Below are 138246 nucleotides of genomic sequence, written 5' to 3'. Positions count from 1 at the left end.
GAACGGACTACGACGAAAATTGTTAGTTTGTTAGGGTTGTTTAATTTATTTAATAGGTCTCTAGGATGAGTCTCTATTAATATATGGAGGAAACTCTAATTGGAGTTTATCGATAATTTGAAAACAGCATTGTGCCTTTATCTCCTTCTCTTCTTGCTCTAGCTATTGGCGCCCTCTCCCACCTCCTTCCTTCCACCACCCAAGTCTTTGGTCGGTGATAAAGCTCTAATACCAAATGATAGGTTCTTGTACCAAATGATAAGATCTGGAATCAAAACATCGGCTACGGAACAATTCCTTCAAGATCTGGATGTATTATAGGAATCAGTCTGCGCAACCGTGGTCAAATATACTCCGGTAGTCAGAAAATTATAAAACTAATTGGGTTGGATTTGTAACTTCCTGATCTGCAACTTTTGTATTTATGACATTCGCAGATTCGAACCGTAGCAAGAGCGAAAAAACAGAATAACGTGGGTGATGGTGGTGGTGACGGGTGGAGTGGATGTTAGGGTTATAGATGGGTATAGAGATAAGGGTGGATTGTGGAAGTGATTAAGGGAAGTAGACGAAGGAACGAAGTGGTCGAGATCCCAAAGAAGAGGGGTGATTCGATACTCGAGAGAGATTAGAAGCGATGAGAAACCTTGCCAATGGTAGATGTGGAAGGATGGTGAAGAGGGAGGAGGGAAAAGTCTAGAGAGAAGATAGGAGACAAGAAATTAATAATCCAATAGTATTATGAAGTTGGTTGCCATCCACATATTTATAGAGGCTACCCAACAAGTCCTAAAACAATATGAAACCCTAACAAACCAATTAAAACAATATTCCTTATCTTCTCTAATTACCTCTCGGATTAAGCTTTCATTTTGTCATAGATAGATTCTGAATCTAGAGAAGTCAAGAATATTTGTAGATCTAGCGATTGGAGACCTTATCCAACTAGTTTGGTATTATTTGGATATGTGTAGAATATTCTACGAATATTTTCCCGAAACTGCCCAGAGCTGGATTTAGCTAATTAAATAAAATCTTAACCTACTAAGACTCTAACTAAACCAAATAACTAAATAAGATAATTAGAATCAATCCATTGAGCCTAATCTCATTTTGTTGTGATCCAATTTGGTCCGATTCGTATCAGTCGGCTTCCTCTAACTCATAGTCCTCCTCTTCTATAACAACTTCTCCCTTTTTACACTAATGAATTAACCAAGCACCTATCTAGCTATTGAAGGGCTATCAAGATAGGGTTAATCTGACTTTCAGCCACTGTTTAATCGATATCTCAAAATCTAACCATCTAAACCCGGCGATCTTAGATTCGTTGAAAAGATCTTTTCAAGAGCGACAAGATATCCAAAATTTAGGAAGATCCAACGGTTAGATTATTCTTAGTTTCTTTCGAAAGTCATGCCCCCACTCTAGTCCAGAACTGTTCCGAATAGAATCAAGCCAGTTTGTAACATTATAATGCATTTATACATGCATTATATGGAGTTTATAATAGTTAATTATGAGTTTTAGTACATATTTTATGGCTTATATGGTGTAGAGACATACTCGATTTGACATATTTTAGAATATAAAATATAAATATTTTGAAAGAGAGGAGAAATAAGATTGATAAATATAACTTAATATATTAGTATTGACGCACCCGTTTTCAGCGAAGAAGGTTGCTGAAATTTTTGTTCGGGAAGTGGCACGCTTGCATGGGATGCTAGGACGATCGTGTCAGATCGAGATCGCATCTTCATCAGCGAGTTTTGGTCCAAGTACTTCAGATTGCAAGGGACTCGAGTTAACCTTAGTTCAGCTTATCACCCCGAGATGGATGACCAAACCGAGGTGGTAAATCGCGGACTAAAACAATACTTGCGTTACTTTATGGCAGACCGACCAAAGGATTAGGTCAAATTCCTTCCATAGGCCGAGTGGTCCTATAATACAGATCATCACTCTAGCATCAGCATGATCCCCTTTAAGGTGGTTTATGGACGCACTCCCCCTGTCTTGCGTGCTTATGATAGACTCGTGGTGGCGGATCGGACCGAGCTCAACTTGGAACTTGCGGACCAAGATGAAACCTTGAGACAACTCAAGATAATGTATGTATACTATATATATATATGCATGTACAAATATACATAAACATTAATAGAAACTTAAATAATTTAATTATTTTTACTAAAAATAAATATATAAAATATAAGATTGTTTTCAATATGATTACATGTATTAATCTAACAGCTAAACTATAAATAAATTCATATGCAAGTACTTATGTAACGCCCCCGCCCGGCACGGGCACGTGCACGCCCATGCACCCACACGGCACGCGCGCGCACGCGACAGGTCGGGCGGGGCCCGTCACGCACAAGATACTCTCCGTGCACATATAATCATGACATCATTAAATAAAACCTGCTAACCTATCCATGATCACATAATCCATCACCAAATAAATCATACTCTTAACCAAATAAACCTATTAACATATGAATATCAAAGTCCACAATAATATATACTAGACCGCTACATAATCTAGTAGGACCCACACAGACCACAACAAACTATCAAGATACAACTAAAATAACTAATACAAGAGTACACTATAATTCGACCTGTATTATACAAATCATCGTCTAATACAAAACAGTACAAATATTAAGTACTAGTATAACTCAATTTCTATATAAACTATCATCTATACCATCTCGCATCTATAGCTCACCTCATCATTGCTCTAAAATATCTTCTTAAGTCGCTATCACGTACCACATATCTGAGGGGATTAGAAAAAAAATAAAAAGAGTCATGAGCAAAAGGCTTAGTGAATAGACCTTACCCCGAATCAGTGATGCCAAACAGAGAGTAAATCATGTACTGGATAATATGAATCAGAAAGAGTTTCATGTCATGAATGAGTATATGAATGTATCCTCAATAATATATAAATGAAAAGTAGATAACATGTCATAACTAATAAAAGTATATAATCCTCGACCATGAGTAAACAAATCTCCGTATCATACTATCATCATAACTCTCTCTCAAATATGACACATGATGCATACCGACCATGACCACGTTATGATATCAAATGCAATCATATATGATGAATATTGACCACTCGATAATCAGGTAATAAAATGATAATGAAATCATATGCATTTCTCAACATCATAAACATCACCGACATTTCAGTATAATATCGACATACTAGACTACTGTGCACAGTAAACACCCGGTAGCCGGTCTCAACATCATGCTCGAAGGCTCAAAGCATACTCTGCCATCCGCAAGGTGTATCTCAAATATAACCATACCCTGCCATCCGCTAAGGGTATCAACATCCATCCAGATCGGGCACCCTTCTAGCTGATAGAAATCTCGTGAGGATAACTCGCCACATATGCCCTGGCGAACGACATGTGTCCGAATGTCTGCTGCGCACACAAACTAATGACCTCGGACGTAAGGCCAACAGGATTGCGACCATGTCGAGCAATCAATCATCCACCAAGCGCGTCCTAACCCTCGCGCCCACTCGGGTATCCTCATGCTTTCTATCAACTATCCTATTAATCACATTTCATGCTTTCCTTGTAAATGACAGATCATATGTATATATCCAGTACGATAACAAGTCAATGCATAACAGGAATTTAGGTGGAATAGGAATCAAGAGAAAATGATGCAATGTAGTCTCCAACTGTATCGTCAACACATGCATACTCATGCTACAGATCAACTCAGTAAACAATCATAACAGTAGAATCATATCTTATCATTTCTACATATATCACCAATGTACTCATAATCCAAATCAGCATAATCGAATGCATGATAAAATATGCTCGACTATAATCATCTCTAGATAAAATCATATAATCATGCTAGAGGCCAAAACATGCATATACACAAATATATAACCTAATTTGAGAAAGGCGTCTAAGGGATAAGACTACTCACAGTCTGATCAGAGGACACAAACCACGCATCTCTCACGCCCGTCAGTTAAACGAGTGACACTTATCGCTAGCAAAGTCCACGGGGTCTCAAATAAGGGGTTCGGGATCTGAAAATATTTAAGTAACATAAAATTAGTTGTTTATCCCAATATAATCCGTTCGAGTAAAATATGATGATTTATTAGATTTTAGAATTTCTACTTATTTTTATAATTGGCTAGATTTTTAATTATAAATAAAATATAAATATAGATAAAAACCTAATTATAATTAAATTATATCTTGATTAATTAGGGACTATGTAGTCATTATCTTATTTGTTACAAAATAATAATGTATAATAAATTATTAGAATTATTTAAAATGTATCTCATAAAAATATTGGTATATAAATTTGATAATTATAATTTACAAATCTATATATTAATCTAATAGAGATATAAATAAATAAATATGAGTATTACTTATATTTATACCTAATTAATCATTGATTATACAAATTACAATTAATACTAAACATATTGAAGAATATAATATTATTAAAATAATTAATGTCTAAATAATCTATTTGCATTAATTAAGAAGTAAAAACCTAAATAAATAACATCAAATAAATAAATAAATAAATAATTAAAACACTGCTACAGTGCTGGGATCGGCCTAGTACTGCTTACTACAGTGTTGGGCTGAGCCTAGCACTGTGCAAAAAAAGAAGAAGTGGAAGCTGAGGAGGGAAGAGAAAAAGAAAGAAAGAAAGGAAGAAGAAGAAGAAGAAGGGAGGAGGGGAGGGAGGTGCGGACCCGGCCTGCGGGGAGGGCACCGGCAGCTGGTGGCCAGCCAACTGCCAGCCTCCCGCCGGCGGCTCGGCTTCGACGAGCCCGAGCCCAAAGAACGATAGAGAGAGAGAGAGATTTAAAGAGAGAGAAGGCGGTGGGTGGGGGGTTGGCGGTGGCTGCGGCGACGCGAGGGGGGGGGTGCGTGGCTCCTCCCCCACGCTGCCCCATTGCATGGGCACGAGGCCGACCACAGTGTGGCCGGCCACGTCGTGCCCATGTAAGAATTTTTTTTTTTTGGGATTGGGTTGTTACAACTTATAATTATAATTAATAAATTATTAAAAATATTTAGCTAATACTTATACTAGTGAGTGTAAATTATCAAAATAATCTACCATCTAAATAAACTAATTTACCTTAATTTTGGAAACTAAACCATATAATTAATATATAAAAAATTAAAAGGGAGCAACCCCCTTGCTACAGTGCTGGGCTTAGCCCAACACTATTGTAGGAAGGGGAAGAAGTGAGGAAGAAGAAGAAGAAGAAAGAGGAAGACGAAAGAAAGAAAAGAAGAAGAAGAAGAAGAAGAAGAAGAAGAAGAAGAAGAAGAAGAAGAAGAAGAAGAAGAAGAAGAAGAAGAAGAGAAGAGAAGAGAATAAGAAGGGAGGAGGTGCGGACCTAGGCCAGCGGGGAGGGCACCAGTTGCTGCTGGCCAGCCAGCGACTGGCCTCTTGCCGGCAGCTCGGCTTCGGCAAGCCCAAGCTCATGGGCAAGAAAAAGAGGGGGGAAGAAAGAGAGAGTGAGAGAGAAAGAAAGGGAAGAGAGGAGAGAAGAGAGAGGAAACTCACTGGTGCTCGGCGGAGATGGGTTCCCGCGGCAGCAAATCCATGAGAGAGATAGAGTAAGTGAAACACCCACTTCCAAAAATCACGTGTTCCTTACATGGAGAGTTCCACGGATTCTCATGTGATCTGTCAGTGAAATATTCTCACAAAGTATCTAGATAAGTCTATAAATACCACAATAATCCAACAAATAATCCAAAGTTACAATTATCACAGACCTCAACAAGCCTCTAGAAATACAAGTCCATACACAAATTTTAAACATAAAAACTCTCGCAGGGGCTAAGTCCAACTAGAAATAATAGAATAAGCAATACTAAATAGAGAAATGAATCTGCTACTCCTCGATGTCCACGTCCTCCATAATTAACTCTGAAATATTTCCACCAAAATGGCAGTGAACACGGGGCCCAGCAAGTATAACCCAATAGTAATCTATGAATATTGTATTGCATGATAATAGAAATGCAAATCCATAAACATATCAAGGAAATGTGTACAGTACAACTTTTAATAACTTAGTTACATAAATATCCACACAGAAACTGAGTCACTAATGACATGTCTCACAAAGCATCATAGTATCGAGGGGGACTAGTCATCTAGCGGTATTATCGCCCATATATGCCTAGTGACACTGCATATGATCAGTTGTATGTGGCCACTAGACTAAGGACCCCAGTCGTAAGCCCATCAACACCGCTCTAGTAAATCATCGCACAAAGCAGAATCATCACATACGGCAAGTAAGAGCACACAGCTCGATAGACGCCCTGACCCTGCATCCTCGGGTATCGCTAGAACTACAATCCCTACCTCTCAATCATCTTTTCTAATATCATACTAGACTAGTCTCCAACTAGGGTAGTGTAATCACCTGAATGCTCCACCAACTAACGACCTCAAGTGTAGACCGCTAATATAATACTATATAATACACTCTACCCTTAACCCCGGGTTGAGTAGGTGAGAGAGGCACTACCTAGTTGAGACTATACTAACAATGATACGTGCACGTGGTGCCATGACCTCTATTATTTATTACATCAAAATAACATGTATTATAAACAATACATAGAGCCTATCATACATGTGGAATAAGTAGTAAATAATGTAAGTAAGAATTGACATGTAATTAATACAAGTATGAAATAACATGTAATTATTACAAGTAAGAAATGACATGTAATTAATGCAGGTAAGAAATGACATAAGTATACATTTTTCGTAGACTAATATAGGGTTCTACTCGCCTGCGATATCTTTGGAATCCGTCTCTCCTAATCAGTCGGCTCCTCCTGAATTTCGAGATCCTCCCCGCACCGTAGTGGGTCCGAAGATTCAGATGAGAGGGTTTTGGTTAGCTGCCGGCGCTCTAGTGACCTGCTGTCCGCGACGAGGTCTTCGGCGGCTCGGAAGAGAAAAGAGAGGAAGGAAGAGCGAGAAAGAGGAATTGTGAAAAGTAGAAAAGCTCGAAGGGGAGAGGTGATGGGGTTTAAATAGAGATGAGGCGGAGAGGGATGCGCATGCGCTTGAACACTAAGGGAGAGAAAGAATGAGAGAGAGAGAGAGAGAGAGAGAGAGAGAGAGAGAGAGAGAGAGAGATTTAGATTTAGATTTAGATTGAGGAGATGGCGGGAGGTGTTAGCGATGCTTGCGGTGATAGCTAGGGGCACATGTGGTGCCCATAGTGCGTGCATGCAACTTGCATGGCATGAGCTCGTGCCATGCAACACATTTTTCTTTCTTTCTTTCTTTTTATCTCTCTTTTTTTAAATTTAATTTATATATTATTTTTTTTTAATTTGGGTTATTACAACCGAACACAAAATTACTTTAAACTAGTTTAAAGTACCCAAATCAATCAAGACTAACTAATATATAAATTCTAATATATAAATTCTCATATGATATGATTTTAATTTATTAATATGATATGATTTTAATTCTAACTATGAAATGAGCATATTTGCTCAGCCTATCTACCACAACGAACACCATCGATTGGCCTCGAACCTCTAGCACTAGTAGCCCCTCGATGAACTCCACAGAGATGTCCTCCCAAATATGCTCCAATATAGGAAGTGGTTGTAACAGCCCGCTTGGTTTGAGCTTCTCCGATTTGACTCGTTGACAAACTTGGCGTTCACACACATATTTCTTCACGTACGACTTCATCACTATCCATGTACAACTTTGGGCCAGCCACTTGTAGGTGCGTAAGACCCCTTCATGGCCTGCTATAGGGGTATCATAGAACTGTGCCATCAAGAGTCTTCATAGCCCTTCGTCTGCGGGTACCTTGATCCATCCGCGCTCGAGTACAAACCCGTCGCGCTCCTCATGCTCGGGATGGCTTGAGGGGGTTCTCTCTCAGCTCCTCCATGAGTCGGACTAGATCACTATCCTCCACGCTGGCTCTCTGCAGATCTGAGAAGGGAAAAGTGGGTGCTGAGAAAGAAGCAAGCTCACTTGCATCCCCTACACATGGGAGTTCAAACAATGGTTGCAATGCTGGTTCTTGTCGTGGATGATTTCCATCTAGCGGCACCCTCCGGTCATTCCTCCAAAATATGAGTGTGAGGTTTGTAAAGTCAAATATCACAGGCCCCAAGCTTCGAAACCATTGAGTCCCTAAGACGATGTCGACACCCCGCAATGCCAATGGATAAAGATCCAATGTGAAAGTTTGGCCTTGCACCTTCAACTCCACACCTCCACAAATAAAATCTGCCCGCAATGTGGTGCCATCTCCAATCATCACATCAAACCCGTCCGTGGGTTCCGATTTGAGCCCAATCTTCCTAAGAAGCCTTTTATCAATAAAGTTGTGGATGGACCCGATGTCGATCAAGATTCTCACTGTAGTTTTCTTGACTACACCGTTCACCTGTAAGGTCTTTGGTGCGGCTGTCCCGAAATAGGCGTGGAGGGAGATTTCGACCATAATATCTTCCACGGGCTACTCCTCCGCTACTCCTTGCTGTTCAACCACACCTTCACCTTCAGCTGCAATCTCATCCTCCGCTTCCTCCAATCCATCTATTAACATCACCAATCCCATCGGTTTAGTGCAGCGATGTCCAGGTATGAACTTCTCATCACAGCGAAAGCATAAGCCTTTGGCTCTTCGTTCCTCCACTTGAGTAGGTGTGAGTGCTTGACCCGGACCTCTAAGTGCGTACTTCATACCTTGGGAGGGCCTCAGGGGTGCTCGAGGAGGCACCATTGCAGCAACAGCTCTTGGTATGCCGGCCGCATTCGCATGGTAGGCGAAATCGGGTTGCGACTATCTTGGTTCGTCTAGCTCTATTTGAGGTGTAGCTTCATTGCTCGATGCTTGTTTTCCATTAGTACTGCATCCTCAAAGGCCTCCTTTAATGTTCTAGGCCTTAAAGCTCTCACGTCGGCTTGTATGTCTCCTCGCAGTCCCGGGATGAAAGTGATGCGAGTTGTTGATCAGTCCAAGGAGGTTGGCAACGGCTACTTATCCTCTCAAATTCTTCTTAGTATGCTCCAACCGTGGTCCTTTGCACAATCTTTGAGAGGAGAGTATTGAAGTCTTCATACCCCAATGCTCCAAATCGTCATGTGATATCGGTGCAGAAATCTGCCCAACTTTCAAACATATCATGGGCATTGGCTGCCTGAAACCAACGAAGTGCCGCATCTTCAAGGTGGAAGCTCATAAGCATCACCTAATATACTTCTGATGTACCTTGGTATGTGAAGAATTATTCCGCGCTATACAACCAATCGATCGGGTCACCACCTTTGAACTTGGGAAATTCGAGACGCACGGTTTGCCCAAGAATACCGTTGTCTCTATCTGGATCATATCCAAGCCACTGTCTAACCTGAGGAGGATGCACCTGATGGGTTACAGTACCAATAGATAGGCTCTGATACCAAATTGATAGGTTCTTGTATCAAAAGGTCGGCTATGGAACAATTCATTTAAGATCTATACTTATTGTAGAAAACAGTCCACGCAACCATGGGAAAATATTTTTCAAATATTCTACTGTAGTCTAAAAATTATGAAACCAAGTGGATTATATTTATAACTTCCTAATCTACAATTTTTATATTTATGCCCTTCGAATATTTGATCTGCAACTGGGGCGCAAACACGGAATAACGTGGGTAATGGTGGTAGTGACGGGTGGAGTGGATGTTAGGGTTATAGATAGGTATGGAGATGAAGGTGGATGGAGGATGTGATTAAGGGATATAAATAAAGGGAATGAAGTGGTCAAGATCCCAAAGAAGAGGGGTGGCTCGACAGTCAAGGGAGATTAGAAGTTCGGAGAAACCTAGCCAACGGTAGAGGTCGAAGGATGGTGAAGAGAGAGGAGGGAGAGAGTCTAAAGAGAAGATAGGAGGCAAAAAATTAATAATCCAATAGCATAATGAATTTGGTTGTCATTCACATATTTATTGATGGCAACTCCTTTGGTTCCTCAAACAGTCCAGCAAATTTGTCTAATAAATTAGACAACTCGATGATAGTGTCTAGACTAATTTGAGGCTCATCTCCTACTGGTCCTAACTGAAGAAGATAGGCCAAATCACTCACACATGCTAGTCCCACCATAGGCTGCATCGCAGGAATCGGCGAAGACCGAATGCCATCAAGCCGCACATCTTTGTTTTCTTGTTTAAATTTCATCCACATGCTATGGAAATCAAATGTGACGTGTCCCAAACTCTGTAACCACTGAGTGCCAAGGAAAATGTCCGCTCCTCGTAGCGCCAATGGATACAAGTCCACAATGATGTCGTGTCCTTGCACTCGTATACCGACTCGGCGACACAAGCGCCTTAAGCTTCGTGCCGTCTCCAATAGCAATGTCATATCCCGTAGTCGGTTCGACATTCAAACCTAATCTCCTCACTAACATCTTGTCTAGAAAGTTGTGTGTACTCCCTGAATCGATATGAATGTGCACACAATGCTTTCTAACGAGTCATCTACCCGTAACATCCTCGGCGCAAAAGTATCCGAATATGCATGCATCAATATTTCAGCTTGGGTATCTTCCTCTGCACCCATCTCAATGGCCTCTTCATGGACCTCCTCTGGACACTCCCCATCATCAACAACCTCATCATCATCCTCAAAACTGTCGATGAGCATCACACTCCCGATTGGTTTAGAACACTGATGACCGGGGGTTAAACGCTCATCACATCAAAAGCAAAGGCCCTAAGCATCACACTCCTCAATGCCGTTCCTTGGAGGTGAAAGCTTGCCATCTGGACATTTGCATCTTTCCCTATACCTTGACAATCAAAATATTGTTCAACTTGAAACACCCAATCCGTTGGATCACTGCCTTAAAATTTTGGAAAGTCCAAGTGTGCGGTTCTCCCTCGAATAGCATTGTCGGGTTCGCGAAAGATCCTTGGTTCAAGTATGAACTTTTCTGCATGTTGATCAACTTCTCTAAATCCTCAAGCACGTCCATCACCATCTCCAAATAGATCAATCTCATCCTCAAAGTGCCAATCCTCCATATCGATGAAACACACCGGTGCCGCACGCCTCTCGGGTTCCACCACCACTGGTCTTGGGTTTTGTAACGGAGGTGGGGGATGGTGTATAGGCATAGGTAAGAGAGGATCATTGACACTCACATGACGCACCTGGACCTATGGGGTATCGGTTCGATGAGGTCCCACCGCTGGTCCTTCTTGAAGCTCCGATCATCATCGAGGAGATAACAAACCCAATCAGTTCATGACATATTCCTTGAATCATTGTGATCATTTGAATTGCGTCAATTTTATTCAGCAACATTTGGAACATGCCCCTAAATTCATCCGCCAAGCCCATATTCACACCCATGGATGTTGGTTGACTCGGTCCTGCCATGGTCGCTCCAAAGGAATCGGCCTCACGGTTAGGGTCATCGTGGATTGAGTCTTCCCTTGTCGGCGTGCTCTCCATAGGTCTCCTTGTTGATGTCATCTTCCTTATTTCAACCATTAATGGAGGTCTGAGGTTTGCCAACTCTGATACCAAATTTGATGGTTTACGGTACCAAAAGATAGACTATGATACCAAATTAATGGGTTCTTGTACCAAAAGGTCGGCTACGAAATAATTCATTTAAGATCTATACTTATTACAGAAAATCGTTCGCACAACCGTGGAAAAATATTCGTCAAATATTCTCCTATAGTCAGGAAATTACGAAACTAAGTGGAGTAGATTTATAATTCCTAATCTATAATTTTCTTATTTACGCCCTTTACAGACTCGAACTGCAACTGGGACAAAAATATGGAATAACATGGGTGATGGTGGTGGTGACGGATGGAATGGATGTTAGGGTTATGGATGGGTATGGAGATGAAGGTGGATGGAGGATGTGATTAAGGGATATAGACGAAGGGAATGAAGTGGTCGATATCCCAAAGAAGAGGGGTGGCTCGATAGTCGAGGGAGATTAGAAGATAGGGGAAAAATCTTGCCAACGGTAGAGGTGGAAGGATGATGAAGAGGGAGGAGGGAGAGAATCTAGAGAGAAGATAGAAGGCAAAAAATCAATAATCCAATAGCATAATGAATTTGGCTGCCATCCACATATTTATAAAGTGTTAGGTTTTTATTTGTTGGCAATTGTGTACAAAATATTCTAAGTGTATTTTTTCATGTATATGAGCTTTACACAAGTCTAGATTATCTCTGGTTTGAAGAATTGCAAGATTATTGGAGAAAAGCCGTTGAATTCACACCGCGTTCACAAACGCGTTCGAACGCAGAATCTGCGTTCACACAGACAGAAAGCCGCGTTCACAAACGCGTTCGAACACGGGTATTGAGTTCACATAGATAGAGAGCCACGTTCACAAACGCGTTCGAACGCGGGTATTGAGTTCACATAGATAGAGAGCCACATTCACAAACGCGTTCGAACGCGGGTACTACATTCACACAGACAGAGAGCCGCGTTAATAAACGCATTCGAACGCGGGTACTGCATTCACACAGACCGAGAGCTATGTTCACAAACGCGTTCGAACGCAACCTGAAGAATTCAAGCTGTTGTGTTCGAACGCACTCGAGCCCATTCGAATGCACCTGAGATCAAGTCATGCCGTTTGAACGCACCCGGGCCGCGTTCGAACGCATCAACGAAGTTTGATAAAATTGGACTTTCGTGAGTACGAATAAGACTTGGATTTGGCTCTATCTTGGAGATCATATATAAGGATTGTGATGCCCTATCTCTAGGGTGGTTGAAGAAGAATTATTGAAGGAGACTTCTTGAGGCTACATCGGTTTTTCAACTAACAAGGTTCCACTCATCAACAAAAGTTAATCTTTCGTCTTAAGGGCTATCTATATGAAAGATCAATCTCGATAGTTACTGAGGTTGGACTTCAATCATGAGAAGCAGTGAATCGTGGGTTCTAGCGAACAAGACTGAGAGGAACAAAGTCGTTTGGATCGACGGGTTGTTTTGTGAGTCAGTCTTGTAACTGCTACTATTCTAGTGATTGATTTTGATCCGAGTTTGGATTCGTGGTTTTTTTTCCGTTTGAGTTTTTCCACGTTAAAATCTTGGCGTTCATATCTGCATTCGTTTGATACGATTCGGACTTCACCGACGTCGTCTCGAGCATGGATTCACTTTAGGAGTGTTTTTATTTCATATTTTAGTGTTTAATTTCCATTAAAATAAGTTTTCTGTAAGTCGCGTTCGAACGCGGGTGGAGTGAGTTCAAACGCGGTTTGTGAACGGGGTTGTGAACGTGGTGAAGAGAATGTACTGCGCGTTCGAACGCGGTGCGTTCGAATGCACTGTGAACGCTTGCATCGCGTTCGCAAATACCGACAGGCACGTTCGATCGCGCGTTCGAACGCCTGCATCGCGTTCGCAAATCCAAAAGAGCGAACTCGGTGCATTCGAACGCGGTCGGGCGAGTTCGAACGCGATCGACGAAAATTGTATTTTTAGGGTTAATTTGAGTTGTTGGTTAGCCTATAAAAGGATGTGGTAGGCAACCAAATTGAGGAATTGATTATTGAGATTGAGTTTTGCCTTGCCTCCTTCGTCTTCTTCGCTCCCGTTCTCTCAATCCCCGGCGACGCCGCTTCTAACCTCCCTCGTCCGGCTAATCACCCTAGTCCCTTAGAGGTGGCCCTCTTCTCCCCCTTCGTCCAATCTATCCAGCGCTTGCCCTAACCTTTCCATCAACCATAACCCATCCACCACCACTTTTTCACCAGTGCCACCCCATTAACGCCGGTCCTCCACCAACCATCATTACCTAGGATCTCATGCCTCCATCCATGAATCCAAAATAGAGCATCCTGACGTTCGTCCACTAAACGGACGATATCACAAGATCCACAACTCCGATTCCCTAAAACTTGATTTGTTGGACAGCTCTTTTCTAGGGCTACAACATAGCAAAATTGCACATCGATCCAACAGCGGAATATTTTGGGATCTTATTTCAAAGTTCCATACAAGATCAGTTCAGATCTGAGAATCGGAAGAGATCGATCTTTAGCCCCAAAGGAGAGATCGTATCAAGCTGGTATCAGAGCTCCATTGCCAGAGGCGTGATCGTATCAAGCTTGGTATCAGAGCTCCATTGCCAGAGGCGTGATCGCAACAAGCTGGTATCAGAGCCACCCTTCCTCGGACAAGCGCTTCCAATGACGACAACCAGATCCATGGCTGCACGGCGAGATGATGAAGAAGAGATTCTCCCAATAGAGGAGAGAGAAATGATTGCAGGAACTTCCACCCGTGGAACCACCCGATCTAATCAGAATACGGAAGAACCTAGCGTTCAAGCCGTGTTGGGGTCTCTTTCAGAGCAAATGGCCATCAACAACCAGATGATGATGGAGATGATGCGGGAACTACGGGCGATAATGGAAGCAATGGCGAACGGGAAAGCACCATCGACCCCACGACGCGAGTCCACCCCCTTGAACCCACAGCCACCGGTTCAGCCTTTGCAACCACAAGAGCCGCTGCTACCACCACCTTATGGGTAGAGGCAAGCAAGGATGGTTACACCAGGTCCAATTGCAGGTGAACCCGTCCGACGGGTGAACCTATGGAGACCGCCTTGGAGATCAAAATCCATGGGCGGGTCAATACGATCCGGAACCACGGCAAGTTAATCAAAACCGAAGGAGGGATCATCAACCCTTCATGGTGCATCCTCCCCCGGTTAGACAAGGACATGATCCGGAACAAGACAATGGCATCCGTGGACAAGTCGTGCGTCTCGAATTCCCCAAGTTCAAAGGTGGTGACCCGATCAATTGGTTGTATAGGGCGGAGCAATTCTTTGCATACTAAGGAACGGCGGAAGAGTACAAGGTGACGCTTGCGAGCTTCCACCTTGAGGATGCGGCGCTTCATTGGTTTCGAGCAGCCAATGCCACTGAGGCTATCGAAACTTGGGCTGACTTTTGTGCCGATATCACATGGCGATTTGGAGCATCGGGATATGAAGACTTTGATGCTCTCCTCTCAAAGACGGTGCAAAAGACCATGGTTGGGTCATACCAAGAAGAATTTGAGAGGATTAGTAGCCGATGTCATCCACCATGGACGGATCAGCAACTTCGCAGAACCTTTATCTCCGGGCTGCGGGGTGACATACAAGCCGATGTGAGGGCTTTAAGGCCTAGAACCTTAAAGGAGGCCTTCGAAGATGCGGTGCTTATGGAAGACAAACATAGGGCCATGAAGATACACTTGAAACAGAGTTGGATGAGCCAAGGAAGCCGCAATCAAGCTCAACCAAACATAGCGGCGGGAAATACTATCGAAGTACCAAGGGTTGCTGCTACAGTGGTACCTCCTCGAGCACCCTTGAATCCATCCCAAGATGTGAAGTATGAACCTAGAGGTCCGGGACGAGCACTCACACCAGCCCAAGTAGAAGAAAGAAGAGCCAAGGGCCTATGCTTCCGTTGTGATGAGAAGTTTGTACCCGGGTATCGCTGCGCTAAATCGATGGGATCGGTGATGCTAATCGATGGATTGTAGGAAGCTGAGGACGAGTTTGTAACTGAAGGTGCAGATGTGGCTAGACATCAAGGAGAAGAAGCTGAGGAGCAACCCGTGGGGGACATGATAGTCGAAATCTTCCTCCACGTCTATTCGGGGACAGCTGCGCCAAAGACCTTGCGGGTGAACGGGATAGTCAAGAAAACCACAGTGAGAATCTTGATTGACACCGGGTCCGCCCACAACTTCATTGACAAGAGGCTCCTTAAGAAGATTGGGCTCGAGTCGGAACCCACGGAAGGGTTCGATGTGACGATCGGAGATGGCACCACATTGCGAGTAGATTTTATTTGTGGAGGTGTGGAATTGAAGGTGCAAGGCCAAACTTTCACATTGGACCTTTATCCCTTGGCCTTGCAAGGTGCCGATATTGTTTTGGGGACCCAATGGCTTCGAAGCTTGGGGCCCGTGACATTTGATTTTACAAGCCTCATATTGACATTTTGGAGAAATGACAAGAGAGTGCTGCTAGATGGAAGCCAACCACTGCCTGAACTTCCAAATGAAGGGGTCGCAAGGGAGCTCGCTTCTTTCTCGGCGCCCACCTTTCCTTTTTTCTTAGATCTGCGGAGAGCTAGTGTAGAGGATAGTGAGCTAGTCCAACTCATGGAGGAGTTGAGAGAGAGCTAGTGCAGAAATTTTATTTTAATAAAAATAAACAAGTAATGTAATAAAAAAAAGATCCTAACTACGTGCATCAGCACCATGAATGGTTGATGATCCCTCCTTCGGTTTATGTTAACCCCACCCAAGAGTCTAGATCTTCAAGATGATCTCCATTTAGGTTTGCTCGTCGAATGGGCTCACCCGCAACTTGTCCTGGTGGAACTATCCTTGCTTGTCTCTGCCCAAAGGGTTGTGGTAGCAGAGGTTCTTGCTGGTGAAGATTCTGAACTGGTGGCGGTGGGTTCATGGAGGTAGACTCGCGTCGGGGGTCGTTAGTGCATTTCCGATCGCCATAGCTTCTCTTATTGCCCATATTTCCCGCATCCTCTCCATCATCATTTGATTATTGATGGACATTTATTCGGAAAGAGATCCAATCATGGCTTGAACACTAGGCTCTTCCATATTCGAGTTCAGTCGGGTGGTTTTGCGGGTGGAAGTTCCCGTAGTCGTTTCCCCCTCCTCTATTGAGGAGATCTCGTCCTCCTCGTTTCACCGTGCAACCATAGCTGTGGTTGTCATCATCGAAAGCGCGTGTTCGAGAAACGGTGGCTCTGAAACCACTCTGCATACGATCTCCCCTTGGGCTAAGGTTTGATCTATCCTATTTTCATATCTGGACGAGATTTGGTATGAAAACTTAGAAAAGGATTCTAAAAGTTATAGCCATCGGATCAACGTGAAATATTTATATATTATAGCTCTAGAAAAGAGCTTTTCAATAAATCTAATTTTAGGGAAATCAGATGGCAGAATCTCGAGATATTATCAAATAAGTAGACAAACATTAGGGAGACTGACTATGGATCTGTGGATGGAGGCACGAGATCCTAGGTGGTGATGGATGGTGGTAGGTTGACAGTAATGGGGTGGCATCGGTGGGTAAGGTGGTGATGGAGGGAATATGGATGATGAAAGGGTTAGGGCAAGGGTAGATAGATTTGAAGAAGGGGGAGGAGCGGGCCGCCCCCTAAGGGACTAAGGTGAGTGGCTGGTCGAGAGAGGCTTGAAGCGGCGGAGCCATGGAATGAGAGAATGAGAGAGAAGAAGAAGAAGATTATGGCAAAACTCAATTCATTCCATAATGCCTCCTTGGTTGCCATCCACATCTTTAGAGGCTAACCAAATAATTTAAAAATGACAATTATTAACCCTAGAAATAGTAGATTTTTGCCGACCGCATTCGAACGCACAAAAAGTATTCTCTGTCGATGCGAACCTGATGCAGGCATTCGAACGCGAGCGCCTGATCGCGTTTGAATGCACATTTCGCGTTATTTTTTTTCTGTGAACCTAATGCAGGCATTCGCAAGCACGCTTGAACACACCCACCTGCGTTCGAATGTGACCTACAGAAAATTTATTTTTCTCTAATCAAAATACTAAAACAATTAAGAAAAGACACTCATAAAATGTATCTATGCTCGAGACGATATTTGTGAAGTTCGAATCTGTTACGAACCAACCTACCTGATTTGCAACAATTCTGAAACTTGGATTCTAGCTTGGTAGCCCTCCAATGGCTAGACGGATGCTAGGGTTAGATCTTGGTGGGAAGGGGGAGAAGTTGTTGTGAAAGAGGGTGGTTAGAGGTTGGAAGAAGCTGACCAAAGACTTGGGCGGAGGAAGAAGGGAGGAGGGAGAATGTGCCAATGGCTAGAGACAAGAGAGAAAGAGATATGGCTAAAGCCAATTCCAATAACAAGATAATATCTTAATTAGGGTTTCCTCCACATATATATAGAGGCTCACCCTAAGGACTCCTTAATTAACATAAAAACACTCCAAACAACCCTAATAATCCCTAACTTAATCCACACTTTTGTCGTGGTGCGTTCGAACGCGCATGATTGCGTTCGAATGCAGAATTTTCGTTCTCTGTCGATGCGAACGTGATGCAGACGTTTGAACGACCGAACGCGCCAATTCCGTCCTTTATTGATGTGAATGTGATGTAGGTGTTCGAACACAGTCTTATCGTTCGAGCACAGTCCTTGCGTTCGAACGCATCCTAGCAAAAATAGATTTTATTATTTTAACTTATTCAACTAGATAAATAGAATCATTCCCATGAACCCATTGTCACTCATAGAGCCAATATAGATCGAATTGTACCAGAATCGTATCATAGGTTTCTCATTACATAAGGACATAATATTTACAATATAAAATATTTGAGTATTTTGAAAGAGAGAGGAGAGAGAAAAAAAGGAGAAATAAGATTGACCAGACATGAAATTAATAGATATAAGTTATCTTAAGAGTAAAATTATAATCAAACTAAAATAATATTAAAATTTATATATTATTATTTTAATTATTTATTAAAGACTGAACTCAATCGATTAAGAAAAAATATATTTTAGTGTTTTTGGATCCCGTAAACTCAAAACAAACGGTGGCTGGGTACAGAACTAAATTAGAAAAAGATAAAATTTGATGTTTAGGCAGTGAACCATATTATAAGTGAACCCCGGACCCGATCTCCCTCGACTCCACAAAGGCCTCCGTGGAGGAATCGACCATCCTTTACCAATTCCCTTCTCCCAAGGCTCCGACCTCCAGCCCAAGGCGTTGCGGTCGCCGTCGCCCACGGCTCCGACCTCCAGCCCAAGGCGTTGCCGTCGCCTACCACTCCGGTATGGTCTCTCCTTCTTTCGTCTTCTCCGATCTTTCCTTCTCCTTTCCTCTTTCTAGGTTCAGATCTCAGTAGTCACATTTTTGTGTCATTGCGCTTGGGATCCTCTTAATTTTGAGGTGAACCTTAATTATTTCAGAGATAAACTAGTAATTGTTTGCCCAAAGTTGGAATCCAGGAAAACAATACGACGCAATCGGAATATAGATTTGTTTCTTTTCGAATTCATACACTACACTGAGACTGAGTAAAGTTCATCAGTAGATAACCAAGAAATTTTAAGAAAACAAGGTAGTTTAGATTGGGACTGCATTATCGGGTTAGTACGGGATAATTGCCATCCTTATTGAGACTGTCATTGCAGTGTGACCCTACAACAGTAAGTTATAGCTCATGGCGCAGTTGAATAGATTTTTTGTATTCTCTGATAGTATGCTAGATGTTTAACTGACGATGGAATTACAAACCATGTTGACTATTTAAAATAATGCAATAGAAAAGAAAATCCCCAACAAAATTGTGATGATTTATTTGATTTAGATCATCATTCAAGGTATTTTATGAAAGGACCAATATTAAATAGTGGTTCATAAATCTGTTAAAATCCAGTACTTATCCAATATATATCCCGATCTGGTTAAAATCTAGTTCTTATCCAATTATATCTATATCCATTTACTGCAGATATGGCTTTGAATTTTATTATATGTCTAGTATATTTAGCCAAATTAGTATTCAGAGCAGGATTCGAATGTCAGTGGAGCGCCATCCAAATCTGTATCCAATCCATTTTCACCCCGACTTGCTCAATAATTATAAAAACAGAAAGAAAAAAAATGCTTTCTTTCATCCATCTTTTGGTCCCTTTAGCACTGGTTTTTTTATAGTTTAAGCAATATGGTAGACTGCCAGTCCAACCAGTGAGCCTGAACTTCACTACCCACACCACCTTTTCTTCAGCATCGGAAGAAAGTAATGACTCTCCTCTGGGGTTCCTAACACTTCCTTGTTCTAAATTGTCATCCAAGCATTTCCTTATCATTTTTGTCTCGTTGATCGTGATAGTAATTTAGTTGCCTCTTTTCACTCGGAAATAGTGGTGAGAATGTGCTCTATGTTATCATAATTAGCATGGAGTCTATTATGAATAAAGCGATAAGTTGTAAATAATTAATAATTAAGTACCAATTGATCATGCATGTAAAATTAAGTAATAATACATAAAATAATTATTATCACAATAATTGCATTGCTCGTAGATTAACTTAAGATCTAACTTGCCAGAAATATATTTAGAATCTGCCTAACTCTCTTTAACAATTGGGCTTCTTCTGAGCTCGAGATCCTCATTACACGATAAAGGGCCTAATAATTTATAGAAAAATAAAACAATATATAAGAAAGACGAACTTATAGAACTATCTCATTGCATAAATTAAGTTTGATTTTCTAGGTTCAAATAGGTTTGACTTGGTCTTGCATTTACTCTTCCCTATTTATAGTATTATTTTATATTAATTAAATTGGGTCATCGATAGTAAAATTTGAATTATACCTAGCTACAATTGTCAAAAACACTAGTACCAAAATTATAAGAATTTATAAATCTAAACCTCCTAATTTAGTTTATGTATCTTCTTAAATTTAGATTAATTAAATGATGAAGGAAAAAGTATAATTTCTATGGAAAGAAAAATAATTTATAAGAGAAATAAAACTAAAAATAAAAAGAATAAAAACTGCAAATGGGCCAAACTATGGCAGTATGGCCCATAGGTCTGGGTTAGTTAAGCCTATGCATAAATAGATGAGCAATCCGACTAAGCTAAGGGGAAAAAAAAATTGGCTATAGTGCGGGCTACAGTCCACCCCGTAGCCCACCTAGAGGGTTGGGTGGACTGGACTCAAAAGGCCCAGCCCACGGCTGGCTATAGGCATGGGTTGCGGCCAATGAAGCACGGACACGGGACACGGACATGACAAAATTTGAAATAAATAGTCTAAAATAAAGAAATAAACAATATATAATTATTGATACATCTAAAACAAAAGTTTGCAATCTAATAGTCTAAAATACACATACATCAAGCTATCACATTATCATTTTATCGGCTTATCTAAAAATTTAGTAAAGTTTGCAATCTAACAATTTAACTCCTAATTTTTCTACCTATCAATCTATCACATTATTAGTTTATCACACTAATTAGAACTAAAGTAACTAACATAAATTTAAATTTAAGTCCTGTCGGTATAAAAAATTAAAGAAACATAAAAGATTGAAAGGGTTTAAAGGAGAGTAGAGAGCTAGAGAGGCAGAGAGAGAGAGAGAACCTCATCGTGCTCAGGAACTCGTCGCCCTCCTTGTGCTCAGCAACCCATCGCTTTCGTTGTGCTCAACTGCTTGTCGCACTTGTCGTTCTCAACCGATTGTCGCCTTCGACTTGCTCAACCGATCATCATCATCGTCGCACTGCCTTCTTCCGCTCGAGGGTTTTAGGTGAGGATTTGGGAATTTTTTTAGGGCTAACGGGTGTTGATTGGGGTTGAGAGGTAATGGTTTGATTATTTAGTTTAAGGTTTGGATTTGGGTCGATAAAAAACAATTCAAACCCAACTCGTTTTGCCCAATAATAGCACACCATGTCCAAGCCGTGTCCACGTGGTGTCTTATTTTTATTTTTTAATTTTTAAAATCAAGATGCTTCTAATCCGTGTTGGACATGTGTCCCACGCATGGCCGTGTCCAACACATGCCCAACATGGACACCTCCCTTAGATAGAGATGTCCGTGCTTCATAGGTTGCAACCTACCCTATAGCCACCCAGAGATTGAGTGGAGTGGGCTCACGCTAGCTACAGGTGTGGGCTGCTGCGGTTCACCTCATAGGCCACCTAGAGATTAGGTGTTGTGGGCTCTACCTCGTAGCCTACTATGAGCTGGTGGGGATTTGGTCTAACCCCCTATCTAGCTCTGCCTTCTTCCTAGAGAAGAAGGCAAAGGAAGGTTGAAGATGTTGTTGGCAATGGTGATCGCCGACGGCAAGAAGCAAGAAACCCCATAACCGGCAACCATGGAGGTTCCCACTTTTGGTCAAACGGGCTCCAAGCCTATTAATTCGAGTACCCACCTCTTCTACGCGAAGAGGGGAGACCAAGGCTAGTGAGCGAGGCCACCACCATCTATAGTAACCGCACGCAACCTGTTACGAACCAGATCTGGACCGATCCGAATGTAAAAAATTATGGAAATTTAGGCTGTGATGGCCTCACAAGATAGGGTTCTAATGACTCTGGTTTCACGTCAATTGAATCTCTAAATAAAAATATATAATTAAAATAGCGGAGCAAAGTTAGAACAGGGTAGAACGATAAATATTCGACATTGCGCCGGTTTTCAAAGGGTAATGGACGGCCAAGGGTAGTGGTGGATGGCCGTAAGGTAGGGTGACTCGTAAAGGTTATGGTGGCTATTGGTTGGAGATAGAATTAAAGTTTCTAACTTAGATCTACTCCTAGAAAAGAAAAACGACTATGATTGACTTATACTCCTAGATTATATTACTCTTACACCTAAGATAAACTCAAGACTAAAATAATTTCTCAATGCTTGGATGCTTGGATGAATAAACAAAAAAGCCCAGTCTCTCTATATATAGATATCAGATATAATGAGTCCTACTCGGACTTAATTCTAAAGGTTTATACAATTTGAACTAAGACTTGCTTTAGAGGCATACATGATTTAATTAAACTTGTCTTAGTATTTTATGTGACTCAATTGAATTTGTCTTAGTGACTTACATGACTTATCTAAACTTGTGTTAAGAGCTTACATAAGTAAAAATCAATTAAAAAATAAATAGACTCAATCCATTGAACTCAATATCCGCATGATGTGATTTGATTTGACCCGATTCACATCACAACCCAAGATACACACACCTCGTGGGTACCCAAATATGGCACCCGCGGTAAGAGGGTGACGCGGCGGAACTTTCCTAACTAGTGGGCTATCAACCCGAAGTCGCTAGCCATTGAATTCCTCCGGCGAAGACAAAAAAGTAAAGCCATGATTTAACTATGATTTATTAAATGAAAATCATATTAACCAGAAGGAGGGATAGGGGACTATTTGCGAATTGGATTGGGGGTTTGATTTGGTCAGCCCGATGCTCTAGTGGTCTGCGGCCATCGTCGGGTTCTTCAGCGGCACAAAAGAGAGAGAAAGAGGAAGGCGATGGGGAGGAGGTGGCTAGAATCGAGAGGTGGGAAAGAGGTGAGGAGAGGCAGTGCACGCATTTGGCATGTGTGCTGCAGGTGGGGAAAGAGTGTACGTGCACTGAGAATTTTTTCTTTCTTTTTTTTCTTTCTTTTAAAGTGGGTGTTACAGTCAAAACAAAATTTAGGGTCACCTCTCACACGCTAATCCAACTACTCATAGCGCAACTAATTGCTACTATTTTGCAATAGCCATCCTGTAGGTATCCTACACATCTAGACTATGATAGCTTATAATGGATATGTCTTCTCACTTTTTATATAGGTCCCCACCAGCCTGCCACTCAGATTTCTGCTTATAGGTGATTCCATGTCCATCTGAAGCCTTATATACGCCTATATCTTGAGTAGGGACTTGATCAGTAATGCCTTAGTTAAACCAAAATCCATCCACAATAGGAGCATTTTTTTTCAAGCTCATTGACTTGGCTAAATTTCTTCAGCAGACTCAGGTATTAACATGAGGCCTTCCTTTCACTAGATGTGAATCACCTCAAGTAAAAACAGTGGAATTTTTTGGACATTTGTAGTTCATGGGCGACTCAGCCAACCAAATACATCTATTGGAAGAGTTGCTGAAAGTAAAATTTAGGAGAACTGATTGTATAGAAAATGGGACATACTTCAACCATAGGTGCCTATGAATAGAACACCCCACCCTGCACGGATTGGGAATTAAGCTGTAAGTTCTAACATATTTAAATGGAGCAACTTACGACAACTACGAAATTGGTTGAGGGTGAAGATATTACGGATTGAAGTTTTAGCCAATCTCGGTCCGGGTTAAAGTATCGCTCGTATTGGGCCAAAGCAGACTAGTATTAACGTGTCGGATCCAAAGCCAATAATAGCTATCTTCTTTCCCTCACTCCCCCACCACCCCTATCACCCCTGCCATCGCCCCTCCCCTGCCGCAATGATGTCAATCACCAGTGGTGAGTAACAAGTAATTTCCAGCAAGATCATCTTCTTTTCCTCTCTTTTCTCCCTCTGCTCTCCCCCTCTCTTTCCTTTTCTCCTCCTGCCACCTAGCCCTGTCTTTGCCACTACAGTAACTAAGAGAGAGAGAGAGAGAGAGAGAGAGAAGATGTGTGATTTTTCTTATTTTTCTTGTCATTTTCTGAGACAGCCGATACAACGACCGATACAATTTATATGGTCAAATACATATCATTTTTGGGGCAGCTTTCCCAATCCCAAAACTGATACATGGTCCATTTGTGCAGCAAGTTGCATCTATCGCTACACAATGAAGATATTTCCAGTCCCAACTATCTAGAATATCTATGTTAAACAATTAATGTTATGTAAAATGTTTTTTGCTGGCAAATTTGATTCTCAAGCCCTAACGGATTGAGAAAGATTTACATTCAGTCAATGCTTAATTTCAATTTGCCAAAGGTAGAGCTAAAGAGTAGGCTCTAATTAATTGCAACTTGTGGTTATTTTTTATTGTTGATAACTTGATGTAAAAATGGATCTTTCTTATAATGCAGCTGTATTCCTGTATAGTAGCTTTTTAATCTTCACTGTTAAATGGGTCTTTCTTCAGCAGAACCATGTCTCTCCATGGACGCATACCATCAGGATTTGAAGGACGACCTATTCAAGCTCCTGGGATGATGCGTCATGGCCCTTTTCCTGGGCGTGGCCTTGCTGATCAACGCCCTTTAGAGTCTCTTCCCCTACCAGAAATCTTGGAAAACAAAGTTGCAGTTCAGGCAGCTGAGATGGACATGCTTGCAAGAGAAAACCAAAGGTTGGCTGTAAGCCATATCACCTTGAGGCAGGAGCTTGTTGCTACTCAAAAAGAACTGCATATGCTGCAAGCCCATGTTGGTGGTGTCCACCAAGAGAGTGATATCCAAATCAGAGGTTTGTTAGAGAAGATTGGAAAAATGGAAGCTGATATCCGTGCTGGTGAGTTATTGAGGAAGGAACTGCAACAAGCAAATTTGGAGGCAGAGGCCTTAATTGCTGCAAGAGATGAACTAAGTGGCAAAATCCAGCAAGTGACAGAGGAACTAGAGAAACTCTCTTTTGTTAGTAAAAACTTGCCTGAGATGTATGCTGAACTAGATGGATTGAGGCAGGAGCATCAGAAATTACGGTAAGCAAATATATGAATTTTCTTTTCTAGTTCATTCCTATACGGTTAGCTCCTTTCTGGAGTTCTTGTAGAAGTTCCTGATGGTATTGCTCTTTAAGTGTTATCTGGTAATGGAGGCAAGGCATCATACATCTTGCTCTCACCAACCCTTGCACTAGCGGGAGCCCCACGCATTTAGACATTGAGGAATCTTGCTTATGAGTGGAACCTTTAAGGGAACAGAAGGACAAGAAAAGAGAGTCAGGATATCATCACAGATGTGAGCAAGTAAGGTCTTTCTTGCGTGGAACATATAACCCCTTTTCAAACAAACCATTCCATGGAATAATTTTAAAAAATTATTATAAGCATACAACCATGAATGATTTAATCACTTCTACATATACAAAAGATTCCATAAAAATCTATTTGAATAGCTCAGTGAAACACGGACACGAATACGATGCAATACAGACATGACAATATGACAAATATTGAAAAAATAGGATATGACACGTTCAGGGCAAAATAAATAACTAAAAACATAATTTATATATAATATTGATACAGCTAAGAAGTATTTTGCTAACTTACAAGTAAATACTAAATAAACAAGCATGTACATTCTATTCATGAGAGACAATCAAAGTGTTTACAGGGTCACAAATATTTTAACAAGTCATAAGTCATAATGCTAATACTTTGACAATACAATTTAGTATTTTGGGAATAAATTGACTAACATTATTTTCTCTTTACATATTTATGTTTATAGGTTTGTAAGATTGTAAATTATTACTACAATATAATAGGAATCTGTGATTTTTGCACGAAGTTGCACTAATGTCTGACATGTGTCCAACAAGTGTCCAACAAGTGTCCGACATTTGTCAAACATAGAAACGACATGCTATTTGAATTGTCCGTGCATTTTAGGAATAGACTAATGTACTATTTTGCTTAAACTATTCGAGCAAAATGTGGCAAAAAGAAGGAAAATCCATGGACTGTATACTATTTTCTCCACACTGTAGGAACTATGGATCACCTCAAGGAGACCTTCAAGGAGTTTTTATTTTTCCCTTCTTTTTCATCATACCTAGTAAGAAATAAGGCCTGTTGCTCTTCTCAAAGATAAGGACTGTGATCAGCGAAGAGGTCAACATTTCATTAGCTGCCGCCAAATACTTGTGACTAAACATTTCCATTTTTTAATGTTCTTTCATAAGACTAAATTCTTCATTATTGTTGTCTTAGTAATTCTTCTATTTCTTGTGCAACAGGGCTGAATTTGAGTATGAAAAAGGTTCAAACATGCAGCAAGTGGAGCAAATGCAAGGAATGGAGAAGAACCTAATATCAATGGCTAGAGAAGTTGAGAAGTTAAGAGTCGAGGTACTCAATGCTGAGAACAGAACACATGGTACTTATCCCTTTTTCTCTTTTCATTTGTGCAGTTCTGTATCTTTTTTTCCCATACCTAGTTTCAAACTTTTCTGATTTATGCATTCTTTTTTATGTAGCTACAAACTCTTATGGAGGTGTCTATGCGAATCCACCTCCTGCATATCCCTCAGTAGGACAAGTGAGTGGATATGCAGATTATAGCTATGGCCAAGTTGGTAGCCACAGTGAAGGTACTTCCGGTCAAATTAGTGGATATTCAGAATCTGGTTTTGCTTATGGTGCCCCTACTGCCCATTCTAATGCTTATGGAAGACATCAAAACCCACTGAACAGTGGGCCAATATCCGAGGTAACGAATCTATACAGCAGTGTGAGCAGTGCTGGGTACTCTGATGTTTATGGGAGGCCACAGATTCCTACGATCGCTGGAGCTGCAACAGAAGGAACTAATCCCTACAGTGGTATGAGTAGTGTAAGTTCAAATGATCTGGCAAGAGCCCCAGCATATGCACGAAGGTAAAGTTAGAGGGTGCATTAGAAGATATCGTCCTCAATGAACTCATGCTTTCAGACGATTTTAACAGCATAATCCAGGAACTAGGGCTCTATTCTCCATTCAGCAGTATCACCAGGATTTTAAGTTGGCATTCTGGATGAAATGCTATACTGTAGAATGGCTTTATGCTGGCATGTTTTCTTATGTACGACATGATCTATCAATTATCATAAAGCTAAATGAGCATTAGTTCTTGTCAGAGTGTCTATCCCTAATAATATATTTCTTATGGTTTAGATCTGGTATGCTGTCTCAGGCACAGAAGATCACCTGATTGGATAGATAGCAAACTTATCTCTGATGGACGGAATATCTCATCCTTGATAAGCAAGTCTACAAATGCATACTGGAAATTAAATGCTAAAAATATGTTTAGGTGTTTGCTTCTTAATTCATTATTAGTTAAGTTGCTAACTTTGTGAATGTTACTACTCTGATGTCAAAATTTGTTTTCCCAGTGGAGTGCCTGAGCAGCAAGCAGCTTAAACCACAGTTGAGCTTTACATGATTAGATGTTGTTCATTGCCGATCCAAATGAGTTTGATGCGTTGGGAAGCACTTGCTACGACGGTACGGCTCAACTCTTGACACCCAAAAGTATTCATGGATTTGCGCCACTAGAAATACTTATTTAATAATGGTACAACCATATTTCTTCACCTCAACTTCCTTATATCCTGCAATGAGAGAAGCCCTGTTCATTATTATTATTATTATTATTTGTCATTATTATTATTGTGACTAAATTGGAGATTTGCGAATAGTTCTTAAAAATAAGTCTGATCCAAATATAACGATAAGGTGATTTTCTCCAATAAGTCTAAGATGTAGCTTGTGAATAATGACGTATAAAATTCACCAAAAGAAATGTAGAGGATGGTGAGATGACTGGCCTTACGAGAGAGAATAAGTGTAATTGCTAAGCGCTCCAATGGAAATTATTACTGTGAAGCATCAGAATGCAGCAAACAGGAGTTGAGATTCCACTACAAATACACGCGGTACAAAAAATTTTAAGGCTCACTTTGAAATGCTATAAAAAGAGATAACAGAGATGACATTTTTAAGTTTAATAATGGCCCAACTACTTCAGTTAGTTCAGATAGATAAATAAGATGAAATGAACATCTAGTGGACTCTTGTGGATAAAAAAATTCTTTTTATCAGCTTCAGCTTCAATTTTGAAAACTTTGCACTAGGCTTTTTGCACAACATTATTGAGCCTTGACAGAGTTGACAGACGGATAACAATTTTACATAACCTGCAAAGAGAAGAAATGTTAGATTAACTATTAAACAGCCTTGAACAAGCACTAGGTTTATGGTTTTCATGGATTACTAAACAAGACATCTGATATGTAGACTTAAGATTGCACATACAGTAATGTTCATGTAAAAAAGATTTTTCAGCCAATATGCTGCATTTGTGAGCACTCATACAATTTTTAATTACTGTGAATATTAATTACGACCACATTTCAGATTAAAGAACTCCTTAGTACCTGCAATTCTCATTGGTGCCTGAGATTTAAACCAGCAAAATGCAGGTTAAAATTGAGCCACGAGAAACTTCGACATCAGTTCTAACTACTAATTAGTACACGATACACAATCCAGATGTTAAGCATGGGACTCAGCCAACTCTCTTTCTGCAGTCTGTACAAGTGTATACAGGAAGCTGGAAGGATCACAACTAGAAAGATTGGTACCAGCTGCATGTGCTAAGAAAGGAAGCTTCCTCAAAGTTCTACCGCTTAGTCCCTGGTAAAGAATGCAAGGAACTGTACTATGAGCTAACAAAAGCATATATAGATATTTGAATTTTAGAATACAATTAACCTAGCAAGTCAGATTCTTTCACCTGGCATACTTCTGCAGCTTGAAGCAGTAGTCTGGAGAGATAAAATGGCCCTTGAAGTTCCCCTGTCTCGGGGGAGTGCAGCTTCTCCTTTAAGGTTGAATAGTTTGGAACTGAAAATTGATCATAATCCTAGAATTGCAAAGCCATTGAATTTAGATACACATTTCAGCAAATTATAACATTTATGCACCTTGGCTAGACAATGTCTTACAAACATTGACATCTCTTTCCCAACTTTCCATTTATTTTGTTCTGGAATGCAAAGTTTATTGGAAGATGTGTAGGTAAGGTGAATTACTTTCTTAAATTGACAACTCATTAAAATGATAATCTCGCCAGTCGCTAGAAGAGCCCTACTTAAATTGAATGATGTCTTTATGTTATAACTGCATTTATATATTTCATCATGATTTACTTATTGCTTCTCTACTTGCCATAATCCACCATCAAAAGCTGATCGATTAGTATAAATCCTGGACTGACAAATACCTGACCAAGTATTATTGCTGTTTAGATTTGTATCAAACAAGTTTATTTTGAATTTCAATACCAACTAAAATATTGCCTGCTTGCAGCCTACAGAACTAGTAAATGTGGTGGATTTTAGCTTGAATAAATCTCTATTTTGTCTCTAACTGAAGTTGCTTAGTTTTGTACTTTTGTAGTACAAAACTTCTTTCAATGATGGTAGAATGTGATAACCATTAACGGTAAATAAACCTCAATTCGATCACAAGTGTCATTTATGAATTAGCTTAGTATTGTTCGTGTTGCTGTGAATAAAATGTTTTTTTCTAGTAGTAGTAATCTTGCTGTGCAGGTCTAGGAGCTAGTTAAGCTTAAAAAGAATCAAAGAAATGGTTAATGTTTCTTCATGGTGATTATGTTATGCAATGTTAGATTACTTGGCTTAGTGAATAGATTACAGCTACTGATTAACTTGATGTTCTGTGGTTAAAAATAATTAACTAATTGAGTGTCTTATAAATGAGAACATAATTTTAGGTTTTACTGTAATTCAGCAAACATGAGGTGCTTAATTCCATATATTCCTAAGTGACACCTAATATGTTGAGAATATGACACCTCACAGTAGTTTGTTAGGGGAAGATAATTGTACCTATGGAAACCAACTAGATGTAATTTTCTCTCTATAGTAAAGAGAAGTAAAGAGGGGGGAAGAGAAGGGAGAAAATAAGGTTCCCAAACAAAACTCTCTTTTGTAGGATTTTCATTACTAAATATTGAATTCTCACTGGTAAAGATATGAGTTCTTATATTCTTTCGATCCTGATATGCTACTTTTAATGAGTAGATATAGAGGAAGAGAAACACAACCAGAATTAGTTAAGTTAAAGTTTCCTATCCATAATTTTGGGTTCTTAATGACTAGATAAAGTATTTCATGCATGCTGTTGTCCAAACTCTAAAGAAGTAGATTTTCTCTATTGTTAGTATGGTTCGTAAAGTGTCTTCTTCAAGAAACTGCCATAAAGTGGTTTACTAGATTGCATACGTGAGTAGTACCTTAATTGTAATTCAACTATAAATAGCTTGTACATCATACTTCTGCAAATTTAGAGTTAGAAAGACCTTAATAAGAATATAGTCAATTAGTTAAAGTTTGACAGCGCTACAGTGTGGATAGTGCCTTAAGTATTGTTGTTTCAATTTTTTTCAAGTTTAGATTCAAAAGCTCTTTGAAAATAAAGTTTTGGGGTAACATTATGATTATCTAAATCTATTATTTAGATGAATAGAATTGGTTTTCCTATCTATGCAAATGAAATGAAATATATTTATTACCAACAAGTGAGTAGAATTGGTTATCCTATCTATGCAAGCAAACAATTTTGTGAAACATATTATGCATTATGAGAAATCGAATTAGTTTCCTACTATTAAAGTCATTGTTTTAAAAAAAACTTCCACCTTAACACCTAGGCTCCTACTTTAGATAGAATAACTAGGCTTCGTTTAGATCCCACCTAGATGACCACTTTAGCATCTCATATCATATTTTAATGCATAGATTGACTCTAAAATTCAAAATTATTATATATGTTAACGAATTAGTGGATTCAAATAGCTTACTTTCGTTTTTAACAAGAATTCATTAGTATATTATTTAGATTGTATGTATTAATTTTAACTTCTATAACTATTATTCATTTTATTTGTTTATCTTTTTTAACTATCTTAAATTCTGGGCACTCGCATAGGCATAGCACCTACGCTCTACATGATCCCTTGTCCGCTAGTCTACCACCTACGATTTTTTAAAATTTTGACTAAATTACAATGTTTTGTGATCCATGTTATACAACCAGTGTATTGAAAAGAAAAAAAGGTGGCCACCCCGCCATTTCGCCTGGCGCTTGTAGAAGGTGGTCTGCCGCCTTGGCGGGCCGCCTGAGCACCAAAAGGCGCTAGCAAGCCGCGCGGCCCGATAAGGCAAGTTGGCAGTTCGGCCCGCCAAACCGCCTTATCGGGTTTTTCTATAGCGGATCGGATTATCCAATATCCACTAAAAAAACTAACCATTAACCATTAATATAAAATGCTCTCTTGCTGCTCGCTGCGCCCTCTCTCGCTAAAATCCCTAAATCCCTAATCCCTCTCTCATTGTGCCCTCTCTCGCTGCGCTCGCTCTCGCTGCACCTCTTTCTCTGGCGACAACATTTTCTTCAACTCTCTCTTCCACGGCCGACTACAGAGGTATGGGCCTCTCTCTGACTCTCTCACAATCTCACTCTCTTTCACTATCTCCCTCCCTCTCTCTCTCTCCTCTCTCACAATTTCGCACTGTCTCACATAGAAGGGTTTTTATTTTTTTTATTTTCAATTTTGTCTAAAGTAGTTATATCTTAATCTGTTAGTGACTTAGTGATCATCTGATAATCATAATATGTTCGTTAATTAGTTAATCGCTTAATTTGTTAATGATTGTTAATTACTTAATTCAGAAATTAATTTAATAATTATCTGATAATATGTTTTTCAGTTTTTCTCTGTTTCAGTGTTTCTTATTACTTAATTCCTCTAGTTAATTTAGAAATTAATTGAAGTAGTTATCGCTATTCCTGCTAATCTATTGAATACTTGAATGTTAATTAGTTAATCTATTAATGATTGTTAATTACTTAATTCAGATATTAATTTAGTAATTATCTGATAATATGTTTTTTAGTTTTTCTTTGTTTCTTATTACTTAATTCCTCATTTCCTCTATTTTTTTGTCTGATTCTATTAATTAAGATTGTTAATTACTTGATTCAGAAATTAATTCAGTAATTGTCTAATAACATGTTTTTCTCTGTTTCTTATTACTTAATTCCTCTAATTAATTCAGATATTAAGATTATTGATTAATATTTAACAGTGAGTTAACTTTTAGTGTTAATCTGTTTCTAAAATTTCTCGTGAATTAGTGAATTACTGGATTAAGTTATTAAGTATTAACTAGAGAAAGTAAATCAGTAATCAATAATTAGTGAATATTTGACTATCTGTTTTACAGGAGGAGGTAAAATAGTAACTAATTACTGTTTTTAAATCTGAAATGTGAATTATCAATCATATTTGTTTTTTGCCTAATTTCATTACAAAATACAAATAGTTAGATATGACTACTAATTCCTCTCAAACACCATATGTGGTTGAGTCAACTTCATTTGAATTTTTTGTCCTGTTGGTTCCAATAATCCAGAGTAGCAATATAAATACCTTCCGAATAAAACTGATGCCAACACGGTAAAATATAGATTTTGTGGGAAGGTTACTAAGGGAGGAATTAGTAAATTCAAGAAGCATATTGCTAATGTTAGAGGTGATGTTACGCCTTGTCCAAAAGCTACAGATGAGGCAAAAAAAGTTATTAAAGAGCATATAAAGGGGAACAAAAGGAAAAAGAAGGATAAATCAAAAGAGGAAGCAAAATTGACAGCAGAAGTAAACATATTTGGAGAAAGGGAAGATCCAAAAATTTTAAAAGTTGAAAATAAAAGGCTAAAAAGTAGAGGTCCTTTAAACAAATACACCTCTATTGATCCAGAAGTTTCAATTAGAGAGCCAGAAAAGATGGTACAAACAAGTATAAAAAATACTTTTGCAAAAGAACAAAGAGATATAGTGCTAATGTACTTAGCTCATTGGGTTTATAAGTATGGCATTCTCTTTAATGTTGTTACTGATAAATAATTTTATGTATTGATGGAAGCAGTTGGTCAGTATAATCCAAGGCTCAAGCCGGCAACTATGCATAAGTTACGTGAGCTACTTTTGAAGAAGTAAGTGGGTAAAACAAATAATGATTTGAAGAACCATAGAGCTGCATGGAAGAAAAATGATTGCTCCATTTTAACTGACGCTTGGATAGATCGAAAAGGAAAAAGCATTATGAATTTATATGTCAATTGTGAGCTGAGGGTTAGTTTTCTACGTTCAGTTGATTGTTCTAAAAATGCACATACAGATGAATGCATCCATAATATTGTTGTTGAGGGTATCAAGGAAGTAGGAGAGGAAAATGTACTTCAAGTTATGACTAATAATACTACTGCTAATTTAGCAGCTACACGGTTCCTACAGCAAAACTATCGTCGTATATATTGTACATCTTGTGCCGCCCATTGTATAGATTTGATGTTAGAGATGATATCAAAGGAAGGAAGGATTAAAAGTTCAATTGAACGTGGAAGAGAAATCACTGTCTTCATTTATGAACATCACAAAACATTGAGTTTGATATGTCAGTTTACACAAAAAAGAGAGATCATAAGACCCGCGATTATAAGATTTGCCACTTCATTTCTCACATTACAGAGTATTTTAAAGAAGAAAGAGAAATTAAGGCTTATGTTTACTTCCAATAAATTTTTAAGTTACAAATGGTAGAAAATTGTAAAAAGAAAGAGGGTTTATTCTACTATCCTCAATAACTAGTTTTGGAGGCAATTGTCATTAGCAATTAAAGTGTTCACTTCTTTGGCGAAGTTGCTATGAGTTGTTGATGGTGAAAGAAAGCCACCAATAGGATTCATATATGGTGAGTTGAAAGATGTCAAGAAAGAAAGAAAGAATATTTTCAATAATAATGAGACATCTCCCAAGCCTTTTCTATATGCAATTGATCACTACACAAATGAAAAACTTGATACACATCTCCACGCTGCTGCATATTACTTAAATCCATACTATTTTTATAGAGATTTAGACGAGATAGAGACTGACTTAAATGGCGTTCTTAGTTGTACTGAAAACTTTTATCCAGATCAAGCCATTCAAATTCACATTTCAAATATGAAGATGAAAGCATATAAGGATGCCACTGGGATATTTGGGAGATCGCTAGCAGGATTAACAAGAGAAGTTAACAATGATGAATTCAACCCAAATAATAATTATTAATTAGCATATGTAGTAAAAGTGTAAGACATGTCTTTTACAGTTTTACTCTTTGTATATTACTAAGTTATTTTTTAATTTTTATGGTTATAGCTCATTGGTGGAGTGTATATAGAGCCGGTGCCCCGTACTTGAAATGCATGATCGTTAAGATTCTTAATTTAACATGTAGCTCCTCAAAATATGAAAGAAATTGGAGCTCCTTTGAATGGATAATATATCATTAATCATTGTATTGATTAAGCTAAATTGATGAATTTTATTATCAAATTGATTTGGTCTTTAATTTCAAATTCATTCAAAGAAGAGAAATAGATTGGAAGTGAAGAGGCTGAATGATCTTATTTATGTACAATTTAATACAAGAATAAAGGATCAAAAGATAGTGAAGAGAAGGATCCAATCGTTTCAAAAGAAAGAAATAATGCAAGGGAATAGTTGGATAATGATCATGTAGAGCAAGGTCTTTCCAGGTAAAGCGTTAATTTAGGAGATGATAACAGAAGCATTAAGAGCCGAAGAATATTTGAGATCAAGGAGGAGCACTAGATCTACTCAAGCTACTACTAGTAGCACTTCTTCCACTTCTCTAGATGAGCAATTAATTAAGTCGGATGAAGAAATAGATGATGAGGATGATGTTGAGCTAGAGTTTGATGATGATTTCGATGATAATCTTTTGGCAGATGAAGCTCCTCCCATAGATTGTGGAGAAGATTAGAAGATGGCCTTTATGTTATAGTTGTGAACTTGTTATAAACTTGATAATTTTGATTATATGTTATTTGTTATGAACCTTATGATTTTGATATTTTTATCATATCATTTGTTATGATTTTGATATTTTTATCATATCATTTGTTATGATTGTGAATTTGTTGCTAGGAACTTATGGTTGTGATAATTTTGAATATTTGGTTATGTATTTATGTTATTATGGTTGTGAATTGTGATTATGTTATTTAGTATTTTGGTTTAGAACTTGTTGCTATTTATGTATTTATGTTATTATGGTTCTGAATTGTGATTATGTATGTTATATATCTATATTATATTTATTTATTTATTTATTTATTTTATATTAAAAATGCTAGACCATTTTGTCGCCCGCCTTCCGCCTAGGCGCTAGGCAGTGGGGTGACTACTCGCCACCCACGGCCGCCTTTCAAAACATTGTATACAACTACGAGTTGGTGAAATTAGTTTTCTTACATACTTAAGTGCATATTAATAGGATTGGTAATGGTTTCTAAAATCTTATTTGCAAGTATGGTTAGTAGAACTGGGCAAGTATTATCTTTTGTGAAATATGTTTTACTAGCTATGAGATTTTGTACTTTCCATGGGTTGTTCTATATAGTGTTATATTCATGATTCAATTGACTAGTTTTGGGTCAGTTTTGGTCGAATTGGCCAAAATGACCCGACATGAGTTAGTGAAATAGATCGGGCCCCATTTGGATTTGACCCTAAACAAACCCAAGAACATCAATAAATGATGTCCTCATGTCCCCCTCCTACCTACCTTTATCTTTCTCTTCCCCGTACTCCAAACTAGCAAAGTCCTCTAATGTAAAATATGTCAAAGTAGATGTTGAGCGAGCTCCGACGGTGGATCCAGTGATATCGCACTCCAACGACCTTAGGTAAGTCCTCTTTCTTTCATTTTAGTTTACTTTTTTTTGTTTTTTCATTTCTCCTCTCTCCAATGACCTCACCTCATCTCTCTAGCAATCTCCTCTCTGTTCTACAACAACCATTCTACTGCAATAACTAGAGCACGTGCGAGAGGAGTTAAAGTGAGTGAGTGGGAAAGATATACGGAGGAGAGTGCGAGACAGAGGAAGAGAAAGAGTGAAAAAGTGGGAGAGAGACGGAGACTTTTTATTTGTGTGAGAAAGGAAGAGAGACAAAGAGAGACAAAGATTGAAATAGTATTATTTTTTTCAAATTTTAGACTTTATGTGAGCAATTTTTTTTCTATATTTTCCTATTATTTTTCCCAACTTTTTAGGATTTTTCATGCATTTTAAAATATTTCTAAAATTTTATAGTAGTCAAAAAGTATTTCGGGTCCTGACATTGTGTAAGAGCTATATGTTTGGATTCTAAGCTTGAAAAATATTATTTGACAAGAATCATCTATTTACAAGCTTAGTTAGCTGGCAAGAACATGTGGCCATATGGTTTCAAATAAAAAACTCTAGTATCTGTGAGAGTGTGAATTGGACGGTGTCTATAGACCTTAGTACCTAGAAGATTAATAGAAATTATTAGAATATAAAAATCACTATTCTCTAAATTCACATTCTGTCAAGACAATCTATTGTTTAAAATATAAAATATGCACCCATTTTGTGCCTATCAAAGAAACAAGGGGAAGCATTAAAATATAACATATGAAAATTACCATTTTCTAATAACCTTAACTTTTAAAATAGCTGGTAAGTTAACAGAGACAAATATATTAGTAGAGCCAATGTAATGATGCTTTGGTATCTCAAACTACAAATTGGATGGGCTTGTACCATGGTTACCTGAACTCATAGGTTATAAGAATACATTGTTATATCTTATATAAAGTAGTAGGTTGGTTCTATACTATGCTTTGTAGCTTCAAAGTTAGAATTATGATTATATGATTCTTGCAATATGGTTTATATATTATGTAATTGGTTTTCAAAACATTTCTGATTGTTAAGTTGCAATGTGAGCTCATTATCCCCTTCTTTTCGATGACTCTTCCGAAGTGTCAGGAGGTAGAAATCACTAGGCGACATCATTTTAGCATTTGGAATTTTGGGTAGCACACTAGTAGTGGAATCCTTTTATATCCTACCCTCTCAAGTGTAGCTACTAGCCTCATGTAGCTTGCATTTCTATGCTAACCACTATGTTTGGTATTGTATAACAATTTTTGGGGATGTTGTAAATATAGCTTGTATTTTTATTTTTCTAGTTTATGGTTTCTATAAATTGTTTACTTAGATGTACCGCTAGATTAGTTTGGCATTTTAATTACTGAGTTCAGCTCACTAGATCAAAAAAGAAATGATTATTGTGCTATTATCTATACTGACATTGTGGAGAGTGTTCTTAGGCATTGCACTCAATTAGGGCACAGTTGTCTCTACGGGATTGTGGCCAGCTATAGCCATTTGCTTTTGTAGTAATAGGGGTTGTGACAGTAAAACCTGCCCTTTACCACTAATAGAATAATGCAAAGAAAGAATCGATTTCAAGGACTAAATAACAATGAGAAACTTGTAACGTTAAAGACGGTCAAGCAAGTTTAACTGGTCATGAGGAACTATTACCTTGGGATATGTGAGAATTCCTACACGTAGAAGTTCATGTAAGCATGATCTCAAAATCTCATATCGTGCTTGAACAGTTGGAGGGCCAACATATGCCTTGATATCTGCTCGATCAACAAAAGCAATATCTGCAATCTAGACAAAAGTGAGTTCTTACATGACGATGAAGTGCTACAAAAGATAAATAAATATTTTCCATAATTTTGAATTCATGTAAAGTGGAAAAGAGAGCAAACATCCAGCAATTATCTATAGTAAGCAAATAATGACCTTCCTAATGGAAAAAAAGAAAAACATGAATTAGGGAAGGTCAATTCTATAATTAAATTAATAAATTAATACCGATAGCCAAGAATTCTATTGCTAGTGGCATGTGCTATGTAGATATTCTGTTGGCATGGCACGTACCTGTTAGCATTCCCTGTGCTGACTCAGCATATGCCTGTGTGCGACTAGCACACCCTCAATAGGCTTTTTAGGGCATATATATATATATTAAAACCTATATTAGAGTCTTTTATTCTTAGCCTAAATATGCTAAAAGTTAAGTAAAAATATGATTCAACACATAATATCAAACAAATTCCCTCTCTTTGATTCCTATATTTTTGAAGAGTATTTTATATAGATGTAGCACAAAATGCTAGATCTATGTAGAATGACTTACAAATGATAAATCTAATTTCATTTTGCTACATCTAGAATGATTTATCTTGAATTTGGTTTCTAAACGAAAAAAAAAACCAAATAGGAAAAGAAAATAAATGAAAAAATATATCTTTTGATGAGATTTCAAGTTCCCACCTTTGGATTGACCTCTCCTAAATCTCTCTTTCTCCTCATTTTTTTGGTTTGGGAGATAAGCCTACCAACAAATAAACCTAAAAAAGAAGTCTCCTAAGTAAGCTAAATAGGTATCAAACAGCACTCATGATATGCTACTCGATACCCACCGTGTATCAAGAGCAATACTAGCGATACAGGCAGTGACACACGTCAACACAAGGCAACACACCTCGGAACAAGGAAGCACCACCGACACGCCGTGTGCCATGTGTCAGTACAACACTAACACGACAATCCTTGCCAATAGTTGTGATCTGAAGAAAGATGTTGATCAATGATGGTCAAAAAATAAGTTGGTTAAATAATATGCACCTTGGTTCAGAGTAAGAAGTCAACAAGGTGTTATGATTCAACTAATAAACAAAAAAATTACCAACTTAATATAGAGAAATTAATGTACTTGAGTAGTTGAGTGCACCGAGTGTGCTTATTTATCGATTCTTGGTATTTGATCCTAATTCACACTAGGCTTGCCTTTCACTCGCTCGCTATGGCACATTTTGGCGGAACATAATTGTTGATGAATTAGTATTAATTCTTTCTCCTACATAGAATTCAGTCACTTGGCTAGCCCTCAGGAAAGTCCTCCAGACATGGAATACTCTAGATGAGGGAGAGCGATGACAACTGTTAGCACAATATCTCCAAGTCCAGTAAGCACATCTCAAAAACAACTGATGGGTAATGATACAAGCATCTTTTGAATGTGAACTAAAGAAAAAATCTTGAAATTACCAATATAAAAATAATTATTGTTCTCTACAACAATAGCTAACTTATTTAAGGGAAGACAAACATATAAGAAAAGGGAGTTCTCATGTAAAGCAATAAATTAACATGGCTTGATACTGAACTCCAATACTTACACTTTGATCCAAACAAATCTCAGTTTTTGGAGATTGAATGATGTCAGTGAACAGATTCCCCCATGCACCAAAGTAAACGAAGCAAACTTTTAAGATGCTCTATGTTGGTTGAGCACCAGACAATTGTGTCTACTAGTTTACTACCCTATACCTTACTACCACACAATCTTGCTTTGCGTGTTTTCTAGCTCTAACTTAGGATAAAGCATGGTGAGGCTCTGCCCTCTAGCTTTACTCCATGTCTCTTCTGCAATGCTGTGCAAGCATAGCACAGCCATAGGGATGCAAAGTAGTAGCTGCAGCAAAATAGCAAAGAGGATCCAGCAAAGAAAAGTAGGGAGGCCCACAAAGTATAGCCCTTATAGGATGGGATTGAATGCAATTTTCTCCTGACTTGTTTGAAAAATGGGGTAGATGGCAGTCACCTAACTTGGTTTTAGTAGTTTCGTCAAGCTATGATAGAGGTTGGACTGATTATGACCATTCTATGTTTACGTGTACTTTGATGCAGGGGTCGGTTATTCTACTACTCTATGTAGATGACATGAAAATTATACGTACTAATTCAACTTATTTTCAAATCATCGCAGAAACACATGCCTCAACACTTTCAGATGAAAGACTTGGGTCGCCTGCGTTATTTTCTTGGTCTTGAAATTGCTCATAACGAGATAGGTATATATGTATCTCAATGAAAGTATGCTTCTAATTTGATCAATCGAAAAGCTATACCTGATGATAGGACAACTGATACACTTCTTGAGCTTCATCTAAAGATTCGTCGCAACAGATGGTGTGTCATTGGCAGATTCGACTAGATATAGGCAGCTTGTGACAGATTAGACATAAGTATCACTAGACCAGATATTTTTCATGTTGTGAACATAGTTAGTGAGTTTGTGACAGCCTCTCGATCTATTCATTATGTAGCACTACTTTAAATTCTCAAATATGTGTAGGGGGTTGTTACTTACTCTCTTTTGATGTCTACTCACTCCTCTCTTGTTCTTCAAGCTTATTCTGATGCTGATTGGGCTAGTAATCCTACCACTCATCGTTCTACACAAAATTATGTGTGTTCTTTAATAACTCTCTTATATCTTAGCAAAGCTAGAAGCAAGATATTATCTCTATCTAGTACCATAACACAATATAAAACCTTGTCCACTAATAAGGAGATTATTCATCTTCACCATCTATTAGGCAACAATGGCATGTCAACTCCTATGCCCACTACTATTTTTATTGTGATAACAAAAGTGCTACAAATTGCAAGCAATCTTGTATACCATAAGAGAACAAAACACATTGAGGTAGTCTGTTATTTTGTTCAGCATCAATTTCTATTTGGCACTATCAATTTTTCTCAATGTTTTAAAAAGAGTTTTTGGCGCCCGCCGCTAACCTGCTATGTGCCCCTATTATACGTTTGGACTGTATTGGAGCATTTTTGGCAAGCCAGTTTGTTAGTTGACAAGCCTAACTGGCCAACTTAATGAGCTATGTAGGTCAGATGAGAATGGCTCAGGCAAGAGTAGTTAAGTTAACAAGAGAAACCCTCTATTCTCCAAAATGAGCCCTAAATCCCTAATTTCTCGAGAGTCTTCTCTTCAACTCTTTTCTCTCTCGAGGTTGTCAGTGGGCCCACGACGAGCCGAGCACGTTGGTGAGCTCCTCTGTGAACTCCCTCTCTCACTCTCACTAGAGATCGAGCTTGTGAGACATAGTGGAGGTCAAGCTCATGCAATGCGGCAATAGCATCGTCGAGATCAAGGTCATGCAGTGGCAGCAACGTGGAGTTGGGCTTGTGTTGCAACATGGAGCGGAGATCCCATCACCTTCATTCTCCTATTACTTAATGGAAGTGATGGAGTTGAAAGGGGTAGAGTTGGTGTTGCACACGTGCTGGACAAGTCTTTAATTATTTCAAAAAATACTCACATCCCAAACACGAACAAAAATTAATAATCTACGAAGCAGATAGCTGATTTCTTCACTAAGTTGCATCCCATGACACACTTTAAATATCTAGTTGGCAATTTGATCCACCTTGAGTTTAAAGGGGGTTTGTAGCTGTTAATGTATATACTCTTATATTATACCCGAGGAATAACCTACCCTACATATACATGTAATAAACTTATTTATGAGAATAACATGTATAAACACTTATTCTTAATGAGAAAATACTTTAGGGTTTTTCTAATCGTTAAACTATATCCAAATTCCTTTGTATCGACTGAGAAATTTTAAATGTTTCTAGGATAGTATGAAAATTTTAATTAACATCAGATTCATCATGAAAAGGAGGTGCAGTCGAGTGGAAAAATGATCAGAAGCAAGAAAAAGAACTCACAAAAGTTTCCAGGTTAGTAAAATCAAAAATATTATAAAACTAAAAAAAGATATAGAAGAAACAAATATATACCAATTGCAGCAGTTATGTTTGATGTTGTCAAAATGATGACATTGGGCCAGGACTTTAACTTGTCCATTTGAGTTAGCAAAGCATTGACAACCTGAAAATTTCAGCAAAGAGCACAGTAGGGTAAGATGAGAAAAGGATATATGTAATCCTTAGAAGTGTTTAATTTTTAGTTAAGCATAAAAAATTTAAGATTGTGTGATTACTGGCAAAGAAAAAGCTAAATACTCAGTAATACCCTAATAGAATCTGAAGGTTCTGATCCAGAGAGGGCAGCATTTCTCGCAGCAGCAAGGCTTTCAACTTCATCTGAAAATGAGGAACAGAAAATAATGAAAATATTCAAGACAATAAAGTTATTTACCTTGGTCAATAAGAACAATATGTAGTATGTTTGGATAATTTAATTGTAAGCCAGTAATCCTTCTGAGTCTTGAGAAAAGGGATTTTATTGTGACACCACAAGTGAGTTGACAACAACCAAATTTAATCAAGACTAAGCTAATTTAGGGAAAACATGAACACTTGCCTCCTACAAGAAAATTTGTCAATGATAACTTGCTTCTTGTAAGCATTATGAGATATAAGATCTGTTATTTAAGTATTATGAACAGTGTTTTTTGGTTGTAAATAGTTAAATACATGTCTTCTCCCAAATATGACAACTTATCCACAGTAGTAACTACTAGATGTTATCAATTTATCACAAGTCTATGCCTCATCGCTCAAAGGTTATTAATTCTCAAAAGTTAGAAATCGAGTAATGCAATACCAACTCCCAAACAAACCAATCATTACTTGGACGTGCACAACTTGTATACAAGGAAATAGAAAGAGGATGAAAAAGAAGCTAACCAATCAAAACAAAGACTAGGTTATTTTCTTCCTCCACCATCTCCTGAATTTTCTGAAAAAGTTTTGCCACCTGAATGTAAAGATTGAAAAAGATGAAGAATATCAAAGACCCAAAGTTTTAAGATATGATGATACAAGAAAGCTAAAAAGATAATGGTAAATTCAAGATGGGCAAGTTCAGTCAATAGTTTCTCATCAGATTAGATTGAACAAAATGAGCAAACAACTCTCCAGATTCCAGCCAGATTTTCACCACGCAGATCTAATTTGCTTTTAATCTGTTCAAGTCTTCAAGAAAGTATTGAAGCATTATCAAGTCAGTTAACTGAATCAAGTTGGTTACAATAAAAAACGTTATAACAGCTACTTATGGAATACAAGACCAAATTGAAAAATGAACTAATATCAAGAAAATTATCTGGAAAGATGAAAAACAATCCTGTTCTCTAATGCCTTAGAACCTCTTCCTTCTTTCCTCTTTTGCATCTCCCTCTGCTCCAATTAAATCAACCATCATCCAGAGTTCCCATATTGACAAGATTGTTCGGTTTGATGACAGTCGACAGTACAACAAATTATGGGTATTAACCTCAGCAATCCTTGAGAGAACCTTCTACCCCTCTCACCAGCTTCCATAATTTTGACAAGTTAACCGTCATATTAGAATTGTATTAAAATCAGCAAAGGTTCTTATCCTCAAAAGAGTCAAAACATATTAAATCAAAGTAAAGATGCATAGATGCAGCATATAAAAGAAAGTTAAGTTTCCCGAATTGGCTTAAGACATAGATGCATTTTAGTCAGAGTCAAAAGGGTTGTCCTTGGTTCGTTAGTTGCTGAACTACACTTAATAAACTTTTGCAAATGGATTCTCAAATCTCACAAAATACTTGCATACAACTACACAGGTAAAGTTTCCTATAGCCTCGGACACTGCAAAGAGGAGCCTGACTTCTCTTTTACACAATATGCAAAGTTATAGTAGTAAAAGAAAATTCAATGACACTAAAGAATAACTCCCATGAAAAGAACTGAACAAGGGATATTTGTTGAAGGAACAGTAAGAGTGGAGTACAATAACATACCAGTTTGCCACTTTCTGAAAACCATTTGCTAAACAAGGAATGAGCATTTACTTCAACCAATTGACACATGGAGTACCTAGTTGATAATCATTAGAGACATCGACCGAATAAAATTGTGTATTGATTATTGATAATCAATAAGAAATTTAGTCAATCACAAACCTTGACTTGGAGCGTATAGAAAGCTTTTGAGCTAGTGCTTTACACAAAGAAGTCTTCCCCGTTCCTGGTGGTCCATGCAAAAGAATAATCCTGTAATCCATGGCAAATGTAATCAAAGAGATTATGACTCTCCCTGGCATACACAAATTTTCTTAGATATATTTCTATTAGATTTAGATGCTTGTGTTCATGCACTTCTCCGATGTTAATGTTCAAAACTAAAGAAGATCTTGCTATATGACATTTGAGAGTGTTACTTGGTAGGACAGTAAGGTTTGTCCCTTGCATCCAAAAGGTCACAAGTTTACATCATGAAAATAGCCTCAACAATAAAGCTAAGGGTGCACACATCTTTCTTTCCCACACCCTACATGGACAAGAGTCTAGCACATTGGGCATCCTTTTCTAATCTAATTAGCGGACATTATCATATGTGACATGAAATGCAGCAGTAGGAAGATGTGCATTTAAACCTCAGAGCATAGAAGAAATTACAAGATAAAATATCTATATATGATACATGAAAGCAATTTAAAAGTCCATCAAATGAACAAGATATTACCATATATATCTGTATGTATATGTTTTACAAGTAACAGCAAACAAATGGCAACATCTCCTTATTTAGCTAGTAAATCAACCAAAAGGTCCAGAACGGTCTTATGATCTAAATAAACTGAATGAAAGGGATACTAAAAAGGCTAGCAATTTACATATGAAAAGATTATTAACAAATCAAGACCACGAGATTGACATTTTGGTTAGGCTAATTCATGAAAGAACAAAACTTGGTGTAACACTATAACCAACAACTTAGACTACTTGTGAATGTTGGCCAGGGGTAAAACAAAAAAAAAAAATAGCAGAGACCGTCTATAGTACATTATCCTCATCTGTTGTTCCCATTGACAGGTTTTTATTAGATTAAATGTATCATCATTGTCCACTTTAGATACTGCATCCCCTAACACCAAGTCCAGTTGCATGAATGTTGCCCCTCTATAGATAAGAGACATCAAGAGTTCAAGATTGTTAAAGCTAATGGACGATAGTTTTAACGTAAACTGCATTTCAAGTACATTGCTTTCCACCATCAAACTCTATATGGAAAACTTCTAATTATACTGATCTTACGAAACCTATGATGGTATGGGTTAAGAGGCAAAGTTGATCTTCCCTTAGTACATTTATGTGCGGCACATCCATGTCACCAAATACTAATATACGAAGCAGGAGCATAATTTAAGCTAAATACTTATTTTATTATGTATTTCAGTATTTTAGCATAAAATAAAAGGATCATGTAATTAGCATGTGACTTTTGATGATTTGGATGGTTAGGATTTATCTGAGCTTTTGAAATGGAGAGCTAGGATTCTAGAGTTGTTAATGGCCAATACAAATAACCTCTTTATGTACTGCAGTAGCCATGCTATGTTTTATACATATTGCTATAGATTTTGAGTTTCTTCATGAATACTTTGTATTTTCTACGAACCAAACCAAAACATTTCCTGAATTCTTAGATATAACAATCAATATTCTTAAAGTTCTGCACAAAGAATAATGATGCACATAATAAAATATTGCACGAAAGATAAAATGACAATAAAAATAATATAGCAAATATCATTGTATGGAGAATATGGTAATTTATGACAAATTGACAACTAGTATACAAATATTTTTGTAAACTACGATGTAGAGTAAAACTAAGTAAATTCATTCACCAAATTTATCTATAAGGTGACTTAGACTTAGTCTTCTCACTATAATTCATGTATGAATTATCCATAATTAAATAACATTAGGTTGCCAATATTTTCGAAGATATATATATCTCATGTCCTCTTTATAAGTCATGTATATAAAACATGAGTAAATAATAATCAAAGATTTAATCCGATAAAGATTCTCAACTCAACTTTTGATGAAAATATAATAAAGAGAGATCTCCTATTTTCTATTTTCTCTAAACAAAATATTACAAATTAATATTTCCCCTTATATCTTATTTTCTAGAAATAAAATAGAATATTAAATATTTGCAGAAATAAGAAATTCTATTTAAGTATAATATTTCTAACCGGTTAGAAATATAAAGAAATCATAATCTTCTTTTCTTTTTCTATAAAATATCATAAATAGGGGTTTCTATAAAATGATCTAATCTTGATATATATAATTTCTTAATAAAAACTTAAATAATAAATTTCTTAATTTCCTATGCGTGTAGCATAATAAGCATCATCCAAATTAAATTTCTCACATCAGTAGATTGGACAAAATAAAATAGATCTAATAAAAGATTCTTCAATAAAAATAACTTTTGCTCAATTCTATTCTATATTATTCAGGACAATAAAAATTTTAAAAAATTTGAGTAGGAATCAAATTATTTGGAATGTTAATCGTAGTATGCTCGGATTCCAATGCCCTCTATCTTTGTGCCTTTCTCTTTTCCTTTCTTCTCTTTCTTTTCCCTTCTCTCTATCCGAACCAGATATGCTCTTTCTTTTCTTTTTTTTATTTATTTTATCATTCTCTTCTCTCTTTATTCTTTTTCATACGGCACTATAGCTACGATACCAAGCCCACCTTCCCCAAAACCTCTCCCTCTAGGGTTTATTTTACTCTAAGCTTTCCCTTCTTTTTATATATTAAAAAGGTAAGTAATTTAAGATCTTAATTTATTTAATCTGAATCCTAAAAGATAAAAGATAAAAACTAAATCTCTCATTATGCAACATGACAATCTATGATCTTGTAATTTGGTTTGCTCAACGTTTTGAACTCTTTTTGACATTGACAATATTATAATTCGATGATAGACTGAGTGCATTGGTTACATCATGTAGAGGAAGCCAAGGCACTTTTGTTGAAGCTTATGTTTGAGGATTGTCAGTTGGCACATGTAGTTATTATCATGCTAGTGTTTACCTAAACTGATATGAGAAGAATCTGCAAAACCACCCTAGCAATATCATGACAAATCTACTCCCCAAATATTCATCTTAAAAGAGAGATTAAATCTACATTTTGAACCACTGTATATATTAATGATTCAAGTATGTGGCTTATGGAAAAGTTCCTTACCGGTTCCATGAAACAAGACAAGGATCTACACCTCTCTCAGTAAAGAGCAAAGCACTTGCAGCATACCGCAGCAACCTCTGCTTGAGACCAGTTTCATAAATTAAGCTGCAAATAAATTAAATCACTAAACAGTATAGGCATCAATAAGGCATCACCAAAAAAGAAGTATTGCATAACGAACCTCTCCCACAGTCCATCAAATTCTTTAGCAGGTAGAGCCCACTCATTGAAGCTAGAAAGTGTATCATCTTCACTTGGTTCCTCACCTGGACCATCTTCACTAAGCTGTAGCAGATGTACATCTAATAATTACCAATCTATAAAAATAGTGCCAGAAAAACTTCTATAAAAATATCAAAATGCATGAAGACTGACATACGGGAGGAAAAGCATATGAAAAATAAAGATGGGCACATGAAAGTAAAAAAATAAAAAGTTCAATGACTGAAAAAGTGAAAATACAAATAGTTCATACAAAAGTTCTATATTCCAAAATAGTGAATACCTGGAAAACATGCACAACAGGCCTGACTTGCCAGAACAAGAGTACTTCATGGTTCGCCAACCACTCATCTGCAGAAGAATATCAATTACACCAAAGATCAGAAAAATTAACACAAAAGAACATGCAAATAAGTTCAAGGTAGAAAGGAACATGGGCCAGTTTCAGTGAGTTATTCTACCTGTGTCGCAAATTAGGATTCTCTTAACATTTTCAAAAAGAAAAGAATCATCAGAAGGCACCGGAATAGGACCATCAGTATAGCTTAAGCTTCGTTTTTCTAGCATCCTGAATATAAATTGAGAAATATAAGGGAGTAAAAACCTATTTAAGAATATGCTCTTAGAAACTAAGAGGTTTAGGATGAACATGATGTCAAAGAACTTATAAGAACAGCCTATATGCGTGTTTATATATGCAAGATTTTGTGCCAAATCAAGTGCTATCCTGTCTTTTTCTTACTACTACACTAATATTCCCAGATAGGTGATGTAATAGCATGACTATACAAGCATAATCTGAAGTATTTTCAAATAGGCAGAGTTAAATTAAGTAAATATCCATGTTATGTTAACCGTAGGACAAATTTAATAGGTAATATTAATTATCATGTAATTTACATTATATGGGCAACATGGTCATTTTTTGCATGCAAAACTAGGGACATTATCAAATGAACATGAAATTAGGAGTGTTTGGATCAAAACCCTAGAATTTCATGAGTTTCATTGAGTTGCTAAATATTTAACAATGACTGAAAATTGGCACCATTCAATTGACAATGTTGATTGTGTATTTAACAAATAGATTCGTCGAAAACTAGATAGGACTCGATTGATCCACTCAATTAGACTGGTATACAGTAAAATTCAATGATTCGACTAACATAGGTTATCTTATCTTGAATCTGAACTCCAATTAGGTCACATATAAATGCTAATCAACCAAGGTAGACCAATAAAATTTCAGGGCTTAACTGAATAGGTTTGAAAACATTCAAATTCAATCCTAACTAACTGATTTAAGCAACTCATGGCTACACGCACTCTAAAGCAGTTCCCAAACTGAAATAACAAACAAGCATCAGCATTATCTCTCGCCATTCTTTATATTCTTGAGTAAGTCTCTTTCTTCTCAATATTTAACTTATGCAACCCTGGATATCTTGTAAGAATATAGGAATATTTAGATATTAAATTGAATGTCTCTGCTCACTAAGTTAAATAAAGCATTGAGCACCATGCATGGCCGGCTCTGTTTCTGTTGTTTTAAATTATTTGCCGCATAGGGGGCTGCACCTAATCAGCTATTTAGCTTTTGTGCCATGTGTGTCCTATAGATGAACAAGTGTCGCAGAATAATTTGAGGGTTTTGCTCCTTGGCCAGAAGAGACTGACATGGAATTCAAAAGTAAAATATTCTTCCATGTACCAGTAGGTCCTTTAAATCTAAAAATTACTTTGCATCAAAGATGCTACGAGTCAAATAGCACCTTCCTAACAAGGAAAGAATATGAAGGAGATTGAGGAATTTTTTAAACAAGGAAACAGGGTTTCCCTTGCTTTATTCTTCAAAGCAAAATCCAAAAAAATCCTCACAAGCATAGGGATGCATCACTATGGTTATTTAGAAAGTTATTGAAAGATTACCTCTATGCAATCCCAGTATGTATGGGATGTTGTTGTAAATATTGGTGCGTGTGTGTGTGTAATATATATCATCGTAATGAATAACCAAGTGAGAAAGTTCTCAAATCCCATCAAGTTTGTCACTTCCCCCTTCCTCACTGTATTTCTCCACAGAAATTCAAGAGAAGTTAATTAGGTCCCTAACTGCTAAAGTTTAGTTAACAAAGAATGTTGACATTCTACTGAGAAAGGCACAGAAACAAAGAAAAATATACTAACAAATATATGCTCAAATATCCTCCCTACTTGAATAAGAGTACTGAACACCATCTTATCCTTCCTCATTGGAAATGGTATAAATTGAGCGAATAACTGAAAAGACGGACCTTTCTACAGCCGTGCGAATATCTTCAACTCGAGCCGTGCTCGAGGGATTCAACAACACCTCAACTACAGAAACACCAAAACCCCCAAATCAGCAACACTAAGAAGCATTGTTTCAGGGCAAAATGAAGAGACCAGAAATGGTACGAGAATGGGATCAGAAAATTTTGACCTGAAACGAGGACTTTATCGTCTTCTGTGGAGATGGGAGTAGGAGCGGTGACCTCCTCTGGTTTTCCAATGTCGGAAGTTTCTGGGAGAGAGACCTCCATTGGAGTGTTCATGGGTATTTGCCTCCTGCAAATTGATGATATTTGAGGTTCGGGAGGGGAGAAACGAGAAAGGAGGAACAACACCCTAGGGTTTGGAACGGGGAGGAGGCTTAGGTATTCGCTCGGGGTTCGAAATTTGGGGATTTCCCTCTCTTATATAAAGCGATTTGAAGTAGGCGGGAGGTCAGAGGTGGAGTTGAGTCTGGGATACATTAACTACTTGCCGTTTTTTGATTTGCTACGAGACCTATTTCAATTTTTGTCGGTCACCGGTGCCAAGTAAATAAATGTAACAAATTCACGTTTGATGATTCGATAGTTTGGTGGCAAATTTGATAGCTCAATGCTACAGTGGTTTAAAAGAGTAGTTTGGCAATATTATAGCTTGAAGTAATGTCTCGGTAGTTTTAGTTTAAAAAATATAGCTCGATAACACACAGTTTAAAACCTATAGTAGATGGTTTAATATATTGATTAAGGCTTAGTAGTGTTAGGTTTAGTAGTGTTGGCCATTTATCCAATTCATATCTATTTTTTAAACTCTTAAATGATCAATAAAAAAATATTAGAAAGTGATACCGCCTTTACCTCCACTAATGTTTGATCATGAATAAAAAATGGCAAGAGGGATACAACTCCTGTAATCTCGCTGGGGTGAAAATGTTCACTAATGAAGAGCTTTTCTATCCAAAGTGTGAGTCTAATGCAAAAGGAGAGACAACTCTCGATATAGGGACGCTACCACTATAACTCAAATCTCATATTTATCATTAGTATAGATTGAGCGACGAGGGGGAGCAGCAACAACAATTCAAGGAGAAGGGGGAAGCGGAGGAAAGAGAGGTGCAAATTAGGAAAGGTTCAAGTTGCTCATCAAAAGGTAATAAGGGTGCATGGATTATGAGGTGGGAGTGTAAAGAGGATCATGGTGGACACAATAGAAGTGGAGTTTGTTATGTCAATATAGCGACAATGAGGCCTCGTTTCTTCTCAATAAAGAAGAAGACAGCGAGGCTTCTTGATCACCTCTTTTATTTTTAGCAACTATCTTCTTGCTCCGTTCTTACCCAATCCCCATGTTATAGTCAACCGTCATGAATTTACCCACAATTGTTTACTCTGCCAGTAATTTTTTCTCTCATCCACTTTTGTCATTGGGTAGTCAAACTTCTATTTTTCCCCCAAATTGTAATAGCTTTTCTCTCACTCCTAAATATAAAATAGTATAAACTTCATGGGATTGTTTCTCTACGGAACAAACTTGCTTCAAAAGTCCAATATTATATAGTTAATATACTACAGAGATAAAACTCCATAAACATAAACAAGGCCTTAGACAAATTATTTACTAGGAATAAGTTCTATACTAGTATAACTATGCTTAATTTTTTATACTTGCATGCTGTTATAAGCTATTCTAGTATTTCTTTGTAAACTATTATGGTACATAATAATTATATTCGATGTAATCTAAAATTATAATAATAGTTTAATAAATAATTAAAATATTATTTAAAATAGATGGACGATAAGAAAATAAGAGAATGAGAAAAGAGCGAGTGATTGAAATGATGTTTAATTAAAGTGATATTTTTTAGAAAGTAAAATAATAATTAATAAATATGAAAATAGTGGATGAAAAAAGAGAGGCTTGAGAGGTTAAGATAAATAAACGAGGATTCAAATAAATAATTGTCTACTTGCTATATTAGTATAAAAAAGATTATAGATGGAAACTATTTAGATAATGGATGAGGAGAGAATAGATAAGATTATTTTTATTATACAAGTGAATAAGGGCTTATAGAATAATGGATGTCTATGAATTGAGCAACAACTATATTGTAGTGCTGCATTGCAAACACAATGGCATCAAACAAATACGTTATGAAGATTAGCTTTACATGCATTTTAGGAAATTGTAGGAACTATCTAGGTAGATTAGAATAGATAGACCTAGTTCTTATTAAATTTAGATGCACTTAAAGAGTTATCTCTAAGGAGTAAACTTTAATACCTAATATAGCTTTATCTAAGAAAATCTTATATGACTATATGGTATGTTTGGTTTGAGTTTAAGTTCCCAACATGACTAGTTTGCCTTATTTCTTGGTCATGATTTACATATATTGAAATAGACTGAAAAAAAGTGTTGTTAATTTAAGGAATTATATGACATATAAAATTAATTAAAATAAAATACCCTTTGACTTTATAATAAAATTTAAAAATAATATTTTTTTAATCAATAAAAAGCATTGCAAACATATGGACATCAAACAAATAAGTTATGAAGAGTAGCTTCACATGCACTTTAGGGAATTGTAGGAAATGTTAGTCTAGGTAGATTAGGATAGACCTAGACCTAATCCTTATATTTGAATTTGGGTTATTTGCACTGAAAACTCACTTAGTTTTCAATTTGACAGTCCAAGGTTATTTTCGGTTTTCCTTGCACTTGAGACTTTTTCCATATTTTTCTTTCAATTGTGCCCTTCTCGTACTCGAGTATTGCTGTCGTATTGGAAAGAGTGAAATTATTTACTTGAAATAAAAAAAAAGTAATATTTTCATTATCTTCTTTCGTAGTTGAAAAACGATAAAAGGTTTGGCTATGGGATATCCATCATAGCCATCGTCTTATTCTACTTTAGGATTTTCGGTTTATCGATTATGTCTCTCCTCGAAATATCATCTAAGGTACCCTCTAAAGGTATTCTTCATCACCGGTAAGTAAGCAAGATCTTTCGCTCCGTTTTTCGACTAGTAGCATTGAGGTTATTGTTTAAAATTTTTCTCTTAAATTACTGTTGGAGTTCTTTGTTTTTGTCCGTATTCTGTAGTCAAGATTTTTCTAATTTATAAGAATTTGTGGGGCAATTTTGTGGGACTATCATTTTTTGGTGAATATGAGAATATATGAATAGTTGTGTTGTAATGTTGATGTTGCTTTCTTAATTAAATTAGCAAAGTTTATTTACAAAATTCATCCTTGTTATTTTTGTTTCGCAGTTTATTGATAAAAGTTAAATAGATTGATACGATTCGGACTTCACCGATGTCGTCTCGAGCATGAATTCACTTTAGGAGTGTTTTTATTTCTTGTTTTAATGTTTAAGTTCCATGAAAAATAAGTTTTCTATAAGTCGCATTCGAATGCGGGTGAAGTGAGTTCGAACATGCTTGTGAACATGGTTGTGAACGTGGGTGAAAAATGTGCATTGCGCGTTCGAACGCCCCATTCGAACGCACTGTGAACGTCTGCATTGCATTCGCAAATCCAGAGAAGTGGGAAATAGGCGCGTTCGATCGCGCGTTCGAATGTCTGCATCGTGTTCGCAAATCCAGAGAGGAGCGAACTCGGTGCGTTCGAACGTGGTCGACGAAAATTGTATTGTTAGGGTTAATTTTGAGTTGTTGGTTAGCCTCTAAAAGGATATGGATGGCAACCAAAATTATTATTGATTATTGATGATTGAGAATTGAGTTTTGCCTTGCCTCTTTCGTCTTCTTCGTTCCTGTTCTCTCAATCCCCAGCGACGCCGCTTCTAACCTCCCTCGACCAGCCAATCACCCTAGTCCCTTAGGGGTGGCCCTCTCCTCCCCTTTCTTCCAATCTATCCAACACTTGCCCTAACTCTTTCATCAACCATAACCCTTCCACCACCACTTTTCACCAATGCCACCTCATTAACGCCGGTCCACCTTCAACCACCATCACCTAAGATCACGTGCCTCCATCCACGGATCTAAAATAGACCACCCTGACCTTTGTCGATTCGACGGCAGCATATTTCAGGATCTTATTCCAAAGCTCCGTGACAGATCTAGTTCAGATCAAGAAATTAAAAGAGATCGAACCTTAGCCTAAGGGGAGATCGTAACATAGATTTCACAGTTTATTGACAAAATCCGTCCTTGTTGTTATATAGGATTTGTAGTTTATTGACAAAATTCTTTCTTATTGTTATTTAGGTTTTTCCAGTATTGACAAAATTCATCTTTGTTATTTTAGTTTCGTAGTTTATTAACAAATTCGTCCTTGCTATTAATTAGGTTTCGAAGTTTCTTGATAAAATTCATCCTTATTGTTATTTAGATTTTGCAGTTTATTGGCAAAAGTCATCTTTGTTGTTATTTAGGTTTCACAATTTAATGACGAAATTCATCCTTGTTATTTAGGTTTCGTAGTTTATAGATAAATTTCGTCCTTACTTTTATTTAGGTTTTGTAGTTTATTGACAACATACGTCCTTATTATTTCTAGTTTGCAATTTATTGATAACATTCTTCCTTATTATTTTTCTTTTAAAGTTGTTATTCTAGTTTCATAGTTTATTGACAACATTTGTACTTGTTATTTGAAATTTAATTAGCAAAATTAGACATACATTTTGCTATTTAAACCCTTAAATACATGCTGGATGTTTGAGATATTATGTTCTTATAATTTCTGTAGATAATTTGAATAAATATAATGACAAAGACTAAGAAGAGAGATTCCACTAATCGCGGTGAATTGAAAGGACCTTAATCAAGTCAAACACTTCTTTCAAAAAGGAAGAGAAATTCTACTAACTGTGGTGAATTGAAAGAACTTCAATCAAGTCATACCCATCTATCAAAGAGAAAGAGGGATTCTAATAATAATTTTCAAACTAGTCAAACATCTCCATCAAAGAAGAAGATTGATAAGGCTATAAAGGGATCTGATTCTCAGAGTCAGTGGAGAAAATACAGGCCCTTTAAATCGTGCTTGATTACTTCACGATGCTATACAAGTAAAATAAGTGAGATGTTCAAAGTTCGTGATCAACATATGGAGATTGCTTCCAAAACACCTTTCAATATTTATTTGACTTTCCAAATATTGCACAAGACACACCACTCCTTCGAGAGGTAATTAAGGGATGGAGAAGTGGATCAATATTTTTTTTTGGGAAATGTAAGCTTTAGTTGAAGGTAGTGAAAACTATCATAATTCTTGGATTACCTTTAAATGGTGAAAAGGTAGTCTTCGGCATGAGCAATTGATACATTAAGTATTTCTTATTGCATTAAGTATTTATTTTTATTAAAATAAAATTTCTATAGGTCGCATTCGAATGCAGGAGGGGTCGCGTTCGAACGCCCTTGTGAACGCTTACATTAGGTTGGCAAATACAGAGAACACATATTGTGAGTTCGAACGCCTGCATCACATTCGCACATACAGAGAACATCTTTTGGTGCATTCGAACACAATCGGACGCGTTCGAACGCAATCTATGGGAATCCTCTAGAATTATGGTTTTATATTATTTTAGGACTTGTTGGCTAGCCTCTATATATATGTGGATGACAGCCAAATTCATAATGCAATTGAATTATTGATTTCTTGCCTTTTATCTTCTCTCTAGACTTCTCCATCCTCCCTCTTCACCAACCTTTCACCTCTACCATTGGCAAGGCTTCTCCTAACTTCTAATCTCCCTCGACTGTCGAGCCACTCTTTTTCTTTGAGATCTCGACCACTTCATTCCCTTCGTCTACATCCTTTAACCACTTCCACAATCCACCTTCATCTCAACATCCATCCATAATCCTAACATCCACTCCACCCGTCACCACCACCATTACCCACGTTATTCCATGTTTTCGTCCCTGCTACAGTTCGAATCTATGAATAATGTAAATATGAAAGTTGTAGATCAGGAAGTTACAGATCTAACACAATTGGTTTTGTAATTGTCTGACTACAAGAGAATATCTAACGAATATTTTCCCATGATTGTGCGGACCGATTCCTGTAATACACTCAGATCTTGAAGGAATAGTTGCGTAGCCTATCTTTGGTTCGAGAACTTATTAGCAATCTAAAAGGTGGAAAAATACATTCCTTTTGTAAAGAGACACTTAATTTATGGAATGATAATAATGAGAAAACAAATGGAGATTGTGTTGGAAAAGTTGTCAAGCGGCGGATGCACTATCGCGGCAATCCGATACCGCCGAGCTTACAGCCTATTCTTTCCCTAGTTGTCAATTGTTCAACTTTTCTAGAATCGATTTCCTTACTTTCCTCAATTGCTGTAACTTTCGCTTGAAACTTTTCTGGAAGAGACCTAAGGATCTTATGGTCAATTTGGTTTTCACGAATTTTCTCTCCTAGGTTGAAACTAGAGTTGACTATATCACTTAGCTTTGCATAGAACTCATCAAAAGTCTCATTTTCCTCCACACGTAGAGTTCCAAAACTAGTAGTCAACCTCTAAAGTTTCGAAAGTTTTATAGCCATAGTTACAGCAAGATCGTCCAAGCTTCTTTTGCTATCTCACAAGTAGAAATTCTTCCGAGGAAACACAACTAAAAATTGCATTTATTGCCTTGCTATTCCATCCAACTTTTTCATAATCCTATCCCATGACTCTATCGATTTTTCAGCAAGTTTATCATCCACCATGTACATTGGTGGACTCCAACCGTTCATAACGGCAAACCATACTCATTCATCTATAGACTTCAAGTAAGCTCTCATCCTAGCTTTCCAATATCCATAATTTGATCCATCTAGGATAGGAGGTCTAATAGATGATGGTCCATCTCTATAAAAATCCATGCCTATCTGATCTCTCTCAAAGGGTGAGAGAACCTGCTTTGATACCAATTGAAAAACCCCTAGACACAAGTATGTATCTAAATACTAGGCAATAATATTACTTGTTCTCTTAAATAAAAGTCTGTAGAAATATTAAGAATGAAAGCAAAGATGAACGCCAAGATTTTAATGTGGAAAAACCCAAACGGGAAAAAACCATGGATCCAAACTCGGATCAAAACCAATTACTATGATAGTAGTAGTTACAAGACTGACTCACAAAACAACCGTTGATCCAAACGATTTTGTTCTTCTCAGTCTTGCTCGCTAGAACTCACGATTCACTGCTTCTCGTGATTGAAGTCCAACCTCAGTAACCCTCGAGATTGATCTTTCGTCTATATAGCCTTTAAGACGAAAGATTAGGTTTTGTAGATGAGTGGAACCTTGTTAGTTGAAGAACCGATGTAGCCTAAAGAAGTCTCCTTCAATAATGCTTCTTCAACCGCCCTAGAGATAGGGCATCACAATCCTTATATATAATCTCCAAGATAGAGCCAAATCCAAGGCTTATCTGTACTCACGAAAGTCCAAGATTTTCAAACTTCGTTAGTGCATTCGAACGCAGCCCGGGTGCGTTTGAACGATATAACTTGATCTCAGGTGCGTTCGAACGCAACAACTTGAATTCTTCAGGTTGCGTTCGAACGCGTTTGTGAACATAGTACCCACGTTCGAACGCGTTTGTGAACGCAACTCTCGGTCTGTGTGAACGCAAGTACCCGTGTTCGAACGCGTTTGTGAACGTAGCTCTCGGTTTGTGTGAACGCAGTACCCGCGTTCGAACGCGTTTGTGAACGCGGTGTGAACTCAACAGCTTTTCTCCAATAATCTTGCAATTCTTCAAACTAGAGATATTCTAGACTTGTATAAAACTCATATACATGTAAAAATACACTTAGAATATTTTGTACACAATTGCCAACAATTAAAAACCTAACAAAATGAATCTTGATTTCTATCTCCTTCTATCCTCTCTACCCTAATCTCCCTTCCCATTCTTTTAAGCCCTAGTCATGCGCCATCTCAACATAAGTGTTCTTCTAACCTCCCTCGTCTATCGAGTGCTCCTTCCTCCTTGGGATCTTGGCTACTTCTCCCCTTCATCCTTATCCCTTAAACTCCATAAACCATCCGCCCTTATCTCCACTATCATCCCTAACCTTATCACCACCACCATCACCCTCACTCTTGCGTATTTTCATCATAGTTGTAGTCTGAACCTACAAAGGGTGTTAATACCAAAAACGTAGATCAGGAAGTATGAATCGATCACCCTTAGTTTCATAATTTTCTGACTACTGGAGAATATTTAGTGAATATTTTCCCTCAGTTGTATTGTAATAACCCAAAAAGAAAAGAAAAAAAAGAAAATAATAATAATAAAATAACAATAATAATAAAAAAAATAAAAATTAATATAATAAATAATAATAATATATAAATTAAAAAAAGAGACAAAAAGAAAGAAATAAAAAATAAAAAAATAAAAAAATAAAAAAATATATTGGCGTTGCATGGCACGAGCTCGTGCCATGCAACGTGGGCGCGTGTTGGGGGCGCCACGTGCGCCCCAACCTGCCGGCCCGGCCAACCAGGCCGGACCAGCTAGCTGCGGCGGGCCCCATCGCCGTCGCAGCCGTCGCCATTCCCCCTCCTCCACCGCCTTCCCTCTCTCTCTTTATATATCTCTCTCTCTTTCTCTCTCACATATTCTCTCTCTCTCTCTCTCCCTCTCTCTCTCTCTCTCTCTCTCTCTCTCTCTCTCTCTCTCTCTCTCTCTCTCTCTCTCTCCTTCCCTTGCCGACGCCGGCCTACCGTCGTCGCCGCCGCACCACCTTCTCTTTCTCTAACTCCCTCATTCTCTCTCTTACCCTCCTCTCTTTCTCTCTCTCTCTATCACCTCTCCCTTTTCACTCACCACCTTCTCTCTCTCTAACTCCCTCGTTCTCTCTCTACCCTTCTCTCTTTCTCTCTCTCTAGCACCACTCTCTTTCTCTCCTCGCCGATGGCTTCTCGTTGTCGTCGTCGTCGCCGCCGCACCACCTTCTCTCTCTCTCTTACCCTCCTCTCTCTCTCTATCACCTCTCTCTCTTGAGCTCTATCCCTTCTCTTATCAACGCCAGCCGCCGCTGTTGCTGTCACCATCGCCGCCGCCACCGCCGCAGCCTAGGTGAGCCTCCCTTCCTTCTCCTTCTCTTCTTCTTCTTCTTTCTTCTTTCTTTCTTTCTCTTCTCCTTCCTCTCTTCTTCTTCTCCATTCTTGGCCCTCCTCCTCCTCTTGTTGTGTAGCAAACACTGTTGGAAGAGGACTATTATTATTATTATTTTATATAATTACTTCCTAATGATAAGTAACATACTCTATTTAGGTAATTAATTATTTTGATAATTTATAACTAATATAATTTAACTAAGCATTTTAGTATAATAATTTATTAATTACAATTATAAATATTGCCTATAAATTTATTTAGAGTTTTAGTTATTATTTATTAGTGAATATATGTAGTCTTATATTTATATTTAACTTATATTATATATGTCTATTTTTAGTATATTAGTATTGTCTAATAATTTGTATAAAATGGAATACTAGAATTGCAAATTATTTTTGTATAATAGGATAATGATTATTTTATGTATAATCTAGGATTAGTTAAATAAGAGTAAGTATTACAAAATAACTAGTAGTAATATTATTCTATAATTATATTTTTATTAAATCATATATATAGTCGTCTTGGTTATTTATAAAAAGGAGATAAATTACTATATACTTATTTTCTATAATTACCAAATTAGGATTTTATTAAATAAATATAAATAGCATATTAATATTGCTACAATTAAATTTATCCTATAAATCTAATCAATATTAAACCTAATAAAAATATTATATTTTACTCGAACGAATTAAAATCAGATAAACAACTAACTTTATGTTACTTAAATATTTTCAGACCCTGAACCCCGTTATTTGAGACCCCGAGGATCTCACCAGCGTCGAGTGGCAGTTGATTGATGGACCCGAGGGATACGTGTGTTGAGTCTTCTAATAAGATGTGAGTATTCTTATCCCTTAGACGCCTTTCTCAAATTAGGTTATATTATATATTATGTACATGCATGTTTTGGCCTCCAACATGATTATATAATTTTATCTAGAAATGATTATAGTCGAGCATATTTTATCATGCATTCGATTATGCTGATTTGGGATATGAGTACATTGGTGATATATATAGAGATGATTAGAGATGATTCTACTGTTATGATTGTTTACCGAGTTGATCTGTAGCATGAGTATGCATGTGTTGACGATATAGTTGGAGACTACATTGCATCATTTCCTCTTGATTCCTATTCCACCTAAATTCCTGTTATGCATTGACTTGTTATCGTACTGGATATATGCATTTGCTCTGTCATTTAGAAGAAAAGCATGAAATATGATTGATAGGATAGTTGATAGAAAGCGTGAGGATACCCGAGTGGGTGTGAGGGTCAGGGCGTGCCTGGAGATGATTGATTGCTCGACATAGTCGCGATCCTATTGGACTTACGTCTGAGGTCGTTAGTCTGTGTGCGCAGTAGACATTCGAACACATGCCGTTCGTCAGGGCATATGTGGCGAGTTATCCTCACGAGGTTTCTATCAACTATGTGGGTGCCCGGTCTGGATGGATGTTGATACCCTAGCGGGTGGCGGGGTATGGTTATATTAGAGATACTCTTGCGGGTGGCGGAGTATGCTCTGAGCCTTTGGACATAATATTGAGACCGGATACCGGGTATTGACTGTGCACAGTAGTCTAGTATGATGATATTATACTGAGATGTCGGTGATGAATATGATGTTGAGAAATGCATATGATTTCATTATCATTTGATTACCTGATTATCGAGTGGTCAATATTCATCATATATGATTGCATTTGATATCATAACGTGGTCATGGTTGGCATGCATCATGTGTCATATTTGAGAGAGAGTTATGATGATAGTATGATACGGAGATTTGTTTACTCATGGTCAAGGATTATATACTTGTATTAGTTATGATATGTTATCTACTTTTTATTTATATATTATTGAGGATACATTCATACACTCATTCATGACATGATACTCTTTTTGATTCATATTATATAGTACATGATTTACTCTTTGTTTGGCATCACTGATTTGGGGTAATATCTATTCACTAAGCCTTTTGCTCATGACTCTCTTTATTTCTTTTCTAACCCTCTCAGATTTGTGGTACGTGATAGCGACCTAAGATATCTTGAGTAGATATTTTAGAGTGATGATGAGGTGAGCTATTGATGCGAGACGGTATAGAAGATAGTTTAACCAGACATTGAGTTGTATCATTGTTTGTTATATTTGTACCTTATTATATCGGATAATGATTTGTATAGTATATGTCAGATTTTATAGCACTCGTGTATCAGTTGTTTAGTTGTATCTTGATGGTTTGTTGTGGCCTGTGTGGGCCCTGCCAGATTATGTAGTGGTCTACTATATATTATTATGTACTTGGATATTCATATGTTAATAAGTTTATTTGGTCGATAGTATGATGTATTTGGTGATAGATTATGTGATCGTGGATAAGTTCACAGGTTTTATTTGATGATGTCATGATTATATGTGCACATGAGAGTATCTGTGCATGACGAGCCCCCGCCCGACTGTCGCGTGCGCCGCGCGTGCCGTGTGGGCGCGTGGGCATGCACATGCCGTGCCGGGCAGGGGCGTTACATGTATGGACTGCTTTTCTGCAACTAATCCATATATCGAAGAGGACATTCCATTCTTATCACATTCCCTCCAATTTATAGTTGAGAAGGTCAACTCCATGATGACGACGGGGAGTTTGGTCAGTGAAGTGTTCATGAATGGATGTACCATTGTATTGACGATAATCATGATTATATTGATGATTATAAACCTATTTACTTTGGATTTTTCTAACTATCTTTACTTTCGTCATCACAGGTTTGGTTCCTAAAGCGTTAGCAAATTTTGAAACCCAATTTTCCTGACATGACTCCTAGAATATTTTGATGGGCTAGTGTTATCAAGTTCCGGAAAGACACTCTCGCAACTTTTATACCTCAATTGAGTGCTGAGAAGGTAGATCTAATTAGAAAATTATTTATTACAAAGTTATTTAATTATGTCTATGACATGCTTATGTAAATGATGTGAATCGAGTCAGATCAGATCACATGAAGGGGAGATTAGACTCAATGGATTGAGTCTAATTATCTTATTTGCTTATTTGGTTTAGTTATAACGTTATCATTTTATTTAATTAGCTAAATTCAGCTCTGCGCAGTTTTGGAAAAATATTCTCAGAATATTCTACAGAAGTTCGAATAATATCAAATCAGCGGGATAAGATCACTAACCTCAAGATCTAAACTTTGGTATTCATGACTTCTCGAGATTTGGAATCTTTGGCGAAATGAAGTATTAATCCGAGAAAGATAAAGAAGACTGATTTAGTTAGTTAGCTAACTTCTTATTGTTTGAATTTCAAATAAATCGGATAATCCGCATGTGAATCCGATCTGCTATGAATTTTTACTCCTATAAATAGGAGTAGACATATATTGATAATAATGGAATTGAATCATTCAGAGAAATCTGAGATTAGTTAGTTATTATTTTCATCCTTATCTTTTTTACATTAACCGTTGGATTGTCTTTATCTTCATAGGAGTAGATCTTAATCGTAGATCCCTTTCAAGCATCCAAACCCTAGCCACCTTCTACCTCCAGCAGCCACCCTACTACACGACCATCCACCACCACCCTTGGCCGTCCACCACCCTCTAACTACCGCCACAATGTCAAAAATTACCGTTCTACCCTCTCTGACCTATCTCCACTATTTTATTTTTATCTTTTTATCCCGACCTCTAATTTAGGTGAAACTAAAGCCATTAGAACCCTAACTCACGAGGCTACATGTATCTAAATTTTCATAATCATCCTATGGACGAATCGTTCCAGATCTGGTCCATAACAATAAACTTTATGTTTTGCAAATCCTTCCTCTCATTCAGCTTACTCAAAAGAAAAAATATGGTTAAATGATTGGATTATGGCTCAAGTGAAATTCTACTCAGAATAAAATTTGTACGTGTTGAGAAAAAAAAAGAGTCAGTTAGGTATAGATTGAGTTGTACACTTAATTATTTTTATTAGATTATCAATAAGTTTATATATATGCCAAATTTATTTTCTTCAGGATGAATCCAAGTTAGGAATCCCTAGTGAACAAGAATTATCCATCTACGCAAGCCGAACGAAATAAGAATCATCCATCCGTAATTTATGTGCAGCTGTGGATGATTTGAAAAGACAGATGAGCTAAATGGAACGAGAAATTATCGAATTGAAAAGCTAAAAACATCCAATTCATGAGACGATTTCAGAAGATAGAAAATGAGAAGGCAGCTAGGACTGTTGAGTGGACTGGTTCAAGTAGTTCTACATTTGTGGTGGACATAAACAAGATGTTCAAATTTCGAAGAAGTCCTTATATCATTTTATGTTGGTGGAAGATGGAGAAGAGGAAGAGTATGATGCTGAACAGCATAAGGAAGATTAAGAGAAGGAAGAAGAAGAGAAAGACGAGAAGAAAGGGGAAGAGGAGAAAGATGAAGAGAAGGAAGGGGAAGAGGAGAAAGACGAGAAGAAAGGGGAAGAGGAGAAAGATGAAGAGAAGAAAGAGAAAGAAGAGAAGGAAGGGGAAAGAGAAGAGAAGAAAGAGAAGATAAAAGGGGAAGAGGAGATAAAATAGTCTGATCAACCTTTGGTAGACCTAGAATTTGGTGACACAGTGAGGATAGTCAATGACGTATGCAAACCGGATCAATTACTTATTGCCAAACTAATTGATTCGATAGAGAACATTCTCTCCGGCAAACAGGAAATTCCTTTGGGAGACAAAGATGGCAAGAAAATAAAAGTCTATTCAAAGGGGAAAAAGAAAAGTGCCACATTTGATTATCCTGGAACAGAATTGCTGATGGAAGATGATAAACGTTTGATTAAATGGATGCTTTCATTTCTTGATATAGGGGTCCTATTTGGAAAGATGATCACGCGATGGTGGAAAAATGTCAACTCCTGCCTCTATTAAGTAATTATGAACTAGTTGATGATGAAGTGATTAAGAGTTTTAGTAGAATTTGTTTTTATCGGCAATTGGAGGATCCTGGTTTGTACATCTATTGCATATTTTCATCGACATTTCTTGATCATGGGGTTCAAATACAAAATGACTCAATGGTTATTGGAATGACTGAAAATTATCCTTTAGAACTTAATAATGCAACATTCTGGCTTATCTCTCTTCACACTTGCAACAATTGACATATTTTAGTGGTTGACATAAAGAACCGAAAGAGCATTCATTACAATTCTCTACAGGACCCTAGATATTTACAGGCTGCAAAGAAAATGACAAATATGTTTTTTTTACATAACATCATTTACTTAAGCGTTTGTAGTGAGATATCTGAATAACTCAATTATATATGCAGATGGGATGGGTCAACAGATGGCTGCATACTTTTGCAGCGCAAATATATGGTATCTTGTCTGAAGAGGTGTTGAAGGAAGGAAATCACACGAGGGACTCGAAGCTGTTCAAAGCCAATTGCTCGAAGTAGGCTGATTCATAAGTTCATTTAGTAAATATAATATAAGTTATTCTTGAATTCATAACTAATTCATATTGTATTCTTCTGTATGGTTGATTGTGCGATATTTGTAATGTTATATATTGACTATATCCACAGAGGCAAGCATTTGATTTTGAACAGAAAGACATGTGCAGACTTAAGGCTTCCATGTGAGTTTCAATTATTAGGGACAAGATTTTCAGAGTGCTACAAGTACTAAAAGATTTAATTAAGCAAGAATCTCTGTCCATATAGTTTCGAAGATTATTAATATAGTTATGAAAGTTGTTAATATATCATTAATACAAGTTGTTATTATATTTGCAAACGTTGTTATACAAGGAAAATTGTTTATATAACTAAGTGTTTTAAGGCAGTTGATAATATATTTGTGAACGTTGTTATATAACTACGAAATTTATTTTTATATTTATAAAAGTTGTTATTATATTTGCGAAAGTTATTATTATGACTAGCCATTTTAAGACAAGTTGTTATTATATTTGCGAACGTTGTTATATAACTACAAAAGTTGTTATTATATTTGTAAAATATGTTATTATGAATAACCATTTTAAGGCAAGTTATTATTTTGTATATAACTATGAAATTTGTTTATATATTTGCAAAAGTTGCTATATAACTATGAAAGTTGTTATTATATTTACGACCATTGTTAATATAGTTTCAAAAATTATTAATATGTTATTAATGCAAGTTGTTATTATATTTGTGAACATTATTATATAACTCTGAAGGTTGTTATTATATTTGCGAAATATGTTTTTATGACTAGCGGTTTTAAGGCAAGTTGTTATTTTGTATATAACTATGAAATTTGTTTATATATTTGTGAAAGTTGTTATATAACTACGAAAGTTGCTATTATATTTGCGATCATTGTTAAATTTGTTATTATATTTACGAATGTTGTTATATAACTACGAAAGTTATTATTATATTTACGAAATATGTTATTATGGATAGCCGTATTAAGGCAAGTTATTATTTTATATATAACTACGAAATTTGTTTATATATTTGCGAAAGTTCTTATATAACTATGAAAGTTGTTATTATATTTGCGAACGTTATTATATAACTATGAAATTTGTTTATATATTTGTGAAAGTTGTTGTTATATTTGCAACAGTTATTAATATAGTTTCAAAAATTATTAATATAGTTCTAAAAGTTGTTAATATATCATTAATTGCCATTTTCATAGAAAAATTATGAATTATAGTTAGAAAAATAAGTAAGAATAATTCTTTTAGCTCTCTCAATTAGGAATAAAAATCTAATGTATAGGAAATTAAGTTTGCACCTTATTTGCAATACGTACTAAGTTTTTTTTAAGAGGAAACCAAGCAATTCAAATTAAATATACCAATTACATCTAAGATATACAAACGTCCATAAATAAATAAAAGTTTTTCTAGCAAAGCTTCAATTTCTATACTATCCATCATTGAAATAACTAGACGAAAAAACAAGAGAAAATTGTGAGGGAAGAAGAAGAAGAAGAGTACAATTTATTTCTCTCTATTTTTATATTGATTGGCTATTAATATTTAATGAGTACTAAATGACGGATAACCAAACTTGAAAATAAGAAAAAGAAAATACTTTCTCTATAAAGATAAAAAACGGGCTTGAGTGACAAAAGCAAAACACTACTGTGCTTTTGTGCAAATTTCTCTTTTAAATATACTAACAATTTTAGTCACAAATATGATATTTAAAATATGTATATATTGACGATTGAATGGAGCCCAAATGCGTCCTGATGCCTCCGACCAAGAGAATCAAAACAACTCTCACCCAATTATCAACTTTATTAGTCTCCACGCCTTATCTTCGCACCGTACAAATGTGCGGCTCATCCTTAGTCAAACTCCGAAACCAAGGAGGGCAGCCATGAAGAAGTTTGCTCACCCAGGAGAAGACGAGCCCGACCTCGAGCTCCTCAAAGCCGTGGCGCAGGCCTGGCACGCGCAATCCTGCAGCAACACGAAACCCGCCAAGGAGTTCGACGCGCAGAAGGGCTCCGTCGACCGCCGCCGGCCCTCGCGCTTCAAGCTGGAAGCCATCGGCATGGCCTCCAAGGCAGGGGAGGCGGCGAACTGGGATTTTGCACAGTCTCTGTGGGATTCGTACGAGATCGTTACGCTATCGAAGAAGTTGGAGGCCAACCTTGCTCTGGACCAGTACCCCATGTCAGGCCATGCAGACTCGGCCGGAAGGGCAGGAAAGAGAGTACGGGAGAGCAAGCATAGCTTGAGGAGGTTGCTTCATAGAGCTGGGAAAGGTTTTGGTGGTCATGATGGAGGAGGAAGGGAAGAGATGTAGTTTAGTTTCATTTGTTTGCGATCACATACTGCAATGTTTCAACTGTCCAATTTTGACGAATAGCTAGAGAGAGAGAGAGAGAGAGAGAGAGAACAAACATAAACTTGCTCTAGAATATTGTCTTCTTTTGAGACGAACAAACTTGATCTAAAACTGTTTTTCCTGCACATTAGTACTAGAAAGAACTTTTTTTGTTTGTTTATCTGTAATAAATTGATAATGCTTTTCCTCCGGTTATCTTTATTCAAGTTTTTTAGGATAACAAAATTAGAATAAAATCTTAAGTTATCCTAGTTCGCAAAAAGGCCAATTTTGTCCCTCTCGAATTCTTTATCTAAATATTTATTTATGTTAAAAGTTTTTTATTAATATATATATATATATATATATATATATAGTATTTATGATATTTTATGTATGTATGTATGTATGTAATGAAAATTATTTTAGTATGAGGCGTTTATGATGATATCTATATTGTGAAAATTATGATGAAAATTATTAAACCGGCAAAATGACACGATCCATGTATCTCATTTAATAAATGAGTTATGAATGCGCGACACATTAACACGACACTATAATAAAATAACATGACACTATTAACTCAATTAACAATTTATAACATAAAATATTATGCCAAGGATCAACTTTACTATTTCAAAATACAAAATAATATATAATAAACTCAAACAAAATAAATTTTGACACAAATTATAACATAATTTTAAAAGTGAGATCGATGCTGTTCCCCACCACTAGATCCATTGCTAGCATTCACAACAATTGCAAAATCTAGTAAAAGGAATACAAAAAATAATAAGACCCCATTTGCATTCTTGACTGTCGATGATGGTGCTAGTCAGCAGCCCCTTCCCTTCTCTCCCTCGACTATGTTGAGTCAAGGAGGGGGGAAGAGAGGTTCGAACGCGGTCGGACGAGTTCGAACGCCTACATCGTGTTTGCATATATAGAGAACATCTTTTGTGCGTTCGAACGCGATCGGGCGTGTTCAAATGTGATTGGCGAGAATCTTCTAGAATTATGGTTACTTATTATTTTAGGAATTGTTGGCTAGCCTCTATATATATGTGGATGGCAGCCAAATTCATTATGTGATTGGAATATTAATTTCTTGCCTCTCTATCATCTATCTACCCTAATCTCCCTTCTCCCTCTTTACCATCCTCCCATCTCTACCGTTGGTAAGGTTTCTCCTAACTTCTAATCTCCCTCGACTATCGAGCCACCCTTCTTCTTTAGGATCTCAACCACTTCATACCATTTGTCTATATCTCTTAATCACATTCACAATCTACCTTCATCTCCATACCCATCCATAACCCTAACATCCACTCCACTCCACCCGTTATCATCACCACCACCCACGTTATTCTATATTTTCATCCTAGTTACAGTTCGAATCTGTGACGGGCATATGAAAATCAGGAAGTTACAGATCTAATCCATGTGGTTTCATAATTTTCTGACTACTGGATAATATTTGACGAATATTTTCTCACGGTTGCACGGACTGATTCCTATAATACATCTAGATCTTGAAAGAATCGTTGAGTAGCCTATCTTTGTTCGAGAACATATCAATTTGGTATCAGAGCAGGCGAACCTCAGACCTCCATTAATTGTTGAAACAAAGAAGATAATATCAACAAAGAGACCTATGAAGAGCACACCGACAAGAGAAGACTCAATCTATGATGACCCTAACAGTGAGGCTGATTCTTTTAGAGCGACCACGGCAGGACCAAGTCAACCAACATTCATGAGTGCAAATATGGATGAACTTAGGGGCATGTTCTATACATTGATTCATAGAGTTGACTCAATTCAGAAGGATCATAATGATTTCAAGGAATATGTCATGAACCAATTTGATTCGTCATCTCCTCGACAGCGATCAGAGTTCAAGAAGGACCAGCGGTGGGACCTCATTGAACTGATACCCTACAAGTCTAGGTGCGTCATGTGAGTGTCAATGATCGCCTCTTATCTATGCCTACACATCATTCCCTACCTTCATTGCAAAACCCAAGACCGGCGGTGGTGGAACCCAAGAGGCGTGCGACACTTGTGCGCTTCGTCAATGAGGAGGATTGTCACTTTGAGGATGAGGTTGATCTATTTAGAGATGGTGATGGTCATGCTCGAGGATTTAGAGAAGGTGATCAACATGCCCAAAGGTTTAGACCTGAACCAAGGATCTTTCGCAAACCCGACAATGCTTTTCAAGGGAGAACCGCACGCTTGGACTTTTCAAAATTCTAAGGCGGCGATCCAATAGATTGGGTGTTTCAAGTTGAACAATACTTTGATTGTCAAGGGACAGCGGAGGACGCAAAGGTCCAGATGGCAAGCTTTCACCTACAAGGAACGACATTGCATTGGTATAGATCGGTTATTCTTGGTGGAGGATTTACCGGTTGGGCTGACTTTTGTAGGAGGATTACACGTAGATTTGGGACAGTGGCTTATGAAGATTTTACTGCCATATTAAACAAGATGGTTCAGAGGACAACCGTATTGGAGTACCAAGCTGAATTTGAAATAGTTAGTAGTCGTTGTGAGCTTTCACCTCCAAGGAACGGCATTGCAATGGTATAGATCGGTTATTCGTGGAAGAGGATTTATTGGTTGGGCTGATTTTTGTAGGAGGAATATAGGCAGATTTGGGACAGCGACATATGAAGATTTTGCTGCCACATTAAGCAAGATGATTTATAGGACGATCGTATTGGAGTACTAAGCTGTATTTGAAAGAGTTAGTAGTCGTTGTGAGCCACCTTGGCCTGAATAGACATTGATGAACACATTTATTTCAGGGTTGCGAGAGGAGATACAGGTGGATGTTCATGCTCTATGTCCTACCACTCTTGAGGAGGCTGTGAGGATGGAGCGAAAATATAAGGCTCTCAAGATGGCAACAAAAATAAGTTGGGGCAACCGAGATGGGCGGTTTGCACCTAGAATGCCGGCTGGAAATTCTACAGGTTCAAAGATAGCAACTGCAAGTACTAGACCACGACCACCTTTGAGATCTTCTTCTGATGTTAGAGGAGGCAGAAGATCCCCCGTTCGAATTCTCACACCTGTCCAGGTGGAGGAACGAAGAGCGAAGGGCCTTTTCTTTTGATGTGATGAGAGTTTCACCCCCGATTATTGGTGTTCCAAACTGATCGGGAGTGTGATGCTCATCGATAGTCTCGAGGAGGATGATAAGGTTGTTGATGATGGAGAGTGTCCAAAGGAGGTCTATGAGGAGGCCATTGTTGAGGGTGCGGAGAAAGATATCCAAGCTGAAATATCGATGCATGCATATTTGGGTACTTCCGCGCTGAGGACGTTATGGGTCGACGTATTCATTAGAAAGTATTGTGTGCACATCCTCATCGATTTAGGGAGTACACACAACTTTCTAGATAAGAGGCTAGTGAGGAGATTGGGTTTGGATGTCGAGCTGACCATAGAATTTGACGTTGCTATTGGTGACGGCACAAAGCTTAGGACAGAGAGCTTGTGTCGCCGGGTCGGTATACGGGTGCAAGGACACGACATTATTGTGAACTTGTATTCGTTGGCGCTGCGAGGAGCGGACATTGTTCTTGGCACTCAGTGGTTATAGAGTTTGGGACCTATCACATTTGATTTTCGGAGCATGTGAATGAAATTTAAATAAGGAAACAAAGATGTGTAGCTTGATGGCGTTCGGTCTTCGCCGATTCTTGCGATGCAGCTTATGGTGGGGCTGCCTTATGCGTATGATTTGGCCTATCTTCTTTAGTTAGGACCAGCAGGAGATGAGCCTCAAATAAGTTCTGGTACAATTGAATTGTCTAATTTAGTAGATAACTTTTCTAGACTATTTGAGGAGTTATAGGAGTTACTACCGAGGAAAGCGGCGGACCATCGCATACAGATTGTACCAAGGGCTGCACCGGCGAACTTGAGGCTATATCGGTATCCACATGTGCAAAAAGAAGTTATCTCAAAGATGGTAGCCGAGATGTTGGAGCAAGGCCTCATTCAACCAAGTCATAGCTCATACTTATCCCCCGTGCTATTGGTGCAAAAAAAGGACAGGACATGTCATTTTTATGTCGACTATCGAGCACTAAATGCTATTACCATCAAGGACCGGTATCCTATTTCGGTTATCGAAGAGTTGTTGAACGAGCTTATAGGGGCGATTATATTTTTTAAGCTTGACTTGAGGGCCGGGTATCATCAAATTAGAGTTCACCCAACAGATGTGCACAAAACTGCATTTCAGACTCCGGACGGACATTACAAGTTTCGGGTGATGCCTTTTGGTCTCACCAATGCTCCGGCTACCTTTCAAGGCCTCATGAATGATATATTTTGGCCTCTCTTGCGAAGGTATGTCTTGGTATTTTTTAACAATATTTTGGTGTATAGTAGGACTGAATTGGAGCATCGGCGGCATTTGGAGGATGTGCTGAATTTGTTGAAACAAAATCAATTGTAGATTAAGAAGTTCAAGTGCAAAAATATTTGTCAGATATTCTCCGGTACCAAAGATACCACTTGATAAGATCTGGAACCAAAGATACACTTAGTTAGGATCTTTTCTTATTGCATTAGTGTTTATTTTTATTAAAATAAAATTCCTGTAGATCGCATTTGAATACAGGAAGGAAGGGAAAGGTAGGAGAAAAATAGGCTGTAAGCTTGGTAGTATCGAGTTGGCGCGATAGTGCATCCGCCGCTCTATTTTCCGTAGCCTTCTTGTATTGGATTTCATAATCATACCCCAAAATTTTTTTGACCGATCACTGTTGTGTCGGAGTGTGTATACGCTGTCCCATAAAATATGGAAAGCTCCTTTGATCGGTTCGTATAATGAATCGTCTCCTGATCAAATAAGACCTCCATTTTGTCACCGCATGCAGAATTGCCAACATCTCTCTCTCATAAGTCGATAATTGCTGCGATTTTTGAGATAAAATTTTACTAAGATAGTCAATGTGACGTCCTCCTTGCATTAGTACAACTCATATGCCAACTGTTTGGTACTAGAGAATATTTAACAAATATTTTCGCACTTGGACTTCTTAATCTACAATTGATTTTGCTTCAACAAATTCAGCACATCCTCCAAATGCCACCAATGCTCTAATTCAGTCCTGTTATACACCAAAATATCGTCAAAAAATACCAAGACATACTTTCGCAAGAGAGGCCAAAATATATCATTCATAAGGCCTTGAAAGGTAGCTAGAGCATTGGTGAGACCAAAAGGCATTACCCGGAACTTGTAATCCCTGTTTGGAGTCTGAAATGCAGTTTTGTGCACATCCGTCGAGTGAACTCTAATTTGATGATACCCGGCCCTCAAGTCAAGCTTAATAAATATAGTCGCCCCCTATAAGCTCGTTCAACAACACTTCGATAACCGGAATAGGATACTGGTCTTTGACGGTAATAGCATTTAGTGCCTGATAGTCGACATAGAAACGCCATGTCCCATCCTTTTTTCGCACCAATAACACAGGGGATGAGTATGAGCTATGACTTGGTTATATGAGGCCTTGCTCCAACTAGGCTACCATTTTGAAAATAATTTCTTTTTGCACATATGGATACTAATATGGCCTCATGTTTGCCGGTGCAGCCCCGGGTACAATCTCTATGTGATGGTCCGCCGTTCGCCTCGGTGACAACTCTTGTGGCTCCTCAAACAGTCTAAAAAAGTTATCTAATAAATTAGACAATTTAATGGTAGTACCTGAACTCATTTGAGGCTTATCTCCTGGTGGTCATAACTGAAGAAGATAGGCCAAATCATACGCACAAGGCAGCCCCATCATAGGCTGCATCACAAGAATCGACGAATACCGAACACCATCAAGCTGCACATTTTTATTTTCTTGTTTAAATTTCATCAACATGCTCTAGAAATTAAATGTGACGGGTCTCAAACTATGTAACCGCTGAGTACCGAGGCATCCATTTTAGCGCTACCGAACTTCACTAAAGAGTTCATTATGGAATATGATGCGTCTGAAATTGACATAGGAGTTGTACTAATGCAAGGGGACGTCCCATTGCCTATCTTAGCAAGAATTTATCACAAAATCTCCACAATTATCGATTTATGAGAGAGAAATATTGGCAATTCTACATGCGATCACAAAGTGGAGGCCTTATTTGATCGGTAGACGATTCATTATACGAACTGATCAAAGGAGTCTTCCATACTTTATGGGACAACGTATACACAATCCGGCACAACAAAGATGGGTCATAAAATTGTTGGGGTATGATTATGAAATACAATACAAGAAGGGAACGAAAAATAGAGCGGCGGATGCACTATCGCGCCAACTCGATATCGCCGAGCTTGCAGCCTATTCTTCTCCTACATTTCATTTCCTTGACAAGCTAAGGTATGCATGGAGATAGAGATTCTAGTTGAGTGGCTTGGCAAGCCATCCGATGAGGCTACATGGGAGTTGGAGACTAATATTTTGGAGCGTTTCCCTGACTTTTCACCTTGAAGGCAAGGTAGGGAAAGCGTGGTGGGCTGATACGTTTAGTTAGGATCTTTTCTTACTACATTAGTTATTTATTTTTATTAAAATAAAATTCTTATAAGTCGCGTTCGAATGCAGGTGAGGTCGCATTCGAACGCCTGCATTAGGTTTGCAAATACAGAGAATGCATATTGTGTGTTCGAACGCAGTCGGGCGAGTTCGAACGCCTGCATCGCGTTCGCACATACAAAAAATGTCTTTTGGTGCGTTCGAAGTCGATTGGGTGCGTTCAAACGCGATCGGCGAGAATCTTCTAGAATAGGGTTACATATTATTTTAGGACTTGTTGGCTAGGCTCTCTATATATGTGGATGGCGGCCGAATTCAGAATGCTATTGGATTATTGAATTCTTGCCTCTTATCTTCTCTATAGACTCTCTCCCCCTCCCTCTTTACTATCCTTCCACCTCTACCGTTGGCAAGGTTTCTCCTAACTTCTAATCTAGCTCGATTGTCGAGCCACCCCTCTTGACAAATAGTTTCTCACGGTTGTACGAACTGATTCCTATAATATATCCAGATCTTGAAGGAATCGTTGCGTAGCCTATCTTTAGTTTGAGAACTTATTAGAGATGCCGAGATAATAGTTGGAGTTCTTACCATAAGCGTAGTGGTCTTACACCGCCTACCACAACATTATTGACATGACTCCGTTTGAGGTGGTGTATGGGCGCACAACACCGATATTACATACTTATGATCTAGTGGCATTTATAGATTGGACAGAGGTAGACTTAGCTTTGATGTATAGAGACACCACATTGATGAGGTTGCTTGCCCATCTTATACTTGCTCAAAATTGCATGAAGCAAGTTTATGATTGCAGCCATAGGGAGCAGGACTTCGACATTGGCAGTTGGGTGTTCATGAGGGTGCAATCGTATCATCAGATGACCTTGCGTCCGATGCAAAACCAGAAGTTAGCACATCACTACTTTGGTCCATTTCAGGTGTTATAACATATTGGTCCGACTGCATATCGTTTAGAGCTGCCGGAGGGGTTGAGAGTGCATCCTATCTTCCATGTATCATTGCTAAGGGAGCAGATTGGAGATCATAAGGTCGTTAGATTAGTTCTACTAGAGCCATTAGAGGAGACAGAGATCCTAGAGCCAGTTTGTATACTTGCTTGGCATCGACGACGTCATAGAACCATATTAGAGATGGAGATTCTAGTCGAGTAGCTTGGCAAGCCATCCGATGAGGCGACATGGGAGTTGTAGATGGATATTTTGGAGCATTTTCTCGACTTTTCACCTTGAGGATAAGGTAGGGGAAACGTGGTGGGATACACTTAGTTAGAGTCTTTTTTTATTACATTAGTTATTTGTTTTTATTGAAATAAATTTTCTTTAGGTCGCATTCAAATACAGTTGGGGGCGCGTTCGAATGCATTTGTGAATTTCTGCATCAAGTTTGCAAAAAAAGAGAATGTAAAATGCGCATTCGAATGAGGTCGGGCGCGTTCGCATTGACCAAAAATGCCTTTTGTGCATTTGAACGTGATCGAGAGCGTTCGAGCATGATCGGGAGCATTCGAACGCGATCGGCAGGAATCTTCTGGAATTAGGGTTAAGTATTGTTATTTTGGCTTGTTGGCTAGCTCTATAAAGGTGTGGATGGCAGCTAAAATCATTATGCTATTGGATTATTACTTTTTTTTGCCTCTCTATCTTCTCTCTACCCTAATATCCCTCCTCCCTCTTCACCAACCTACCCCCTCTATCGTTGGCAAGGTCTCTCCTAACTTCTAATCTCCTTCATCTGTTGAGTCCTCCCTCTTTCTTGGGATCTCGACCACTTCTTCCCCTTCGTCTTTATCCATTAAACAACATCAACTATCCACCCTCATCTCCATTACCATCTATAACCCTAACATCCACTCCACCCATCACCGTCACCATCATCCGCACTAAACCATAATTTCGTCCTAGTTGTAGTTTGAATCTGCGAAGGGCATAACTATAAAAAATGTAGATCACGGATTACAGATCGATTCCATTTGGTTTTGTAATTGTCTAACTACAGGAGACTATTTAGTAAATATTTTCCTTCGGTTGCGCGGACTGCTTCCTACACTCAATTCAGATCTTGAAGGAATTGTTCTGTAGCCTATCACATGTGGATAGATTGTTGAACGTTGTTAAGATCATATTATGATATATATGCTTATATTATATATGATCTTGTTATTTCTACCTTCCATTGTTGCTTTTCACTTGGTCTTGTAGTGGTTTTTGTTCTTTGCAGGATTATTATACTAAATCTTATAAACTTGTTTATATGCTCATCTAGAATTGATTGTGATACATTTAGTTACGGTCTTTTCTTATTGCATTAGTTGTTTAGTTTCATTAAAATAAAATTTTTGTAAGTCGCGTTCGAACGCGGAAGGGGTCGTGTTCGAATGCCCTTGCGAATGCCACATTAGGTTCGCAAAAATAGAGAATGCAAAATGCACCTTCGAACGCGATTGGGCACGTTCGAATGCCTGCATCGCGTTTGCACATAAAGAGAATGTCTTTTGTGTGTTCGACCGCGATCGGGCATGTTCGAACGTGATTAGTAGGAATCTTCTAGAATTATGGTTAATAATTATATTTTGACTTGTTGGCTAGTATCTATAAAGGTATGGATGGCAGCCAAAATCATTATGCTACTAGATTATTGATTTTTGCCTTCTATCTTCTCTCTATCCTCTCTATCCTAATCTGTCTCCTCTTTCTTTACCAACCTACTACCTCTACCGTTGGCAAGGTCTCTCCTAACTTCTAATCTTCCTCATCTGTCGAGTCCTCCATTTTTTTTGGGATCTCGATCACTCCTTCATCTTTATCACTTAAACAATATTAACCATCCACCCTCATCTCCATTATCATCCATAACCCTAACATCCACTCCACCCATCACTATCACCATCATTCGCAATATATCATATTTTTGTCCTAGTTGTAGTTTGAATCTGTGAAGGACATAAATACGAAATACATAGATCAGGACGTAATATTTTCTGAGTACAGGGAGAATATTTGGTGAATATTTTACCTTAGTTGCATGGACTGCTTCCTGCAATAAATTAGGATCTCGAAGGAATCATTCTGTAGACCTATCATTGGTATCAGAGCCTATCCTTTGGTACCTTAGAGTCCTATCATTAGTGTTAGAGCCTAACAATTTGGTACCGTAGTCCTATCATTGGTATCAGAGCCAGGCGAACCTCAAACCTCCATTAATGGTTGAAACAAGGAAGATGACGTCGACAAGGAGACCAATGGAGAGCACACCAACAAGGGAAGACTGAACCCATGATAACCCTAACCATGAGACCGACTCATTTGGAGCAAAGGGAAGACTCAACCCATGATAACCCTAACCATGAGACCGACTCATTTGGAGCGATCATGGCAGGACCGAGTCAATATGCACAAAGGTTCAGACCTGAACCAAGGATTTTTTGCAAACCCGACAATGCTATTCGAGGGAGAACCGGATGCTTGGACATTGCAAAATTCCAAGGTAGTGATCCCATGGATTGGGTGTTCTAAGTTGAACAATACTTTGATTATCAAGGGACAGCGAAGGATGCAAAGGTCCAGATGGCAAGCTTTCACCTCTAAGGAACGACATTGCATTGGTATCAATCGATTATTTCGTAGTGGAGGATTTACCAGATGGGCTGACTTTTGTAAAATAATTACACGTAGATTTGGGACAACGGAATATGAAGATTTTGCTGCCATATTAAGCAAGATGGTTCAAAGGATGACCGTATTAGAGTACCAAGCAAACTTTGAAATAGTTAATAGTCGTTGTGAGCCAGCTTAGCCCGAACCAACATTGATGAGCTCATTTATTTCAGGGCTGCAATAGGAGATACAAGCGGATGTTCGTGCTCTATATCCAACCACTCTTGAGGAGGCCTTTTAGAAGGCTGTGAGGATGGAGCAAAAGCATAAGGCTCTCAATATGGCAATGAAAACAAGTTAGGGCAACCGAGATGGGCGATTTGTACCTAGAACGCTGGCTGGAAATTCTGCGGGTTCAAAGACAACGACTGCTAGTACTAGACCACAACCACCTTTGAGACTTTCTTATGATATTAGAGGAGGCACAAGACCCCCCGTTCGAATTCTCACACCTGCCCAGGTGGAGGAGCGAAGAACGAAGGGTCTTTGCTTTCGATGCGATGAACGTTTCAACCTCGATCATTGGTCTTTCAAACCGATCGGGAGTGTGATGCTAATCGACAGTCTCGAAGAGGACAATGAGGTTGTTGGTGATGGAGAGTGTTCAGAGGAGATCCATGAGGAGGCTATGGAGGAGGGCACGGAGGAAGATGTCCGAGCTGAAATATCGATGTATGCATATTCGGGTACTTTCGCGCCGAAGACATTGCGGGTAGATGGACTCGTTAGAAAGCATTGTGTGCATATCCTCATCGATTTGGAGAGTACATACAACTTTCTAGACGAAAGGTTAGTGAGGAGATTGGGCTTGGATGCTGAACCGACCACGGGGTTTGACATTGCTATTGGAGACGGCACGAAGCTTAAGGCGGAGAGTTTGTGTCGCCGGGTCGGTATATGGGTGCAAGGAGACGATATCATTGTGGACTTGTATCCGTTGGCACTGTAAGGAGCGGACATTGTCCTTGGCACTCAGTGGTTACAGAGTTTGGGACCTGTCATATTTGATTTCTGGAGGATGTGGATGAAATTTAAGCAAGGAAATAATGATGTGCGGCTTGAGGGCGTTCGATCTCCGCTGATTCCTATGATGCAGCCAATGGTGGGGCTGCCATGTGCGAGTAATTTGTCGTATCTTCTTCAGTTAGGACCAGCAGGAGATGAGCCTCTAATGAGTCCAGATACTACCATTGAGTTGTCTAATTTATTAGATAAATTTGCTGGACTGTTTGGGGAACCAAAGGAGTTTCCACCAAGGAGAATGATAGACCATTGCATGGAGATTGTGCCCGGGGTTGCACCAGCGAATGTGAGGTCATATCGGTATCCACATGTGCAAAAGAAAGTTATCTCCAAGATGGTAGCTGAGATGTTGGAATAAGGCCTCATTCAACTTGATACAAACAAGGACGGGACATGGCATTTTTGTGTCGACTATCGGCCACTAAATGCTATTACTGTTAAGGACCGGTACCCCATTCCGGTTTTAGAGGAGCTGTTGGACAAGCTTGCAGGGGCGACCATATTTAGCAAGCTTGACTTGAGGGTCGGTGTTGGGTTCTTCTACCAAAAGATAGGTTATGGAACAATTCCTTTAAGATCTGAATTTATTATAGAAAGCAGTCTGCGCAATCGTAGAAACATATTCATTAGATATTCTCTTTTTGACATAAAATTACGAAACTAATTGGATTAGATTCTTAACTTCCTCATCTATAAATTTTGTACGTACGCCCTTCGTAGATTCGAACTACAATAGGGATGAAAACATGGAATAATGTGGGTGATGGTGGTGGTGACGGGTGGAGTGGATGTTAGGGTTATGGATAGGTATGGAGATGAAGGTGAATAGTGGATGCGATTAAGGGATATAGATGAAGGGAACGAAGTGGTCGAGATCCCAAAGAATATGGAGGACTCGATAGTCGAAGGAGATTAAAAGTTAAAAGAAACCTTGCCAATGGTAAAGGTGGAAGGATGGTGAAGAGGGAGAAGGGAGAGAGTCTAGAGAGAAGATAGGAGACAAGAAATCAATAATCCAATAGCATAATGAATTTGGCTGCCATCCATATATTTATAGAAGCTAGCCAACAAGTCCTAAAATAATAAGTAACCCTAATTCTAGAGGATTCTTGCCGATCACGTTCGAATGCGCCCAATCGCGTTCGAACGCATAAAAGAAGTTCTCTATATGTGGGAACGTGAAGCAGACATTCGAAAGTGGGCATTCGAACTCGCTGACCGTGTTTGAATGCACTTTTCGCATTCTCTGTATTTGCAAACCTAATGCAGACATTTGCAAGGGCATTCGAACGCGACTTCTCCTGCGTTCGAACACGACCTATATGAATTTTATTTTAATGAAAATAAATAACTATTGCAATAAGAAAAGATTCTAACTAAGTGTATCAGTCGGGTACCATCAAATTAGAGTTCACTCACCGGATGTGCACAAAACTGAATTTTGGACTCCGGATGGACACTAAAAGTTTCAGGTGATGTCCTTTGGTCTTACCAAAGCCCCAACTACTTTTCAAGGCCTCATGAATAATATATTTCAGCCTCTATTATGAATGCATGTTTTGGTATACTTTGACAATATTTTGGTGTATAGCAGGACTGAATTGGAGCATTGGCGGCATTTGGAGAATATGCTGAATGTTTTGAAGTAAAACTAGTTGAAGATCAAGAAGTCCAAGTGCCTATGGGGAGTACCACAAGTGGAGTATTTATGCCACATCATCTCAGCGGGAGGTGTAGCGGCAGATCCTTAAAAGGTAGCATGCATGATCGCTTGGCCTATTCCTACCACCACCACAAGATTGCGAGGATTTTTTGGGCTGACCGGATATTATCGCCGTTTCATCGCCGGGTATGGCAAGATTGCTGCTCCTCTCACTTCTTTGTTAAAGAAGGACTCTTTTAGATGGACGAATAAAGCCACTACAGGCTTTGAAAAATTGAAAATAATAATGATGACGATGCCCATTTTAGCGCTACCAGACTTTACCAAAGAGTTCATTGTGGAATGTGATGCGTTGGGAGTTAGAATAGGAGCTGTACTAATACAAGGAGGACATCCCATTGCCTTTCTTAGCAAAGCTTTATCACAAAAATCTCAGCAATTATTGACTTACGAGAGAGAGATAGATGTTGGCAATTCTGCATGCGGTGACAAAGTGGAGGCCTTATTTGACTGGTAGGAGATTTATTATCCGAACCGATCAAAGGAGCCTTCTATAGTTTATGGGACAACGCATACACACTCCGACACAGTAGAGATGGGTCACAAAATTGCTGGGGTATGATTATGAAATTCAATATAAGAAAAGAACAGAAAATAGAGCGGCGGATGCATTATCACGCCAACCCGATACCGCCGAGCTTGCAACCTATTCTTCTCCCACTTTTTCTTTTCTTGTCGAGCTGAGGTATGCATGTACGTCTGACCTAGACGTTTTGAGATTATTACAGGAGGTGTTGGATGATCCGAAGCACCATCTAGAGTTGGAGAATCGAGAGGTTTTGCCGTTGGATCGGGTGCCCGCAAATGATGGGTTGCGGTAAAAATTGTTGGAGCAGTTCCACCAAATTCTAGAGGCTAGTCATGAGGATGTCTTGAGGACTTATAGGAGGATATATCAGAGTTGAATGTGGCTAGGATTGAGGCAGGATGTGAGGAGTTTTGACCGTGCTTGCGAAGTCTGTCAAAGGGCTAAGGCAACCACATTGAAACCGGCCGGATTACTTCATCCTTTACCTATACTGGACCGTATTTGGGAAGACATTTCTACAAATTTCATAGAGGGTCTTTGGTTAGTATATGGTTGTAGTGGTTGATAGATTGAGCAAGTATGCGCACTTTTCAGCATTGTCACATCCATTTTTAGCCAAGTTAGTGGCTAAATTTTTTATTAGAGATGTTGTTCGGTTACATGGCGTACCACGCACGATTGTCTCGGATCGTGATCGTGTATTTATGAGCGACTTTTGGACAGAGTTTTTCAGATTGCAAGAGACTCGATTAAACTTCAGTTTGGCCTACCATCCACAAACGGACGGCTAAACCGAGGTGGTCAATCCAAGCATTGAGCAGTACTTGAGGTGTTTTCTTGGAGAGATGCTGAGACGATGGTTGGAGTACTTCTTGTCGGCGGAGTGATCTTACAACACCGCCTACATTTGAGGTGGTGTATGGATGCACGGCTTCGACACTACGCTTATGATCCAGTGGCATCTGCAAATTGGACGAAGGTGGACTGAGCTTTGATGGATAGAGACGCCATATTGAGGAGGTTGCGTGCCCATATTAAAATTGCTCAAAACCGCATAAAGCAAGTTTATGATCGCAGTCATAGGGAACAGGAGTTCGACATCGGCAGTTGGGTGTTTGTGAGGGTGCAACCATATTGACAGGTGACCTTGTGTCCAATGCGAAACTAGAAGTTAGCACATTGCTACTTCGGTCCGTTTCGGTTGTTAGAGCGTATTGGTCCGATTGCATATCGTTTGGAGCTGTCGAAGGAGTCGAAAGTGCATCCTGTCTTCCATGTTTCATTGCTGAGGGAGTAGATTGGAGATCATGAGGTCGTTGGATCAGTTCTACCGGAGCCATTGGAGGAGACAAAGATCATAGAGCCAATTTGTGTACTTGCTAGGTGCCGAGGACGAGTACACGAACTCCTTCCTACAATAAATTCAGATCTCGAAGGAATCGTTCTGTAGACCTATCATTGGTATCAGATCCTATCTTAGAGTCCTATTATATTGTAATATTTGTAATTCTATATATTTTATCACAAATTGTCAAAGAGGGAGATTGCTAGGTTTTTATTAGTGGCAAATGAGATCAAAATATTTGAAGTATTTTTGTCTATATAAATATGAGCATATATATAAGTGTTGTTAAGATTGGTTTGAAGATTTTTGAGTTTAAAAGAAAATAAGTCATGCCATTCAAAGGGTGTTTGAACCCACTCTGACAGTCGTTCGAAGATACAGAGGCACAATTTTGGTCATTCGAATGCACCTTGGTAGCGGTTAGAAAATAATATGAGCATATTTTATCGTTGGAACACACCTTGACAGCCGTTCGAAAACACATAAACTAAATATTTGCATTCTAACTGGGTCGTGAATCTTACGAACTATAGAAATTTCTGAGACTTGATCTAACTAATATTTGGACTTATCTTGGGATGCCATAACCCTTTGGGTCATCAGTTATTACTTTGAGGAGACATTATTGAAGAAACATTGATTTTCACTAAGGAAGGCTTTGACCATTTTCTACACGCGAACATATTTGTCTTAAGGGTCACCAAGACAGAAGAACAATTTTGAGGGTTACTAAGACTGATTGAAGCAATGAATCACGGAGTCGAGCGATCAAGACTGTGTTAGATAAAGTCATAAGGATCAATAGGTGTTTGTAAGTCAATTTTTTCAATTGTTATAGTTTATTACTAATTGGTTTGATTCGAGTTTGGATCCATAGTTTTTTTAACCCGTTTGAAGTTTTTTCACGTAAAAATCTTACCGTCCATCTTTACTTGTTAATTATTATTACACGTTTTTACTTATTTAAGCAAATGATTGGATATTGTGCCTACAGTTTAGTTTATATTTTTAAAAATGAATGATTGGTTTTAGAAAACTTATGAGAATAAATAGAGCTGAATATATTTTCAAGTAATTTACATACAACTACAATACTATAAACATTCCAAATTAAATAATGCGTGAACAGAAATTGAAATATTATTATTTCACTATAAATACATGCGTCCTATTCTAACTAAAGCTAAAGTAGTAGTTAAGAAAATAAGAGATATTGTTAGACTTTAGATAAAAAGCTTTATAGTTGTAACTTATTTAGTAATACCAAACAAAATTGAGGAAGGTAAAGTGATTAACGTTGATTTAGAATACAGGGGCAAAATATATTTAACCCTAGTATAAACTACTAGGCGACTTAATTGGGCCTCTATATAGGTAGCCCAATCTCCAATATATGGCAGTGTATCCAGGGCCAGCCCATGAACATGTAATGTACACCCTTATATTGAGCGTGATCGTATCAAGTGGGAATCCTCTTAAGATCCCATCTTGCTCCAAAGGGAGCCACAAATTCACCCAGAAAGTGACACCCATATCCAAGTTCTTGGACCAACGAATGTACCGCCCCGCCTCCCTCATTTGCAGTGGAATAAGCTTAAGTCTGTTGTACCACGACCAAATATTTGTGCTCTATCTACCTAACCTAGTGGAGGATGAGCATATTACTTTTGGGACCTTCCCATTAGGAATCAATTGGAGGAGTTGGAAAGAGATTTTGATTTTTCTCGACGTCACTTCCATTCATCCAATAGAAATTTTTTAAATTTCACTCTACATTTTATCTCCATTCTTGAGATTTTTATAATTCAAATTTTTTTTTATAATTTTTATTTAACACTATCTGTTAATTTAAACGATACTAATATATAAAAAAATATTTCGTTATAATATATAAAATAATTTATAAATACTTAAATAACCCATAACTTTTTTTTCGAGAAAGGGCAAAGAGGAGGAACAATAATGAATCAATATCAATTAATCAAAATAATATTAATTAATTTATAAAACTATTAAAGATAAAATATAAATTATAAAATAGATAAATTATAGAGTGTGATATGTAAACTATCTTTTCCTCTCCTCTCTCTCTCTCTCGATCTCGACGTCACTTCCATTCATCCAACACGTGGGGGATTCTCTATTGTTCAAACAGCAGGAATATGCTGTCTTGGGTGGTCACATGGGGTGGGACTTAAAGATTGCCATGTGTGGTTGATACCTAGTAATTAGAAGCACCTTATTCTTTCCGTGTATAAATTATAATACTTCACCATGATAGTCTTGGTTCACTAATTAAATATTTTTTTTTCATATCTAATTAAGTTTATCTTTTCAAAGATCAAAACTAAGAAATAAAATTAAATAATCAAATTTGGGGGTTAGCCTTGATAATTTTTATAAGAAATTATGTGAAGAACAGAAACATTAGAAAAATCTCGTAAAATATTTGTGTTGTAGAAATAAAATTAATTACATTTTCAATCATGTACTAATTTTTAACTTGATCATGAGGAAATTTGTTGATATTGCACCTATGAAGTATGGAAAGTGTGGCTAGACTTTATTTACTTCTTTTTTTTTGCTCTCTTTCACTCTCTCATCGGCTTGTTTCTTTGGCAAAGGGAGCTTTTCGGTGAGTTATGTGTGTTAATTTAATATCTGACATTTTTTTTATAAGTGTATTAAAATGTCTTTAATTCATTCTAGGAGAATCCAAAATAGAAAGATGAGGTTTGAGTGAGTTTCAAACCTCCATGTACACCCAAATGGGGAGTCCATATTTAAATATGCTCACATGATAATTTTGTTCATAATAACACACAAAATAATACAAGGGAACAATAAATTTATTGAATTTTTAAAGAAAATTAATGAGGTTCTACATTAAACAAGAAAATATAGCATCTGTGGATGCCCTATATTTTCATATTTTCTAATTGGACCTATGGGCAACCTAATTATATATGATTGAATAAACAACAACGCATACATCATTTATAAAATATCTATAGTTTGGCATTCACTATTACATTTGAAGCACTTCGGCAAACATCTAATTTAAACATAATGTGAATATTAATGTAAATCATTAAATTACCAACCAATTTAATTTAGTCTTGTACTTATGTGTCCAAAGATAGTCTTTACATACAAAACAGTACAAAGCAAGATATTACAGGAGGAAAGTTTATACTTCATAAGAGGAGAAAAGAAAAAACACTTATCAAATTGGAAGAACCAATCTTATAGAAGTATGTAGCAACTTATCATCCAATAAAATAAACAAATAATACGAAGGTGGTATTCAACCAAATTTGACCATAGATCTGTACGTTCTGAAATTCCATCCTACCATAACTAATAAATAATGAAGTCGCAAAGATTGGCGGTGTAAACTTAAAAGTAATAAAAATTGTGCATACAATAAGAATATTCAAATTAGATGTCATGGTGGAGGGACATTAAAAGGGGACTACAGAAGATCCATCATACTTCACCACTCCCAGAGGCTATGAGTCATAGATCATTATTCTGTCAACTTTATTCTAAATAATAACCAAATAATAAACAAGTGAAATTTTTTACTATCTGGATAAATAAGTTTGAAAGGTCACCACTAAAATACATTGCAGACCGCATACTTGCAAATAAAATAATGATTAATAAGCTAGTTCTATCAATTCAGAAGTTGGACTTTTAGGCTCTATTCAATTTATAGAATAAGGCTAAGTTTAGAAGAACTATTCTATATTTTTTACACTAGAAAAATGATGATGTGATCCGGGGTTAGACTGAATTGCCTCGCATATTAGGCTTAAAGCATGAGATATTAGGCTTATGACTCGAGTTAGTTATCTAGTTTGGGAGTTAATTCAACACTTATGTTTAATTATTTCCAACTTATGTAGTTGAGTCGATCTATTTGGTGAACTAAATGTGATTTAATTAATAATTATGATTTGAGTTAGCCGGTTAGCCTCCTAGAGCGCAACTTGGTTTAATTATGCTTTGAACTTATTGATGAGTTCCTTTATCTCCTTCGTCCCTCTTGATCTAACTCCTCTCCCCCACCTTCCTTGAATCCCTAGCTACAAGAGCCACCACGTTGCTGGCTTTCCCCTTCTTTCGTTAGCTCTCCCCATCTCCTAGGGCACCGACCACCTTCTCCCACCTCTTTCTTTACCCTTTATAACATGCAAACCCTATTTGGAAGCACCCACATTCAGGCTTCCATCTTCAACATCATCACACGTCGAACGCCACCGTTGAGCCGACCCACGCCACCCTTGCCTCCATCTTCATTCCCGATCCCTCCTCTTCATTCCACGACTCCTCACTCACCTTAGAACACTTTATCCACCCTCCATAGCCCCACCACATTCTGGATTCCATTAGAGACCTGCAACTCCACCTTTAGACCTCTAACCAGAATTGTTCTGAATTAGACCTAGTGTTACGAACCAATTTGACGCGATTCGAGTCAATTTCTAGACAGATTTGAATACGAGACATTGAAGAATAAAGCTGACCAATGCAGCCATGCAAAAGGCATAAAATTCTAAAAGGTTGTCCCTCTGGAAGTTAGAGATACAACGCAACTAGAATCAAGCTGATCGAATAAGTTGATCAAGAGATATCATCAAAATACTGACCAAAGGACATAGGGTAGAGAGATGGACATGGAAGGTGGACAATGGAGTTATGGCTAGGGTTAGGTTTATAGAAGGTGGAAGATGGCGACGGTAATGGGATAAAGCATAAAGCTAGATGAATGGAGAGAAGTGGGCCATATTTAGGGACAAGAGGAGACAATCGAATATAAGGGAGGCGGCAGCGGCGTTAACTACGGTCGAGGATGAGGCTAGGCGATGAAGAACAAAGTCACATGAGAGGAAGGAGTTGAGGGAGAAGAGTCTTGCTACAAAGCCAATTCATTCAATTCTATTCCATTCATGCCTTTCTAACATATAAGCCATACAACCTTATTTATAGAGATTAAATCAAAAGATCCTTAAAACAAACTTAACTAAATAAATCTTTCTTATTCTTCTCGAATTAGCTTTCATTTTGCTGCAGATAGAGTTCGAATCTAGAGAAATCTCGAATAGAAAAGTTATAGATCATGATGTCACGATCTTATCCATATGGTTTCATAATATTTGGATACCTAACGAATAGCTTCTAAATATTTTTTCAAAACTGCGCAGAGCTAAATTTAGCTAATTAAATAAAATTCTAACATACTAAAACACCATAAGAAGAATAATTAAGAAAGCAAGACTCTATCCATTAAGCCCAATGTCCCCATGTGTAAGCACCAGTGTAATTTATCTAACATTAATAAATTTGACTACTCACATATGAAACATTTGATACGAACTAATTTTATTCATCCCTCAGTTAGATGCTTATTTGCTCATGGCTTGTATAATTTAAGAGTTTAATTTTAAAGAAATAGATGTCCTCTGGTTAAGTTGTTTGAACGCCACTGGTTCGGCAATTAAACGCCCAAGCCTAACAGCTAGTCAGGCTTAAGGTGTACAAATGCCTCAGCCAAATAGTCAGTCAAAGCTTAAGGCATTCGAATGCCACTTACTCAACGTTTGAACGCCCGACTGCATTCATGGCTTATGGTGTTTGAACGCCTGTGGAGGCTATTCAAACGCTCGACGCTTGATTCAAATCAAACTTATATCTTTAGATGCTTTTCTTCTATTATGACTTTTTGAATTACTTTAGGATGTGGGTTAGCCTATAAATACTTGTCTAGGAAATCCCTTTGATGAAGCATTGATTATTTGTTTCAAAACCTATCTCTCTAGTTTCTATCTTCCTCCAACCCTCTAGAACTCTATTTCTCTCACAAGTTCTCTCATCTAACTTTTAGATTTCCTTCATCTAGTTGTTCCCCTCATCCCTGAGACCAACCCCCTTCTCCCTCCTTGTCCCTTCAACCTCACAATATCAACAAGTACCTCTATGCACTCCGTTATCACACTTTTTGTAATCTGCCATCTTTACCCCATAAATTTACCCTAGGTTGTCATCTTTCAAATCATGTCCTTTGCTCTAACTACCACCAATAGCACTTTCCTCTAGTTCTTCTTATTAATTTGGACTACTCACATGCCCAAATTCGCTGCATATTCTACACCTTGCCCTAGCCCAATCACCCATATTTACAAATTTGATGTCGAGACCAATTGAACCCCGATACGCTTGTAACCGGAACATATCAAGTGGCATTAGAGCAAGTTGGATCTTGGACCTTCATCAATGGTGGATACCAAATCCCTAGCTTCAAAAAGAAGAATTGGAAATAACCTTAACTAGGAGGAGGAAACACCCATGCTATCACCAACCCAAGTTGGTCGCGGCTAATCCTAGTCGGCCACCACCTAATGGGGCTGATATCATGGAGGTTCCTGGGCCAGACCAATCACCTCTGCAATTGATGATCCAGTAGATGCAATCTTGGCATGCGCAATTGCTAGCAAACCATGAGGAGATGCGTGATATGTGAAGAACCCAATCAACACCTTCCACACCTCGATGGCTATTGGAACCTATCGTCCCTCCATTGAGAGTCCACCAATGGTTTAGCCACCACCTGGCTTGGTTCCACTAGGTCCTTCTTAGCTCTATCAAGCTCCCTTGCTACGCAAACCACTAGGGCGCACGACAGCCACGATAGTTTAACTCAAACCAATTTTGGACGAAACTAAATATTAAGTTAATCAAGGGCAGTTTGAAGACGAAGATTGGGCTGAGCACATCAAGTTCGAATTGCGTTGAGATCATGTGGAACGAAGGAAGATGCATCACATGAACCATCTACACTATCCTCCTAGAGTTAGACCTGGACTCGTGTTTGAGCCAAACCAAGAGAATAGGATTCAAGGCTGAATAGTGTGGCTTGACTTTTCAATATTCATGGGCAGTGATCTAGTGGATTGGCTCTATAGTGTAGAACAAATTTTCAGTTATCAAAGGACAACCAAAACATAAAGGTGCTTATTGCAAGTTTTCACTTGGAGGATGTGGCGTTGCATTGGTACCGGTTGGCTACTACCCATTGTTTGTTGGATAGATGGACAGATTTTTGTGCCAGTATGATGCAACATTTTGGGATAATGCACTATGAAAACTTTCATGCCCTTCTTAGCAAAATGGTACAGTGAACTTCAGTGTTAGCACATTTGTGTCCGGATTGTGAGAAGAGATTCGAGTGGATGTCCAAGCCCTTCATCCTTAGACTATAGGAGAAGATTCTGAGTATGCCGTGAGGATGGAGCGAAACAACAAAGCCCTACTTCAAGCTATGAAGGCATATAGAATTAATTGGAACTCATCGGACAATGATACATTTAGTTAGGATCTTTTCTTATTGTATTAGTTATTTATTTTTATTAAAATAAAATTTTCTGTAGGTCGTGTTCGAACGTAGAAGGGGTCGTGTTCGAACACCCTTGCGATTGCTTGAATTAGGTTCACAAATACAGAGGACGTGAAAAGTGTGTTGGAACGTGATCGGGCGCGTTTGAACGCCGCATTCGAATGCCTGCATTATATTCGCACATATAGAGAATGTCTTTTGTGCGTTCGAACGCGATCAACAGGATTGCACTAGGATTAGGGTTAGTTATTATTATTAGGGCTTGTTGGCTAGCCTCTACAAAGGTGTGGATGGCAGCCAAATTCATAATGCTATTGGATTATTGATTTCTTGCCTCCTATCTTCTCTCTATTCTCTCTCCCTCCTCCCTCTTCACTAACTTACCACCTCTACCGTTGGTAAGGTCTCTTCTAACTTCTAATCTCCCTCGACTATCAAGTCCTCCCTCTTCTTTGGGATCTCGACCACTTCTTTCCATTCGTCTATATCCCTTAACCACATCCACCATCCAACTTTATCTCCATTACCCTCTATAACCCTAACATCCACTCCACCTGTCACTACCACCATTACCCGCATTATTTCATGAATTCGTCCTAGTTGTAGTTCGAATCTACAAAGGACCTAAATACAAAAAGTGTAGATCAGGGAGTTAGGAAACTAATCCACTTAGTTTCGTAATTTTATAACTACCAAAGAATATTTAGTGAATATTTTACCACAGTTACATGGACTAATTCCTAAAATAAATCTAGATCTTAAAGAAATCGTTCCATAGCCTCTCTTTTGGTACTGTAACCCATCAATTTGGTATTAGAGCCAGACGAACCTCAGACCTCCATTAATTGTGGAAACAAGGAAGATGACATCAATAAGGAGACCAATGGAGAGCACATCGATAAAGGAAGACTCAACCCACGATAACCCTAACCGTGAGGCCAATTTCTTTAGGGCGACCACGGCATGATCAAGTCAACCGACATCCATGGGTGTGAATATGGGCTTGGCGGATGAACTTAGGAGACATGTTCCAAACATTACTGCATAGAGTTGACGCAATGCAAAATAATCATAATGATTTAAAAGAATATGTCATGAACCGATCGGCTTCGTCATCTCTTCGACGATGATTGGTGCCTCAAGAAGGACTAGCAGTGGGACCTTATCGAATCGATACCCATAGGTCTAGGTGCGACATGTGAGTGTCAATAATCCCCTCTTACCCATGCCTACACATCATCACCCACCTCCGTTACAAAATCCAAGACCGGCGGTGGTGGAACCTGAGAGGTGTACGGCACCGGTGCGCTTTATCGATTAGGAGGATTGGCACTTTGAGGATAAGGTTGATCCCTTCGGAGATGGCGATGGATGTGCTCGAGGATTTAGAGAAGGAGGTCAACATGCACAAAGGTTCAGATCTGAACCAAGGATCTTTCGCGAACATGATAATGCTATTCGGGGGAGAACCGCACACTTGGACTTTCCAAAATTCCAAGGTGGTGATCCAACAGATTGGGTGTTTCAAGTTGAACAATACTTTGATTGTCAAGGGACAGCGGAGGATGCAAAGGTCCAGATGGCAAGCTTTCACCTCCAAGGAACGACATTGCATTGGTATAGATCGGTTATTCGTGGTGGAGAATTTACCAATTGGGTTGACTTTTGTAGGAGGATTACAAACAGATTTGGGGTAGCAGCAATATGAAGATTTTCTGCCACATTAAGCAAGATGGTTCAGAGGATGATTGTATTGGAGTACCAAGTAGAATTTGAAAGAGTTAGTAGTCATTGTAAGCCACCTTGGCCCGAATCGACATTGATGAGCACATTTATTTCAAGGCTGCGGGATGAGATACAAGCAGATGTTTGTGCTCTCTATGTCTAACCACTCTTGGGAAGGCCTTTGAGAAGGCTGTGAGGATGGAGCAAAAACATAAGGCTCTCAATATGGCAGCAAAAATAAGTTGGGGCAACTGAGATAGGTGATTTGCACCTAGAACGCCGACTGGAAATTTTGTGTGTTCAAAAACAATGGCTGCGAGCACTAGACCACGACCACCTTTGAGACCTTCTTTCGATGTTAGAGAAGGCACAAGACCCCCTGTTCAAACTCTCACACCTGCCCAGGTGGAGCGAAGAGTGAAGGGCCTTTGCTTTCGATGCGATGAACGTTTCATCCCCGGTCATCGGTGTTCCAAACCAATCGGAAGTGTGACGCTCATCGACAATTTCAAGGAGGATGATGAGGTTGTTGGTGATGGGGAGTGTTCACAGGAGGTCCATGAGAAGGCTGTTGAGGAGGGCGTGGAGGAAGATATCCAAGCTGAAATATTATTGCATGCATATTCGGGTACTTCTGCGCCGAGGACATTACAGGTAGACGGACTCGTTAGAAAATATTGTGTGCACATCCTCATCGATTTTGGGAGTACACAACTTTCTCGACGAGAGGTTAGTGAGGAGATTGGGTTTGGATGCTGAACCGACCACGGGGTTTGAGGTTGCTATTGGAGACGGCACAAAGCTTAAGGCGGAGAGCTTATGTCGCCGAGTCGGTATACGGGTGCTAGGACACAACATCATTGTGAACTTGTATCCGTTGGTATTATGAGGAGCGGACATTGTCCTTGGCACTCAGTAGTTACAAAGCTTGGGACTCGTCACTTTTGATTTCTAGAGCATGTGGATAAAATTTAAGCAAGGAAACAAAGACGTGCGGCTTGATGGCGTTTGATCTCCGCCGATTCTTGTAATCCAGCCTATGGTGGGGCTGCCATGTGCGAGTGATTTGGCATATCTTTTTCAGTTAGGACGAGTAGGAGAGGAGCTTCAAATGAGTCTAGATACTACCATCGAGTTGTCTAATTTATTAGACAAATTTGCTCGACTGCTTGAGTAACCAAAGGAGTTGCCACCAAGGAGAAAGGGCGGACCATCACATAGAGATTGTGCTTGGGGCTATACTGGCGAATGTGAGGCGATATCGGTATCCACATGTACAAAATGAAGTTATCTCAAAAATGGTTGCCGAGATGTTGGAGCAAGGCCTCATTCAACTAAGTCATAGCTCATAGTACAAAAAAAAGATGGGACATGACATTTTTGTGTCGACTATCGGGCACTAAACGCTATTACCGTTAAGGACCGATATCTCATTCTGGTTATAGAGGAGCTGCTGGACAAGCTTGTAGGGGCGACTTTATTAGGCAAGCTTGACTTGAGGGCCGGGTATCATCAAATTAGAGTTCACTTGGCGGATGTACAGAAAACTGCATTTTGGACTCTAGAGGGGCATTACGAGTTCCGGGTGATACCTTTTGGTCTCACCAATGCTCCAGCTACTTTTTAAGGCCTCATGAATAATATATTTTATCTTCTCTTGCGAAAGTATGTCTTGGTATTTTTTGACGATATTTTGGTGTATAGCAGGACTGAATTGGAGCATTGGGAGTATTTGGAGGATGTGTTGAATTTGTTGAAGCAAAACTAATTGAAGATCAAGAAGTTTAAGTGCCTATAGGGAGTACCACAAGTGGAGTATTTATGCCACATCATTTCAGCGGAAGGTGTAGTGATGGATCCTCAAAAGGTAGCATGCATGACCGCTTGGCCTATTCCTACTACCACTACCGGACTGAGAGGATTTTTGGGGCTGATCGGATATTATCGCCGCTTCATTGCCGGGTATGACAAGATCATTACTCCTCTCACTTCTTTGTTGAAGAAGGACTCTTTTAGATGGACGGATAAAGCCACTACAACCTTTGAAAAACTAAAAACAACAATGATGACGGCGCCCGTTTTAGCGCTACCGGACTTTACCAAAGAGTTCATTGTGGAATGTGATGCATCGAGAGTTGGCATAGGAGCTGTACTAATACAAGAAGGACGTCCCATTGCCTTTCTTAGTAAGGCTTTATCATAAAAATCTCAGCAATTATCTACTTACGAGAGAAAGATGTTGTTAATTCTACATGCGGTGACAAAGTGAAAGCCTTATTTGATTGGTAAGCGATTCATTATCCGAACAAATCAAAGGAGCCTTCCATACTTTATGGGACAGCGTATACACACTCCGGCATAGCAGAGATGGGTCACAAAATTACTAGGGTATGATTATGAAATCAAATATAAGAAGAGAACGGAAAATAGAGCGGCGGATGCACTATCGTGCCAACCCGATACCGCCGAGCTTGCAGCCTATTCTTCTCCTAAATTTCCCTTTCTTGATGAATGAGGTATGCATGTACATCAGACCCAAATGTTTTGAGATTATTGCAGGAGGTGTTGGATGATCCGGAGCGCCATCCAGAGTTGGAGAATCGAGGTGATTTGCTGTTGGACCGCGGATGCATTCGGGTGCCTGCAAATGATGGATTGCGGCAGAAATTGTTGGAGCACTTCCACCAAACTCCAGAGGCTGGTCATGAGGTTGTCTTGAGGACTTATAGGAGGATATCATAAAGTTGCATGTGGTCAGGATTGAGGTGGGATGTGAGGAGTTTTGTCCGTGCTTGTGAAATCTGTTAAAAGGCTAAGGCAACCACATTGAAACCGGACGGATTACTACAGCCTTTACCTATACCAGACCATGTTTGGGAAGACATTTCTATAGATTTCATAGAGGGTCTTTCTCTGGTTCATGGTTATTCTGTTATCTTTGTGGTGGTTAACAGATTGAGCAAGTATGTGCACTTTTTGGCATTGTCACATCCATTTTCAGCCAAGTTAGTGGCTAAAATTTTTGTTAGAGATGTTGCTTGGTTACATGGCATGCCATGCACGATTGTCTCGGATCGTGATCGTGTATTTATAAACGACTTTTGGATGGAGTTTTTTAGATTGCAAGGAACTCGATTGAACTTCAGTTCGGCCTACCATCCACAGACGGACGGCCAAACCGAGGTGGTCAATTGAAGCATTCAGTAGTACTTAAGGTGCTTTGTTGGAGAGATACCGAGACGATGGTTGGAGTTCTTTCCGTGGGTGGAGTGGTCTTACAACATCGCCTACCACAGTAGCATTGACATAACTTTGTTTGAGGTGGTGTATGGACGCATTGTTCTGACATTACACACTTATGATCAAGTGGCATCTGCAGATCGGACGGAGGTGGACTTAGCTTTGATGGATAGAGATGCCACATTGAGGAGGTTGTTTGCCCATCTTAAACTTGCTCAAAACCGCATGAAGAAAGTTTATGATCACAGCCATAGGGAGCAGGAGTTCAACATCGGCAGTTGGGTGTTTATGAGGGTGCAACTGTATCGATAGGTGACCTTGCGTCCGATGCGAAACCTAAAGTTAGCACATCGCTATTTCGGTCTATTTTGGGTGTTAGAGCGTATTGGTCCGGTTGCATATCATTTGGAGCTGCCAGAGAGGTCGAGAGTGCATCCTATCTTCCATGTTTCATCGCTCAGGGAGTGGATTGGAGACCATGAGGTTGTTGGATCAGTTCTACCGGAGCCATTGGAGGAGATAGAGATCGTAGAGCCAGTTCGTGTACTTGCTAGGCGCCGACGATGACATGGTACTAAATTAGAGATAGAGATTCTAGTCGAGTGGCTTGGCAAGTCATCCGATGAGGCGACATGGGAGTTGGAGACTGATATTTTATAGCGTTTCCCCGACTTTTCACCTTGAGGACAAGGTGCGGGAAGCGTGTTGGGCTGATATATTTAGTTAGGATATTTTCTTATTGCATTAGTTGTTTATTTTCATTAAAATAAAATTTCTTTAGGTCGTGTTCGAATGCCCTTGCAAACACCTGTATCAGGTTCGCAAATACAGAGGACGCGAAAAGTGCATTCGAACGCCTACATCGTGTTCGCACATACAGAGAACATTGTTCTCTTTTGTGCGTTCAAACGCGATCGGGTGCGTTTGAACGCGATCGGCGGGATTGCACTAGGATTAGGGTTAGTTATTGTTATTAGGGCATGTTGGCTAGTCTCTATAAAGGTGTGGATGATAGCCAAATTTATAATGATATTGGATTATTGATTTTTTTGCCTTCTATCTTCTCTCTATTATCTCTCCCTCCTCCCTCTTTACCAACCTACCACCTCTACTATTGGTAAGGTCTCTCCTAACTTCTAATCTCCCTCGAATATAAATTCCTCCCTTTTCTTTGGGATCTCGACCACTTCTTCCCCTTAGTCTATATCCCTTAACCACATCCACCATCCAACTTCATCTCCATTACCTAGACATGATCATCGGGCGGGCTGGGCCGGGTTCAGGCCGAGCTTTTCGGGCCAATCAGGATTAAGTATTTGTTCACAGCCTGACCCACCAATTACTCGGGCTGGGTCGGGTTTAGGCCGGGCTAGAATAGTCTAGCTTGTTACCACCCATTGGCCCATGAGAGATCGGGCTAGCCGGTCGTGATGGGCCGGGCCGGCCCCACCCACCAATCATTTGGCCCAACCCACATTTTAGCTATTTTTAGAATTTTTTTTACTATTCGCTTATTTTAAAAAAAAATATTTATGTTCCTTCATGTAAAAAATAATAAATTAAAAAAATTTAAATGTGTGCTTAAAAAAATGTAAAACACTATAGTACCAAAATTTTTATTAGTTTTTAGTGTAGGAGAATAGGTAAATACTATAGCAGAATGGGCGGGCCTAGTTGCGGGCCAAACGGGCGGGCTTCTGGGCCGGGTCAGGTGGGCAAAAGGCTGGCCCGTGCCGCCCATGGGTAGTTCGGGCTCGAGCCGGGCCAAGCTTAGCCCGGGCACGAGCTGGCTGGGTCGTTTGATGAAGTCTAATATTACCCTCTATAACTCTAACATCTACTCCACCCGTCACCACCACTATCACCCGCATTATTTCATATTTTCGTCCCAGTTGTAGTTCGAATCTACAAAGGGTGTATATACAAAAATTGTAGATAAGGGAGTTAAGAATCTAATAAACTTAGTTTTATAATTTTGTGTTTACGAGAGAATATTTGATGAATATTTTCCCATGGTTGCGCGGACTGATTCTTGAAATAAATCTTGATCTTGAAGGAATCGTTCCATAGCCTATCTTTTGGTATCGTAACCCATTAGGCAAACAATGCACTCGAAGGTGCCATACTAGGTGTGGGACCAGCAATTATAATTCCTAGAACGAGAGCACTACTACAACCTTCCTCAGATGTGAAGGGAGGCACATGAAGCACTGTCCGAACAATCACGTAGCCCAAGTTGAAGAAAGAAGAATGAAAGTATTGTGCTTCTGATGCAACAAACAATTCACACCCGGCCACTGCACCAAATTGATTGGGAGTATCATGCTCATAGATGGCTTTGTGGACACAAAGTTTGAGGTTGCTGAGGAGGAGAGCAGTGCTGAGCTTAAGGGCAAGAACTTTGGAGAGTACGTAGGGTGTCACGACTACACGTAGATTTTGTTGCACGAGTACTCGAGAACTGCCGTGCTGAAGGCCCTTGGGTGAATAGCCTAATCAAGAAGCAATGTGTACATGTCCTAATTGATTTAGGAAGTACACAACTTCCTAGATGAGAGGTTAGTCTACAAGCTTGGGTTGCATGCGGAGCCGATGGTAGGATTTGATGTAGTAATTAGCGATGGTACCATGCTAAGGGTGAATAATTTGTGCCATGAAGTTGGGATTTAGGTGTAAGGCCACCGCTTTGAGGTGGACTTGTACCAGTTGGACTTATGAGGTGCTAATGTGATCCTAGGAATACAGTGGCTACAAAGCCTAGTACCAATGACATTTGAGTTCAGCAGCATCATGTTTGAGGAGATGTCTCAATTCCCTTGTGCAAGGGAAGATATGTTGGAGATGCCTCGGCCACCAGTAACACCGCTAGAGGCTACGATGGATGCAGCATCATATTTTTTTGACACCACACCTTGAGGACAAGGTGGGAGAACCGTGGTCGACTGATATGAACTAACTTTATTCATTCCTTAGTTAGAAGCTTATTTGCTTATGAATTATATAGTCTAGGAGTTTAATTTTTAAGAAATATGTCCTCTGGTTAAGGCGTTCGAATGCCACCAGTCTAGCATTTGAATGCTCAAGTTTGATAGCCAGTCAGGCTTAAGACATTCGAATGCCTCAGCTCGACACTCAAGCAGGTCTTAAGGCATTTGAATGCCACCCGCCTAGTGTTCAAATGCCTCAGCCCGACATTAGACAAGGCTTATGGCATTTGCATGCCCGTTGCTAGATCCAAATCAAACTTTGATATGAACCGAGCATTCATTTCCAATCAAGCTCGGATATAGGGAAATAGTCCACACAGTTTGAGGAGAATATTCTCAAAATATTCTCCATAGTTAGATAATTACGAAATGAGTGGGGATAGAATCCGTATCTTTTAGATCTATATTTTTGATATTCATGCCATTTGCAAATTCAGACTGCACTTAGGACGCAAACTCAATTAGGGGGGGGAGGGAGTTGGTCGAGATCCCAAGGAGGAGGGAGGATCCGATAGTCGAGGAGGATTAGGGGTAACCGGCGTCGAGATGACACACGACTAGGGTTTGAGTGAGGAGGGAGAAGAGCTAGGGTAGAGAAAGAAGGGAAGAAAACTCAATATTCATTAATTATCCCAATTAGGTTGCCATCCACATATTAAGAGGCTAACCTAACAAGCCAAACTAACAAATGGTAAACTTAGAAATAATGCATTCTCACCGATCACGTTTGAACAGGGTCGAGCGTGTTCGAACGCACAATTCTTGTCCTTTGTATGTGTGAATGTATGCTGGCGTTTGAACAAGGGCGTTCGAATGTGACCTCCATGCATTCGAACACACAATTCGAATTCTCTATATGTGCGAATGTATGTAGGCGTTCGCATGGGGCGTTCGAATGCGACCTCCCTACGTTCGAACGGGACAACTAGAATTTTTATTTTCTAAAGAAAACTAATAAACCAAAATAAGAAATAGGGTCCATAGGTTGTATCTGACTCAGTGTGGTTTGAATCACATTATTCCACCATACTTCTGCTCATTTTGTCCTAAAAGTACAAATCCAGGATAACAGTCCATCAATGTTTTGGAAGGCCGTGGATGCAACCCACATATAAATGGCATAAGATTAGCTTGAGTTGATCTCGTGTCAAACCGACTCGGTTGACTTAGTCTCTTTTTTTTATTTTGGTTTGCCTTTCCTTCCTCACAATTCAGAACTTAGAGAAGGTTGCTTGGAGGATTGAAAGATGGTCAATTTGAGTCAAAGAAGAAGGTGGATCAGGCCACAGATGGACCAACGGAAATGACTCCACCTGATCTACCTGGACCTAAGTTGATCGAGCCCATTGGAGCTATCACTTTGAGGACAAAATGAGTAGATGCGTGGTAGATTTATGTGAACCGAGCCAAGTCAGATCACATTAAGAGGCATTGGAATCACTTGGTTGAGTCAATTATTTTGGCTTAGTTGATTTCTATTTAAGTTGAGTCAATTTCTATTTTAGTTTGTTATGACTTAGGTTATTTAATTAGTTAGTTGGGTCTTGTTTAGTAAGCTGGTTAGGTCAAGTCGGTTAGCCTTCTTTAAATATTGTAGAGTGCAATCAGGTTAGCAATGAATTGAAGAATTAATTGATTGAGTCCATCTCCTCCCTCCCTCTCCCCCTTGCTCTTCCCTTTAACCCTAGCACTTCCTCAAACCTTTGTTGCTATCACCTTGGCTGCCAACTAGCCTTCCTCCGTTCTCGTCTGACGATCCCCCTAGTCCCTTAGGGCCATCAACACTCTCCCTCATCTTTCTCTCTATTCTAACCAGCAACCTCCCACCACCACACCCCATTAGTAATACCACGCTACAACTATCTCACCACTGGCCACTACCAATACCTATTATGAACTAGATCTGAACCCATATGGATGTAAGAAATTTGTAAAAATTTATATAGAGGTAGCCTCAAAAGTTAGGGTTCTAATGAATCTAGTTTCACGAGAATTCGATGTCTGCATAAAAAGATATTAATAAAATAGTGGAGCAAGATTAAATAGGGCAGAATGGTAATTAACCGACATTAAGGCAGTTGTCGAAGGGTGGCGGATGACCAAGGGTAGTGGATGGCTGTAAAGTAGGGTGGCTACTGGTGGAGGAAGGTGCTAAGGTTCGGAAGATCAAGATGCTTCTACGACTATGATCTACTCTTAGAAGGATAAAGACAATCTAACGGCTATGGTAAAAGATAAGGACGAAAATATTAACTTAGCTAAACGCAATTCCTTCCATGATAATTATCAGCATATGTCCACTCCTATTTATAGGAGTAAAAATCCCTAGCGAATCGGATCCACATGTGAATTATTCGATTTATTTAAAATTTAAACAATAATATAAAACTAACTAACTAACTTGACTCGAATTAACCCATGCGGTCGGATCGTAATAATCCACCCAAGCTTTCAACATATTATCCTCAAGGTGACTAGTCTCTCACTTCCTTGTACTCGTACAACTTGTTGTGGCAATTAGTGGATTCGGGTTCATCTTCCTCGAATCTGCCTAGGAACATGACGTGGGCTAACTAGCGCTTGCATTTATGACTGGGTGTAAATCGGTCATCATAGTAAAAACACAACATTTTTTTTTCGATGTTGTTCGAAGTCAATGGGTACAAAGTGGCGCGAGATCATCTACTGGTTAGGTTGAGCCATCGGCACAAGCTAAGTCAGGGCAGATGCTGTCTCTAGTGAGCTGTGCGGTTGGGTCGTCTCTAGCCATTCAGTAGGTCCACGCAGCAGTAAACGACGATGAGCATGGCGCATCGTCGACGGGTCCTTTAGCCCTCGACAACTACGGAAGGGACCTGGTACGATCATGCCTCTAACTATGGAGCTCTGATACCAGCTTGATGCGATCTCGCCTTTTTGGTGAAGGGTCGATCTCTTCCAATTCTTGATCTGGACTAGATCTGGCACGGAACTTTGAAATAAGATCCCGAAATATGCCGCCGTCGCATCGATGTGAAACTTTGATATGTTGTAGCCCCAGAAAAGAACTTTCCAACAAATCTAGTTACAGGCGAATCGAATGTGGGGATCTTAAGATATCGTCCGATTTGTGGACAAAGGTCAGATGGTCTATTTTGGATCCGTGGATGGAGGCACGTGATCCTAGGTAATGGTGGTTGAAGGTGGACCGGCGTTAATGTGGTGGCACCGGTGAAAAGTGATAGTGGAAGGGTTGTGGTTGATGGAAGGATTAGGGCAAGTGTGGGATAGATTGGACGAAGGGGGAGAAGAGGGCCACCCCTAAGGGACTAGGGTGATTAGCCGGACAAGGGAGGTTAGAAGCGGCGTCGCCGGGGATTGAGAGAACGGGAGTAAAGAAGACGAAGGAGGCAAGGCAAAACTCAATCTCAATAATCAATAATCAATTTGGTTGCCTACCATATCCTTTTATAGGCTAACCAACAACTCAAATTAACCCTAAAAACACAATTTTCGTCGACCGCGTTCGAACTCGCCCAACCGCGTTTGAACGCACCGAGTTCGCTCTTCTAGATTTGCGAACGCGATGGAGGCGTTCGAACGCGCGATCGAACGCGCGATCGAACGCGCGATCGAACGCGCCTGTCGGTATTTGCGAACGCGATGCAGCCGTTCACAGTGCGTTCGAACGCACCGCGTTCGAACGCACAGTACATTCTCTTCACCACGTTCATAACCCCGTTCAAAAACCGCGTTCGAACTCACTCCACCTGCATTCGAACGCGACTTACAAAAAACTTATTTTAATGGAAATTAAACACTAAAACATGAAATAAAAATACTCCTAAAGTGAATCCATGCTCGAGACGACGTCGGTGAAGTCCGAATCGTATCAGGACCCATGGCCCCACTACATTGGAGCGGTGGTGGTGGAGCCACACTGACGTAGGGGTAGCTTCCTACGATGGTGGCTGTCGGGTTCAACCACCAAACGATCGCCCACCGGCTACGGCGGTCACCACTGGCTAGCAGTCGGCTCGATGAAGCTAGTCGTGGCCGCCGGTGGTACGCCGGACCTACGACCACTAGCCGCGGGTTTGCTATAGCATAAATTGCCTTCGCTGGCAATCTTTCAGCCTTTATCGGTGCAATTGGTGACAACGCAACAAAGGTCGGTAGAGGGTAGCCAGTAGGGCCTCTATCAAGGTTTGGATCGAGTCCTTGAGGGCAGTTTAATCTCCTTCATCTTGGTCAAAAATTCCTTAAAAAATGCTTTTGCCCACACTAGGAGCTCGTAGTCGATAGTTGCTCATAGTGGAGGGGGTGCCGAAGAAACTTCCACAGGAATGGAGATGAGTTCCTGATCCTCTATGGTTGCTCATTCCTCGTTGGTCTTGGATCACGTGATAATCATTGTTTGAGGAACGCCAGCTCTAATACCAATGTCACAAACCATCTGGACCGATCTGGACGTAAGAAAATAATGAAAATTTATACAGAGGTAGTTTTGGAAGTTAAGAGTTCTAATGGATCTACTTTTATGAGAATTCAACGTGGTGGATGAAAAGATATTAATAAAATAGTGGAGCAAGGTCAAATAGGGCAGAATGATAATTAATCGACATTGCGGCGATCGTCGGATGGTGGCGGACGACCAAGGGTGGAGGTGGACAGTCATAAAGTAAGGTGGCTACTAGTGGAGGAAGGTGGCTAGGGTTTGGAAGATCAGGTGCTATGATCTACTTCTAGAAAGATAAAAGCAATTTAATAAGTACAGTAAAAGATAAGGACAAAAATATAACTTGGCTAAATTCAAATTCCTTCCATAATATTATCATCACATGTCCACTCTTATTTATAGGTATAAAAATCCCTAGTGGATTGGATCCACATGCGAATTATTCAATTTATTTAAAATTCAAACAATAAGATAAAGCTTACTAACTAATTTGACTCAACTCGACTTGACTCGACTTAACTCATGTAGTCCTGGTTAGATCCCGATTTGACAATAGATAGAATTTGAATCAGAGAAGAGTGCAAATATGAAAAATGTAGATTGAAAAGTTACAGAGCAAATCCAACAATTCTATAACTTTTCAACATCGAAAGAATATTTGACGAATATTCTTCTAGTACTATGTGGACCAAATAATCTGCAACTACACTAGATCGACCCTCTAAGAACAGGGTCATAGCATAGTATAAATTTCCAATAGACAATTCAAATTTTTTGAAAGGTGAAGCAAATTTTGTGCAGGAATTTCCACTTTCGTTTTTGAGAAAGATTTGCTTAATTTTGCCTTATTCTGCAAAAGATAAATCGTACGAGACCTACCATCATCAGGAAAAAAATAGAAGATTAAATATTGGTAAAAGCAAAACAAAAAACTTAAGAGAAAAAAAGATGAAGAAGCAATATATATGTGTATAAAGGATTCCTAGTTTGACTAGTTTTAATATATGAAAAATAAAAAACAAATTGAGGATTAAAATCCAAAAATTAAAATCAATTTGATTTAGCAAAATTGAATCATACTTGTTTGACATGTAAATCATTTGTTAAGAGGAAAAAAAACAGATAGAGATCATTTTATATATATTCATATCAGTTATAGGTATTTTAATGGATTTACGCATACGCAGTTTAAATTAAAACATATAATTGTTGGAAAAATCATGTAATTGAATGTAGATTTTACATAAATTTTGAGCCCAAACTTAAGTGCTGTCCGCTTATTATGGGTTATTTGCACCAAAAATTCACTTGGTTTTTGATTTGGCCGTCCAAGGTCATTTTCGGTTTCCCTTGCACTTGAGGCTTTTTCCATATTTTTCTTCTAACTTTGCCTTTTTTGTACTCAAGTATTGCATTAAATGCCGCAGATAGAGAAATCAATATTTTTACGTGAAGTTGATTGACTGGACATTGTAGGAATGAATTAAGCTGGTTCTTCTTCTTTCTCTTCTTCTTCTTCCAATTTGTGCATTTAGGAACTTATCTTCATCATCTTGTCTATCTGACCAAAATATGAGGGACCTAGAACTGGCATGAAAATTTGTAAATAGATCCCGAAAGATGCTGTCATCGGATCGACCTAAAATTCAGATATGTTGTAGCCCCTGAAATGAGCTTTCCAACAAATTAAGTTTTAGGCAAATTGGATATGGGGATCTCGAGATATCGTCTAATTAGTGGATGAACATCAAGGGGTCTGATCAAGATCCGTGGATGGAGGCACGAGATCCTAGAATGATGGTGGTTGGAGGTGGACCGGCGTTAATGGGGTGGCACCGGTGAAAATTGGTGGTGGAAGGGTCATGGTTGATTGAAGGGTTAGGTCAAGTGTTGGGTAGATTGGAAGAAGGGGGAGGAGAGGGCCACCCCCAAGGGACTAGGGTGATTGGCCGGTCGAGAGAGGTTAGAAGCGGCGTCACCGGGGGTTGAGAGAACGAGAGCAAAGAAGACGAAGGAGGCAAGGTAAAACTCAATTATTCAATAATGACTCTATGGTTGCCATCCACATCCTTTAGAGGCTAACCAAACAATTCAAAATTAACCCTAAACAATACATTTTCGCCAACCGCGTTCGAACGCGCCCGCTCGCGTTTGAATGCACTTACTTCGCCCTTCTCTAGATTTGCGAACGCGATGCAAGCGTTCGAACGCGTGACTGACCACACCTTTTTCCCACTTCTCTGGATTTGCGAACGCGATACAGGCGTTCACAGCGCGTTCGAACGCACAATTCACACTCTCTAGATGTGATGTAGGCATTCACAACCGCGTTCGAACGCACTCCACCAGCGTTTGAACGTGACTTATAGAAAACTTATTTTCTTAGGAATTAAACATTAAAACAAGAAATAAAGACACCCCTAAAGAGTATCCGTGCTCGAGACGACATCGGTAAAGCCCGAATCGTATCAGACTCCTAGAATATTTCGATGGGCTGGTGTTATCAAGTTCTCGAAAGACACTCTCGCAACTCTTATACCTCAATTGAGTGCTGAAAAGGTAGGTCTAATTAGAAATTACAGAGTTATTTAATTATGTCCATGACATGCTTATGTAAACTTTATGTTTTGTCGATCCTTCCTCTCATTTAGCTTACTAAAGAGGGAAAAAAATGGCTAAAGGATTGGATCATGGCTCAGGTGAAATTCTACTAAGAATAAAATTTGTACGTGTTGAGAAAAGAAAAAGAGTTAGTCAAGTATAGATTGAGTTGTATACTTAATTGTTTTTATTAGATTATCAATGCGATACGATCTCCCATTTTTGACCAAGGCTTGATCTATTCTGATTTTTAGATCTGGACAGGATTTGATACAAAAATTTGGAAATAGATCCCGAAGGATGCCGCCATCAGATCAATGTGATATTTTGATATGTTATATCCTCGAAAAAGAGCTTTCCAACAAATCAAGTTTTAGGCGAATCGAATGTCAAGATCTCGAGATATCATCCAATTAGTGGACGAACATCGAGTAGTCTATCTTAGGATTCGTGGATGGAGGCACGAGATCCTAGATCATGGTGGATGGTGGTGGACCAGCGTTAATGGGGTGGCACTGATGAGTAAGTGGTGGTGGAAGGGTTATAGGTGATGGAAGGATTAGGGCAAATGATGGACAGATTGGAAGAAGGAGAAGAAGAGGGCCGCCCCTAAGGGACTAGGGTGATTGGTCGGTCGACGGTAGTTAGAAACAGCGTCGCCGGGGAACGAGAGAATGGGAGAGAAGAAGACGAAGGATGTAGAGAAAAAACTCAATTCATTAATAATGATTTCATGGTTGTCATCCACACATTTAAAGGCTAACCAACAATTTAAAAATAACCCTAAATAGTGTATTTTCGCCGACTACGTTCGAACACGCCCCATTGCGTTCGTACGCACATTTCTCACTTCTCTGGATTTGTGAATGTGATGCAGGCGTTCGCAGGCACGTTCGAACGCACAATTCACACTCTCTGGATGTGCGAACCTGATGTAGGCATTTGAACGCACTCCACCCGCGTTCGAACGCGACATACAGAAAATCTAGATCCATGGTGTCTTCTCCTACGGCCTAAGACTCGGACTGGTTCAGTTAGGCCATCTTCCTCCATTGGTTCGGACAAGCCGAACCCACCACATGGTTAGGTCTGATCTGAGCCTTCAATGCCGATGCATGGAAAACTAGATGGATCCTGGTCCCCTCAGGTAGGTCCAACCGGTAAGCTACTGGACTGATTCGTTGTAGCACTCGGTACAGACCATACTAGTTGTGACCCAGCTTTTAGTTCAGAATTGGCCTCAATGTGGATTGCCAGTATGGTTGAGCTCGAACGAACACCAATTGATCCACCTCAAATTCTTGCTCACGGCGGCCTTTGTCATGAGTTTGTTTCATGTGGTTTTGGGTTCTTGCTAGGTGCATCTTGAGCTGTCTCAAGGTTTCATCTCGATTAGCAAGTTCCAAGTCAAGCTCGGTCCTATCCGCCGCCGCAAGTCTATCATAGGCATCCAAGACAAGGGGAGTTTGCCCATAAACCGCCTCAAAGGGGATCATGTCGATGCTAGAGTGATGAGCGGTATTGTATGACCACTCGACCCATGGAAGGAATTTGACCCAAACCTTTGGTCGATCCGCCACAAAGCATCGCAAGTATTGCTTTAGTCCGAGATTCACCACCTCGGTTTGGCTATCCGTCTCGGGGTGATAAGCTGAGCTAAGGTTGACTTGAGTCCCTTGCAATCTGAAGAACTCAGACCAAAACTCGCTAATGAAGATGCGATCCCGATCCAACACGATCGTCCTAGGCATCCCATGCAAGCGCGCCACTTTCCGAACAAGCAACCTTTTCTGTTGAAAATGGGTGCGTCAATGCTATGAAATGAGCATATTTGCTCAGTTTTCTATGTGAGAGATTTTTCATGTTAAAAAACTTGTGTTGTTTTCTTTTAAACTCTTACTCTGCATTTTAATTTCTACTCTCTCTCGAATTTTGTCTCGCTGACTCGAGTTTAATTTTCATAGTTAGAATAGTACTTGAATTTCCTTTTCCTATTATTTTTAATTTTTTGAATATGATTCTTAATATGCTTTCGTAAATCTAGTAGGATACAATTTTTCTAAACTAATTTAGATTTGATTTCTACCTTTTACGATCTAGTCAGTCTAGAAATTTTATCTCTCTCAAAAATTTTAATTAATATGAAAGCAGGTCACCGTCGGGATTAATCATATTGACTTGTGACTAAAAAATGTATGATCATTGTGGGGTAGAATATATTTGCTTGATTTGGTTTATTGTGTGTTTGTTCATCTATGAATCCTAACCAAGAGGAGTTGATAGATCTAGGTTCTAACTTATTTGCTACTTATAAATCTTGTGAGATATTTTATACAATTAAATAGGTCAAGAGCAGGATGGTGATCACATCAACATGCATATTCAAGCCGCCTAAAACATCTAGTTTAAGGAGAGCTGCAAATTTAAAAAGACGAGCTTGAAACTTAATAGGAAAGACAGAGCTTGAAAACCAATGAAGGAATGACTAGCAACTCAAAGAAGACAAAGAGCTTCTAAAATAGTTTTTCTAGAGCCTGTAGGATTTGATATTCCTAAACATAATCAGTTTTGTTCTTTAAATTTTTCACTTTAATTTGGGATTTTCCTTTCCATATCTCTCAACCTAATCAAACTAGAAACCGTATATCTCATTTGATGTTCTTAGATTTTTTTTGACTCAAAATAACATTGCTTTGAGAGGAGATTTTGAGAATAAATATTTGTCTAAAGATTGCTAGCATCTTTAGAAGATAGTGATGTATGGTTTGAATGTATAGTGAATTCTTAAGAAAATATTTTTGAGGAGTGAGTATAGGCATCGACCGAATGCCTGAACCACTAAATTTTGAGGAGAGTAGGAATTTTCATAGAATATTCATATGCATTAGCTAAAGTTTGTTATTTTCGTTCTCCTAATTAGCATCAATGTTATGGTCCAAACATTCGCTTCCAAATCTGGATCGAATGCAGGAAAGCAGCCCATGCAGTTGGGGAAAACTATTCACAAGATATTATAACTTAGTTAGAAAATTATAAAACTAAGAGTAATCGATTCGTAACTTCTTGATCTACATTTTTAGTATTTATGCTACTCACAGATTCTGACTACAACTAGGACAAAAATATGTAAAAGTAGAGGTGATAGTGGAAGTGACCGGTGGTGGTGGTGATGAGGTGAGGGAATGATAATGGCGATAGGGTGAATGGATTGTGGTGTTTAGGGTATAAGGATGAGAGGGAAGAAGGGGTTGAGATCCCAAGGAGGAGGGAGGACTCGACAGATGAGGGAGGTTAGAGCATCATCGACGTCGAGATGGCGCACGGCTATGGCTTGAATGAAGGAGAAGGAAGATTAGGGTAGAGAGGAAGAAAAGGGGATAGAACTCAATATTCATTTATCATAATATTTTTGGTTGCCATCCACACCTTAAGAGGCTAACCAAACAAGCAAAACATGACAAATAATAACCCTAGAAATAATGAATTCTCACCGATCGCATTCGAAAGGGGTTGAGCGTGTTCGAACGCGGATTTTGTGTTCTCTGCTTATGCGAAGGTATGCAGGCGTTCGAACGGGGCGTTTGAACGCGACACCCTCGCGTTTGAACGTGACATACATAATTCTTATTTTTCTGAAGGAAACAACTAGAACAAAATAAGAATAGATCCCCATAAGTTGTATCCATACTCGAGATGACTTAGTGTGGTCCGAATAATGGTGGTGGTGACGGATGGAGTGGATGTTACGATTATGGATGATAATGGAGATGAGGGTGGATGGGTAATGTTGTTTAAGGGACAAAGATGAAGGGAAAGAAGTGGTTGAGCTTCCAAGGAAGAGTGAGGACTCGACAAACGAGGGACATTAGAAATTAGGAGAGACCTTGCCAATGGTAGAGGTGGTAGATTGGTGAAGAGGGATAAGGGATGAGGGAGATTAGGGTAGAGAGACTAGAGAGAGGATAGAGGAGGCAAGAAACCAATATTCTAATAGCATAATAATTTTGGTTGCCATCCACACCTTAATAGAGGCTAGCCAACAAGCTAAAATAACAATTACTAACCCTAATTCTAGTGGACTCCTGCCGATCGCGTTCGAACGCATAAAATACATTCTCTATTTTTCCGAACTTGATGCAGGCATTTCAATGTGGGGTTCGAAAGCGCTCGACCACGTTCGAACGTCGAACGTGACCAAAAGAAAATTTATTTAACTGAAAATAAATAACTAATGCTATAAGAAAAGACTCTAATAAGGTGTATCAGCCCACCACGCTTCCCTCACCTTGTCTTGAAGGTGTAAAGTAGGGGAAACACTCCAAGATGTCCATCTCCAACACCCATGTCGCCTCATTGGATGGCTTGCCAAGCCACTCAACTAGAACCTCCATCTCTAATTTGGTGCCATGACGTCGACGGCGCCTAACAAGTACACGAAGTGGATCTACAATCTCTATCTCCTCCAATGGCTCTGGTAGAACTGGTCCAACTACCTCATGATCTCTAATCTACTCCCTCAGTAATGAAACGTGGAAGACAGAATGCACTCTCGACCCCTCCGGTAGCTCCAAATGATACGCAACTAGATGAATATGCTCTAACACTCGAAACGGACCAAAGTAGCAATGTGCTAACTTCTGGTTTCACATCGGATGCAAGGTCACCTGTCGATATAGTTGCACCCTCACGAACACCCAACCTGTCGATACAGTTCTACTCCTGATGGCTGCGATCATAAACTTGCAGTTTTGAGTAAGTTTAAGATGGGCATGCAACCTCCTCAATCTGGCATCTGTATCTATCAAAGCTAAGTCCACATCCATTCGATCTGCTAATGCCACTAGGTCATAAGCGCGTATTGTCGGAGCCATGTGCTCATACACCACCTCGAATGGAGTCATGCTAATGCTGCTATGGTGTGCGATGTTGTAAGACCATTCCGCCCATAGTAAGAACTCCAACCATCATCTCAGCATCTCTCCAACAAAGCATCGCAAGTACTGCTCAATGCCTCGATTGACCACCTCAGTTTGGCCATCCGTCTATGGATGGTAGGCTGAACTAAAGTTCAATCGAGTCCCCAACAATCTGAAAAACTCCATCCAAAAGTCGCTCACAAATACATGATCATGATCGAAGACAATCATGCATGGCATGCCATGCAACCTAGCAACATCTCTAACAAAAAGTTTAGACACTTACTTGGTCGAAAAGAGATGCGATAAAGTAGAAATGTGTGCATACTTGTTCAATCTGTCAACCACAACAAAAATAACAGAATAACCATATACCAGTGGAAGACTTTCTATGAAATCCATAGAAATGTCTTCCCAAACACGATCCAGTATCAGTAGAGGCTATAATAATCCGGCCAGTTTCAATGTGGTTGTGTTAGCCATTTGACAGACTTCGCAAGTACGAACAAAACTCCTCACATCTCGCCTCAGTTCTGACCATGTATAGCTCTGTGATATCCTCCTATAAGTCCTCAAGACATCCTCATGACTAGCCTCTAGAGTTTGGTGGAAGTGCTCCAATAATTTCTACCGCAATCCAACATTTATAGGCACCCGAATGCATCCGCGGTCCAGCAGCAAACTGCCTCGATTCTCCAACTCTAGATGGTGCTCTAGATCATCCAACACCTCCTGCAATAATCTCAAAACATTTGGGCCGTATGTACATGCATACCTCAGCTCATCCAGAAAAGAAAAAGTAGGAGAAGAATATGCTGCAAGCTCGACGGTATCGGGTTGGCGCGATAGTACATCTGCCATTCTATTTTCCGTTCCCTTCTTGTCTTGGATTTCATAATCATACCCCAATAATTTTGTGACCCATCTTTGTTGTGCCTAATTGTGTATACGCTGTCCCATAAAGTATGAAAGGCTCCTTTGATTGGTTCACAAATTCGAACTACAACTGGGACGAAAATACGGAATAACATGGGTGATTGTGGTGGTGATGGGTGGAGTGGATGTTAGGGTTATGGATGAGTGTGGAAATGAAAGTGGATGGTGGATGTAATTAAGGGATATAGAAGAAGAAAACAAAGTGAAAAGTTAGGGAAACGTTCCAAAAGATCAGTCTCCAACACCCATGTCGCCTCATCAGATGGCTTGCCAAGCCACTCAACTCAAATCTCCATCTCCAATCTAGTACCATGTCATCGTCGGCGCCTAGCAAGTACATGAACTAGCTCTACGATCTCTATCTCCTCTAATGGCTCTAGTAAAATTGATCCAACGACCACATGATCTCTAATCCGCTCTCTCAGTAATGAAAAATGAAAGACAAGATGCACTCTCGACCCCTCCAGCAGCTCCAAACGATATGCAACCAAACCAATACACTCTAACACTGGAAATGGACCAAAGTAGCGATGTGCTAACTTTTAGTTTCGCATCGGGCGTAAGGTCACCTGTCGATACGGTTGCACCCTCACAAACACCCAACTGCCAATGTCGAACTCCTTCTCTCTATGGCTGTGATCATAAACTTACTTTATGTGGTTTTGAGCAAATTTAAGATGAGCACGCAACCTCCTCAATGTGACATCTCTATCCATCAACGCTAGGTCCACATCCGTCCGATCTGCAAATGCCACTAGATCATAAGCACATAATGTCAGAGTCGTGCGTCCAGACACCCCCTCAAATGGAGTCATGCCAATGGAGTCATGCTAACTCTAACCATTGTCTCAGCATCTCTCCAACAAAGCACCTCAAGTACTGCTCAATGTCTCAAATAATCACCTCGATTTGGCCATCTGTCTATGGATGGTAGGCTGAATTGAAGTTCGATCGAGTCCCCTGCAATCTAAAAAATTTCGTCCAAAAGTCACTTATAAATACACAATCACAATCCAAAATATGTAACCGAGCAACATCTCTAATAAAAATTTCAGCCACCGACTTGGCTAAAAACGGATGTGACAATACCAAAAAGTGTGCATACTTGCTCAATTTATCAACCACCACAAAGATAACGGAAAAACCATGTACTAGTGGAAGACCCTCATTGAAGTCCTAGAAATGCCTTACCAAACACGGTCTGATATAGGTAAAGGCTGAAATAATCCGACAGATTTCAATGTGGTTACCTTAGCCCCTTGACAAACTTCGCAAGCACGGATAAAACTCCTCACATCTTGCCTCAATCTTGACCACATGCATGTTAAGCTCTAATACCACTTGATAGGTTCTCGTACCAAAGATAGGTTACGCAACGATTCCTTCAAGATTTGTATGTATTATAGAAATCAGTATGTGCAACCGTGAGAAAACATTCATCAGATATTCTTCGGTAGTCAGAAAATTACGAAACTAATTGGGTTAGATCTGTAACTTCCTGATCTACAAATTTTGTATTTATTCCCTTCGCAGATTCTAACTGTAGCAAGAATGAAAATACAAAATAACGTGGGTGATGGTGGTGATAACGGGTGGAGTGGATGTTAGGGTTATGGATAGATATAGAGGTGAAGGTGGATGGTGGATGTGACTAAGGGATACGGACAAAGAAAATGAAGTGGTTGAGATCCCAAAGAAGAGGGGTGGCTCGACAGTCGAGGGAGATTAGAAGTTAGAAGAAACCTTGCCAACGCTAGAGGTTGAAGGATGGTGAAGAGGGAGGAGGGAGAGAGTCGAGAGAGATGATATGAGGCAAGAAATCAATAATCCAATTGCATTATACGTTGACTGCCATCCACATATTTATAGAGGCTAGCTAACAAGTCCTAAAATAATATGAAACTCTAATTCTAGAAGATTCTCGTCAATCGCGTTCGAACGCGCCCGATGGCATTCAAATGCACACAAAAAGCTCCATCTCTGTCTATGCAAACGCGATGCAGGCGTTCGAATGCGGGCATTCGAACTCGCTCGACCGCATTCGAATGCACAATATGCGTTCTCTGTATTTGCGAACCTGATGCAGGCGTTCGCAAGGGCATTCGAACGCGACCCCTCCTATGTTCAAACGCAACCTACAAGAATTTTGTTTTAATAAAAATAAACAACTAATGCAATAAGAATATGTCCTAACTAAGTGTATCATCCCACCACGCTTCCCCCACCTTGCCCTCAAGGTGAAAAGTCGAGGAAATGCTCCAACATATCAGTCTCCAACTCCCATGTCGCCTCATCAAATGGCTTGCTAAGCCACTCAACTAGAATCTCCATCTCTAATCTGGTACTATGTCATCGTCGACGTCTAGCAAGTACACGAACTAGCTCTACGGTCTTTATCTCCTCCAATGGCTCCGGTAGAACCGATCCAACGACCTCGTGATCTCCAATCCGCTCCCTCAGCAATGAAACATGGAAGATAGGATGCACTCTCTACCCCCTCGACAGCTCCAAATGATATGCAATCAGACCAATACGCTCCAACACCCAAAACGGACTAAAGTAGCGATGTGCTAACTTTTGGTTACGCATCAGATGCAAGGTCACTTGTCGATATGGCTGCACCCTCGCAATCACCCAACAACCGATGTCAAACGCATGGTCCCTATGGCTACGATCATAAACTTGCTTCTTGCGGTTTTGAGCAAGTTTAAGATGAGCATGTAACCTCCTCAATGTGGCATCTCTATCCATGAATGCTAAGTCCACCTCTGTCCTATCAACAGATGCCACTAGATCATAAGTGCGTAACGTCAGAGCCGTGCGTCCATACACCACTTCAATTGGAGTCTTACCAATGCTGCTATGGTAGGCGGTTTTATAAGACCACTCCGCCCACGATAAAAACTCCAACTATCGTCTCGGCATCTCTCCAACAAAGCACCTCAAATACTACTCAGTGCCTCGATTGACAACCTCGATTTGACCATCCGTCTGTGGATGGTAGGTCGAACTGAAGTTCAATCGAGTCCCCTACAATCTAAAAAACTCCGTCCAAAAGTCGCTCATAAATACACGATCACGATCTGAAACAATCATGCGTGGCATACCATGTAGCAGAGCAACATCTCTAACAAAAATTTCAGCCACCGACTTTGCTGAAAATGGATGTGACAATGCCGAAAAATTTGCATACTTGCTCAATCTGTCAATGATACACTTAGTTAGGATCTTTTCTTATTGCATTAAGTGTTTATTTTTATTAAAATAAAATTCTTATAGGTCGCATTCGAACGCCAAGAGGGGTCGCGTTCGAATGCCCTTGTGAACACTTGCATTAGGTTCACAAATATAGAGAACGCATATTGTGCGTTCGAATGCGGTCGGGCGAGTTCGAACACTCGCGTTCGAACGCCTGCATCGCATTCGCACAAATAGAGATGAAGCTTTTTGGATGCGTTCGAATGTGATCGGGAGTGTTCGAACGCGATCGACAGGAATCCTCTAGAATTAGGGTTTCATATTATTTTAGGACTTGTTGGCTAGCCTCTATAAATATGTGGATGGTAGCCAGCTTTATTATGCTATTGGATTATTGATTTTTTACCTCCTATTTTCTCTCTAGACTTCTCCCTCCTCCCTCTTCACCATCCTTCCATCTCTACAGTTGGCAAGGTTTCTTCTAACTTCTAATCTCCTTCGACTGTCGAACCACCCCTCTTCTTTGGGATCTCGACCACTTCGTTCCCTTCGTCTACTTTCCTTAATCACAGCCACCACAAAGATAGGTAGCAGAGCTTATCAGTCAACCACTACAAAGATAACGGAATAACCACGTACCAGTGGAAGACCCTCTATGAAATCAATAGAAATGTCCTCCTAAACACGGTCTAGTATAGGTAAAGGCTATAGTAATTCGGTCGATTTCAATGTGGCTGCCTTAGCCCTTTGACAGACTTCGCAAGCACGGACAAAACTCCTCACATCTTGCCTTAATCCTAGCCATTTGTAACTGAAAGATATCCTCCAATAAGTCCTCAAGACACCCTCATGACTAGCCTCTGGAGTTTGGTGGAAGTGCCGCAATAATTTCTGCTGCAATCCATCATTTATGGGCACTCGAATACATCCGCGGTCCAGTAGCAAACCGCCTCAATTTTCTAACTCTAGATGGCGCTCTGGATGATCCATCACCTCCTACAACAATCTCAAAATATCTAGGTCAGATGTACATGCATACCTCAGCTCGTCAAGGAAGGGAAAGGTAGGAGAAGAATACGCTACAAGCTCGGCGGTATCAGGTTGGCGCGATAGTGCATGCGCCACTCAATTTTTTGTTCCCTTCTTGTATTGGATTTCATAATCATATTCCAACAATTTTGTAACACATCTCTGTTGTGTCAGAGTGTGCATACACTATCCGATAAAGTATGAAAGGCTCCTTTGATCGGTTTGAATAATGATCGTCTACCGATCAAATAAGGCCACCACTTTGTCACCGCATGGAGAATTGTCAACATCTCTTTCTCATAAGTCGATAATTATTGAGATTTTTGTGATAAAGTCTTACTAAGAAACGCTATGGGATGTCCTCCTTGCTTTAGTATAGCTTCTATGCCAACACCTAATTCATCACATTCCACAATGAACTCTTTGGTGCAGTCCAGTAGTGCTAGAATGGGTGCCGTCGTTATTGCTGTTTTTAGTTTTTCAAAGGCTATAGTGGTTTCATCCGTCTATTTAAAAGAGTCATTCTTTAACAAAGAAGTGAGAGGAGCAGTGATCTTGCCATATCTGGTGATGAAGCGTCGATAATATCCGGTCAGCCCCAAAAATCCTCTCAATCTGGTGGTAGTAGTAGGAATAGGCCAAGCGGTCATGCATGCAACCTTTTGAGGATCCGTCGCTACACCGTCCGCTGAAATGATGTGGCCTAAATATTCCACTTTTGGTACTCCCCATAGGCACTTGGACTTCTTGATCTTCAATTGATTTTGCTTCAACAAATTTAGCACGCCCTCCAAATGCCGCCAATGCTCCAATGCAGTCTTGTTATACACCAAAATGTCGTCAAAAAATACCAAGACATACCTTCATAATAGAGGCCGTAATATATCATTCATGAGGCCTTGATAGGTAGCCGAAGCATTGGTGAGGCCAAAAGGCATCACCCGGAACTCGTAAGGCCCACAAGTCAAGCTTGCTGAATATAGTCACCCCTGCAAGCTCGTCTAGTAGTCTTCTATAACCAGAATAGGATACCGATCCTTGATGGTAATAGCATTTAGTGCCCGATAATCGACACAAAAACTTTATGTCCTGTCCATTTTTCGCACCAATAGCACAGGGATAAGTATGAGCTATGACTTGGTTGTATGAGGCCTTGCTCCAACATCTTGGCTACCATTTTGGAGATACTTCTTTTTGCACAAGTGGATACTGATATGGCCTCATGTTCACTGGTGCAGCCCCGGGTACAATCTCTATGTGCTGGTCCGCCATTCGCCTAAGTGGCAACTCCTGTGGCTCCTCATCCTAAAGTGCTAATCCTCCTCATCAACGAAGCGCACCGGTGCCGCACGCCTCTCCGGTTCCAACACCGTCGGTCTTGGGTTTTGTAACGTAGGTGGAGGATGATGTGTAGGCATAGGTAGGAGGAGATCATTGACACTCACATGACACACCTGGACCTATGGGGTATCGGTTCGATGAGGTCCCACCGCTGGTCCTTCTTGAAGCTCCGATCATCGTCGAGGAGATGACAAACCCAATCGGTTCATGAAATATTCCATGATATCATTGTGATCCTTTTAAATTACGTCAACTCTATGCAGCAATGTTTAGAACATACCCCTAAGCTCATCCGTCAAGCCTATATTCACACCCATGGATATTGGTTGACTCGGTTTTGCCATGGTCGCTCCAAAGATATCGGCCTCACGATTAGGGTCATCGTGGATTGAGTCTTCCTTTGTCGGTGTGCTCTCTATAGGTCTCCTTGTTGATGTCATCTTCCTTGTTTCCACCATTAATAGAGGTCTGAGGTTCGCTTGGCTTTGATACCAAATTGATGGGTCCTTGTACCAAAAGGTCGGCTACGGAATAATTCCTAAAAATCTAAATTTATTGAAGAAAGCAGTCCGCGTAACTTCCTAATCTACAACTTTCATATTTACGCCCTTCGTAGATTTGAACTACAATTGGGATGAAAACACAAAATAACGTGGGTGATGGTGGTGGTGACGGGTGGAGTGGATGTTACGGTTATGGATGGGTATGGAGATAAAGGTAGATGGTCGAGATCCTAAACTAGAGGGATGGCTCGACAGTCGAGGGAGATTAGAAGTTATGAGAAACCTTGCCAACAGAAGAGGTGGAAGGATGGTGAAGAGGGAGGAGGGAGAGAGTCTAAAGAGAAGATAGGAGGCAAGAAATCAATAATCCAATAGCATAATGAATTTGGCTGCCATCCACATATTTATAGAGGCTAGCCAATAAGTCCTAAAATAATAAGTAACCCTAATTCTAGAAGATTTCCGTCGATCATGTTCGAACACACAAAAGACGTTCTCTATATGTGCGAACGCAATGCAGGCATTCGAACGCGGGAGTTCGAACTCGCCCGACCGCGTTCAAATGCACATTACACATTCTCTGTATTTGCGAACCTGATGTAGGCGTTCGCAAGTGCGTTCGAACGCGACCCCTCCTGCGTTCAAATGCGACTTATAGAAATTTTATTTTTATGAAAATAAACAACTAATGCAATAAGAAAAGATCTTAACTAAGTGTATCAATAAGGCCTCCACTTTGTCACCACATACAGAATTGCCAACATCTCTCTCTCGTAGGTTGATAATTGCTGAGATTTTTGTGATAAAGTCTTGCTAAGAAAGGCTATGGAACATCCTCCTTATATTAATACAGCTCCTATGCCAACTCCTGATGCATCATATTCCAAGAGAAACTCTTTGGTGAAGTCCGGTAGAGCTAGAACGAGTGTCGTTGTCATTGTTGTTTTTAATTTTTCAAAGGCTGTAGTGGCTTCATCCGTCCATCTAAAAGAGTCCTTTTTCAATAAAAAAGTGTGAGGAGCAGCAATCTTGCCATAGCCGACAATGAAGCGATGATTATACCCGATTAGCCCTTAGAATTCTCGCAATCCTATGGTGGGTGTACGGATCAGCCACCACTCCTTCCGCTGTGATGATGTGGCCGAAATACTCCACTTGTGGTACTCCCATTAGGCACTTGGACTTCTTAATCTTCAGCTGGTTTTGCTTCATCAAATTCAGCATATTCTCCTAATGCCGCCAATGCTCCGTTTCAATCCTGTTGTACACTAAAATATCATCAAAGAATACCAAGACATACCTTCGCAGTAGAGGACAAAAAATATCATTAATGAGGCCTTGAAATGTAGCTGGAGCATTGGTAAGACCAAAGGGCATCACCTGGAACTCATAGTGCCCGTTTGGAGTCCGAAATGCAGTCTTGTGCACATCCGCCGGGTGAACTCTAATTTGATGATATCCAGCTCTCAAGTCAAGCTTGTTGAATATGGTCGCCTCTGTAAGCTCGTCCAATAGCTCATCTATGACCGGAATGGGATACTGATCCTTGACGGTGAAAGCGTTTACTGCCCGATAGTCGACACAAATACGTCATGTATCCTCCTCCTTTTGCATCAATAGCACGGGTAATGAGTAAGAGCTATGACTTGGCTGGATAAGGCCTTGCTCCAACATCTCGGCTACCATCTTGGAGATAACTTTCTTTTGCACATGTGGATACTGATACGGCCTCACGTTCACTTTGGTGGCAATTCCTTTGGTTCCTCAAATAGTCGAAAAAATTTATCTAATAAATTAGACAATTCAATTGTAGTACCTAGACTCATTAGAGGCTCATCTCTTGCTGGTCCTTACCAAAGAAGGTAGGTCAAATCACTCCCACTCCCACAAGGCAGCCCCACCATCGGCTGCATTGCTAGAATCGGCGAAGATCGAACGCCATCAAGCTGCAAATCTTTGTTTCCTTGCTTAAATTTTATCCACATGCTCTGGAAATCAAATGTGATGGGTCCCAAGCTCTATAACCACTGAGTGCCAAGGACAATGGATACAGGTCCACAATGATGTCGTATCCTTGCACCCGTATACCCACCCAGCGACGCAAGCTCTCCGCCCGAAGTTTCATGCCATCTCCAATAGCAACATCAAACCCCAAAGTTGGTTCGACGTCTAAGCTCAATCTCCTCACTAACCTCTCATCTAGAAAGTTGTGTGTACTCCTCGAATCCATGAGGATGTGTACACAATGCTTTCTAACAAGTATGTCCACCCGCAATGTCCTCAGCGTGGAAGTACCCGAATATGCATGCATCGATATTTCAGCTTGGACATCTTTCTTTCCGCCCTCCTCCACGGCCTCCTCATGGACCTCCTCTGAGCACTCTCCATCACCAAAAACCTCATCGTCCTCCTTGAGACCATCAATGAGCATCACACTCCCGATCGGTTTGGAGCACCGATGACCGGGGGTGAAACGTTCATCGCGTCGAAAGTAAAGACCCTTCTCTCTTTGCTCCTCTACCTAGGTAGGTGTGAGATTTCAAATGGGGGGTCTTGTACCTCCTCTAACATCGGAAGAAGGTCTCATAGGTGGTCGTGCTCTAGTACTAGAAGCCGCTGTCTTTGAACTCGCAGAATTTTCAGCCTGCGTTCTTGGTGCAAATCGCCCATCTCGATTGTCCCAACTTATTTTTGCTGCCATCTTGAGAGCCTTGTGCTTTTGCTCCATCCTCACAGCCATCTCAAAGGCCTCTCAAGAGTGGTAGGACAAAGAGCATGAACATCTGCTTGTATCTCCTCCCGCAACCCTAAAATGAAAGTGCTCATCAATGTCAGTTCGGACTAAGGTGGCTCGCAATGATTACTAACTCTTTCAAATTTTGCTTGGTAATCTAATACGGTAGTCCTCTAAACTATCTTGCTTAATGTGGTAGCAAAATCTTCATATGCTGTTGTCCCAAATCTGCATGTAATCCTCCTACAAAAGTCAGCCCAACCGGTAAATCCTCCACCATGAATAGCTGATCGATACCAATGTAATGTCGTTCCTTGGAGGTGAAAGCTTGCCATCTGACTTTTGCATCCTCCGTTGTCCCTTGACAATCAAAGTATTATTCCAGTTGAAACACCCAATCCATCGGATCACTGCCTTGGAATTTTAGAAAGTCCAAGCATGCGGTTCTCCCTCGGATAGCATTGTCAGGTTTGCAAAAGATCCTTGGTTTAGGTCTGAACCTTTGTGCTTGTTGATCTCTTTCTCTGAATACTCAAGCACGTCCATCACCATCTCTGAAGGGATCAACTTCATCCTCAAAGTGTCAATCCTCTTCATCGACAAAGCACACAGCACGCATGCCTCTCGGGTTCCACCACCGTCAGTATTGGGTTTTGTATCGGAGGTGAGAAATGATGTGTAGGCATAGATAAAAGAGAATCATTGACATTAACATGCCATACCTGGACTTGTGGGGTATCGGTTCGGTGTGGTCCCATCATTGGTCCTTCTCGAGGCATCGATCTTTATTAAGGAGATGACGAAGCCGATTGGTTCATGACATATTCCTTTAAAGCATTATGATCATTCTGCATTACATCCAGTCTATGCAGCAATATTTGGAACATGCCCCTAAGTTCATCCGCCAAGTCCATGTTTATACCCATGGACGTTGGTTAACTCGGTACTACCGTGGCCTCCCCAAAGGAATCGGCCTCACGATTAGGGTTATCGTGGATTGAGTCTTCCCTTGTCAGTGTGTTCTCCATTGATCTCCTTGTCGATGCTATCTTCCTTATTTCTACCATTAATGGAGGTCTGAGGTTTGCTTGGCTCTGAAACCAATGATAGGTTCTACAATACCAAAAGCTAGGCTATGATACTAATGATAGGGACTACGATATGATACGATTCGGACTTCACCGACGTCGTCTCGAGTTTGGATTTACCTTAGGATAAGATTGAGTTTTAGGATAAGATTGTGTTTTAGGATAAGATTGAGTTTTAGGATAAGATTGTGTTTTAGGATAAGATTGAGTTGTTGGTTAGCCTATAAAAGTATGTGTAGGGCAACCAAAATTAGGGAATTGATTATTGAGAATTGAGTTTGCCTTGCCTCCTTCGTCTTCTTCGCTCCCGTTCCCTCAATCTCCCCGGCGACGCCGCTTCTAATCTCCCTCGACAGGCCAATCACCCTAGTCCCTTAGGAGTGGCCCTCTTCTCCCCCTTCTTCCAATTTATCCATCGCTATCCCTAACTTTTCCATCATCCATAACCCTTCCACCATCACTTTTACACGGTGCCACCCCATCAACACCGGCCCTCCACAATCCACCATTACCCAGGATTTCGTGCCTTCATCCACGGAATCCAAAAACAGAGTATCCTGACGTTCGTCTACTAAACGAACGATATCTCGAGATCCCCAACTCCGATTCGCCTGAAACTAGATCCGTTGGAAAGCTCTTTTCCGGGCCTACAACATATCAAAATTTCACAGTGATCCAACGGCGGGATATTTCGGGATCTTATCTTAAAGTTCCGTGCAAGATCGTAACAATCTGGTATCAGAGCCATAGCACCAAAAGAGGGTTCGTATCAAGCTGGTATCAGAGCCTATAGTCGAGGAAGGATCGTATCAATCTGGTATCAGAGCCTAAAGCCGAGGAAGGATCGTACCAATCTGGTATCAGAGCCTATAGTCGAGGAAGGATCGTATCAATCTGGTATCAGAGCCACCGTTCCTCGGACAAGCGCTTCCAATGACGACCACCAGATCCATGGCTGCACGGCGTGATGATGAAGAAGAGATTCTCCCAATAGAGGAGGAAGAGACGATTGCGGGGACTTCCACCCGCGGAACCATCCGATCTAATCGGAATACGGAAGAGCCTAGCGTTCTATCCATGTTGGGGTCTATTTCAGAGCAGATGGCCATCAACCACCAGATGATGATGGAGATGATGCGGGAACTACGGGCGCCAAGGAAGCAATGTCTAACGGGAAGGCACCATCGACCCCACGACGCGAGTCCACCCCCTTGAATCAATCCTCACCGGTTCAGCCTTTGCAACCACAAGAGCCGCTGCTACCACCACCCTATGGGCGAGAGGCAAGCAAGGATGGTTACACCAGGACCGGTTGCGGGTGAACCCATCCGACGAGCGAATCACCATGGAGACCACATTGGAGATCAAGATCCATGGGCGGGCCGATACGATCCGGAACCACGGTGAGTTGATCTAAACCGAAGGAGGGATCATCAACCCTTCATGGTGCATCCTCCGCCGGTTAGACAAGGAGTTGGGCATGATCCGGAACGAGACAACGGCATTCGTGGACAAGTCGTGCGTCTCGAATTCCCCAAGTTCAAAGGTGGCGATCCAATTGATTGGTTGTATAGGGCGGAGCAATTCTTTGCATACCAAGGTACGGCGGAAGAATACAAGGTGACGCTTGCAAGCTTCCACCTTGAGGATGCGGCGCTTCATTGGTTTCGATCAGCCAATGCCATTGAGGCCATCGAAACTTGGGCTGAATTTTTGCGCCGATATCACACGGCGATTTGGAGTATCGGGCTATGAAGACTTTGATGCTCTCCTCTCAAAGACGGTTCAGAAGACCACGGTTGGGTCATACCAAGAAGAATTTGAGAGGATTAGTAGCCGATGTCATCCACCATGGACGGATCGGCAACTTCGCAGCACCTTCATCTCCGGGCTGCGGGGTGACATACAAGCCGATGTGAGGGCTTTAAGGCCTAGAACCTTAAAGGAGGCCTTCCAAGATGCGGTGCTTATGGAAGACAAGCATAGAGCCATGAAGATACACCGGAAGCGAGTTGGACAAGCCAAGGAAGCCGCACTCAAGCTCTACCAAACATAGCGGCGGGAAACACTAGCGGAGTACCAAGAGCTGCTACTGCATTGATACCTCCTCGAGCACCCTTGAAGCCATCCCAAGATGTGAAGTACGCACCTAGAGGTCCGGGGCGAGCACTCACACCTGCCCAAGTAGAAGAAAGAAGAGCCAAGGGCTTATGCTTCCGTTGTGATGAGAAGTTTGTACCGGGGCATCGTTGTGCTAAACCGATGGGATCGGTGATGCTCATCGATGGATTGGAGGAAGCGGAGGATGAGCTTGCAGCTGAAAGCGCAGATGTGGCTGGACATCGAGGAGAAGAAGTTGAGGAGCAAAACGTGGAGGACGTGATAGCTGAAATCTCCCTCCACGCTTATTCGGGGACGGCGGCGCCAAAGACATTGCGGGTGAACGGAGTAGTCAAGAAGACCACAAAGTGAGAATCTTGATTGACACCGGGTCCACCCACAACTTCATTGACAAGAGGCTCCTTAGGAAGATTGGGCTCGAGTCGGAACCCACGGAAGGGTTCGATGTGACGATTGGAGATGGCACCACCTTGCGAGCAGATTTTATTTGTGGAGGTGTGGTATTAAGGTGCAAGGCCAAAGTTTCACATTGGATCTTTATCCATTGGCCTTGCGAGGAGCTGATATTGTTTTGGGAACCCAATGGCTTCAAAGCTTGGGGCCCGTAACATTTGATTTCTCAAACCTCACACCGACCTTTCGGAGGAATGGAAGAAAGGTACTGCTGGATGGAAATCAACCGCGGCAAGGACCAACATTGCAACCACTTGTAGGCTTTCCTAGTGCGGGGGACCGAGCTCTACTATTGCAAATGGCTGTTCCCGAACAGAACATCCCTCACCAAGGAGAATAGCCGCTGACTTGCAAGAGCTGCTGCATGAGTTCCAGGATCTCTTCGAGGAACCCCAAGGACTGCCGCCGAACCGTCGCCATGACCATCGCATCCAGATCGTTCCAGGGGCTGAACCTGCAAATGTTCGGCCCTATCGGTACCCGCATGTCCAGAAGGAAGAGATCAGTAAATTAGTGGAGGAAATGCTCGAGCAAGGGATTATTCAACCGAGTAGAAGTGCCTACTCATCTCCGGTGCTGCTGGTTCGGAAGAAAGACGGGAGTTGGCAGTTTTGCGTCGACTACCGAGCCTTGAATACCATTACTGTCAAAGACCGGTACCCAATACCGGTGATCGAGGAGTTGCTAGATGAGCTCACTGGGTCAGCCTACTTCAGCAAACTTGACTTAAGGGCGGGGTACCATCAAATCCGAGTCGACCCTGGAGATGTGCACAAAACGGCATTTCGAACTCACGATGGCCACTACGAGTTCCGAGTCATGCCGTTTGGACTCACCAATGCACCGGCCACCTTCCAAGGGCTTATGAATGACCTATTCCGCCCACTTTTGCGTCGGTGAAGTCCGAATCGTATCACGATACCAAATTGATAGGCTCTGATACCAACGATAGGCTACAGAACGACTCCTTCAAGATCTAAATTTATTGTAGAGAGCAGTCCGCGCAATTGAGGGAAAATTTTCACCAAATTTTCTCTCATAGTCAGAAAATTACAAAACTAAGTGAGATCGATCCGTAACTCTCTCATTTTTGTTTTTTCATATTTATGCCCTTCATAGATTCGAACTGCAACTGGGATGAAAACACGATAGAGTACGAATGATGGTGGTGATGATGGGTGGAGTGGATGATAGGGTTATGGATGATAATGGAGATGAGGGTGGATGAATGATGATGTTTAAGGGATAAAGATGAAGGGGAAGGAGTGATCGAGATCCCAAGAAAGAGGGAGGACTCGACAGACGAGGGAGATTAAAAGTTAGGAGGGACCTTGCCAACGGTAGTGGTGGTAGGTTAGTGAAGAGGGAGGAGGGAGATTAGGGTAGAGAGACTAGAGAGAGGATAGAGGAGGCAAGAAACCAATATTCTAATAGTATAATAATTTTGGCTGCCAGCCACACATTTATAGAGGCTATAAACCAAAATAACAATTATTAATCGTAATTCTAGTGGACTCTCACCGATCGCGTTTGAACACCCCAACCGCGTTCGAACGCACAAAAGGCATTCTCTATTTTTGCAAACCTGATGCAGGCATTCGAATGCGGGGTTCGAACGCGCCTGATTGTGTCTACAGAAAATTTATTTTAATAAAAATAAATAACTAATGCAATAAGAAAAGACTCTAACAAGGTGTATCATCTACCATGATGTTGACTAAAGCCATGTCTACAAGAGTCCAAGTGGAGACTTCTCAGCACAAAGACACCATAGAAGTTATGGAGATAAGGGCATCGCTGGGGACAACTTCGCCACCATAATCGATTCCACCACCCGCACTAAATCCTCAACCCAATGTGGGGGACATGGTCAACATGTTTACCATCATGCAAGAGGCATTGTTGGACATACATAGCAGCAATGCAATCCTAGCCCAAAGACACGAAGAAGAACAAAGGAAGAGATCACCTTCGATGGGTGGTTTGGTCCAAGACGTAATAACGGGGTCGATCGATTTTATTACGAAGGAGCCGTTGTCCCTGTCCGTCCCGCAGCTCATGCTGGTTTGGTCCACCACATCATGGTGGATATGAGGAGGAATATGGTGGCTACATGGGTGGCCAACCTAGAAGCCTTTTGCTACCCATGCCGCATAAAAGGCGAACCGAACCGCTGTTAGCATTTCACTACAATCAAGCACCGCTACTTCATTGCCATGAAGAGGATGCTATATGGGCTGAACTTGATGAACCAGAGCCTCCAAGACCTCGTCTAGAGCTGCTAGGGTGAACCATAGAGGGTGAAGGGAATTCCAACCAGAGGACAAAGAAGAACCGACCATCCAAGTTGGAATTGTTTGCCTTAACTTCCCTTAATTTAACGGGGACGATCCACTCGATTGACTTCATCAAGCGAAACAATTCTATGATTTTTGGTGAACACCAAAGGCTCAAAAAGTGTAATTAACATCTTTCATCTTGAGGTGATCACCATACGATGGTACTAAGTCTCCAATCAAGCTCAACCATTTTGAACTTAGGAAGAGTTCGCGGAGGCGATATGCATTCAATAGGGGCCCGCCGATTATGAGGACTTCTAAACTGCCCTAACCAAGCTCACTCAAAGGACCATAATGAGGGAATATCAAGAGGAGATCAAGCGCATAAGCAATCGAGTCTGAGAATGGACAGATTCACAATTGAAGAGTACTTTTGATGGGTTCTTGTACCAAAAGATAGGCTACGGAACGATTCTTTCAAGATCTGGATTAGCCAAATATTCTTTTCTAATCAGAAAATTATGAAACTAAGCGGATTAGATTCGTAACTGCTTGATCTATAATTTTTCTATTTATGCCTTTCGCATATTCGAATTACAACTAAGACAAAAATATGAAATAATATGGGTGATGGTGGTGGTGACGGGTGGAGTGGATGTTAGGGTATGGATGGATATAGAGACGAAGGTGGATGGTGGATGTAGTTAAGGGATGTAGACGAAGGGGAAGAAGTGATCGGGATCATAAAGAAGAGGGAAGACTCGACAGATAAGGGAGATTAGAAGTTAAGAGAGACCTTGCCAAGGATAGAGATGGAAGGTTGGTGAAGAAGGAGAAGGGAGATTAGGGTAGAAAGATGATAGAGAGGCAAGAAATCAATATTCCAATCGCATAATAAATTTGACTGCCATCCACATACTTATAGATGCTAACCAACAAGTCATAATAACAATAAGTAACCTAATTCTAGAGGATTCCCGTCGATCACGTTCGAACGCACCCGATCGCGTTCGAATGCACAAAACACATTTTCTGTATGTGCGAACACGATGCAGATGTTCAAACGGAGCGTTCGAACTCGCCCGACCGCATTCGAACGCACTTTTTGCGTTCTCGGATTTACGAACCCGATGGCAGGCATTCGCAAGGGCATTCGAACGCAACCCATCCTGCATTTGAACGCGACCTACAGGAATTTATTTTAATAAAAATAACCAACTAAAGCAATAAGAAAAGAACATAACTAAATGTATCAGCCCACCACGCTTCCCCCACCTTGCCCTTAAGGTGAAAAGTCGAGGAAACGCTTCAAGATATTAGTCTCCAACTCCCATGTTGCCTTATCAGATAGGTTGCCAAGCCACTCAACTAGAATCTCCATCTCCAATCTGGTACCATGTTGTTGTCAGTGTCTAGCAATTACACGAACTAGCTGTACGATCTCTATCTCATCCAATGACTCCGGTAGAACCGATCCAACAACTTCATGATCTCCAATCTGCTCCCTTAGCAATGAAATATGGAAGACATAATGCACCCTCGACCCCTCCGGCAGCTCCAAACAATATGCAATCGGACCAATATTCTCCAACACCCGAAATGGACCAAAATAACGATGTGCTAAATTTTGGTTATGCATCGACGCAAGGTCAACCTGTCGATATGGCTGCACCCTCACTAACACCCAACAGTCGTCAAACTCCTGCTCCCTATGGCTACAATCATAAACTTGCTTCATGCAGTTTTGCGCAAGTTTAAGATGGGCACATAACCTCATCAATGTGGCATCTATATCCATCAATGCTAAGTCCACCTCCATCCTGTCAGCAGATCCCACTGGATCATAAGCATGTAACGTCGAAGTCGTGCATCCATACACCACCTCAAATGGAGTCATGCCAATGCTGCTATGATAGGCGGTGTTGTAAGACCACTTCGCCCATGGTAAGAACTCCAACCATCGTCTCGGCATCTCTCCAACAAAGCACCTCAAGTACTGTTCAATGTCTCGATTGACCACCTCTGTTTGGTCGTCCGTCTGTGGATGGTAGGCCGAACTGAAGTTCAATCGAGTCCCCTACAATCTAAAAAACTCCATCCAAAAGTCACTCATAAATACACGATCACGATCTGAGACAATCGTGTGTGGCATGCTATATAACCGAGCAACATCTCTCACAAAAATTTCAGCCATCGACTTAGTTGAAAACAGATGTAACAATGCCAAAAAGTGTGCATACTTGCTCAATCTGTCAACCACCACAAAAATAACAGAATAACCACGTACTAAAGGAAGACCCTCTATGAAATCCATAAAAATATCTTCCCAAACAAGGTCTGGTATAGGTAAAGGCTAAAGTAATTTGACCGGTTTCAATGTGGTTGCCTTAGCCTTTTTATAGACTTCGTAAGCACGGAAAAAAACTCCTCACATCGCGTCTTAATCCGAGCCACGTGCAAATTTGAGATATCCTCCTATAAGTCCTCAAGACACCCTCATGACCAGCCCCTAGAGTTTGGTTGAAGTGCTCCAACAATTTTTGCTGCAATCCATCATTTGTAGGAACCCGAATGCATCCGCGGTCCAGTAGCAAAGCGCCTCGATTCTCCAACTCGGGATGGCGCTCCGGATCATCCATCACCTCCTACAACAATCTCAAAATATCTGGATCAAATGTACATGCATACCTCAGCTCGTCAAGGAAAGGAAAGGTAGGAGAAGAATAGGCTGCAAGCTCGGCGGTATCAGGTTAGCGCGATAGTGCATCCGCCGCTCTATTTTTCGTTCCCTTCTTGTATTGTATTTCATAATCATACCCCAGTAATTTTGTGACCCATCTCTACTGTGCCGGAGTGTGTATGCGCTGTCCCATAATATATGGATGGCTCCTTTGATCGGTTCGTATAATGAATCGCCTATCGATCAAATAACACCTCCACTTTATCACCGCATGGAGAATTGCCAACATCTCTCTCTCATAAGCCAATAATTGCTGAGATTTTTGTGGCAAACCCTTACTAATAAAGGTTATGGGACGTCCTTCTTGCATTAGTACGGCTCCTATGCCAACTCCTGATGCATCACATTCCACAATGAACTCTTTGGTGAAGTCCGGTAGTACTAGAACGGGTGACGTCGTCATTATTGTGTTTAGTTTTTCAAAGGCTATAGTGACTTCATTCGTCCATCTAAAAGAGTTCTTCTTTAACAAATAAGTGAGAGGAGCAGCGATCTTGCCATACCCGGCGATGAATCGATAATAATTTTCAATCAGCCCCAAAAATCCTCGCAATTCGATGGTAGTAGTAGGATTCGCTGTTACACCTTCCGCTGAGATGGCCTGGCCTAAATACTCTACTTGTGGTACTCCTCATAGGCACTTAGACTTCTTGATCTTCAATTGATTTTGCTTCAACAAATTCAGCACATCCTCCAAATGCCGCCAATGCTCCAATTCAGACCTTCTATACACCAAAATGTCGTCAAAAAATATCAAGACATACCTTCGCAATAGAGGCCAAAATATATCATTCATGAGGCCTTGAAAGATAGCTGGAGCATTGATGAGACCAAAAGGCATCACTCAGAACTCATAATGCCCATCCAGAGTCTGAAATACAGTTTTGTGCATATCCGCCAGACGAACTCTAATTTGATAATACCCGACGCTCAAGTTAAGCTTGCTAAATATGGTCGCCTGATACGATCATGCCTCTGGCTATGGAGCTCTGATACCAACTTGATACGATCTTGCCTTTTTGGTGAAGGGTCGATCTCTTCCAATTCTTGATCTGGACGAGATCTGGCACGCAACTTTGAAATAAAATCCCGAAATATTCCGCCGTCGGATCGACGTGAGACATTGATATGTTGTAGCCCCAGAAAAGAGCTTTCCAAAAAATCTAGTTGCAGGCGAATCGGATGTGGGGATCTCGAGATATCGTCTGATTTGTGGACAAAAGTCAGATAGTCTGTTTTGGATCCGTGGATGGAGGCACGTGATCCTAGGTAATGGTGGTTGAAGGTGGACCGACGTTAATGTGGTGGCACCGGTGAAAAGTGATGGTGGAAGGGTTGTGGTTGATGGAAGGATTAGGGTAAGTGTTGGATAGATTGGACGAAGGGGGAGAAGAGGGCCACCCCTAAGGGACTAGGGTGATTAGCCGGACGAGGGAGGTTAAAAACGGCGTCGCCGGGGATTGAGAGAACGGGAGCGAAGAAGACGAAGGAGGCAAGGAAAAACTCAATCTCAATAATCAATAATCAATTTGGTTGCCTACCACATCCTTTTATAGGCTAACCAATAACCCTAAAAACACAATTTTTGTCGACCGCGTTCGAACTCGCCCGACCGTGTTCGAACGCACCGAGTTCGCTCTTCTGGATTTGCGAACGCGATGCACGCGTTCGAACGCGCGATCGAACGCGCCTGTCGATATTTGCGAACGCGATGCAGGCGTTCAATGTGCGTTCGAACGCACAGTACATTCTCTTCACCACGTTCACAACCCCGTTCACAAACCGCATTCGAACTCACTCCACCCGCGTTCGAACGCAACTTATAGAAAACTTATTTTAATGGAAATTAAACACTAAAACATGAAATAAAAACACTCCTAAAGTGAATCCATGTTCGAGACAACGTCGGTGAAGTCCGAATCGTATCATCGCCCCTGCAAGCTCGTCTAGCAACTCCTCTATAACCGGAATGGGATACCGATCCCTGACAGTAATAGCATTTAGTGCCTAATAGTCAACACAAAAATACCATGTCCCGTCCTTTTTTCGTACCAATACCACGGAGGATGAGTATGAGCTATGACTTGGTTGAATGAGGCCTTGCTCTAACATCTCAATTTCCATCTTGAAAATAACTTCTTTTTGCACATGTGGATACCGATATGGCCTCACGTTTGTTGGTGCAACCCCGGGTACAATCTCTATGTGATGGTCCGCCAATTGCCTCGATGGCAACTCCTATGGCTTCTCAAATAATCCAAAAAAGTTATCTAATAAATTAGACAATTCAATGGTAATACTTGAACTCGTTTGTGGCTCATCACCTGCTGGTCCTAACTAAAGAAAATAGGCAAAATCGTATGCACAAGACAGCCCCACCAAAGGCTGCATCGCAGGAATCGGCAAATACCGAACGCCATCAAGCCGCACATTTTTGTTTCCTTGTTTAAACTTCATCCACATACTCCAAGAATCAAATGTGATAGGTCCCAAGATTTGTAACCACTGAGTGCCTAGGACAATGTCCGCTCCTCACAGTGCCAACAGATACAAGTCCACAATGATGTCGTGTCCTTGCACGCGTATACCGACCCGGCGACACAAGCTCTCCGCCTTAAGCTTCGTGCTGTCTCTAATAGCAACGTCAAATTCTATGGGTCGATTCAGCATCCAAACCCATTCTCCTCACTAACCTCTCATCTAGAAAGTTGTGTGTACTCTCGGAATCGATGAGGATGTGCACACAATGCTTTCTAACGTGTCCGTCTACCCGTAACGTCCTCGGCACGGAAATACCCGAATATGCATGCATCGAAATTTCAGCTTGGATATCTTTCTCCGCACCCTCCTCCACGGCCTCCTCATGGACCTCCACTGGACACTCACCATCATCAACAACCTCATCATCCTCCTCACAATCATCGATGAGCATCACACTCTCGATCGGTTTAGAACATCGATGACCAGGGGTGAAACGTTCATCGCATCGAAAGGAAAGGCCCTTCGCTCTTTGCTCCTCCACCTAGATAGGTGTGAGAGTTTAAACGGGGGGGTCTTGTGCCTCCTCTAACATTGAAATAAGGTCTCAAAGGTGGTCATGGTCTAGTACTCGCATCCGCTGTCTTTGAATTTGTAGAATTTTTAGCCGGCGTTCTAGATGCAAATCGCCCATCTTGGTTGCCCCAACTTGTTTTTGCTACCATCTCGAGAGCCTTATGTTTTTGGTCCATCCTCACGGCCTTCTCAAAAGCCTTTGAAAGAGTGGTAGGACATAGAGCATGAACATCCGCTTGTATCTCCTCTCGCAGTCCTGAAATAAATGTGCTCATCAATTTCAGTTCGGGCTAAGGTGGCTCACAACGACTACTAACTATTTCAAATTCAGCTTGGTACTCCAATACGGTTGTCTTCTGAACCATCTTGTTTAATATGGCAGTAAAATCTTCATAAGCCGCTGTCCCAAATCTGTGTGTAATCCTCCTACAAAAGTCAGCACAACCGGTAAATCCTCCACCAGGAATAACCGATCTATACCAATGCAATGTCGTTCCTTGGAGGTGAAAGCTTGCCATCTGGATATTTGCATCCTCCGCTGTCCCTTGACAATCAAAGTATTGTTCAACTTGAAACACCCAATCCATTAGATCACCGTCTTAGAATTTTAGAAAGTCCAAGCATGCGATTCTCCTATGAATAGCATTGTTCGGGTTCATGAAAGATCCTTGGTTCAGGTCTGAACCTTTGTCCATGTTGATCACCTTCTCTAAATCCTCGAGCACGTCTATCACCATCTCCGAAGGGATCAACCTCATCCTCAAAGTGCCAACCCTCCTCATCAACGAAGTGCACCGGTGTCGCATGCCTCTTGGGTTCCACCACTGCCAATCTTGGGTTCTGTATCGGAGGTGGGGGATGATGTGTAGGCATGGGTAAGAGAGGATCATTGACAGTCACATGTCATACCTAGATCTATGGGATATCAGATCGGTGTGGTTCCACCACTAGTCCTTCTTGAGGTACCGATCTTTGTCAAGGAGATGACGAAGTCGATCGATTCATGACATATTCATTTAAATCATTGTGATCCTTTTGTATTACATCAACTCTATGCAATAATGTTTCGAACATGCTCCTAAGTTCATCCGCCAAGCCCATATTCAAACCCATGAACATTGGTTGACTCGGTCCTGCCATGGTCCCTCCAAAGGAATCGACCTCACGATTAGGGTTATCATGGGTTGAGTCTTCCCTTGTCGGTGTGCTCTCCATTGGTCTCCTTGTTGATGTCATCTTCCTTATTTCCACCATTAATGAAGGTCTGATGTTCGCCTGGCTCTGATACCAAATTGATGGGTTCTTGTACCAAAAGATAGGCTATGGAACAAGCCTTTCAAGATCTGGATTTATTATAGGAATTAATCTGTGCAACTATGGGAAAATAGTTTTCAAATATTCTTTGGTAGTCAGAAAATTATGAAACTAAGTAGATTAGATCCATACTTCCCAATCTATACTTTTTGTATTTACGCCTTTCACATATTCGAACTGAAACTAAGACAGAAATATAAAATAACGTGGGTGATGGTGGTGGTGACGGGTGGAGTGGATGTTAGGGTATGGATGGGTATGAAGATGAAGGTGGATAGTGGATGTGGTTAAGGGATGTGGACGAATGGGAAGAAGTGGTCAAGATTCCAAAGAAGAGGGAGGACTCAACAGACAAGGGAGATTAGAAGTTAGGAGAGACCTTGCCAACGGTAGAGGTAGAAGGTTGGTGAAGAGAGAGGAGGGAGATTAGGGTAAAAAGATGATAGAGAGGTAAAAAATTAATATTTCAATTGCATAATAAATTTGGCTGTCATCCACATACTTATAGATGCTAACCAACGAGTTCTAATAACAATAAGTAATCCTAGTTCTAGAGGATTCCCGCCGATCGCGTTCGAACGCACAAAAGACATTCTCTATATGTGCGAACGTGATGTAGGCATTCGAACGCGACATTCGAACTCGCCTAACTGCATTCGAACTCGCCCAACTGCGTCCATATAGTAGGATGGCAATTGGAAGAAGATGGTGGCTAGGGTTTGAAAGATCGAAAAGCTTCTATGATTACAATCTACTCCTACAAAAATAAGGACGATGTAACATCTATATGAAAAGATAAAGAGGAAAAGAAATATTTAGTTAAAGTCAGATTCATTCAATTATTCTAATCAACACATGTCTACTCCTATTTATAGGAATAAAAATAAAAATCATAGCAGATTGGATCCACATGATTATTCGATTTATCTAAAATTCAAAATAATAAGATACAGCTAACTAACTAACTCAAGTTGACTCGACTCGACTAATTTAACCCACATGGTCGGATCCTAATACCAATCTCATCTCTTCATTCCACTATCCATCACTCACCCTAGAACACCTTAGCCACCTTCTGAACCATCCTCCATAGCCCTACAATGTTCCAAACTTCATGAGAGAATTGCAACTCCACCTTTAACCCTCTAACACGAGATCACCTCAACTTGCCACCAACGCCACCATTGGAATTTCGCCGATGTTAGACCTAACTACAGTTCGAATTTGAGAAGGGTGTGAATACAAAAATCATAGATTATAAGTTTATGGAATGAACCTATCTAGTTTCGTAATTTTTCAAAAATTGGACAAATATTTGGCAAATATCCTCCAAATTGCGCAAACTGCTTTCCTACACCCAACCTTGAGCAGCTGGTAGTTGAGATCGGGTCATAATAATTTGACAAGAAAACTAACAGTTTTATTTTAAACATAAGTATAGAGACTGATTTAAAATTTTTTCAAGTAAAAGAGGGGTTATAGTAATTATAGGCATAAGTATGAGATAGTAAAATATATTTAACCCTTATCTTTATAATTTCTACATATATGCTACCATACTTGGTTTTTATCTTCATGAAGAAAAAAATGAATGCAGGTATAGTTTTACCGAGGGTTGTAATCAAGCTGAGTTGCGATCAAGATTAACTTGGAATTAGCTTTAACATGGAATTAGCTTTGTGCTTGAGCCCGGTTGACCAATTTTAGTTCGAGCATAATGAGAGTGGGAGCTCCTAAAGAAATAGCATATATAAATATAAAAACTTACATACATTTAAGTAAAATCTACTTCTCTTTAAATATTTTTTTCCGAATTCTGTCAAGTCCATCAGTCATTTAAAAAAATATAGTCAAAATGTCTCAATCTGATAAATAAGGAAGCGTATTAGAATAAAAAAAATCTAAAAATTACAGTTATCTAAAACCTTAATCTTTTAGAGCATTCAGTGGCCCCCCAATAAGATGATTTAATTATTCAATCAAGCCTAATCCAAGTCTAATTAAATCATTAAATCTTAATCTGACAGTTCTTATGTACTCTATATATATATAAAATAAAGTTGACAAATGCCTTGTTTCAGACACAAGGGGAGCTTGATTATTTTTGAACGACCCTAAGTTTTGCCACCATCTCGTTCATCCTCTTTGATCACTTCAAACCCTAATGTCAAGAACAAGAAGACTCCAAACTAAATAATAACGTGCTGACCGATAAGCACAGAGTACGAATAATTTAATGCATGGCATTTACCAAGTAAGAAATATAAAAAAGTGGACGAGTTCTTGAATAGCAATCACGCGGTTGCTTGCAGTTAGTTGTATTCTCCAGCGGGCTTCAGTTTCTTTGACTCGAGCTTAGATTGCAAATTCGAAAGGCGGTTATAAGATTTATATGATCATTTTGATTATTATTACTATTATTATGATAGAGACTTTGGACATGGCACTTGTGGCTTTGGAATTAAAGATAACGACTGGCAATAATAAATCAAAATGGGAGGAGGTCTCCGTTGCTTCCAGGGCCACTCACCATAAATTAGAGATAAAAGTATGTCCAACTTTTTATAATGCCAAAAGTATCTTTTACATTTGTTTTTAAAATTGGATGAGACTAAAAAAAATATTTTGCTCTGTAAATACGAGTGATTTTTAAAAGTATTAAAGTCATTGTAAGTCCATGATTTTCATTTTTTTTTAAATGTAACCAAATCACATTTATGCATCACCAGACTACTACTACTACCGAAGATATGAATGATGAATTCCTTATTTTTCTGCGTGTTGATTTCGTATTTAGTAAAAAAAGATTTTGGTACTTCAATAAATTGAAATGAAAAATTACGTTATAGGTACAAATTTGGTTTTTTTTTTTTCTTTTTGAGAGAAAGGTTGTAGGTACAAATTTCATTCTTTTTTTGAAGATCTTGATGCAGAAAAATAAAATGATTGCTTTTTAACACAAGCCTCTCATTTAGTTGTAATATACAACTAAGATTGAGCTGAGATAGGAGGGGAAGAGTAAGGTTGGTCAAGGGTGTCAAGGTAGATGTAGCAGCAGAGGACAACAGAAATGAAGGTCACAATGGAGAGAAATGAAGGTCACAATGGAAAGAGGATGAAATAGAGTTGGAGATAGAGGAAGAAAAGCGGAGCGAACAATGAGGGAGAGAATGGCAACTAACGAGGGAGAAATAGATTTGAAATCAAGAAAGGTGAAGGAGGTGGGAGAAGGCTTTAGAAGGGAAAGAGGGGAAGAAGTGAAAGGAGAGGAAGAAAGCCTCTCCCTTATCCGTACAACTTAGGATGAGAGAGGGAGGGGAGGAGCTCACCGGACAATGAGAGGAAACCCTCTAGAAGAGGGGAGAAAAACTACGACTAAATCCTAGCAGAACTAGGCTAGCATAGAGAAAATCGATGGCTAAACCTTAGCAAAATTAGGGCCAATGTAGGGAGAAGTAATAGAGTGACTTAATCAATTTAGAAATGGATAAAAAAGAATTATATATAATCTCGAAAGTCTAATCCCACTTGATTGACAAATTTGAATAGAAAATAATAATAATAATAATAATAATAATAAATTAGTCAACTATAGCTAGGGAATTGGAGGTTACGTCCAGGCATACATGATTGGCATGGGAGTCAAAAAAAAGTAAAAGAAAGAGTCAACGATGGGATAGTTTAGAAAAAAGATCTTTATTAAATACTTGACAAGGAAAGAGATGCCTTAGACCTTAGAGCCTCATTTGAATGATTAGGAAATTAAAATCCACCGTGCGCTCTAAGTTACGAGGCTAATATCGTTTATTTTCTGGGAATTGAATAAATTTTGGAGTCAAAAGGCTTTTCTCCTTGTTGATTAGGGACTTGAAAAGTTGGAGTCTTCAATTCTCTTTGGCTTTGAGTTTCAATCTTGATAGATACCTTAATAAATGATTATGTTTTATTCCGTTCACTACTTCTCATCTTAATTAATACTTTATAACTTTTGGGGTTAATTGCACCGAAAATCTACTTGGTTCTTTATTTGGCAGCCTAGGGTTATTTTTGGTTTTCCTTGCACTTGAGGCTTTTTTCTTAGTTTTCTTCCAACTTTACATTTTCTGTCATTTAGTGCCTCATTAAATATTGACGAAAAACTATAAGAGAGAGAAATAACCCATCTTCTACTTCATATGCTGCTGGTAATTATTATTATTATTATTATTCATCTTCTTCTTCTACTGCTCATTTTTTTATCTTTTAATCTGTTTTTATGCAAGCCTCTAATTGCTCTTTAATCTTTAATGTTCTTCTTATACAAGTCTCTATCGCTCCTTCTACTTCACCATTGAAGTTGTTAAAAGACGATGAAATATAAATTCTCACCACTATCTCTAATTAGTCTCTTATTTTATTAATTAAAAAGTGATTATAGAGACTTCTATAGAAAGAAAAAGATAATAATTAATAAGGACTTATATAGAAAGCATATAGAAAAAACAACGAAAGTTGTTATTATATTTGCGAAAGTTGTTATTATATTTATGAAAGTTGTTAATATATTTGTTTTTCTTCTTATTGTTGCTCATTCTTTTTGAAAAAAGAAATGAAAGTTATTAAAAGATAATGAAATATAAATTTTCACCACTATCTCTAATTAATTTACTTTATTAGTTAAAGAGTGATTATAGAGACTTGCATAGAAAGAAAAAGAATGATTAATAGAGACTTATATATAGAAAACAACTAAAGTTGTTATTATATTTACGAAAATTATTATTATATTTCCAAAAGTTGTTATTATATTTAAGAAAGTTATTAATATATTTTGTTGCTCCTTCTTAATCTATTTCACTTCTAAAGTTGTTAAAATACAACAAAATATGTATGAAAAAAAGTTGTTAAAAGATAATGAAATATAAATTCTCACCACTGAATCTAATTAATATCTTACTTTTTTAATTAAAGAGCAACTATATAGACTTGTATAGAAAAAAAGAATGATTAATAGAGACTTGTATAGAAAAAAGAACGAAAGTTGTTATTATATTTGTAAAAGTTATTATTATATTTATAAAAGTTGTTAATATATTTACGAAAGTTGTAAATATAATAACAACTTTTTTTTATTTTTAACAACTTTCGTCATTTTTTCTATATATCATAGAATTTTACATATTTCACCATTATAATTTACATATAATAAATAATAATTACACAGAATCATACTTTTAATTATTATTTGTTTTTATGTAAATTATAATGATGAAATATGTAAATTATGGTTAGTTAAATTATGGGTGTTTTTAGGGTTAAACAATAATGGCAGGATTCAAAGAATAAATACGAATAATGTAGGGTGTAAATAATAATAAAAGAAAAATGCACTGTGCTTTTTTTAATCAATTTCTCAAATATTTTTCACGTCAAGATAAAATAAATGGAAAATGGAAAACTATATTTTTAAGTAAAATGAGTTGTATTTGAGGTTTTTTTTTTCTTTTCAAAAGTAACAAAATATCCTCTCCTACCTTTGCTTTTAATACTATTCACACCCTACTATGGATATATTTATTATTCAACTCCTTGTATATTACTTTTAACCACTCTTTAATCACTCACAAATATTCTGAGTTAATTTTAAGGATAATCAAGTTAGATTTCTGAACTATCATCCATTTCTAAGTACACAACCTTTTATATATATATATATATATATATATATATATATATTGTACATATAGACACCCTAAACCATACCTCTATATATTCGAACGACAGCTATGGTGCGTTTGAATGCACTTTGAATATGTGTTAAAAAAATTAATATTACACCATAGATTAGATTTACACTAACACTATTTGAGTAGATCGCACAGAAAATGAATATGTCATCAACTACAGATAATTCTTTTCTAAAATAGCTAAAACTGGCATCCTACCTTATAACAAAATTATGGTTTACACCCTACATTCTTATTATTTATAAATTAAGCTATATGATTTAGCGAATATATAAACAAACATCCTGCCATTAGATTTGTTAGCTAAACTTAACAAAACTCTTAGGTTAGGAAATTACAAAAATAACCTCAGCTAAGTTATACTTACCTAACTTATACTCAACTCAACCAAACTTAATCTAACCTAATCCAACCCAACCCAACCTAACCTGACCCAATCCAACCCAAGAGTATTTTTTCCTTTTACGTATAAAAAATTTGACCTTAAATTAGATCTACTTCTCCATTTATTTTTCAACTAAACTAAAAATTTATTTAAAGATACCCTCGGCAGCATCCTTTGGAGCCCTCGTGGCTGGAGTCGTTGGGTGACCCCTTGCCTTGGCTGGCAGTCTTGTCGAGGGTCGTTCTCGCAATCGGCCACCTCTAGCAACTTGGCTCTCCCTTGGCTAGCTTTTGCTAGCCGAGGGGAGGGTATTAGTGGCTCAGAGTACTGGTGGCTTCCCCCCTATTGTTGGGACGTTGGTTGCATTGTGGGTGGTCGCTGGCCCCTCCACTGGCCAATTGGCACCGTGCGTGCCTTCGTCAGTCGGCGGGATGTGGGCTGGCTTGTCAGCTCAATTATTAGTGGCAAT

At 39.5% G+C, this 138246-nt stretch overlaps 4 protein-coding genes across 17 annotated transcripts; 3 read left to right on the top strand and 1 right to left on the bottom strand.

Annotated features, from left to right (window-relative positions):
• Positions 1-18712: 18712 nt before the first annotated feature.
• Positions 18713-40562, top strand: LOC140797686 (protein FLX-like 4). Of its 11 annotated transcripts, none has more exons than XM_073151317.1 (8): positions 18744-18961; positions 24794-25351; positions 26614-26753; positions 26854-27253; positions 27550-27669; positions 27752-27863; positions 28841-29057; positions 40180-40562. In XM_073151317.1, the coding sequence occupies exons 2-6, from the start codon at positions 24801-24803 to the stop codon at positions 27777-27779; spliced, it is 1239 nt and encodes a 412-aa protein (XP_073007418.1). In that variant the 5' UTR covers positions 18744-18961; positions 24794-24800; the 3' UTR covers positions 27780-27863; positions 28841-29057; positions 40180-40562. The 11 variants fall into 11 exon arrangements, with proteins under 11 accessions (XP_073007414.1, XP_073007418.1, XP_073007421.1 ...); XM_073151320.1 differs by lacking the exon at positions 40180-40562 and adding an exon at positions 29172-29309 and having other exon boundaries at positions 28949-29057; XM_073151315.1 differs by lacking the exon at positions 40180-40562 and adding an exon at positions 29172-29309.
• Positions 28254-50227, bottom strand: LOC140797685 (pachytene checkpoint protein 2 homolog). 4 transcript variants are annotated; one of them, XR_012110706.1, is made up of 16 exons: positions 49899-50225; positions 49729-49792; positions 49364-49500; positions 47896-48002; positions 47718-47785; positions 47394-47497; positions 47213-47317; positions 44117-44206; positions 43955-44030; positions 42870-42939; positions 42253-42323; positions 42018-42108; positions 37878-38005; positions 29155-29283; positions 28796-29054; positions 28254-28555 (listed from the first exon to the last, which is right to left on the bottom strand). XR_012110706.1 is itself a non-coding variant. In XM_073151311.1 (15 exons), exons 4-15 carry the CDS (start codon positions 47999-48001, stop codon positions 28914-28916), a joined length of 1179 nt encoding a protein of 392 aa, XP_073007412.1. In that variant the 5' UTR covers position 48002; positions 49364-49500; positions 49729-49792; positions 49899-50225; the 3' UTR covers positions 28629-28913. The 4 variants fall into 4 exon arrangements, 2 of the variants coding, with proteins under 2 accessions (XP_073007412.1, XP_073007411.1); XR_012110705.1 differs by lacking the exon at positions 49364-49500 and having other exon boundaries at positions 49899-50226; XM_073151311.1 differs by lacking the exon at positions 28254-28555 and having other exon boundaries at positions 28629-29054.
• Positions 33694-35283, top strand: LOC140797669 (uncharacterized). The gene is made up of 3 exons (XM_073151301.1): positions 33694-34046; positions 34577-34769; positions 34850-35283. The coding sequence occupies exons 1-3, from the start codon at positions 33697-33699 to the stop codon at positions 35015-35017; spliced, it is 711 nt and encodes a 236-aa protein (XP_073007402.1). The 5' UTR covers positions 33694-33696; the 3' UTR covers positions 35018-35283.
• A 15921-nt stretch (positions 50228-66148) lies between the features above and the next one.
• On the top strand, positions 66149-66929 carry LOC140797970 (uncharacterized). Its single transcript, XM_073151685.1, has one exon. It carries the CDS (start codon positions 66261-66263, stop codon positions 66690-66692), a length of 432 nt encoding a protein of 143 aa, XP_073007786.1. The 5' UTR covers positions 66149-66260; the 3' UTR covers positions 66693-66929.
• Positions 66930-138246: the final 71317 nt, after the last annotated feature.

This window comes from Typha latifolia, chromosome 11 (genome assembly GCF_019914945.1).
Source record: "Typha latifolia isolate L0001 chromosome 11, TyphaL0001v2, whole genome shotgun sequence".
Classification (NCBI taxonomy): domain Eukaryota; kingdom Viridiplantae; phylum Streptophyta; class Magnoliopsida; order Poales; family Typhaceae; genus Typha; species Typha latifolia.
This window is presented reverse-complemented; position numbering and strand designations above follow the sequence as displayed.

Excerpts from the sequence above, each read along its gene's own strand:
- LOC140797669 (XM_073151301.1), top strand. The coding sequence starts at position 33,697 with ATGACTAATAATACTACTGCTAATTTAGCAGCTACACGGTTCCTACAG. Across the intron at positions 34,047-34,576 it reads AAATTTTTAAGTTACAAATG|TAAAAGTGTAAGACATGTCT; the intron begins GTAGAAAATTGT and ends TAGCATATGTAG. Across the intron at positions 34,770-34,849 it reads GAAATTGGAGCTCCTTTGAA|CAAATTCATTCAAAGAAGAG; the intron begins TGGATAATATAT and ends GGTCTTTAATTT.
- LOC140797685 (XM_073151310.1), bottom strand. The coding sequence starts at position 50,010 with ATGAACACTCCAATGGAGGTCTCTCTCCCAGAAACTTCCGACATTGGA. Across the intron at positions 49,793-49,898 it reads CGATAAAGTCCTCGTTTCAG|TTGAGGTGTTGTTGAATCCC; the intron begins GTCAAAATTTTC and ends GTGTTTCTGTAG. Across the intron at positions 47,318-47,393 it reads TTTGATGGACTGTGGGAGAG|CTTAATTTATGAAACTGGTC; the intron begins GTTCGTTATGCA and ends ATTTATTTGCAG.
- LOC140797970 (XM_073151685.1), top strand. The coding sequence starts at position 66,261 with ATGAAGAAGTTTGCTCACCCAGGAGAAGACGAGCCCGACCTCGAGCTC.
- LOC140797686 (XM_073151313.1), top strand. The coding sequence starts at position 24,801 with ATGTCTCTCCATGGACGCATACCATCAGGATTTGAAGGACGACCTATT. Across the intron at positions 26,754-26,853 it reads TGCTGAGAACAGAACACATG|CTACAAACTCTTATGGAGGT; the intron begins GTACTTATCCCT and ends TTTTTTATGTAG. Across the intron at positions 27,254-27,549 it reads GCCCCAGCATATGCACGAAG|GCACAGAAGATCACCTGATT; the intron begins GTAAAGTTAGAG and ends ATGCTGTCTCAG.